Source organism: Urocampus carinirostris, chromosome 6 (genome assembly GCF_059441175.1).
Source record: "Urocampus carinirostris isolate Australia breed hairy pipefish chromosome 6, RoL_Ucar_1.0, whole genome shotgun sequence".
In the NCBI taxonomy this organism is placed as follows: Eukaryota; Metazoa; Chordata; class Actinopteri; order Syngnathiformes; family Syngnathidae; genus Urocampus; species Urocampus carinirostris.
Genome location: NC_142354.1, coordinates 20,274,467 through 20,399,061, shown reverse-complemented (window position 1 = coordinate 20,399,061; position 124,595 = coordinate 20,274,467). Strand labels below are relative to the sequence as shown.

The 124,595-nt window shown below is 40.1% G+C and overlaps 3 protein-coding genes and 1 pseudogene across 4 annotated transcripts; 3 read left to right on the top strand and 1 right to left on the bottom strand.

The window, feature by feature from the left end:
• Window positions 1-12,716: 12,716 nt before the first annotated feature.
• LOC148364101 (sodium- and chloride-dependent GABA transporter 2-like) lies at window positions 12,717-50,718 on the bottom strand. 2 transcript variants are annotated; one of them, XM_088338166.1, is made up of 15 exons: window positions 50,685-50,718; window positions 37,497-37,687; window positions 37,289-37,423; window positions 35,189-35,329; window positions 34,859-34,943; window positions 34,654-34,786; window positions 29,288-29,422; window positions 27,847-27,950; window positions 25,827-25,951; window positions 25,653-25,765; window positions 22,540-22,677; window positions 21,327-21,429; window positions 21,155-21,255; window positions 17,108-17,278; window positions 12,717-17,028 (listed from the first exon to the last, which is right to left on the bottom strand). In XM_088338166.1, the coding sequence occupies exons 2-15, from the start codon at window positions 37,681-37,683 to the stop codon at window positions 16,921-16,923; spliced, it is 1,779 nt and encodes a 592-aa protein (XP_088194292.1). In that variant the 5' UTR covers window positions 37,684-37,687; window positions 50,685-50,718; the 3' UTR covers window positions 12,717-16,920. The 2 variants fall into 2 exon arrangements, with proteins under 2 accessions (XP_088194292.1, XP_088194293.1); XM_088338167.1 differs by lacking the exons at window positions 12,717-17,028; window positions 17,108-17,278 and adding an exon at window positions 17,563-17,765.
• Window positions 40,226-40,371, top strand: LOC148364102 (5.8S ribosomal RNA; annotated as a pseudogene).
• Window positions 50,719-67,276: 16,558 nt separating the features above from the next.
• LOC148364100 (sodium- and chloride-dependent GABA transporter 2-like) lies at window positions 67,277-85,656 on the top strand. Its single transcript, XM_088337336.1, has 14 exons — window positions 67,277-67,454; window positions 70,252-70,386; window positions 70,591-70,731; window positions 75,103-75,187; window positions 75,281-75,413; window positions 75,499-75,633; window positions 77,547-77,650; window positions 79,254-79,378; window positions 79,449-79,561; window positions 84,420-84,554; window positions 84,628-84,730; window positions 84,824-84,924; window positions 85,288-85,458; window positions 85,543-85,656. The coding sequence occupies exons 1-14, from the start codon at window positions 67,277-67,279 to the stop codon at window positions 85,654-85,656; spliced, it is 1,773 nt and encodes a 590-aa protein (XP_088193462.1).
• A 17,446-nt stretch (window positions 85,657-103,102) lies between these two features.
• Window positions 103,103-120,313, top strand: LOC148364099 (sodium- and chloride-dependent GABA transporter 2-like). The gene is made up of 14 exons (XM_088337335.1): window positions 103,103-103,280; window positions 106,898-107,032; window positions 107,239-107,379; window positions 109,914-109,998; window positions 110,092-110,224; window positions 110,310-110,444; window positions 112,358-112,461; window positions 113,925-114,049; window positions 114,118-114,230; window positions 119,077-119,211; window positions 119,285-119,387; window positions 119,481-119,581; window positions 119,945-120,115; window positions 120,200-120,313. Exons 1-14 carry the CDS (start codon window positions 103,103-103,105, stop codon window positions 120,311-120,313), a joined length of 1,773 nt encoding a protein of 590 aa, XP_088193461.1.
• The last annotated feature ends 4,282 nt before the right edge of the window (window positions 120,314-124,595 follow it).

Here is a 124,595-nt window from a genome sequence, read left to right as displayed (position 1 = left end):
TTGAGACATATCGACTAGTCTTTTTTTTTTGTGGGTGTAGCGCAGTATGTATTCAAGGAAAATTCTATATTCAAAGAACTGAGAAGTTGATTTATTTCCTGCTCGAATGTAGGTGTATTAACAAATCCATGAATCAAAGCGTCGCATTGTGCCCAATCGACCATGAGACCCTTTCAGTAATCACATTAGTAATGGCTAAGCATTTAAACAACCTGATTTTCCATACAATAGAACACCTCCTTTTATAACATTTTTTTCATACATTGGCTGCGCCAGAAATAACGGTGACAAAATCGTTTTGCACCGGGTTAACGTTTATAAACAAGATTTTCTGTAGCACCTTAATTCCCTCCAGGTTGGACTGATCCTTGGAGTTCCATCTAAAAACTGCATCATAAGCATTTCTTCTTGTACTTAGCATGATGAGTGTGTGAAAAAAAAGAGAAAGAATTGCGTTGGTGTGTGTCGTGCTTTGTTTCGCTTAGAGCACGCCTAAAACTCGCATTGTCTTCTATTGTACGCCGGAAATGGTCTGTGTCTTTATGGAGTTGCATCTTTTCTCATGCCGAAATGAGCCTCGCAATCTAGCACGGTGCCATTCTACTCAAAAACCTTCCTACATATTTATCGGGATAGCGTCTTCATTTTTGACACCAGAAATTAACATCCTCTTCTTTTGCTAATTTTGGCCCGTTGTCGGAAAAAAAAGTAGTCGCTTATGGTGTAGGAATTATGGTAAATCAGGACCAATCAATATGACAGGAAAATTTTCTATCGATTAGCTGATAATTGCACTTGTGTATTCCCTATCTTTTATTGACTCATGACTGACACTTCTGGCGTCAAGTGGCACTGCGCCAAACTGGTGCATGGCATTTTATCCCCCAAACTTTGTTTTGTTGGCCACAATTTGCTCGAAACTAAAGGGAGGATGGTATTAACAGTCACAGCTAAAGTCTAAACTACACTGTCCCTAAACAAGAATATTTCTTTGTTTACAACATTAAATAAATTCACAAATCTGGCCAAAGGTGCGATTTAATAAATCAAAGCACGGTATTGTGTTCTCCAATTATTTCCGACAATAACAGTTGAATGGTATGTTACCAATTCCCTCTGCTGAATGATTTAGCACCATATTTAAAAATGACAATGGCGGTGATAAAGACTGGTGGCAGCTTTAAAAATGAACACTGAACTTAAACGTATGCGTTGCGTGAACGTGCTACCTAACTTTACCTAAACGATGGGCTTTTCTTTTTCTTTTGTTAGATATTGCAGTAGCGCATGTTTATCGAATCCTTTTTCTTTTTCATTTTTTTATGATGTTGAGACTTGTGGTTGTTCCAAATGTTGTGTTGTCATTATTATTGTTTTAATCTATATAACAGGGCGGCAGTAGCTCAGGAGGTAGAGCGCTCGTCTTAGGATCAAGGGATCCCAGTTCGATTCCCGGCTCGTCCGTGTTTCATGTAAAAGTGAACCCCTAATGAACCCCCTAACACCCCCAATAAACAGATTAGCGCCTTACATGGCTGCAAGGCCGCTCTTGGGAAATGTGGAGCACATTGTAAAGCGCTTTGAGAAGTCATTGACTTGAAAAGCGCTATATAAAAAATGCAGATCAACAGCTTTGAAAATCTCGTAACGTCCAGTGGTTGACTTATCCATTTTTATTCGGAACGTGGTCTTTTAAATGAGGCATTTCATCAGAAATATTCCAATGTGAATTTAGGCGGGAAAGTGAAATATCAAAATGGCGTCAAGGTAAAAACATTCTAGACGATACTTAAAGCTGATTGAGCGACACTGGTGAATGACGATTAAGCATAAGAATATTGTTACCGGCCTGCGACTGCCGTTGAGTTAAATTAGTAGATTTTGTATTTTGCTGTTCTTTCAAAAAAACATAATTAAGTGAACAACATTGATAAATCGCCCAGACCTTCGCACACAGGTGTACTCCTGATGTTTTTTTTAATACCCCGCCACCAAAACATTGTTGCTTTGTGATTGGTTGTAACCACTCTGTTAAAAAGAGACATTGAATCGAGACGAATTCTCCATTTCGTGAGAGAAAACACGACGAGCAGCTGTCTGCGTCACCCTCATGAAATAAATATGTTTAATGTTTTTTTTTAAGCGTGAATGTTATTAGCCGCGATGCACTTTGTTCAGACGACATTTTGAAAAGTATCAGACATCGACATAAATATGTTTGAAAATCAGTACAAAAAACCCTTGCTGTCTTAAACGTGTCGCTGTGTGAGTGGTAAAAACTAGTTTTTTAGATGTTTCTATGGCTGTAATCAATTTGTAAAGTGAATGTGAGCATGAAGTACTTTTCTATTCTAAATGATTACACTTGTTTCATTTTTCATAACCACTCCCCCACAAAAAGTCACAAATTGGCAAAAATAATCAAAGGTAAAAATATCTGTCCCAAAAAGTAGCCTTCCAATTGGGTTTGAATGGAAGCTACAGGTTTTGACCTCTTATGTTTACGCGTAAACATCACAGTTGTGTTTTGTGTTTGAACCTGGCATTACTACAAAAGAACTTCTTACAGACAGAAATGATGTAAGGTACCTTTCATGTTGAGTGTTATATATTTTTTTATTTGTACTTTTCTTGCACTTCAAAAATGAATAAACATTTATATTTACAAAGATGGATTTCATTCAGCAGTGCTCTGATAAAAAAGTACGGGTATGTTGGAAATATTCGGAGTACATTTGCAATACTTTCTGTAATGCACATCACTGCTACAATATCTTTATTGTGAATGGGGCAGTGAGGTTTGCGTCTGGTGAGGCACAGTCTGTCAGGACCAGAATGGGGACAGGACCCACTTTCGTTACGTTTCTCTCAGTTTTATTAATACAAACAAACTCACCTGGTCCGTGAACACTGCATCACTGGTTAAGAGGGCACAGCAGCGCCTGTACTTCCTGCGGAGGATGAGGAGAGCCCACCTGCCCCCACCCTCCCTCATCACATTCTACAGGGGCACCATAGAGAGTATCCTGACCAGCTGTATCTCTGTGTGGTGTGGAGGCTGCAGCGCTACCGACTGGGGTAGTGTGAGGAGGGTAACGAGGACAGCAGAGAAAATAATCGGGACTACACTTCCCTCCATTCAGGACATTGGCCAGAAGCGCTGCCTATCCCATGCTAAGAACATTATCGGGGACCCCTCTCACCCCCATCATGGACTGTTCACTCTGCTAGCCTCTGGGAAGAGGTTCTGCAGTATGCGGTGCAGGACCACCAGGCTCCGCAATAGTCTAGTCCCCCTGGCCATTAGACTGTTAAATGGTCAATCTAACATATAGTTAACTTAAATCTAAACGGCTGCTAAATCTGACTTTTTGCACTACTGGCAGTTTTTTATAGCTTGCCACTCATTGCACATTGCTCTCTGCACTATGGTAATTACAGCGTTATTGTTACAGTGTTAATGTTACTGTGTACCTGACTTGTTAACCTGACTGCCCATTTTGCACATCTGGTTAGCTACTCTTCTTGCACTATCGGCACTATGGTAAAATACTATACGTAGCCAATTACAATACAACTTTATTTATATCTGTACATTCAAGGAAACTGTGGGGGTCAGATGCATCGACATTTCGTTCTGTATACACGTGTACTAGAATGACAATAAAGTAGATCTGAATCTGAATCTGAGAAAGGAAAGGGTTGCACCCACGATCAGGTGATCGCTGGGCGCGGGAAGCAGGTCGCTCTAAACGCGGAAGTGGGACTTCCGTGGCGAGCGATGGTGGTGTCGGGAACGGAAAAAACGGGTCAGTAGCCGGAACAGGGGAGCAACACAACGTGGTCGGGATCAAAATCGAGTCGGAATCCAGGCGAGGAGAGTAGACGTGGTCAGGATCAAAAACGGGTTGAAGACCAAAAACAGGTAGGAGTCTGAGTCAAAAAAGGCTTGCCTGGATTAAACTGAGGTTTGTAGACGGACTGACAACAGGTGACAGAAAGGAGTGGGTTTAAATAGGGACAGGGAGCCAATCAGAGTCCAAGGCAGTTGCGACAAAGGAGAGGGCACAGGTGCATCACATCGGTAATCATGACACAGTCAAATAAATGAACCAACATCTTATTCGTTATTTTATTGGCAGAAGAATAAAGCAAATTATGAACTAGCATAAAAAACAACCCTTTTATTGTCTAAACTTAAGTTAGGAATTAAGTCCATGTTTTGCTTTTGAATAAAAACATCAATACATTAGGTAATCCTCACTTGTGAAAGTCCATACAATAAGAAAAAAATAATACTGGATGGCCTGGTTTGCTGTTAGCTTGCTAAGACTATCACTAATTAAATTGATTGGGTCTAAGATGTGCGCCAAATCAGAATTCTTGGTCTCATTATCGCCCTCTGCCACGAGGCAAGAGAATGGAGTGCCTCACTATATCTGGAGATGTTCAGCATAGTAATGTTACATACTAATTGCAATAATAATATTCATAATATGTGAAAATTCAGACATTATGAAAAAGAAAAACCTCATCCCATTAAATAACAAATAATTTCAACACTGAATGAAATATGATCATTTGATACCATTTCTTATCTGCTGGACACTGATAGCAGGCATCTGTGGTGAACACAGACAGTAACAGTACCAATGACCTTTAGTGGCCATTTAACAACCTAAAATAAGGGAATGACAAATTAGCATCAACTGTATCATATGAGGAGCAAACCTCCCAAAAATAGCCTGGTGATGAATGGGCTTGCCCAAAACACACTACAGGAAGTGGTTCCCTGACAACCCGGGTAGTTATAGGATCTGTGAACCGTAAAAACAAACTACTAAACATCGTGACAGGTAGAAATAAAATGTCATTGAAAATTACTGAGCCATTTTATATTTTCAGAACCAGTCTGCGGGCTACTCAGGTGGTCTTAAGTCAAGTCAAGTCACATTTATTTAGAGTCCTTAATCACAAAAATGTCTCAAAAGACTGCACAGGATTACAATTACACAATTACCAGATCTTCAACTGTTGGAATTATATACATATATTTATCCTACAGTTGACATTAATATGTTACAAGTGTTCTCAGCCCTTTTTGTAGTTTTCAGCCGTAAGCTGTTCTTCAAGGCCATGAGTTGTTTTTTTGTTTCTGTCTCTTTCACATTCCAGTGGGTGCACCCTGACCTGTGCATGCCATAACTCAAGTTGTTTTTCTCCAAGAACCTTATTATTGGAAGGGAGGGTTCAGAGACGTCTTCAGAGCGGGGAGGAGATTTGTAACAGCCTGGTCTCCGCCGCTCTCATGATAATGATTAATAAAATAACCAATTCTCAATGACCGATTCTCTATGTCTTCTTTTATTTCAGAGCGTTTTATTAAAAATGTTGGGGACTTAAACCAATATAAACCAACATGCGGGCACGGAACAACTCAAAACCTCAGTGTGAGGAAGAAGAGAAACCTTAAGAAGGGACCTCACAAGTGGTATCCCCCTATCAGGATGACCAGGGTGAATTAGATTTAGCATTACAGTACACAAACATAGTAAACACTAGGTAACATGTTGAAAATTTGTCCGGAAAGTACATGACAGCAACGACGCCCTCAGCCAGTAAACTAGTCCAGAAAGTCTATAACGGCCACGACGCAGCTTCCCATCTCTGCCAGCTGGTAAATGCAGGCGTTGACATGTTTCAGGTCAGACGCTGGTCCGCTGACTCATCTCAAATCGTCCTTCTCCTTCGTATCATCACCAGGCAGGAAGTTGGAAAAAGACAGGACAATACAGAATATGAGGTGGGCATCAACCATAAGCTTTGGAATAGAAGTGTGTCTTAAGTCTTGATTTAAAAACTTCCATTGAGGTTGCAGATCTTATATCAGGAGGCAGGGCATTCCATAGCACCGGAGCCTGGATGGAGAACGCTCTCAAGCCTACAGACTTCTTGGCTCTCGGAGTCACAAGCAGACCGGCATTTTCCTAACACAGACTCCGTGCAGGAACATAAGGGGAAATCAAATCAGAGAGATAAGACGGTGCAATTCCATGAAAACATCTGTACGTTAATAAGAGAACCTTAAAGTCACATATTAAGTGGACTGGGAGCCAGTGCAAGTTGGCCAATGCAGGAGTAATGTGCTCCAATTTTTTTGTCTTAGTCAAAGTCTAGCTGACGCATGCTAAACCAGCTGCAAACTTTTGATGCTGGACATGGGGAAACCAGAAAGCAATACATTACAGTAATCAAGCCGAGAAGTAATAAACACATGAATTAAAACCTCTGCATCTGATTGGGAGAGCATCGACCGAATCTTCGCAATATTATGGAGGTAGTACAAAACTATTCTAGTCATATTTTTCACGTGTGACTGAAACGACAGATTAGGATCAAATATAAAACCTAGATTTTTGACCGAGTTACTATGGGTGATATTACTTTTGTCTAGGTTCAGGGCAGTGTTTGAAAACAACTCAGGACAATGAGCTGGACCAATAATCAACATTTCAGTTTTTTCTGGGTTAAGGCGCAAAAAATTAAGTGACATCCATCTTTGAATCTCAGTAAGGCAAGCCTCCAGATTTCTCCAACGTAACTGTTCAGTTGTCTCCAGTGGCACATACAGTTGAGTGTCATCTGCATTGCAATGGAAACTAATATTATACTTGCGGATAATGTCACCAAGCGGAAGCATATAAATGCTAAAAAGAAGGGGGCCAAGTACAGAGCCCTGTGGAACACCACAGGGGACATTAGATTGTTTAGAGGTCAGATTGCCATAGTTAACACATTGCATCCTGTCTGACAGGTGGGACTTACACCACGAGAGTACAGTTCCTGAGATACCAATGCATTCCAGACGAACAAGTAATATGTTGTGGTCGACAGTATCAAAAGCAGCACTGAGATCCAGCAGCAGTAACATTGATGAGGCACCGGAATCAATTGCTAAAAGGGGATCATTGGTTACTTTAGCCAGGGCTGTCTCAGTAGAGTGATTTGCCCTAAATGCTGACTGGACAGTTTCAAAGAGGTTATTTTCTGATATGAAGTCATTTAGCTGCTGTGCAATGACCTTTACAAGTAATATTGCAAAAAATGGCAGATTTGACACTGGCCTATAATTACCTAGGCTTTCTGGGTCAAGGCTAGGTAGCTTAAGCGTGGGTTTAATGGCGGCAGACTTGAAGGCTACAGAAACAATACCCGAGGATAGCAATATATTAATAATATTTAAAACTGATGGTCCTAAGATCCCAAACAGATCCTTCACCAGTGAAGCTGCAAATGGATCATGCAGGCAAGTAGTTTGTTTGGCCCTACTGACCATCTGTGTTAGACTATCAAGGGACAAATCATTGAAACTGGAGAATGTTTCTGAACAACCGCCGACACGGTCCTTACCTAACACCTCCACATCTTTGAGGTAGGACGAGGTTACAGAACGTTCATTTAAAATTTCATTCCTGATGAGTTGAATCTTTTCATTAAAAATTCCATAAAGTCATTAGCAGAATAAGTAGAACTATTTGGGTTAAGTTGTTGTCTGGTAAGTTTCGCCATTGTGTCAAACAAAAATTTCGATTAATCTTATTTATAACGATAATCTTGGAAAAAAAACGATGCTTTAGCTGAGGCAAGAGCTACTTTATATTTCAGCAAGCTGTCACATGAGGCCAGTCGGAAGACCTCCAGCTCTCATTTTCGTTCAAGTTTCCTGCAACTTCGGTAAACCAAAGCAGTATTAAAGTTGTTTGTAAGTGAGTCAACAAACCTAGTGTACGAAGGGAAGGCTGCAGTTACCGTAGGTAATAGTTCTTTAAAAGTTAATGCCGTTGTAGGGCGGATATTGCGACAGATAAAACCTTAAATTTTCCTTATCACAGTAAACATTAAACAGCACCTCACACTTAAGATAGTGTCAGAGATGGCATTAGGATACGGTAACACTGTAACATTTGAGGCTACTACACCCTGGGTCAGAACAAGATCTAGAGTGTTCCCATCTTTATGAGTGTGCACATCAACTATTTGATTGAAACCCAATGTATCAATCAGTGACTTTAAAAAAGTTGACTTAAAAGCAAAGTGAATTTGATGGGGAGTTTATGTCAACATTAAAATCACCAATAATTACAACAATAGCCGCTTAAATTACTAAGTCTGTTAACAGTTCCGAAAATTCATCCAAAAAATTTGAGTATGGTCCAGGTGGGCGATACACAACAACTACATAAATTGGTGTTGACATTAAGGACCTCATAAGAATTGCTTCAAATGTTTAAAAGACAGTATGGGTACCAGGAGTAAATTTCAACTTGCTTTCCGATATAAGAGCAACGCCTCCACCTTTTTTGCATAGTCGTGCCAAGTGCAGACTCACAAAGTTAGGGGGAGCAGCCTCATTTAACCCTACAAACTCATTTGGTTTTAACCAGGTCCCACAAAGGCCAATACGGTTAAGATTGTGTTCATTAATAAGGTCATTGACAAGTAAAGCTTTGGAGGCTATTGATCTAATATTCAGAAGGCCAAGCTTCAGCACTGTGGACTGAGCTGAGCCTTTTCCAGAGTTTTGAACCTTAATGGTAACTTTAGTGGTAACCTCCACAGGATTATACTGCCAGTTCCAGGTCTTGTGCTTTGCATGGCGGCAGATGCGGCCCAAATTCCATACCACAGGAATATTGTTGGCAGGTGGAGTAGCAACTAGTGGTAGAAAATAATGTTATTTCTTCTCCCTCCTCACCTAACAAGGGAGAATCAGAGGTAAGAAGCACAGAAGATGCTATAGAAGAGTACAGATTAGGGTGTGTGGTGCAGGCAATGGAACGCTCTAAACTACAAAAACTATGTGAATTGCATGAATCTAGCATAGCGCTAGTCAGGTCTAGCAATACAGACTCCACACCTGTGGTTACAGGTTCACTAATCACTTGTGACCTGGCCTGCACTAGTGTACCCTGTCATGGAAGGCTTAAACAGTAATATATATTTTTAGAAAGAGTGAGAGCACCTTCCCAGTTAGGGTGAAGGCCGTCTCTCCTCAGCAGGTCAGGTCGACCCAGAAAGCAGGCCAGCAATCCACACATCTAATTCCCTGCTGACTACAGAAACTTTTGAGGATCATCAAAACAGCCCAGAGAATCGTCTGCTGCTCTCTGCCCAGTCTGGAGGACATTGCCTGCTCTCGCTACCTCAGCAGAGCAGAAAACATCATCAAGGACTTTTCTCACCCCGGCCACCATCTCTTCGACCTGCTGCCTTCCGGCAAGCGCTACAGGTCACACAAAGCAAAAACGAACAGACTCAGAGACAGTTTCTTCCCCACAGCCATTACCACCCTAAACAGACACCGCACAAAAAACTGAAAACTGTTGCAAAAAAACTACCTCACACGTATGTAAAATGGTACTCACGTACATGCTGTCTGCACTATGTCTGTTCACTGCTCAAACAGACACCGCACACAAAAAAAAAAAAAAAAAAAAAAACACTACCTCATACGAATATAATGTTACTCATGTCTTTTTCTTGCACATGTCGACTGCACTACGTTTAATGCTCAAATTGCACAATGTCTGACCATTTCCTGTTTCATGCTGACTATTTTTGCACTATGATGACTTTGCACCAAATGCAATATTGCACAACCGTCACGATACCGACGTTATCACGACAACCCTGTATGTAACATCCCACATGCCGACATTTCTTGTGTAAATACCATGTAAATTATAACTATAGCCTTATCCCCCTTGTCTTATAACATTATCTTCTCTGTTCCTTTATCTTCTTGCTCAGACCTCACTTGAATGTGTAAAACTGGAGTGTCATGCCCAATTTCGTTGTCACAATATGTTAGCCCATTTGTAACAATGACAATAAAGGTATATTCTATTCTATTCTAACTTGCCGCCACCGGTTTAGCGAGACTAGACTGCTAAACCTCTCATCATTGACTCTCGCAGGCAAGGGGCCAGAGACAATTACTCGATGCCGACTCATCTTTCTGGCAAGAATACAGGTCCTAACAATATTTTCTTTGTAATCTCAGATTGCCTCATTTTAGTATTATTAGAGCCGACGTGAATGACTATATCAGTGTAGCTAGCCCTGTCCTGGTGTCTAGATTTACATGTCAGCTCCCTCAAATTAGCCTCAATGTCGGGTGCTTTAGCCCCAGAAATACACATAACCGTGGCTGGGGTGCTAAACTTTGTTACGGGTGATGGAGTCACCTATAACTAGGTTGCGGGAGCCAGTAGACCGGGGTGGAGTGAGACTAGCTAGGGGGCTGAATTTATTACGTGTCTGGATTGGCTCACCGCGATTAGCATGCCGTTTAGGGCTAATGCTAACCGGACTAGCAGGTTCGCTACAACCCACGCTAGCAGTGGTGTCCGCGGCACCTAACATTTTCCCTTTAAACTGCTCTAGCTCACGGACACGTCCCTCTAAACCTTTCCAACAACCCATACTCACTTGTGAGCAGTCGGAAGCCGAACAGCGTCTTAGCAGCCGTGGGAGGGGTTGCAGCGATCGGTAGCAGCGATCGGTAGCAGCGCGACTGTAAAACAATTGTGCGCGGCACTTACCTTACACCAATCGTCCGAGATAATTACCCGTTACTTTTCAGCTGTTCAAGATAAATAATCTCAGTCCAGAATTCTGCTATAGTAGGAATTTGAATCGATCGCGTAGTCGCGACGACGTTAGCAACACAAAAACTTCCGCCTCTCTCCAACCTGAGAGCTACACTTTGTTACTAATCAGCGCAAAGAGCACCCAGTTTGATATTCATTTTTAAAATACCGTAAATTCCGGACTATAAACCGCTACTTTTCCCCCAATCTTTCAACCCTGCAGTTTATTCAGTGATGCGGCCAATTTATGTAATTTTTCTAACGACCGCCAGCGGCGCTCGAGTACAAAAGGTAAGATTTAGACCGGTGGAATATATGCGACGAGGAAGACTGCAACTTCACTAAAACTGGCCGCATGCGAAAGGCAACTTTGTCGCAAGTCTGCCAGTGGATCCTGACAGCGTGGGGCAGCATCAAAAAAATCCACCATCACCAACGGGTTCATGCCGAGAATTGCATCCTCTGTCGCTGGAGTGCGCACACGTCACTCCCGCTACTAAAACCACTTTTACCTCCTTTTATCTCACTTTTAGGGAATGTAATGGCGAAAATATATCCAAGACCACTTCGTCTTGCATTGGTTGGGAATGTAATACAACTTAAACCCTTCTGTCTTGTATTTGTTGTGAATGTAATCGAACGGTAATGCACACCATATATAAACCACTTTTGAGCAGGTAACGTGTTTATTTTGCCTTTTTCGACTCAAATCACTCGTATTTAAACTGTTATGCACTCTACCATAAAGCTTATTATGCTGAAACGAACTGTCAAATCATCAACAGATATAAAAGTGAGATAAAACGAGGTACGTAAAAGTGGTTGTAGTAGCGGGAGTGACGTGTGCGCGCTCCCGCGACAGTGGATGCATTTCTCTGTATAACACCTGCTGCGGGAGCGTGGGACGACGTCGATATGAAAAAAGTTTCTTTCTGACACTGAGGAAGACATCTTTGATGGCTTCAGTTCTAAGGAGGAAGATGAGGACGGTTTACCATGATTTTTACAAGTACGGTATGTTTTTTTAGCAGACCCGTTTACTGTGTTGAGAGCGTGTTGCTACCATTAACTGCTCGGATGAAAGTTATATTATTATTATTAAAGCTTTAAAAACTCTCTCTGTGTACTGTCTTTCTTTGTAAATCTGTGTAACCATGTATAATATGTATTTGCAACTGTATATTTATGTAATGTATTTATTTTGGACACTTATTCTGATATGTTTTGGACGGGCGATTTAAAAAGAAGGGGCGTAGCAAACGCGGGCTGACGGGAAGTGGGGACCGGTAAAGGTGAGCATTTGTGGACACGGCGGACAATAGTGGATATCTTTTCCCCACCCTTACCATTGGAAATATACACTTTTTTCTTTGGATTACTTTCAACAAGACCCGGACTCTGCCGGTCTGCATCAAACCTTAAGTACCGTTATCATTTTCGGTTAGTTTTGCCAGCTGTGATTTTTGGACTCTGTACTTAAAGTCGGGTTAGGGTTAATTTTGTGTTTGTGTTACATTTTTTAATGAGGGCGTATGCGGCTCATATACGGGTGCCGCTTGTGTAAGTACAAAATCGATTTTCTTCTTTAAATGTGGTGGGTGCGGCTTATAATCAGGTGCGCTCTATAGTCCGGAATTTACGGTACCTTGTTATTACCAGGTTAATTATTGGATAGACTGAGTAACCCAATAAAACAACATTTAATTTGAAAACCACAACAACTTTGCAGTGAACTATTTTTAAAACAGGCCCGCGGGCACCTTAGCTGTCCTATGTGGCACCCTGGTGTCACGGGTTCAATGTTGGAGCCCCCTATCTTAGGGGGTTGCCTGATGCCCGGGGGCACCACTTTGAGACCCCTGTACCAGTACTGTTATCGGTATTGATGACAATTCGAGAGTTAAATGCTCTGAAAAAAAATATGGTATTGTACATACCAAATTATTAGGCGACATTTTAAGATTTTTCACGATTCCCGAACCTTTAAAACAATTCAACTCATGCCTGTCACAAGTAGCTGTACATGCAGATAGCAAAATACCAGTGATGTTGATGAACAACCACTTCCCAGAGACTATGTTTTATTTCAAATAATTCAAATGACATTTTTAAAAATTGCTCATCATCTAACAATGAGACAGGCAACATTGTGGTTACATCCATGATTTCCTTAAGTATCAGACACAAAAATGAGTTATACTTTATTCCAGCTTTTCAATACAAATTTCATATCACGGCACCGTCATGTTATATCATGATCAAACAGATAAATTAGATAGCGTGTAAAAATGACACATTTACAAAATTCTGAGTGAATCAGTGAAATCATTTCATTGAAAAAAAACAACACGAAAACAATACTGTTTCAAACAGGGTTGGGAGGATTACTTCGGGAATGTATTCCGATACAGTTACTAGTAAAAAAAAGCCCACAATAACCAGTAACATAATCCAAGTACAATAACATTTACTGTTAACTTCATTACCTTTAGTTACTTTAAGGCAGTGGCGGTTCTAGGCATGGGCGAGGGGGGGAGGCGGCCGCCAGGGGCAGCAATTTTATCATGATGCATGTGGGGAGGGGCGTGGAGGTGGTATGAGAACTTCCCCAAAGACAAAAATGATAATAACAAATGTGCGCGTCTAAATGGTTTTGTATTATCTATGACAATACTTAGCATCTTGTCGAATAGGCGCCCCTTCGTTGCAGCTTTGAAGCCAACTCTCGCTGCAAAGGTGGGTAGAGACTGACGCGGGGAGCAAGGGGGGACACTTCCTACTCTACCTCTACATGGTTTGCTCAAAATGAACGGCGGGGGTCAAGGGGATTACCTGTCTTACTATATATTAAATAATAAGTTGGTGGCCTCTGTCTTCTAAATAATGCACATGATTCAAAACTTTGAAAACACAGGCCATTTGCTGCTTATTTTTCTGAATTGCGCTAAATGCATCAAATTGGCATGAATGTGGCGGCTGCTTCGGGGAAAAAGGCTGAGGTCTACAAAGCACCACTCTGCATATGAAGCCCATGATGAGCCACTCAGTGATGCACTTAAAAAGTGGAAGATTGAATTTGTCAATATTGTTTTTGAGGCAGAAGCCACATCAGCCATTTACGAGAGGTTATCCACATTAGAAAATGTGGAAACCGTCACGACCAGAACTGAATCAGGACCCAAATGTGTAGCGTTAACCACAAGTTTATTGATAGAAAGAGGAAGGGCAGCGGCTGCGATCCGGTGCTCGCTGGAGCGGGAGTCAAGACGCCCATGCAATCGGATCGTGATCCGAATACGGAAGTCTATCTTCCGTAGCGGCGTCAAGGACGGAAAAACAGGTCGATAGCTGGGACAGGAATGCAAAAACGTGGTAGGGATCGTAAGCCGGGACAGAAGGGCAAACGTGGTCGGGATCAAAAACAGGTCGGAGCCGGAGACAAACGGGGAGATCAGCAACGGACGGGGTGCAAAAACGGGACAGGCGGGAGTCAGGGTCAAAATGCTTGCCTTGTAACAACAGAGGTACGTTGACGGACTGGGATTAAAAAAGGACAGGGAACCAATCAGGTAGGCCGCAGCGGCTGGCGCCAAATGAGCGGGCACAGGTAATACTAATCAGTAATCATGACAGAAACAAAGTTTTGACTAGTTTCTCAAGTCTGGAAGACTGAGGTCAACCATGTCTCAGGAACAACTTACTTGTCTTGCTGCCATCAGCATTATACACAAAATAGAGGGGCAGATTGCTTATGACGATATTATCAATGATGTATCAAGGAAAGTCAGAAGGGTCAGGTTTAAGTTTGTGTTTTCCATTCATTATACTACTACACTTTATTGTGTTTTTAAATGTAGGTAATGTGTGCATGTGTGATTGGATGGATAAGTACATTTTCATGTATAAAGTGTATTTGTATTTCTCATTTAAGCATTTGTCTTTGCTATGTACATCTATCTATCTATCTATCTATCTACCCTGGTCATATCCCTCGTGAGGGGTGACTGACAGCAAGACACCACATACAAAAAAAATAAAGAAAATAAAAGAAAATTGAAAAAATTAAAATGAAAATAAAAAGTAGCAAAAAAAACACACACATCCATTTTTGCACCATGGCCAACCCAAATGCCCAAACACCCAAACACGTTAAGCACCTCGACATCCAAGTTGGTTGTTTTCGTCCCTCCAAATGAAACGGGACACAAGAAAACATGTAACTCGGGTCAGGGTGACACAACACACTCTTCTGTTCAACAGCAGAGCCCGACAGCTTTCACTGATTTACCCCTGCCGCATCATACCGGATCCCTGCCCATCCCTTAGAACGCGTTCAAATATCCCACTATCCTTTCACAACACCTCTCCACTCATTCCTATCACCTACAACTATGTATGTAAATAGCGTATCTATATTTTTTGTTTTAAGCATTTGACAAATATATCTACCTCTTCCATTTGTGTAAAATGTGTCTTGGCTGGGAGTAGGAGGCACTTGGATGGGGTCATGCCCAGGGAATAATTGAGTGTAGAACCGCAACTGCTTTAAGGTAAATTGTGGGTTTTTTGTCTACTCTTTTTTAAAGACCAATCATGATTATTAGAGAAACTTGTGAAATCTTCCATTATGCAACATAAAAAGATTTTAGTTTTCTGTAACTGTAGCACAGTACTATTTTTCTATTCTTGTTTGTTACCACGAAATGTAACGGATTTACATGTCTTCCGCCACTCTCCAAGCCTGGTAACAAATGAATTACAAAAATATACTCTATTTAATGGTTACAAAAATATATTTCCCAATGTGCAATTTGTAGAGTAATTGTAAGTCCAGACAGGAGCCCTTCAATGTTTAAATCACACAATATATCAGAAAAGATGATTTAGAAGCCAATCATACCATGGCGGATTTCGGTAGGCACATTTGGTTTTAGGATTTCAGGAAACATGCGATTGTTACAACATCATACATTTAGGATGTTACGGTTTGCTTTCATGATTGAACTAAATTGAGTTAAGTGCAATTACGAGTTATTGAGTGGAGCATTGGATCAAAAACACTCAAAACAAACAATAAATTTACCAGTCCATGAATTGGATCAATTCAATTACAACTGAATTAGTTGTTCTGTAAAAAAAAAAAAAAAAAGCAAAGGTCATTTGTATGACACAACCGAAACTTGTCTGGGGGGTTGTTTATTACTATACAACCTCAATTTTTGGCGTCGTGTTGCACAAAATAAAACATTTTAAAAATAATAATAACGAAAACAAAATGAAATGACCAGATTTCCTCCAGTTACATAAACGAAATAATTTCCCTATAACTTGAAATAAAATTATTACATTTTGCAGGTTTACTTAAATAACCCAAATCTGAGGCTTGTTCTAAAACAAAATTACTTAATTTCTGGGTTATTTTCCTGCCAAAATGAGATTTTGAATGTATTATTTGAAATCTTATTGCATTTTAACCCCCCTGAGGTCTTAGGTTCAACATGACTCACCACTTTGGGTTTACAAACCCAGAAGAAATACCTTAAATTAGATACTTTTTAACTTTAAATTGTATGACTTTACTTAGATTGGTCCCGACAGTAAAAAAATGAAATGAAAAACAAAAAGAAGTAATAAGCCCTACAGGACTGGCTTTGTCAGTCATTCAACTTGTCAACTTGTCATTAACTCTCTCAAGGAGTGATAGTTTTTTTTTTTAGTTTTAGAGTTTTGTGGTGTTAGTGGGATTCTGGTAAAAACAAATCATTTCTGGAGTCATAAATGTTTAATTTAGGAATAATTCCATTGGGATGCTTATTTGCCTTTTGTGTAAATATCCAGAGTAGTGATAACAATTTTTGCAATCATTTAAAAGGTTAAGGCAAAACGGCAAAAGGCTGTTGCTGGCTCATTGGCCCGAGTTAAAAATATTTGTTTTCTATTTCTAAGGTTGTGCAGTACTGACAATGAATTTGTCATTGTTGGATCCTGTGCCAGGTTGTGTTCTAATTCTCAATAATTAAATATCCAATTCCCCACACATTAATATCATCAACTTGGTTGCATTTTGGCAACATCTTTATCAGAAAGTAAATACAAATTCCCTTTATGTAAACCATCACATATTGGAGGATAGAAATGGACAAACAAGGAGGAATTGACTCCATGGTTGTTTTAAAAAAACAACTGCTATACTTTAGCTTGTTGTTTGAAAGTAGAAAACCAGACTGAATGTCAAGTTTGGAATTAAAAAACAACAAAGGTTATTTTTTTAAAACCCAACCTCTGTTTTGTGCCTCAAGTTGTACAGTTCGGATAAATTCTTGTCCGACTTAGATGACTGACGATCTTCAGATGGAGTGCAAAGGATGGCAAACCTCTATCAAGAGAGAATATTGAATATTTACTGGAACCCTCAAAGAAAAACATTTCATGATCAAATCGTATTGAAAATTTACCTGACGAAGTGTACCCGGAGTGGTCATCAAGTTGTACACCATAAATAAAGGAACGTTGAGAGTGGAAGACAGAGTGAACCACCAGCCCAGAGCGTAACCCCACCAAGGATACTCAATGGTGTTGTTGAACTTTAGAGGTTTGAATTTGACCAATGAGAACAGAAAGGTTCCCTAAAACAAAACCAAAAAAAGGAAAAAACACAGTGAGCATAGTTCATATTGCCACTGCCTGCTCTGACATGGGATTTAGCCTTCATAATGGATTTACACAAAAAATAACAATAGTTGTAGGTTTCCTATACTTTACGCCAGTTTTTTCTTCCGATCAGTGTGCCAGGGCACACTAGTGTGAGACTTTGTGGAGTGTTCCACAGAAAATTACCCAATTTTAACTTTGCACAAAATAATTCCCACTACCCCTGTTAAGACCAGAACGGAGACAGGACCCACTTGCATTGCGTTTCTCACAAGTTTTATTGGAAGAAGAAAAAAAGGTTGCGCCCACGACTCGGTGATTGCTGGACGCGGGAAGCAGGTCGTTCTGAACGCGGAAATGGATGTTCCGTGGCGAGCGATGGCGGTGTCGGTTACGAAAAACGGGTCAGTAGCCGGGACAGGAGAGCAAAAACGTGGTTGGGGTCGGAAGCGAGTCGGAAGCCTGGAAAGGAGATTAGACGTGGTCGAGGACAAAAACGGGTCGAAGCCGGGGGACAGACAGGAGCAAAAAACAGGTGGGAGTCAGGGTCGAAAAAAAAAAGGCTTGTCTAGTGTTAACTGAGGTTAGCAGACGGACTGACAAAAGGGGACAGGTAGCCAATCAGAGTCCGAGGCAGTTGGCGCCAAAGGAGCGGCCACAGGTGAGTCAAATCAGTAATCATGACTACCCCCCCCAAAAAAAACAGAAATATAAAGTAGAAGCTGTTTAAATTTACACATAAAAATAACAAAATACATCAAATAAAGCGAAATTCCTGCACATACATTTACAGATTCCAATTGTAATAAATTAACAAAAGTTAGAAGGCCATAAAAAAAGTTTTATATAACATTTGCTCATTATAATGGTTAAGTTTTTAGAAATCTTGTTTTCTAAAAAGAAAAAAAAGAAAAAATATAGTTATGGTACATCCATAGTACATTATGGTATTACCTCTTGAAACCATGGTAACAAACTTTATACTGTCGATTAATGCAATATGATAAAACAAAAATCTTGAACTGGTATTAGGATTTTTTATTTTTATTTTCGGCAGACACTGTGCCTCAAAAAAATTTGAAAAAAAAGTGTACCTTGGCTCAAAAAACGTTGAGAAACATTGCCTTATACAGCTAGTCAAACAGCTAACCACAATCTGAACTTTAGCCAACATCTATGAGTCCAAAAATTAACTATGATTTAAAAAAAAGGGATATCTGTTTTATCCTACCCGCAACACCTCCAACCATTAGTTTAAAAGAAATCCTAAATGTTGATAGCAAGTATTCTAGAATTGTCAGGATTTAATAATGTATTATCCCCTGGGTGGCGCCATAGTGCAGTCTATGTAATCATAGTTGTGAGTTCCTGTAATGTTCAACAAAAAGATATTTAATGTTTGTTTGAGAAAAGTAATTTTGAGCAAAACATCAACTCAGACTGCCTACGACCTCCCTGTTATTTGGATTAAAAAAAAAAAAAAAAAAAACAATCTGATGGATTAGATAGATGTTGGAAAGGTCACAACAGTGGAGTTACCAGACATCAGCAGCATCTTACATGGGGTTTGATTATTTTAAAACAATAGACAGCCGACTGGCTCCATTCCAGACACTTTCCCCCACCCACTTGTTATAGGTCTATATGCATTTTTCCCTTGGATTTTGTGTCGGACTCTTTACATTTGTGTAGTATATAAAGTATAAAAGTATAATATAAAAATGTTCAAAGTTTAAATGAGTTACATTTCACTGGACAGTGAAAAAATATGATGTATTTTAGTGGAATAATAGATATTTTTTTATTGAAAAACAAAAAATCATTAATTCCATTTGTTCATAAAATTACATAATTGGTATATTCATATATTGATCAAAGGACCCACCTAAAAAGCTGTCTTTCCCCCCCTTTTTCTTCCTTTTGTTTTTTTCCCTAACTTTTTTCGCTTTTCTCTTCTTTTTCTTATTTTGTTCTCCATTTTCCCCCTTTTTTTTAATTTTAAATTTCATTTTTCCTACATCCACATTTCTGCCCTCCCACAGATATGCTCCGCCCGCACCTGCCCACCTCAAGTAACGCCCCTGGGTCAGAATAATTATTGAAAATGGTTGGTTTAAGAGTGAAATATAAATGTTTTTCCTCTTGAAACAAAAGAAGTACAATTATGTTAATTCCAGCACATTAACTGATTGTAGTAAAGTATTGTAAATAACTTAATTTTGCCACAAATGTTTCACAAGGATTTCTTTGACAATCATCATTCAACCAGCTTTCATATTTATTTGATCTGCCAGTTCTGTTGAAATGAAATGAAATGATCTGCATTTATATAGCGCTTTTCAAGTCAATGACTTCCCAAAGCGCTTTACATTGTGCTTCACATTTCCCAATAGCGGCCGTGATCTGTGCAGCCATGTAAGGCGCTAACCTGCTTATTGGGGGTAATTGGAGGTTCAATGTCTTACCCAAGGACACTTCGACATGTAACACAGACAAGCCGGGATTCGAACTGGGATCCCTTAATCCTAAAACGATCGCTCTACCTCCTGAGCTACTGCCGCTAATATAATAATAATAATAAGCTAATATAATTAACAGGCAGGCTTTAGGTAATACAGTAAATAATGACGCATGTGGTATAGATACGTTGTATCAGTATTAATGAGTTGCAAAAATAACTAGTGCTGTCAATCGATTAAAATATCTAATCGTGATTAATCTTATATCATAGTTGACTTGTGATTAATCGCCCATTTCTAATGAATAATAAATGTCCTTTTTAACTCTTATCAACATAGAAAAGTGGATAAGCTTGCTTTGTGCAATTTTTCTTTATGAAAACAATGTGTAGTGTTATATTTGACATCAACTATTCTGGTTTCTCAACAGTCATTCACATTTGAAGGAACATTTTACACAATTTAACACTGCCAATAAACAAATGGCCAAAAATATATACTCTGTTACAAAAAAGAAAATCCTTCAACAAATTTTTCTATGGTATCAAAATCGGATGATACAAAATAGTTACAAAAAGCACATCTTTTGAAGAATGATATTAACATTTGCATAAAAGGTATGCAAGCCTACTACTTCTCCCGTGTCGCCTAGTTTTGACAAAGAGGAGTAGGGGAATTTGCATTTGCTGTATGTTCCGACATCAAGTGATATTTCAGACTGGATGTACTAGGGTGATACCTCAGTTCACACAGACAGTACACGCAGATTACTTATTGGTCTTCTCAAACGACTGATCTTGCAACTTTCCGCTCAGAATGCTTTCAGCGTTTCACACAAACAGTAGAAAGCGAGTGAGCAGACAAGCCACAAGACCAAACAAATGCGCGGTTTGTTTCCGAGTTACAAGCGGATCCTGTAGTTTTTCTAACGTTGCTGCCAGTGACCACCGCTTATAAAAACTACGATTTCACTTTGTCACAATGAAAATTAATCTCGCGCTAAAACAAATGACGCCGTAAAAATGGATTTGCATTAACACGTGAATACCGCAATATTTTTGACAGCACTAATTTATATATAGATAAATTATATACAAATGGTCACATTTTCTTTCTTTCATAGGAAGTAAGAGGATCTTACTCATCTTTCATGGCATATTGTGACGGACCTTGAATCAAGCTGATTTTTAAATACCTCGTAGACTTTTTTTGTAACTCGCACAGCAATCGTTGCTTGTAAAAACTTGTCAAACCTGCCAAGGGTTGTTGACAACGGGGCTATTTTCATCCACTATCTCAAAATCAAGGTCAATGGAAGGAGAGTAAAGTTAATCTTCGACCGAGCAAACATCTATTCTCAGTTTTGGCGAGTGGAATTGACTGTTTACTCACCATGCAGATGACTGGAGTGACGTATTTCAAGCAGAGTTTTATCAGCGGCAAAGGCCTGTATCCAATCATGTCCTCGATGTTGTCGTAGAAACGATCTGCTCCTGCGTTCACGGCGAGAAAGTTTGCATGAACGGTTTGGGACTCATTCAAACGTGTCTGCCAAATTACTGACCATAAACCCAACCAATGCACACGGATTGAAGTATGGCAAACATGAGCAGGGTCATCCCGCTGCAGGCGTAGTAGTCAAACAACTGAAAGATGTACAATCCTCCCTGCGTGGGGGACAATATGATCCTTTACAATGAAGATATCAATCACAGAGTAGAATTGGGCTGATCGATCCAAATATTGACATCAACAATATTAAGCAAGCACTCGGACCAGATCAATACTATTGTCCTGGGATAAATGTTACGCTCTACCACCAATTTTTTTTCAAGCGCCACTTCTTACTGTAGATATCGCAGCCCTTCTCTCTCACCCAGCGCCCTTGTTCCATATTAATTTATGCCTGAATAACTAACGGACAGGGACACTTTTTGCACCTGTCCCTACCTGGCCTCCTGCTGCACCCTGCCTGCAAATCTATGCACACTTCCCTATCAGAAGCTAAAAATGACAGAGGCAAGTAGGAAGCACAGTGCGGTGTGGATGTTTTTTTCAACTCCAGAAAGGAACAATGCTTGGTGTTATATGTATGATTAAGTGGTCTGCTACTGTGGTAACAAATTTACAAAAACACAACCAAACTTATAAACATATTGCTGTTCTGTTCAAAAACAAGTAAATCTGTTGTCACTACGGGAACAGAGCCGAAACAGTCAATTTCTCTTGAAGGTGAGAGATTTTTATATCTTTTTCATAGTAAATGAGCCGCAACCAAAATGTAAACTAGTCACTATTTATGAACAAAAACCTGTAAATTCGTTGTCACTAAGGCAACAAAGCCAATGAGAGTCAATTAACACTTCGCATTAATTACTTCATTTTGGAAATATTGTGCATTTAAAGGAACTTCAGTTTTATTAAGTATTTCTACGTTTGTTACATTGCTTCTTTTGGGGCTGACTCTCTTGGCTTTTGTTCTGAAAAAGTTGTAATATAAATATTTCTAATCATTTTTACATTGTTTTATTAAATAGCCACACTGCAAACTTTAACAATGATTTTTTTTGGTGCTATTATCTTTGTGCCGTTTATCATAATTATAAACACAAAGGGGAGGGGTTCAATTATTCAAGGATCATGACATTTCTGAGCAAAAAGTATCCGCATCGGATCAAAATCGATCAATACTATCAAGTATTTACTTATGTTGATCGATACCGAAAATCCCAGTATCGCCCACCCCTACCGCAGGAAAAGGCTCATGCCCTCCTTACTTCTGTGACCATCACGAGACCAATGAAGAAGCAAAAAACGTTGATGAGGAGGAGAAGTAGTTTGCGTCTATGGCCGACGTGGAAGAAGGCAGGTTTCAAGTCACAGATGGCCGTTGCAATAGCTTCCAGGCCCACAAACTGAAAACAAAAATGAATACATTTCATACAAATATGCTCTTCGTAATGTTTTTTCCCCCTTCACATTTTAAATGCTTTGGGCTGTGGCTAAAACATCAAACTTGTCTTGTATGAACCAGCTTCTTATGTGTTAAGAAGGGGGGAGTTAGAGTGACTATGTTTGTCATAGCATTTTTTGTGTGGAATGAAAATGGTAAAAGAAAAGTTCTGTTTCAAATACAGTCCAACCCCCCCAAAATTGTTCAGCCCAACCAAACAGCACATTTAAAGTTGAAGGTGACAGATAGCATGCTTAGATACATAAAATGCCTACAGTTCAAAAGTTGTTATTTTCCAGTTGTTCCTCAGTTGTGTCATTTTCCAAACGCCTCATTGTTGGTCATGAGTGTACGTACGGTGCAGAAAATAAGGAATAGTAGCATAGGGACAATTATGCTCAATGTTTTTTTTTCCCTTTGTCTTTTTTTTTTACATATAAAAATGTTTGGGTTGAGGCTAAAACATCAAACTTGTCTTGTATGAACCACTTTCTTTTGCAGCAACACTAAATTTGAATCAGCAGCTGCTGGTGTCCTTCTACCTAGCCACAGTGGAGAGCATTCTGACATACTGCATTACGGTGTGGCATGCTGGGTGCACGGCAGCAGACAGGAAAACACTTCAGAGGTCATCAACACAGCCCATAGAATTGTTGGTTGCTCTCTAACCAGTCTGGAGGACATTGCCTGCTCTCGCTACCTCAACAGAGCAGAAAACATCATCAAGGATTTTTCTCACCCCGGCCACCACCACTTTGACCTGCTGCCTTCCGGCAGACGCTACAGGTCACACAAAACAAAAACAAACAGATTCAGAGAGTTTTTTCCCCAAAGCCATCACCACCCTTAACACACACTGCACAAAGAACTGAAACTTTTGCAAACACACTACCTCATACAGATGTAAAATTGTATTCATGCCTATGCTCACTTTGCACAATGTTGCCTATTTTGCACTACCGCATATTGCACTAATACGATCCCAAAACTGTATGTAACACCCTTACATGCCCACACTTTCTTGTGTAAATTATAACTTTTATCTTCTTTGTTCCTTTATCTTCTTTGTTTCCTTTTATCCTCACTGTAAAATGTGAAACTGGAGTGCCAGGTCAAATTTCGTTGTTCAACCCATTTTGTAACAATGACAATAAAGGTATATTATATTATATTCTAAATATGCATAAACTTTACAAATTCAATTTTCTTTTCAGATTGATACGCTTAGCTATGTTCTTTAGTCATGGAATTTCCAGAGCGCCTCGTTGTCAGCCATGAGGGCACATATGTTGCGGAGAGAAAGGTGCAAGACAAATTAAAGTTAAGCATGCTTAACTGCCAAAAATGCCTGCAGTACAAAATTTTTTTTTTCAGATGTGCACTAGTTGTGCTATTTTAAGAGTGCCTCATGGTTAGCCATTAGTTCTGGGAGAAAGGAATAGAAATAGTAACTATTTAGTTACTCTATATAACACGCTACAGTGGGCATTTGCACGTCACACTGGGTATTTGTATATTGTATTCTTTTGGCTTTATTATTGTTCTGTTCTCAGCTCAGGGATGCTGCTGGAAATGTGAATTTCCCTTCGGAGATGAATAAAGTATCTATCTATCTATCTAAATGCTAGGGGAAAATTAAAGTTAAATGTCACAATTACCATGCTTAGCGGCCAATAATTTCCTCATTGAGGGATAGGATGTGAAGGATTTTTTATTTTATTTAATAGACTATAAGGGATTTAACATAATACAAATTACATTTGTTGAATGAAGTGGGGATTATTCAAAGAAGGCTGAAGGTAGCGCCGTTCCAAGTGTAGAGTGTTTTGGCTAAGGAATTTTGAAAGCGGGGCGCTGACGAGGAAATTAGGCCTTGTTTTGATAAACGCTGGGCATTGCTTTGAGCTGATAAGCTTTTTTGTTGTGAGTCCTTCAGACATGGCGGCGTCTTTCGGCGAGGAGGTGGAAGCCAAGTGAGGAGTCGGCTAGGGGAGGAGTTCCTGGCACGCCCCAGGGGAGGAGTCAGCACGCCCCACGGGAGTGGCCGATGCCCCGACGTGTCAAAAAGAGGGAACACGGAAAGAGACAAAACAGACAGACAGGAGCAGAGACGAAAAGACGGGGCTCGACAAGACTAATTAGACTAATTCGATAATAATTTGGCTAAATTCGATGGAATTCACTTAGCTAAATACTTTAAGAAAATAAATCTGCCTCAGTGTGAAAAAGCCTGTCTCTTGTCAATATGTTTCCCAAAAATCAAGAAAAAGGCATGCATTGTTAGGAGGATAAAGTTTGTGTTTGGTTAATGGGGTCAGATAACCAATTCAAACAATTTGGTAAACGCTAAATTTGTAATATAGTTTTTCCCCTAACAATTTTTTGTCTAACTCCTAACAGATGGCAGAAAGATTTAGAGCCCCAAATATAAACTGTTAATGTAAAAATCATTATTTCTTTTAACCGGTATTATTCATGAATGTGTTTGCAAAAAATCAGTGAATGCATCTTTAATTAAAAGAACGAAATATATTGTAGGGTGCACTGCAGGGAGAGCAAGTGCTGTGAGGAACAACAACGCAATTCGTGCAAATTCTCATTTCTTTTCCAATAAATACATTAACAATTTTATTGAGTATACATGTTAAGTGGTACAACTTTTTAAAGGCCATGTCTAATTGTTGCAGGAGCCCCATCACCACCTAGTGTCTACCTGTGCACACTACTGCCTAAGAATTTTACAGAACACCTATAAAATACATCATTAAAAAATTGCACAAACAAAAAAGCTCCAACGCAGATACTGTGCTTTTAAACAATTAACCACAATCCAATTTTGATTGTCACTATTCATTATGTGTTGTTTTTTAGTCGACTTAAATGATCCAACAAATTATTTATTTAGTTTATGTGTCAAACAAATGAAAAGTTCCCAACCTCACTGTCCAATCCAAGCAGGATGATCATGATGAAAAAGAAAATGGCCCAAATTTGCGGAAATGGCATCATGGCTACTGCTCGTGGGTATGCAATAAACGCCAAGCCCGGACCTGAGGCCAGAAAAAAAAATGTAATCACATACCCTCACAGGTACAAACTGTGATTCCTCACCTGATTCCGCCACTTTGGATATTTCTGTGTTCTGCTCATATGCCATGAATCCAAGAACTGAGAAGATGGCAAAACCTGCCACAAAACTGGTCCCGCTGTTTAGTAGGCACAAGTACACGCAATCTCTAAAAAGATTGGAAACAAAAAAATATAAGAGTCATATTTAGTTATATTATTAGGACAGCAGAGGAATAAAATGTATGTAAAAATTAACCTTTAGAAAGTTTTAGGTCTTGTTATTAAATCAGCTCCTTAAATCAAAATACAAGAATATGTATTTCGAATATTATTTTCCCAATTTTACTAAAGATATATGTGTCAGGAATCAGGACTCACTTGCCTGACGTTTACGACGTTTAAGTTTTATTGAAAAAAGCTAACAATTGTCTGAACTTTGGTATCCCCCTTTTTTAGAGCTGCTTAAGTTTTGTATATAGTCACTTTGTTGTTATCCTAAAATCAACTCCTTCCCCCCTCTCTGAAACACAAAAGGGCTATTTAAAATGGATTGCTTTTGTTAAGCCAACAAAAACAAAGTACAATTGTGCTGATTTCCTAATAAGTGTGTGAATGTTTGTAGTCTTTCTGTATTGTTGTCTATGCTTTACTGTGGCTCCTCAGTTTGTTGTTTTGAGCTTTTTGCTTTACTTTCTAAATTGCTGCAATTTTCCTGTTTCCTGGGTTTCCTCTTCTGTGGCTCTGTACTGTTTTGCTGTCAGCCAACTTTGCAAATTGGGTCAGTTGCTGTTTTGGCAATGCAACTCCTTTTTTAAGGCCAGGTATGTTTCTGAAACACATCAGCGGTGCAGCTTTGCACAATGCTTACTTTGACAGGCCTATGTTTATGTCTCAGAACTTTGCAGCAGTAATGTGTGGGATTGACCCTCACTAACCCTCAAACCCTCCTTAAGAATGTGGAGTTTAATAAGCAAAAGAATGAATGAAGGATTCAGAGGCAGAATCCTAATGTGTGTGACACCAAATGACAATCTAGCCCCAACTTTTATGGAATACATTATTACTTAGTTACTTTGTGTATGTTTCCTTCTTCAATGTATTTGTTTGAGCGAATTAAGATGATTTCAACAAGGAATTTGCTTTAAATGTCCAGTGATTCAATCTGACTTTTACTTGTTTATTAAGGGTTTTCTCTTAATATTTACTACAGTATTCATCTGCATAAAAACCTAAAGGTTTGGAAGCACATTATACACAAGGTTTTTCAGTCGAAAAATATCACTGATAACATTGGATTCAATGAAAATCAAACCAGGGTCGCAACAGTGAGTGCGCCACTACTAGCCAATAGACCACTAGTGATATGGATGGCATTAGATTTTATCTTATTATTACACTTGTTTAGTTACAGTACCAGAGATGAATGCTAGAGAATGGAGAAAACAGATAGTCCTGAAAGATATAAATGAAAGAAAAAAAGCATAATGAGGAAACAACTTTTTGGCGTATCCAATGATGAATTGGACATTGAAGGACATTAAATAAATTCATTGTCAATTTTACATAAATGTAAATGGTCTGCATTTATATAGCGCTTTTCAAGTCAATTAAGACCACCCAAAGCGCTTTACAATGTGCTTCACACTTTTTCCTTTTACAAACTAACTAACTAACCGATAGCAGCGTAGTTTATGTTGTCAATGAATGATTTCTATCATCGCCACACGTCTTCAACAAGGTTTGTCACTTACAATGCTTAGTTTTGACTGAGGAAAAGTAAAACAAAATCTCATACCGATTTTGAGTAAAAAATTAGGGGTGCGTACTATGCAACTGGTAGTTATACATGAATACGGTTGCACAAGAGGTCCAAGTTCTTAGGGGTATGGGAACAAGATAAACTATTCTACCCATCAGCCCTTCAATTATCTAGTCAAGTTGTTGTGTCTAGATTTGATTGTAACCTTGTTTTTGAAAAATACTAAATGTCAACAACAAGAAGAATGTTGATTTGGTTAAAAGCCCATTACATAAGGAAATAAAAGTTTGTATGCCAACTTACTTGTAACAGTTGTTGTTGTACTTGTTATAACTGCCAAGTGCCATCAAACAGCCAATGCATATAGCGTAGGAATAAAATATTTGCGTGCCAGCGTCCATCCAGACCTGCAGGACAAGGAAAGAAGTCGGTTAATGTAAACCATTCATGTTGCTCTGAAACTTTTGACTCCAACACGATCTATTATCATTGGAAAGATAACCAATGTTAAAAATAATCTGTAATCTGAACCCTGATAGCATGTTTTGTAGACTGGCTTGCTACAAATACCCCCAAAAAGTACCTTTGTTTAGTAGTACCTAAGTCAGACTAGTAGTGCCTTGACTACTCTGTTTCAGATAACATAAATATGCTAACTGGTTTTGCTGGCCTGAAACCTTTTTGATTGATAAATAAAGCTGCTGTATGCACAAAATTGAATTTTAAATTGCGACTGTGCGTTCAGAGAACAAAATCGCACACTCATCACATGTACAATTCTGTGAAGAATATCACAGAGCAGTCTTGTCAACCTTGGCTTGCCTTTATATTAAAGATACAGTAGTGTAGTGTGTAGTGTAGTTTTCAGTGCTTCTTTCAGGTACCATTTAAAATGTATTGTTACGAATGACTTAAAAAGGGAAAAAAATAAGCAAAATTAATACTAAAACTTTATTACTGAAAAACTCAGGTAACATAAGATAAAATATTTATAAATCCACAAAAATAAAGATGAAATACAAAAATATTATAACCTTTTTTATACTCAAAAAAAGAAGTCAATGGCACAGAATCCTTGAAAAATTCGTTTTGACTAATCACGCCACAAAAACAGTGTATCGAAGGGAATCGGCTTTTGAATAGTGGGTCCCCCAATTCCAAGGGACGGCTCACGAGCCGTTTCGTCCGTGAACAACACTAGTTGGTTTCGGCATTCACCAATTTGCCTTTTCTTTCAGCGCATTAATAGATACAGGATTCTTAATTTATATCTAACTATATGGTAGTCGCTATTTTAAATGGTGACATGTTCCCAAAAGATGTGACGTTAACAACTCGGAGCAGAGCGATAAACACGCCAATGAAAACTGTGTCACGTGTGCGAGGGCAGTCAAGGTAAGGCACCGCTTTTGACAGTCAGTAACGATAACAGCATTACGTAACGGCGTCATTTATAACGGTGTTTGTCCCAACACTGGTGGTGAGCATAGGGTTACTCAAAAGTATCTAAAATAAGTATCCAAAATTCAATAGGAAAATCCTTTGTAGGCTGGAACTGCAGGGAATGCACCACGCTCTAATAAAAAAAATAGTAGAAAAGACTGGATTCCTTCACACATTCACAGATGTAAACTTCGAACCCTGGCACAGGGTTAACTGCTTTAATATGTGCTTTGTCATTACGGGTTACTGTGTCTCGACGTTTTACGTCACAGGAAGTTAACCAGGTCAATGAGACTCATACCTGCGGATCAGCGAGACGGGATGGTTCTGGGTAGAGGTAAAACTTGATGCCATTTATGGCCCCGGGCAGCGTCAGTCCACGGACAAGTAGAACTGCCAGCATCAGGTATGGAAACGTTGCCGTGAAGTACACGACCTGCCATATGTGACATGAAAGAAAACATAAGAAAACAGTAGAAATCCTACTGACATTAATCTAATAATTACTTTGATCAAAAGTTTGTGATGTTCCATAACCATGGCGGCGCCACTTTTTTATGAGCCGGTCACATCACGAAGACGGTGCTTTCTGAGTCTGCATCAAGCGCATAGTTAGAATTCAAATTTGCAGATGACAAATGGTCTCAGGATGAAGAGGATTTTTTTAAAGCACAGGAATATGTATATCTGTCATTTTCTGTACTGTACTCTCATGGTCTGCGTTTTTGTGCGTTCAGTGGAATTTTACTCTTTGATGTCTTAAAGATATTATGTAAAAGGAGTTCTTGTGAGTATATAAAGGGCAGTCAAAGCTTTCACCGCTTTGTTGAATTATCATTATTTCTCTTTATATTGTTTCCTTCCGGTCGCTATGTCTCTACTGATTGTTCAATATTATACTGCCTTTCGTCTGGTAAATTTGGTATTTTTGGTCTTGTCGTTATTGTTCTATAAGCGTTTGGGTATATCTTCTCTATCAGGGGTCAGCAACCTTTTTGGTGTGGAGTGCCACTTTCAAATGTCCTTGTAAATCAGTGTGCCACACCAAGATTAATGAGTTGCACATTATTTTTTTTTATATCCAACAGAGCTGTAATTCTACACCAGTCCAAATATACAACATGGATATACATTGAAATCGTATAATTGACCAATTTATCTTCCTCTATTCTTGTTCATTAATAAAGTAAAAAATGAATGTGAGCAACATGTGGAAAGGCCTGTAGACTTCAACTTTATACCACACACATTCTTCATCAACAATGAACTACGATGAAAAAAAACAAGTGATATGGACAGCTACCATACCATTCATCAAATAAATCTTATCAAAACTTGAAACACACGCACACACACAGACGCTTCTTTAATATATTCGTCATCAGTGAATGTTTTTCCGTGCTTTGTTATGCAGTGAGCAATGTGATAGCTTGTGTTTTTAGCAGTGACAACGGTTTTTAGGGTCTGTGTTTGTTTGCTGTACCTGGACACAGCGCGTTTTAATGTCTGCGCCTTGTCAGACTCATCCTTGTTCATGTTTTGTCTCGTAATGACTTAACACTTGATGTGCGAGGTACAACGTTCTCGAAAGACAATGCGCAAACAGCACGGCCATTTTTTTTTTGCACAAAGCCCCAGTCATCTGTCCACGCTGGCTGGAAAAAAGATTTTTTTTCACTGGAGGAGCGGTCATGATTCATTTGTTTATCGCACGCCGGTGTTTCTGTGGCAGGGTTAAAACACGGATCTCCTCCTCTCCTCGGAACCGCACGTACACACACTCACAGAAGGAGCAGAGGAGGGGTGCTACCGTAAAGCCTTTAAACAACACGACGTGCAACCGAAAATGACTCAATTTCAGTTAAAAATGAGCATTAAACAAAAAAATATCTTTATTATTTTGCCGTGGGCTTGCGGGCCACTGGTTAACCCCTCGCGTGCCACTGCTGGCATGCGAGGGGTTACCCAGGCTGCAGACCCCTGTTCTACATCATCTTTCACCTTGTGCTTAGTTAGGGCTTGTAAATGTGCCAAAATATTCTGTGTTGCCTTTCATTCTTGTGGTTCCGTTGGAGCAGCGGTCAGGAACCTTTTTGACTTAGGGGAGCCATAAAATCAAAATATTTTAATTTCATTTTGGAAAAGAGCCTCACTATATGTTCTGAGACAAAACTCAACAAAACCACTAAACCCGCCCGCCAGACAAAAGCTTATTCTTTCGCTCATTTATTTCACCGTGTGACATTTGATGATTAGATTAAATTTATGAAACAAGAATAATGCCAAAGCCTGTGTCCCAAATGTCAACGTTTCCCTCCCGCAATCACTTGAGATCGTTGAGGCTCATTTTGACCTTCATTGTTTTCATAAATACTAGTTTCAAAACAAGGTGCAAGCAGTTATTTGGTAAAAACGTCACAAAACTGGATTCCGACATATTTACTTTCAGCGCAGATGGCGCAGCCGCGCAGAGCGAGAGACAGTGGGCAGTGCTTGCGCTCTTTGCACAGCTGTACCCAACCCTACCGCTAACCCAATCTAAGTGCTCTGGGTGCTCTTTTTTTGTTTGGGCGTATTTATGGTTTGTTATGTGGATTTTCATCATAATGCGTTTCAAAGGTGACCACAGATTATGTAATGAGCTTCCATATTAAGATTTCTTGCCAATGTACAGCCAAAACGATTTTTTGCGTGACACCTTGACTGTAAACTGTAGTGAAAAATGTGCCCTATATATACTGGACAGTACCCAAATTAAATCCAGTGCTGGTTTGGCTTAGCGTGCATTCTAAAATACATCGTTTAATGTAAACTGGAACAACATGTAGAAAATTTGCATTACGTCCATTTTGTCTCTGACCCAAACTTTTTCATGAAAAGAGCCATGTATGGCTCGCGAGCCATAACTTCTCGACCCCAGAGTTACAGTTTGTGTTCCAACATTTCCTGTGTTGTCTTGGTTTCAAGTTTTTGTTCTGTCAGAGTTGTTTGGTGTTGCAACATTATGTAGCTTTTATGTAAAGATCGGGTTAGTTATCAACATTATGTAGCAGCAATCCATCGTCGAGTCTGCATAGGAGTAGCTTTAATGTATTTTTGAATTCGGGAGACCCTAGTAAACTTTGTTATTCTGTTTCTGTAAGCTATCTAGTAATGACTGATTTTCTGTGACAGAATCCTTCTCTAAAAATTTTTTGGGTGCCTACATTTACGGGATACGCTCTTCAGCCAAGTTGGAACATGACAATACCCAGTCCTAATGGTTTGTATATTGACTCTTTCACCATTTAGAAAGCAAGACTTTTTTGGTGATGGACCCTGGATTTATAAGATTAATTAATACCATGTACCGTAAATTACGGACTATAAGCCGCTACTTTTTTCCCCAAACGTTCAACCCTGCGGCCTATTCAGTGATGCGGCCAATTTATGTAATTTTCCTAACAGCCACCAGCAGCACTCGAGTTCAAGGCACATGACGCAGCTTACAAGCTAAACACATTCGAGCAGTTCAATAAATAATAATAATAATAATAATAATAATAATATCCTTTGTATTGTCATTCTTTGTAACAATGTACACAGAACGAAATGTCGATACACCTGACCCGTTGTAGCGAGCCGATGCAGCCGCAGCCAACAGAGGGCGCCGCCATTTTACCAATTAGGTATGACTCGGCCGAGGCGCGAACCAGCGACCTCCCAGTCTCAAAGCGGGCACACTACCATCTAGGCTACTGAGAGCTACTGCACGCACTTTACCTTGCGAGCGTATTGCTAGCGTGTTTTTGAAAAAGGGAGCGTGGGATGACGTCTATATGACAAAGTCTCTTTCCCATAAGGGTTTACCGTGGTTTTTAAACTGTGTACACTGATCGCTGCTTGGCCCTGTGGCTAGGACCTTGACTCAGCCTCTTGGTTGAAAGCAAGTGTCTCGGCCTCTTGGCTTTGTAGTGTATTATGATTTGACCGATAACGGATAATGGATAATTGATAAAGAATATAGAACAATAAACCTCTACAAAATCCCCCCTCAGTTTAAAGTAGTAGGGACTCAAAGTAGGGTTTGGGTAAATTTAGTGATTGTGATACAAGTTTTAACGTGGGCGCACGCAGCTTATATACAGGTGCGGCTTGTGTACAAAAGCAGTTATCCTCTAAAAATGTGGTGGGTGCGACTTATAATCAGGTGCGCTCTAAAGTCCGGAATTTATGGTACTCTGAATGGTCAATCCAAAGAGTTTAGTTGATCCTTTGAAGGGCTCTAAGGACGCCATACAGGTATTTCGAAATTAAATACACTAGTAACAATGTTAAAAAGTAAACAAAACAATTATGCAACACTAGAAGATTCACCACAGATTTTAGTCAAGAGTAGTTGTATTTCTTTTCTTTTGAGAGTTTTGTAATTTATGTTTATTAAACAATAAAAACTGTATTTTGAAAAATCTAATATACAGTATACTATAATGGCAAAAATGTTACTTAATAGTGACAATGGTTAGAGTGAAGAAAAGTACTGTACTTGCTGTTTTAAAGAGCAAAATGCAGAGGCTAAGATGTTCAAATCTAAGAAGTGTGTCCAAGGCTTCACCCATTACGGGCCGTTTGAGCAGATTTCATGTAATTGAAAAATATTGAAAATTTCTGTTTATAATCATGATCAGGGGACATGGTGAGCAGGTTGCAATTTTCCAGCCAATCTACGATCTACAAAGCTAGACCATCTGGTGTATACTTTTGCTTATTCTGTTCGGGTTTTTTTTTTTTTTAAATAATGTTCTTCACCTTATTGTTTAGTTTGTCATAAAACTTTGAAGAGTATTTCCATTAGTCATCTCAATTAAAGTCAGTGGCTTACCCTCTCAGACCAATGAGAAGGGGGGTGTGATCGGCTGTTTATTTTAGAAGTGATCTGACCTTAACGGTTCCCCCAAAGTTCAGGTAAGTGGGCCCAATAATTTGTCTGGCAGATAAACCATTTCATCATCACAGTGCATCAAACCAGATATTTCCTTTTGACTAAGAATGACTGTGTCTAGTTTAAACATTTGCACACCTCCAATAATGAGATCAAAACAATTGAAAAGTAAAATAAATTAGCACCAAATGAAGACCATCACCGTCTGCACCACTAAGCGGGGTGTGGCCGTGGAAGTACATGTGGAGAGGGTTAACCAGTTGACAACTTTTTTAACAGGTTTGACCACCCCCACTCGTTCTCACCCCAGAGTACTGCAGCTGTCCCTCCCCCTCTTACACTTTACACCAACCATATCGAATGGATGCATAAGATATTAAACAATAAAAATGTCAAAGTTCTTAACGCTAGAGACACAGTAAAATGTGTTTTGCCATGAGGCTGCCACATTTGCATATTACCCTATTTTCATTGCAGTGTGTATTTTCTGTAGCACTATTTAAATACTCCATATCAACACGTTATGTTGGGTATTTTTGTATTCTATATGTTTTATTTTATTATTTTTATTTTTCAACACAAGGATACTGCTGGAAGTGTGAATTTCCCTATGGGGATGAATAAAGTATCTATCTATCTATCTATATCACATTATTGAGTTTCAATACAGGTTTCTGCTCTGGCCAAGTAGTAGACAAAGCATTGAGACATTACATGTTCAACAACATAAGATGAAAGTCCTCTACCTTTCCTGTGGACTTCACTCCTTTCCAAACACAAAAGTAACAGATGATCCAAGACAAAAGCAGACATAGAGCCAACTCCCAGCGAATGCCACCCAACTCTTCCACACTCCCTGTCAGGTTCAGGACTCTTCTCCTGTGAGCGGAATTTCAAACAACATTAGCCGCTTTAGAAACTTCCTTTTTTTCAATAGATATTAGAACTTACTCCCAAAACTCCCTCACGGGCGAAGTCGCGTTGTCTGCCACTGTCCAGTTGAGAACACGTTTTTGACTGAACTCCACACACGTCTCTGTTGAAAAGTCGCCATACAGCTTAACACTCGTTCAATTCTAGTGCTTTCATGAAAACTGCACACGTTTGCTCATATTCTGGCTAGCTGTATTTTACCATTTCAACACCAGATGGTGCAGAATGTCAAATTAGCATGTGAAAGCCAAGTTCAAAAAATCCAATATGTTCTCATATGTCGACAAATACATAGTAAAATACACATAATTCCAAATGGTAAAATGAATCTGAGGCTATTTTTAATACCTGTGTTCCAGCTGTTTCTGCAGCTTGCCCACGGAAGCTCAGAGCTGAAGGAAGAGAATAGGTACAAGAATGCCCACGCCAATATGATGATGTAATAGATGCTGGAGTATAAAACTACCACCAGACTTCCATAACCCATTCCTAAGAGATTGGGAAGAAGAGAACAAATATGGGCATTCCAAAAATAACAATTCTCAAATCCTGCCGTATTCCACTAGAATTGAGTTGGGCCTGGGCGTTTTCAACCTTGAACTGTTTGAGGCGTTATTGTCCCCATAATCATCGGTTATTGAAGCAGAATCAATAGCAAAAGGGCTTTTATCAATGACACTTTGGCATGGGTGAATTTACTTCCTAAGCAATGTCTCCAACAGTGAGGTGTAATACAAAAATGAATACAAGCCTTGTCAATATTTTAGGAAAAAAATGTTTAAAAGTTTTCTGTATGAGTGACAAATCTTACTCGGAGGAGACAATTTCACTGGTGCAAACAAGCAATAACATTCAAACAGCATGGAAACTGGATTGCAGTACTCAAACCATCAAGTTCACCTCAACGAACCAACTAAAAATCTGTTTATTCTTGAAGTTCCCCCCTAAACTGTTTAAACAAAGAAGGAAAATCCCAAAGGGGCACAATCTTTATGTTGATTGCACAGTTTAGAACTCACTGAACTGCAATTTGTAGAAAACAAGTGTGAAAATGTTCGACTTTAAAGACATACGTTCACACAAGAGCTCATTGTATAACGCTTGTTTTTGAATGTTAAGGAAACATGGCAAACTGTGACCGCTTTTATGACATAATTTGACAATAATCAACTAGAAGGTAATGGAAAGGAAGTGATACTAAAACATATAGTGCAAAGAGTACATTTAGAAAATCTTAAAAAATAAAATATCAAAGTTTTAAATAGATCATATTTATACAATATTTGGAATGAGCAAAACTATCTAAATATTGTAGTCCTTATTTTGTGAATGGTTTGTTTTATTTTAATAAGCATTTTATAATGAGAAAATATATAACATAAAATAACACGATATGGCATAACAGAAAAAATCTGATACAAACACTCTCAAATTAATCAGGAATTATCGGTCTCTGCCATATCGGAACATGTTGCTCATTTGAAATTTTATGTTCTTATTTTACCAGATTAAAGTAAAAAAACATTAAACTCAATAATAAAAAATATTACAGAATTAATAATGCTTAAAAACAAGAAAAGTATCTAAGTGGCATTTGACGACTTCGTTTTTTTACTGCCATGTTTGAATACTTTAAATCAGGGGTGGCGGACAAGTTTGACACAAGGAGCCGACATTTTTAACTGTCAGAGACAAAGAGCCACACCACGCACTGACCTGCCATTACAGACAGACAGACACAATTAAAAACATATTATTTCTCATAACACACTCCACTCCTTGCAATACAACAAGTATTGTTCTTGTGTTGATTTCAAGGAAAGTGTCAACCCTTGATACACACAAAAAAAACCTAAACATGAAACAAGGCAAAGAGCCATAGTATATAGAAAATATGATAAGGCAAAGAGCCACATTCTTATTGGCCAAGAGCCGCATGCGTCTCTAGAGCCACGTGTTTGCTACCCCTGCTTTGAATAATACTGTGGTCCCCTTAACCTCTCGGGTTGTAGGGGCACCATTTCCTGTGGTGTGTCTTGGTCAAGTACAGCCTGGTGGCAACCCATTCCTCTCCAGGACACCTGAATTACATCAGAGTTGTCCAGAAAGACTTTTGATAATAGATAATTATAGCACACTTGTTTTTTTGAAGCTTATTGGCACTTACATCAGGCCTGAGTACCCAAGATCTAGATTTCACTTGAAAGTCAATTTCAAAATAGCTGCTTGCCATATTAATCTTAATGTTTTTTTAAAAAAGTGCAGTGCAGACATTGAACATTTAAGAAAAATATCATATTTTCACTTGCACTCTGCTCTATGGCAAACGGAGTGCCCAATTTTGTTAGAAAATGACATCTACAATGATAACAATTTCCTGAGACGCCTTAAATTGGATGTGATGATTTTTATGCGAAAAGTTGTGGCCGAAGGAGAAAAGTAACTCACCTCCGAAAAGGGGACATAATTGATTCCAGCAGGTAATAGCGCCCTGCTTTGTGTACTGGCCAAGAGCAGTCTCCAGAAGAAAAAGAGGAATGCCACATGTAAAGAGGAAAAGGACATATGGGATAAAGAACACCCCTGGTGGAAGAATAGAAAGTTACACATTATTTAATATTAAATACAAAACAACTTTGGTGGTACTTTAACTCACCGCCTCCATTTTTGTAGCATAGGTAAGGAAACCGCCACACATTTCCAAGTCCGATGATTTGCCCTGCAACAGCAAGGAGGAACTCCATTTTGTTTGACCACTGTCCTCTAGGTACAACAGTGGTCCCTGGCGAGGAGCTTTCCCTGCTCATCTTCATCTTGACATCAGGGTTAAACGGGTTCTCCATGGCACTGCAACAATAAAAGCCGGGTTGATATTAGCATAAGCATCAACAATTTATATTGAATGCATACATTAAGGGAGAATAGAAAACCAACATTTGACAAAAGAGACCACAGTGATATTCTGGGGACTACTTTTAACATTTGTTGTAATTTCAGTTGAATATGCAGAAGCAGTCACATCATATTACAGTTTACCATCTGGTTTGTTGGGGCACCACAGAGGACATAACTTCTGACAGCTCTCTACACTGCCGACTATTCCTGCCCTGAATTTGGGATGTGGCAAAGTTGGCACCAGTCCACTAATCCTAATGGCTGAAATGTGAAGGTAAATGCTTAAATATGAAAGCACACATCTGGAAGCACTGTAGCCAGGGAGAAACAATTAAAGGAAGCCGATAGACAATTTGGACTTATCTCACGGTTCACGGATCCCTTAGCCGCATGGTATCAGGCGGGACGGAAGGAAAACTGAGATCACTTGCACTCGTTTCTTGGTTTTTATTGGAAGGAAGGAATGACAAGACGTGAATCTTTGATCCGTTGTTTGACGGATTGTCGAGACTCTACAGGCGGGTGAAGGCTTGGCGGGAATGGTCGTGGACAGGCGTAGTCGTCGTGTTGTTGGTTGGGGCTGGAGAAGAGGGGCGTCGTTGTGTTCGGAAGAGAGATCAGGAGTCAGGCGGGCAGGGCAGGTCGTAGGCAAATTCGGAAACGGGTCGGCAACGGAGATCAGGTAGAAAAACAGGAGGCAGGCAAAGAGTCGGAGGTACGGGCTTTCTGAGCAGATGGCAACAGATCGCATAGTACAATCGGACAAAGTGTCACCGGAAGCTGGGGATTTAAATGTACAGGGTGCGCCAATCAGGTGTCCTGGCTGTTGGCGCCAAATCCTGAACACAGGTGTTCCCGATCCGGGTGATTGTGACACATGGGTTGTCGGAACACCGATGAGAACGCAACTTTGGACAGCTTTATCCAAAGTTGACAGTTCTGGCCTGTTTTTCGGTTGTGGCTAAATTGGCTCCAGTCCATTCCTTAATTTTGTCGGCACAGTTCTTTTTCTCTCTTTCTTTATTCCTCCCTTCCCCCGTGTGCCCTGAAGAATAATCGGGCCAGTCCCGATGATCTTGTGACGTGACCATACCATTGCAGTTTCTACTGCGAACAATTGACAACAGTTTTTCATAGGGTCCAATGTGCCCTCTGGTGGTGTTACGCATAGTTCATTTGTCACAAGGGCTTTGTAGCTGATGCCTAAAAGTTTTCTATAGCATTGCATCTCCACAGCCAGGATTTGTCTTTCCAGCTTTGCTGTGAGTCCATGTTTTGCAATTGTGAAGGAAGATGAATGTAAACAGCGCTTGATCTTTGGTTTCACAGCAATGTCCTTGTCTCTCCAGCTGTGGTTTGAGCTATTCTGGTCATGATTTATGTTCCAGACCTTTCTTCTGATATGACAGCTCCAAGACACTTAAATTCTGTGACAAGTTCAAGTAGTGTGCTTGGGCACAATAGTGTGTGCCATGAGACTTTGGTGGTCGGTGGTTGATGGTGATGTTTGTAGTGATATATCATATACTATCACAATAATCCCAGCTAAAGATGCTTGCAAGGATGGCGACTTGGCAAGCATATACACAAGCAGAAACATATTCATTAAGAACATAAAAGACTCAACAACTATTATAAAAGACTGGAATGGACAGTGGAGTGTTGCAAATACAGTGAAGCACAGTAAGAGAAGTGGAGGCAACTGAACATGAGTAGAGGAAACGCGGGGGACTAGGATTGATGGTTAACAGAAGCTGACACAAAAAAAGATAGCGAAACCTTCCAGGAAATGAGGACAAAAGAGGAAAAAACCAGAGGATAACTACAGTCATTAGCCTTTTATTACATTTCAGGTAAGATCTAATCTGGAAAAACATAATTACACTGTATTATAAATGTATTGTAAGCAGGAGGTTTTCTTTGATTCTGGTGTTAAAGAAGTTGTGAATGTGGAAAATAGAATAGAAGAAAAGAATATAATTTACTTTTATTGTCATTCTTTGTAACCATGCACACAGAACGAAATGTTGATACACCTGACCCGTACAGTTAAACTGTAACGAGCCGATGCAGCCGCAGCCAAACAGGGTGCCGCCATTTTAGACCCAACTGCTGTGTTGGGAGTCATTAGGTGTATGAATCTTGAATTTGGACTGCTCTACTCCATATCAAAACTATTTAAAATAAGCATCATCATCATCAAAAGGCGGCAGCCGTGATAGGGCTACCCCTGTAACTGGGGGGAGCCCGCTCGTCCGACGACACCAGTAGCGCGGCGCAACGACAGGCGGCCGTCCGCGCGCAGCGGGCGAAAGGCGACGGACGTGCGCGGGACCCCCGTAACTGTGTCATGCGTATTGCGCCTGAAAGTACCTGCGCTGCGGGTAAGGGGCTCGCTCGCGGGAGCGACCGAACGGCACCCGCGGTAAAAACCCTGTCGTGAATTTGTCTCCGATCGTCCCAGGCGGACGTAAAATCGCCCAGCTGTACGACTCTTAGCGGTGGATCACTCGGCTCGTGCGTCGATGAAGAACGCAGCTAGCTGCGAGAACTAATGTGATTTGCAGCTGCGATTGGTTGGCAACCAGTTCAGGGTGTCCCCTGCCCACTGCCCGGAGATGGCTGGGATGGGCTCCAGCCCTCCCGCGACCCTAATAAGGACAAGCGGTGCAGATAATGAGATGAGATTTTTATTTTATTTTTTTCTTTCTTTTTTTTTGAAGGGTCGTCGGTACTTTCGCAGATTTTCACTTTTTGCGGGTGGTTTTGTTCCCCATTAACCGGGTCTAAAAAAAAAAAAAAACAAAACAAAAAAAACTTTTTTGTTTGGAAGGTGCACCGCTACTTTATGGATTTTCACTTATCGCGGGTGATTTTGGTCCCCATTAACCGCGATAACCGAGGTCTTACTGTAGTGATTACTAGCGGACGGTGGGAATGAAACTCTTGGCACTGTGAACACAAAGACTGCAGTCTTGTCACAGCGGGTCAGCTACAGGTCAAAGCTGCTCTGCAACAGAGGGGCATTCTCCTCAATGTAGCATTTGAGTGGCCCCTTTGGCTGAAGTGTCAGAGTGCGGCAAATTATCTTGCAGATAGGCCGCAAAATGATGATGTAGAGACCAAAGGGATTCCATATTGCACAATGATGAGGTCAGAAGTGGTCTAATAAAGAATACATGACATCAGAAAAAACTTAATGAAATGATAAGTTGGTCCTCCTGAATGTTAGTCTGGAACTTGCGTTTTCATTGCAGTGGCGCTCCCATTTTCTCTGGTGGTTGGATGGTGATTACAGTTTAAATTCTCGGCTTTTACTATTTATCATGGAAAATATGATGCGAATATTATCATTATTGTTTTATCGGCCAGGCCTAGGTACAATGATATCAAAATCAAAACCTTTATGAAACAATTGAGAAAAATTAAGAAAAAAGTGAAAAGTCGAACGATCATCGGCACGAATATTTCGGAATTTGTCTGATATCGCTATCACCATTTTTTTTTCAATGGGCCGATTAAATATATTAAAAACTGGGTAGTTTAGGCTCAGATGCAGCCGAGCCTTTTTCAACCTTTCTTACCATCTGTCTCTGATGCTACCCATCCCACGCATTCTGATTGGATAAGTGACTGAGGCAGACCCACTGAAAGAGGAAGAATAACGTTAGAGCGAAGTAAACAGTGGCAGATCTGTTGGTTGTTTATTGTAAAAAAAAAAAAACAAATAAAAAAATGAAGGAGCTATTCAAGTTTTTATTTGCCTTCATACAAGCTGTTAAGCCTAATTTTATTTCCTACATTGTTAGTTTAGTTTCAGTTTTGTGGTAACTGTGGTCACAGGATATTTATTTCTGTAATAATATGGGAGATTACATTTTTTCAAACCCGTTTTGAAGTTTTACTCTAGATATATTTAAAAAAAAATAAAAAAATAACAAATAATTGTTAAAAAGAGCAAAGATTATCTGCAAGTAGAATAAATTGTTTATACTGCGTTCTGTTTTTTTGAAAATTGAAAATAAGAATTCAAATTAGATGTGCAAGATTTATACTTTAAATTTATTTTATTATTTGTTTGCAGCTCAATATTAAAAAGCCTTAAAAAAGGTTATTAAATACACTGTACTACCTCAAGAGTAGCTAATAAATGTACATACATATATTTTTTTAAATCCGCTACCACCAATTCATATGTATGAATGTTAGTTACTTGGTTAATCACTGGAATAAACCAAAGATCCTAAACAATGGCATGCTTTTTTGGAAAAACAAAATTGGGCAAACTTCCTGCGGCACAGTAATCAAGGTCTCATGGCACACTATTGTGCCCCAGCACACTACTTGAACAACACTGCCTCAACGATTGAAGAAAAGATTGTTAAAAACATATTAACTACGTAACCTTATAACTTATTGGCTAATGTTTAATGATTTTTCTATGTAGCGTGTACAGAGCTGTCTTGAAGAATTTGACATTGGAAGCAGGGCACAATATTTGTGCTGTTAGGTTTGGGGTAACAGATTACATGTAACAGCGTTACGTAATTAGGATACAAAAAAAAAAAAAGCGACTACCTAATCTTGGTTTACTCCACGTATTCAAGACTACATTGTCCATTTCTGATTCTTTTCCTATTCACATACAAAAAAGTTGTCAATTGTCAACTCCTGAAGAAGATATATCCCAATTCAAAGTCTTTCAGGTTTTCTCATCCTGCAGATTGAATTTGGGAAAGTTTTTTGATTGCAAATCACGTGACCATGATTCAACCAAAATTTTGTAATTTTTTTATATTGCTTATTTTGTCTTTTATTTGCATATTTCGTATTAAAGTAGTTCAAAAGTAATCCACATTACTTCAACTATTCAATTTTTAGAATATATGACTGATTTTCTAACAGGTAAAAAGTAAATGTATCGGATTACAATTTAAAAAAAACCCTGCCAACCCTGGTTATTGTTATTTTTTTATCAGTGAGGACCACATTGACTTTGCAGTAGGAACACTTGCGTCATAGTTCTGATATAATTACAGTAGTTTAAATTTGGCCTTCATCTTGGCTGTGTGGCGTTTTAAATTCTGCCTGTTTTTATAAAAAGGTTTTCTATAACATGGATGATAGCTTTGTTAAGTATTTTAAATTGTTCATGAAGGTAAAACTGAGTGTAAAATCTATGGGGGCCTGGAATAGGTGGCCCCTTCCTATTTACCTGAGGTCTGTTTGTGTCTGCGTCCACATAAATGTCTCTACCCCAACTTGAGTATTAGATAAAATATTTACAAAAGATGTATACATGACTGAACATTTAACAGGCACAATTAAATGGGTGAAAAAAGGGGGTTATTAAATACGATCTGAACCAAACTTAGGGGCCGGTCACACAGACATTTGCGGCTGAATCACGGCTAAAATTTTGCGTTTTTTTTTTGCCCGTGGTTGCCCGGGATGGAAAATGCGCAAATTTGGCCAACCCGCCGTTCATCTGTGGTATGGCCGGAAAAAAGACGCCGGCGACTGTTCCGCTTCCTCATCGCGTCATTGCTGCGTCATTTTCTCGTGTGGACCACGGGTATAAAAGCTCCTGAGCCGGTGTTGTGCCCAAATCCGACACCTACGCTCAACAGCATCTGCTTCACGGCCAGAAATTTCTGGCCGTGGTTCAGCCTCAATACGCTCGTGAAAGGCTGTGTGCCCGCGCTCTGAAAGTTTGAGCAGTGCCAAATTATTTCGCGCTGCCACCTGCGCACGAATTTTCGACTGCGTGTCAAGCACCGCTGTATCTCGTCCGAATGGCGATCTTAGTGCGTCCAATGGCGTCCGCCTCAAAGGCAGAAATTTCTGGCCGTGATTCAGCCGCAAATGTCTGTGTGACCGGCCCCATAGTTATCTTTAACTAATTCAGTGCCAGGAATTTCTTTCAAACGGGAAATAGATAGATAGATAGATATATACTTTATTCATCCCCGTAGGGAAATTCACAAATGCAAGTGCCCGCCAATTTGCTATTTTGACTCATGTAAGAAGGCCTACGGAAATTTGGCCCTGTAGCTATATAAGCAAAGGACTAGTATTATGAATAACGGCAGTAGCTCAGGAGGTAGAGCGATCGTTGTAGGATTAAGGGATCCCAGTTCGAATCCCGGCTTGTCCGTGTTACATGCCGAAATGTCCTTGGTTAAGACACTAAACCCCCAATACCCCCAATAAGCAGGTTAGCGCCTTACATGGCTGCACAGATCACGGCCGCTATTGGGAAATGTGAAGCACATTGTAAAGCGCTTTGGGAAGTCATTGACTTGAAAAGCGCTATACAAAAATGCAGATCAGATCAGTAACGGGATAATCAAACACATTTTTTCCGCCGTGACAACAACGTTACCAACATTCAAAACCGGTGCGTTATTTTGAATAAAGAGGTTTTCCGCTCTCCGAGTTGTCACATCTTTTCGTATCATGTCGCAATTCAAAAAAGCAACTACCATATAGTTGGATAGTGATTACAAATACAGGATTTACTAATGCGCCCAAATAAAAGACAAAGGAGCGCTGAGTTGCGGACAAAGTGAGCAACCAGTGCTGTTGATTTTCGGTTGCACTACAAAATGTGACATCTAGTGGTCAAATATTACAGTGTACCTTTAAGCAAGCGACCTTATATTTGGGGCTCAAAACAATAATAACAAATATAATGTGTTAAACAAATGACCCTTTTTGGGGGGGGTTAAAACAAAACGACCCATTTTTTTGTGAATGTTTTGAACAAACAATATTTGGAAGTTTACAACATAATGGCACAATATTTTATTGACATTTAAATTATTTTTTTTTGTAAAAGCAACACATTATTTTTAAAAACATATGTTAAATTTATTTTAAACACAATTACTTTTTGTCTTTTATAAAATGACACAATATTGGGTAAAAAAAAAAGGACCGAACTAGTTTATAGGTTAACACTAATGTGAATTTCCCTGCAGGGATGAATCTGATGAATCTATCTTTTTTTTGGACAGAACCTGTTTGTAGAATGTAAACTGCATGAATGCATTGAACAGTTGTACGTACAACTGTTCCAGTCAGCTGCATGAGGTACAACTGTTCATGTTCTGTGGATATGCATTTTTACTACCAAAAAATCATTTGCCCAGAAAAAGTTACCGTTGAAGTTTTCTTATACCGAACAAGTGCCATCATTAATACCCCAAGATTGGATTATTTTCGATTGCAATGAAAGATAACTAGACTGAAGTAGAAAGCAAACTGAAATTATTTACTTTCTTTAAGTGCCATTGTTAAAGTGTTACTCCGTTAAAGTAGTCTCCAGTGCACATTTTGTAAATATTTACCACAAGGGTATGGAAGGAGATTTGACTCACTCGAACCAGTTTCAAAAGCACTCGAAAAAAAAAATCATAGATATTAAAGGAGCACTGTGTACTATTTTAACACTAGATCTCACTGTATTGTGCAGTGAACCCAAAAACAACTGCTAAAAACACAAGGAAGATTACAAGCGGAGACACAAAGTGAACAAACAGCACTACGTTTTTCTCATTTTTCCGCCCAGGCCTTTCAAAGTTTTTTTTTTTTGGCAACAAGATGGCGGACAATCAAAATTTTATTCTATTAGTCATAATTTCATTATTCAAAACTCATGTTTTTGTCTCCTCCCCCAAAAATCTGAATTGGTCTTACCTTTAGCATTTAAGCGACAGCGTTATATTTGACCACTTGATACCGCTGTATTGTGTAGTTAAACCGAAAACAAGTGCTAAAAAGCACATGGAAGTCTAACCACTAAAGATTCAAAGAGAACAAACCGCACAATTTTTCTTTTAATTTGTTTGCCCAGCCTTTCCCTACATTTTTGGGGCTACCCGAAGCAGCAAGATGGCGGACAATCATGTCATCTACCTCTGGATGAGCCTCATGTTATCCATCCATCCATTATCTGTACCGCTTATCCTCATTAGGGTCGCGGAGGTGCTGGAGCCCATCCCAGCCATCTTCGGGCAGTGGGCAGGGGACACACTGAACTGGTTGCCAGCCAGTCGGAGGGCACACAGGGACAGACAATTTGCTCGCTCATTCACACCTAGGGACAATTTGATTTTGGTTAGGCCAATTCACCTGACATGCATATTTTTGGAATGTGGGAGGAAACCAGAGTGCACGGAGGAAACCTACGCAAGCACGGGGAGAACCTGCAAACTCCGTACAGGAAGGTTGGTAGCTGGATTTGAACCCATGACCTCAGAACTGTGCCGCACACGCGCTACCTACCGCGCCGCCGTGCTGCCCCCTCATGTTATGTTAAGTAAATAAATACAAATTTCTTGACCACAAGAGCACAAGTAATTTAATAAAAATGGAAGACTATATTATTGTTCATGTATTTTGCTTATTATTCTTTTTTTTTTTTATGGATGTTTTTTACCACAAAGAGATGCTAAATAATATATAGTGTAATTACCTATTTAGTTCTATCATTGGCTTAACATGAATTGTAAAGCACTTTGTAACCTGCACTAAAATAAATTTACTTTTTATAAATGGAGTTAATTGTGGCCCCTGCATTAAGCAGTCTAGCCTCCAAAAATCTATGAGGCCCCCATTTACAAGAACATTGCTCTATGAAAACTAGCATAAAAAGGCAAGTTTGTTATGAAGATAAAAAAAAATGCAACTTCACAAAGTGTTACCATCTGTGCGCCACAGATGTTGCGCTACAGAGGACCCAGTTTGCAGCCGTTGTTATCCGGAGGGCCAGCTTGAAAACAAGTTTCTCAGTGTAAGCTTTTTATTCAGCCCATTCGCTGGCGAGTCATGGCGGGAAAGAGGCAAATTCCCATTGAGCAAACCCTAAAAAGGACACCGCTGGAACTCTTTGGGATAAGAGATTACTTTCTCCCTTTTTAGCCGACGTAGCCATCAGTTAACAGGGATTGCACAAAAAAATCCACTTTTGGTAGTGTGTAATCATAGACACCAACCTATCCACTATTCCGGTTTATGTTATAATTTCATTAGGTTCTCTTAAATAAATATGGTCAACAGATGATGATTTTAGCCTGGATACAGCAAAACAAAATACTACTTGCAAGGTGTGCTAAGCAGACCTTGTGTATCATGGCAGTACATAGGTAATGCATGAACATTTCAAGAGAAAGTATGTCAAACAGTTGAATGAAATATAGTCTCACTTGCTTTGGTAAGTTTAAAGTTATGAAAACAGGTAGATTTTACTTTTTAACTCCTATTATAAAACTATAATGTAAATCAAAATATGGTGGTCAGAAAAGTATGGGATGCATTAAACATTATTTCTGTAGGATCGTTGGTTTTACTTCCACTTTCATAATCTAAAATCGAATAAATAAATGTCCGTGTATACTGAGCAAAAAAAAAATTAAGTTCTAAAACTTACTATGTTTTGTGTATTTCATCGCCGTCATGTGTAAAACACTCATCTCCGAAAGTGTTTTTTTTCTTTTCAGGAGAATTAAACATGCCCAACTGCCGCAATTATCTCCGCCGTGCCCGACAACCCCGCCGAGACGGGTTCCCGACGTCAGTCGGGGGACCCTGTGACGGAGGTCGTGCCTAACTGCCGCCATTACCCCATCTCACTTATTCCCTGGTACAGTCTGAACCCAGTTAGACTAGAAATCACTCAACCACAACAGAGGCGTGTTCAGGAGAGTGAGCGATTGCTATCGCTAGCTATCGCTAGCTTCTGAACGGCCAATGATTATTGAGCGCTCGCGTGCCCGAGTAATCACGGGAGAAAGACCGCTTACTTTGATTTCCAACATGGCGTCGACAGTGCTGAACATGGAGGATCTCACCCTGACGAGTGCTGTTGGCGATGTAATATATCGTCTTACATTGCCTGGTAATGTTTGTGAACAATGCAAGACAGGTATGACCCTTCCACTGCGTTTAGGATAACCTTAACTGTGTCAATATGCGAACTGTCGCTCATATCAGCCAACTCGCTCAAAGCAAGCTGTAGAACGAAATCCATTGTACTGTCGTCGGCCATTTTGGATCAGTAAGGCAATCACAGTGAGCGATTACAAAACGTTCAGCAGTGCGCGCCAAGCGATTAACAAGCGACTACATGTCTGATTACTCTCCTGAACACGCCTCTGGTTAAACCTACACTCTCCCATTCCAAAATCACTTCGACAACAATAGCGGGTTAAAGACTAATTGTAGGTAAAGCTCCAACATAATGCTTCATTTTGGAAAACGCGGAAATATGGATTTTTTTTACCAACACAATGTATTTAACAGTCAGAGATCGATAAAGTCTGAGAAAATAAAACAAATATTTCTGACTACATTCCATTCTTATGTTGGTTTACTTATTATACAGTTATTAGCTCCATCACGCAGATGGGGCAGGGAAAAATTAAGACATTTGAGAGTTAACTTTAAGACTTGTAGACAAAAATTTAAGACCATTTCAATGACTTGATTTCCGGTTACCAGAGTAAAGACTTTTTCAAGTTTTTAAGACCTTGGGGGAACCCTGATTAAACTTTTTTTTTTTAATTATTTGATTGTTCAATGGAATAATCAACAGAATGAACAGTTAAAAAAACGATATGGAAAGCTTTAGGTGGTGCTGAAGGTCCTGGTTATTACTCTTTTCATTTGTTTTCATTTTAAATGTATTCTTATGTATGGACTGACAAATACTCAGAAATCATGGTCACGTGATTTGCAATCAAAAAACTTTCCCAAATTCAATCTGCAGGATGAGAAAACCTGAAAGACTTTGAATTGGGATATATCTTCTTCAGGAGTTGACAATTGACAACTTTTTTGTATGTGAATGGGAAAAGAATCAGAAAACACTCAACACGGTCTAAAGACTGTCAGCCGGGATGTGATCCTGGATCTATTTCGATGGACTCACAAACCAAACTTCTAACTTGGCAGGACTTGAAATAACATTTTATTTTTACAAGCCTGACACAACTGCAGCGCAAATCAATCCCAATTTCTTTTGACAGAAGATCATGCACACTATGCACAGTTAAGCAGCTGTTGAGCCCCTTTTATTAGCATAATTACATCACATTTAGCACATTTAGCCTGTAAAAAAATAACTGAGCACAAATGATGGATTGACATTTTAAATCTTTACAGCAGCTTTGTTCCTTTCCCTTGCCCATTTCTATCCACTTGTTTCAGAGAGAATGAACGGGCAAATCGTCGTGAAAAGTTGACTTGAGGCTCTCAATTGAAATTTCACTTCTCAGTTACATTATAGAGACCGTCCGCAAATGACCCATTCCGCCAGGACTAATGGTATATGATTAAACATTAATAAATTAAAAAACATTTTTGGTTTATTTCAAATTCTGCAGGCCATAGCAGCAGGAGTATTAACTACAGGTCAAAAGGTCCTGATTAATTGTCAGAAGGGGGGGTAATAGCAACAATTCCAGAAAAAAAAAAAAACACTCCAAAAACAAATGATTTAAAAGGAACAAAATACATTTTAGCACTCTGATTGCTGCAGTAGTTGAAGGTGGAGAGCAACTAACTACTACAGCTTTAATTTTTCACATAAGCGTGAATTTCATGCAGGAAAAATCCAAAAAGTTGCAAAACATAATTACCAAAAATCAAATAAACACAACAATCACAGCAATCGGAATGGTGTTTTTTTCCCCCCAAGTTTATGTATGTCGGCAAAAAATTACGTTTGACCTTCTCAACGCAAACTAAGCATTGACAGTGACAGTGTTGAATACATGTGGTTATTATTCAAATAATTTATTGGGAACTGTGAATACAATACCGACATAACATAATTATTAGTCCAATTCATCATCAGGGAGATCCAGGGGAGTTGCGACCCTCGTGGTGCTTGTTTGGGTTTATTTATATCTTTCAGGACGACATTCTGTTTTCTCAATTCTCAAACATTCGTCTGTGGTGCCATAAATAAAAATAGTGTGATATCGAGATCAAATCTTTTACGTGTTACACATGTATAAATACAGTACTCCTGCCCATGCAAAATGCACTCATTTTTTGATTCAAATGCTCGATTTACGTTGGGAAAATTCAGAACACATAATTCACGCAAGTCACCATTTCGAATTCATAAACGGTGAATTTATTCTTAATGTTAGAGATTGACATGCCGGGGCGTAGGTTTGATCTTGGCAATGATGGGGACATAAGGCATATTTTTTTAAGTGATCACATTATATAGTTTTGGCGGCACGGCGGCTGGGTGGTTAGCTAGCAGTCCCATAGTACAGGGTTCAATTATAGCGACCGCAGCCTCCCCGGGCAGAGTTTGCATGTTCTTCCCCGAGCCTGCGTGGGTTTCCGCCGGGCACTCCGGTTTCCTTCCACATCCCAAAAACATGCATGTCAGGTTAAGTGGCCAGTCCAAATTGTCCCTAGGTGTGAATGAGCAAGTGAGTTGTCTGTCCCCTTGTGCCCTGCGACTGGTTGGCAACCAGTCCGTGGTGTCCCCCTGCCCGAAGTCAGCTAGGATGAGCTCCAGCAACCCCCGCGGCCCTAGTGAGGATAAGCGACGCAGAAAAAGGACGGATGGATAATATTGTTTGCTCGATATTGGTACGGACAAAGCCTCTCCGTCAATGCCAAAACTACACCCATGTTAAATGGATTGTTTATTGCAATATATTTTCTTTTTTTTTTGGCAAACTTCATGCCGGTAGTGTCAACTTGTAGACAGACGTCGTAAATACACGACATCGAACATCAAGCCAACTTTTTACGTCGCTCGCGGGCTGAAATGTTATTCTAAACAAATCAAATAAGTGCTCCGGCAGCCAGCTAGCCGGTAACCTTTGGCCTACATAATGTGGCAACAAGCGCAGAACTAACAAAAACACAGCAGCTCACTGAAACGCTCCAGGGCACAATGTATCGGCGAAACGAGTACCTGAAAAGGGAGCTCACCACGTCGGCTGTCCGTACAAGGCGTGGGGAGCTTCATTCATCCCGAGGTGGACCTCGTCAGAGACAGAGCAGGTGGCGCTGTGATAAGGGCAAGACCCGGGGCGAGAAAGAGAGATAGAGAGAGAAAGAGAGAGAGAGAGAGAGAGTGAGAGAGAGAGAGAGCCCAGGGGACGACTAGCGGGGGAGGAGGCTAAGATGGGATGGGGGCTTTTAATGGTTGTGAGACTGCTAAAGAAGGCGGGATCCATTCAACGAGGCGGCATGGTAACACTGACCAGAGTTGCTGAATTTGGGAGTTTAATCCATCGGCAGGGATGGGCACGTTCAGTGGCGGTTCAGCACTTTACGCCATGGGCGAGACCCCCTCTAAGCGCCTCCACCCCCCAGGCCCCTTTCCCCACCTTAAATTGCCAAGACACATATTCAACACGAATTAAAGAGCTAGCTATATTTTTCAATTGCACAATTGCCTAAATAAGAATATAAATACACTATATACATAAAAGTGGCGAATATTTAAATGATAATAACAAATGCACTATATACATAAGAATGGCAAACATTTATCATAAATGCCTAAATAATAAATACAAATACTGTATACTACATTCATAAAAACGTCTAACGTTTATCAAAAATGCTTGAATAATAAATACAAATACACTACATACATATAAATGGCAAATATTTATCGAAAATTGTGAAGAGAATAAAAATATACAATAATAAAATAAACTCATTATTATACAGCAAATCACACAATCACACACATTTGAAAACGCTCTAAGGGAAAGGGAGTTGTATAAAGAAAATAAAACACTCAGATCAAGTCATATTTATTTTTATAGCCCTTTATCACAAGGAGTCTCAAAGGGCTGCTCGGACCACAGATTATTGCAAACTCCAGACTATTATTACACCATCCCCTGATCTACAACCTTCATGAGGGCAACGAAAAACTCAAAACCTCAACATAAAAAAGATGGATATCACTCAACTTCCTGCGCCTCAACCCTGAAAACACTGAAATGTTAATTATTGGTCAATTTCAATGTCGTGACTTGCTGTCAAAATCTGCTTTGAATATTGACAAATGTAATATCACCCAGAGTGACTCAGTCAAAAATCTGGTGTCATATTTGACCCCAATCTGTCCTTCCAAACACACGTTAAGAATATTACTGGAACAGCTTTTTTCCATCTTCGCAACATTGCTAAAATTCGTCCTATGCTGTCCCAATCTGATGCAGAGATAATAATTCATGCGTTTTTTACCTTCCGTCTTGATTACTGTAATGCAGTGTTTTTCAACCAGTGTGCCGGGGCACACTAGTGTACCGTGACACCTTGTCTAGTGTGGTGCTGGAATTTTCTCAATTTTATCTTTCCGAAAAATCAGACCGTTATTCAGTATTTTTGCTATCTTCAGACGAGGAACTGTAATAGTCATCCATATTAGTAGGTGGCAGTAGATTTTTATATACTTTTTATATACTAATTATCTGCTCATGAGGTTGCACACTACATTTAATAACTTAATTTGTTTAACAAAACGGTTCGAGATTGCACTGTAAAAAATAAAAACATAAATAAAGCACATAATTCTTTTTCATTTTAACTATTATTTTCTTCTTTTTATATACTAATTACCTACTTATGAGGTAGTACAGTGAAATGTTTATAAATAATTATAAATAAAAGTGTACCTTGGTTCAAAAGGGGTTGAAAAACACTGCTGTAATGTCCTACTCTCCAGTCTCCCGAAATCCAAAATCCAGCTGGTAAAAAATGCTCTAGTGCGGCTTTTAACTAAGACAAGAAAGTTTGATTACATTTCACCGATTTAAGCTAACCTGCATTGGCGTTACCTGCATCGAGAGCGTTCTCCATTCGGGCCCCGGTGCTGTGGAATGCTCTGCTCACTGAGATTCGATCTGTAACCTCAGTGGAACTGTAAAAATCTATGCTTAAAGCACTCTTCTATTCTATTGCTTATGAATTACCTATATTTCTTGTTGATGATATCTTTGTTGTAATTGTTATTACAACATCCATTGCAGCCTGGTCATCCTGGAAGGAGGATTACCTCATGTGTGGTCCCTTCTCAAGGTTTCTTTATTTACCTCATGTTTAAGTTTTGAGTTTTTCCTTGCCCTCATGTAGGTTTTAGATCTAATAGGACAACAAAAAAGGACAGCAAAGTTACACACTGCATTAAGAGATATGCATCCAGAGGAGTACATGAGTCTAGAAGAGAAAAGAGCCGTCTCGAAAACGAGTTTTCTTGTGGATCAAATTCCATTCATAAAGGATAGTGTCATTAGAATAAGATAATTCTCTCTTGATCTGGAGGTTAAGAATCCCATCATTCTCCCAAAGAAGAGCCATCTCATCAAACTGACAATAAAGCATTATTACGAAAAAGAAAATTACCAAGGACGACAATACCCTGAAGGAGCTATTAGAGACGCTGGACTGTGGATCATCTCCAGGAAAAGATTGGTTGTCTCCGTCATTCATAACTAAATTATTTGCCAGAAGATGGTAAAGATGGTAGAACAAAAGATTGCACATCCTCTGCCCGAGCGCTTCAGCACTTTCCCGCGGTTCACATACGTAGGATTGGATGTTTTCAGCCCATGGCCAGTGGTAACCAGACGCACCAGAGAAGGTGCTGCTCAAAGCAAACGGTGGGCCATGCTTTTCACATGTATGACTACCAGAGGGGTGCACATTGAAGTCATGGAATATACATGGACACTGCTAGTTGCATAAATGGCTTGCGAAAATCTTTCACTGTGAGAGGACCAGCAAAGCAGATGAGATGTGATTGAGGGACTAACTTCATTGGGGCGAGCCAAGAACTGGGCATGGGACACAAAAACAAGCATCCAACCCAAATTCTGAAATGCTTGCATGACAACAGCTGTACATGGGAATTAAACTTGCCACATGCATCACACATGAGAGGTGCATGGGAGCGCATTGTTGCCATCTTTTGCAAGATTTTTGATTCCATGTTGCTGCAGAATAAACACACTCTTACTCACAACGTTCTTAGCACTTTGATGGCAGAAGTGTCAGCAGGCAACACAAGGCCATTAGTTCTGGCGTCCCCCAATGCTGCTTCCCCTTTCCTGCTGAATCCAGCTATGTTGCCAAGCAAAATCCGGGACTGCTCCGATCATCTATGTCACAAAGATGGATCTTTTCAGGAGTCAATAAAAGCAAGTAGATGCACTGGCAAACTTGTTCTGGTCCCTTTACAGAACGGAAATCCTCAGCACACTCCAACCAAGACGCAAGTGGCAAGAAGAAAAACGGAACCTCCAGGATGGGGACATCATGTTACTGAAAGAGAGTTGCCTTGAAATGAGTGGCCTGTCAGAGTTCTTACCTCAACTTTTCTAAGTAGCGATGGGAAGGTCCGGAAGATAAAAGTGAGGATAACGTCTCAAGGAATAGCGAAGGCATTCCTTAGACCAATTTCCAAAGTCGTCCTACTTCTTCAAAAGGATGATTAGAATTTTATAAGTGACTCTTTAAGTTAGTATCTGAAAATGTTCTGCTCCCTATAATATCTGTTTTGTAGTCGATGTAATTTAGATAGTAGTGTGACGTTTTGTAAGACTTTCATATTTTGCACCGGGAAGAAGAACAAATCAGGAAGTAATTCGGTGTCTGTTGAAGTTTTACGTGTGCTGCATCAATATATCTTTCAATTGTTTGAAGCCGTCAGAAAGCAATGACTGTAAGTTTATTTTCGTAGTAAATCGAAAAGTTCACCCCAATAATATGTTATGTTTGTTAGCCTGGAGAAAAAAGCCATATCTGTCATAGTTTTCTATGTTAGCTTAAATATACTGTACGACTGAATTACTTTGTCTGTTTACATTTAGGTTAATGTCAAACACTGTAAATGTACCTTTGTTTTATTTACAATTTCACTATCTGTCATTTGTTAAGAATTATATTTTGCGAAATCATTAAAGGGTCAAGTACGCTCGTTCCCTGGCTCATGAAGAGAGTTTCCCTTTCTGTTTATCTGTGTTCAATACTTCAGAAAGTTAAACACATAGAGGAAACAGTACACAGTACATCTCAATGATTTTCTGTCACGCCCCCCTCAAAGGAAAAAATTCTCTCGCGCGAATTGATTAAGTAATATTGGTGGGGACAAAACAAAGATGGCTCGATATTAATGATAACACGTCACATCCGTTCGTCCCAAATCTACGCCTGTAGGCACACTTTTGCAGAAGTAAAACTCAAGAATCGTATCAGGGTGATCGATTGTAATGTCTTTAAGTGTCAGCTTAATTTATTTAGCTTTGTGTTGTCCACTGCCAACATTTTTAACCAAGCAAAGACACTGGTCTTTGCTCATCTACCTTCAAGGTCGCTGCGAAGTGTGACAAAAGGGGACGATTGTTTTGTTTCTTTATCCCATCTCTCTTTGTGTGTCTGCATCCGTGTTAAATATAATTTTCATGGGGTCACTTGAGGGTCTGCTACACTTTGTGTCTGCACTTCATACTCATTGCTTATACTCTGTGATTAATGCACTGCGTGGAGGCTAATGTATACAAAACCATCTGCCACTGAGAACACCACTGCCCCCTATTGTAGTGCAGCTAAATTGCACTTTATTCTGGGAAAGTTACAAAAAAATGTTACCCGAAGTCAAACGTGCCCGCACCCCCACTTGACGGAGCCTCACTCTTCCCCAGGGGAAACCGCCCCATTATTTTAGAACCACTGAGTTAAGCGAAATCGATTCATGGTGCCCCATACAGTGGTCATTTTGTAAAGTACCACTAACAAGTAACAGTTGACAACATGTCAAATGTCAGTTTCAGTACCCAAAATTATATTATGTCATGACATGAAAATCCTCATTCTAAACAGTTGGGACTGACAACTATCAACTCCTGTTCATTATTTTTAAAAAGCAAATATTTAAGCTTGAAGTCAACTCAAAGTGCTCTCGAGCTTGTGAAGGGGAAAGGGAACTGTTGCTTGTGTGGGTTGTTTGTTTAACGGGTAATTCAGAGAGATAAAACTAACAAACTTCCTACTGCAATGCAGTTAACAGATAAGATAACGGTTAGAACTGCTCCTACTTACTCTGCTGCTCTCTGCAGGTCAGTTTTGGTACTTGAAGATTTGGGTATTTTAAGCACGTAAAGGCACCAACAGGGAGTCAGTGTCTAAGTTTAAAACCCATGTAAAAATTTTCGTCAATATGGAAACAATTTAATGTGTCTTAATATAGTTATACAATTATTCCAAAACATTTCAATTCATAAAATGGTAAATTGCTTTTCAAGTCACCGAAGCGCTGTATCCAATGTGCTTCCCACACACACACACACACACACACACACACACACACACACACACACACACACACACACACACACACACACACACACACACACACACACACATGATGGCAGAAATAGGGGTAGGGGCAGAGGTGGGTAAAGGAGCCAAAAATGTTACTCAAGTTAAAGTACTGTTACTTCAGAATAATATTACTCAAGCAAAAGTAAAATTAGTCATCTAAATCCTTACTTGAGTAAAAGTAAAAATGTACTTGGTGAAAAAGTTACTTTCTGTAGCAACGTCGTAGTTATTGATTTTTAAAAAAAATAAAACAACCAATCAGATCATCAAATTATCAAAGTCCATCAAATCAATAAAAAAGTACATTTATTTCAAAAGTACATTAATCATTGTAAATTAAAGTGATTTAATAAACAATAAAATGAATATAGTATAAATAAAATAAATAAATTAAGCACATAAAGCTAAATTTATATGCACTGCGCATACAGCACAGTAAAAAGATGTCCTATTTCCATATTCAATGTAAAAATACTTTTTAAAACAGTAAGCTTGAATCAAAGACGCTGGTCGGTTGAGGATAATAACAATACATTTTACTTCAAAGCTGCTTTCAGGACACCCAAGTTCGCTGTACATGGAATATCAAACGAGAATAAAACAAGCGAGTAATAAATACTAAATAAAACCAGAGTAAAGTTAAAATTAGAATCATGGAAACTGACGAGTGCATGTTTCCTCAAGTTCGATGTTGAATTCTTGAATGCAGACATCTCCGTTTGTATAGGCAAACAAATGAGACAATGCATATTGTAGCTGGTGTTTCGCACCCCTTTTAAGGGGAACATGCTTTTGATGGGAGTCCAGGGGTGCTCTTCCTTTTCTGTGTTTCCATAGTCAGTATTGGTAAGCGACATTTTATATCTCTTCATCCGTAAACAAAATTCCCCTTCTGAAGTTGAATACGAGGCTGCTACGTTTGATTGGTTAAACATGGTAGAGCCTGCCAGAGGTCTCCGACAAAATAAATGCGCCACAGCGGAGACAGACAGACACCTACTTACGTGGAGGGGATTTATTATTATTACTTCTATATTGCCACATGTAGCGGAGTAAAAGTACCCTTTTTTCTTCACAAATTTACTCAAGTTAAAGTAAAAGCATAATGATTTAAAAATACTACCTACCTACCTACCTACCTACCTACCTACCTACCTACCTACCTACCTACCTACCTACCTACCTACCTACCTACCTACCTACCTACCTACCTACCTACCTACCTACCTATCTATCTATCTATCTATCTATCTATCTATCTATCTATCTATCTATCTATCTATCTATCTATCTATCTATCTATCTATCTATCTATCTATCTATCTATCTATCTATCTATCTATCTATCTATCTATCTATCTATCTATCTATCTATCTATCTATCTATCTATCTATCTATCTATCCATCCATCCATCCATCCATCCATCCATCCATCCATCTATCTATCTATCTATCTATCTATCTATCTATCTATCTATCTATCTATCTATCTATCTATCTATCTATCTATCTATCTATCTATCTATCTATCTATCTATCTATCTATCTATCTATCTATCTATCTATCTATCTATCTATCTATCTATCTATCCACCGAACCAAAATCCATGCACCCACCTACCTACCTACCTACCTACCTACCTACCTACCTACCTACCTACCTACCTACCTACCTACCTACCTACCTACCTACCTACCTACCTACCTACCTACCTACCTACCTACCTACCTACCTACCTATCTATCTATCTTTCTACCTACCCTGGTCATATCCCTTAAGAGGGGTTCCGACAGCAAGACCAACACATACAAAAATAAAGAAATTAAAAAAAAAAAGTACATTTGACCATTTCTAATTATTTGATCTTATAACTTAATTATAAATTGAATTAAACTATTTCAACAAACAAAAAATGATTTGTTATTACCTGTTTCAATAACTCTTTGTAAAAAAAACCCACATGTATCATATTTCTGAAGTAGTATCAAATTTAAATGCTTTATTTAAATGTCGAATCATCTTCTTTTTTTAATCTCTTTGTCGTTTTTTAACAGGGTTACACCAAACTCCTAATCTATGAAACAAATGGAGTCTATTCAAACACACGGACTGAGGGGACACCAGCGGAGGCTGCACCTCAAGACCAGCAGAGGAAGCTGTGATTCAGGAAATTAGAATACCTCTGCTTGCACGGGAAAGATGGTCGGCTTCGGAAATATCTGGAGATTCCCATACTGCTGTTACAAAAATGGAGGTGGTGAATAAGCACTGAAGCTAGATTGAAGATAAATATGTATGAATTTCTGCAGCTACAAATTCATTTTTGAGTTTGTAAAGGAGCATTGACTACAATAATTTGAAATTACAATTTATATACAGTGAAGAGGTCAGCACGGCGCCGCAGTGGTTAGCGCTTGTGCGGCACAGTTCATGTCATGGGAACCTGTCGTGGGTTCAAATCCAGCTCCAGACTTCCTGTGCGGAATTTGTATGTTCTCACCGTGCTTGCGTGGGTTTCCTCCGGGCACTCCGGTTTCCTCCCACGTTCCAAAAACATGCATTTCAGGTGAATTAGCCGGTCCAAATTGTCCCTTGGTGTGAATGAGCGAATGAGTTGTTTGTCCCTGTGTGCGCTTCGATTGGCTGGCAACCAGTTCAGGGTGTCCCCTGCCCACAAGAAAATAAGTATTTGAACACCCAGCTATTTTGCTATTTCTCCCACTTAGAAATCATGGAAGGGTCTGAAATTGTCATCATAGGTGCATGTCCATTGTGAGAGATAAACTAAAAAGATGTCAGAACCCGAACAGACAGTGGGCCCAGATGTGTAACGTTTTCACAAGCTTTATTTTATGGGAATGGGGCAGTCATGCACGGGAACACAAACGCCAGGGATTCGGCGATCGGTGGGCAGAAGAGATCGAAACCGGACAGGACAGACAGGATCGATACCAGATACAGGATACATGAGTAGATACCGGACAGGACGGGACAAATGGGATCGATACTGGACACACGAGCAAGATACCGGACAGGACGGGACAGAGCGGATCGATACCGGATAATGGATACACGATCAAGATACCGGACAGGACGGGACAAACGGGATCGATATTGGATACTGGAGACTGGAGCAAGATACCGGACAGGACAAGACAGGCGGGATCGATACCGGATAATGGATACACGAGCAAGATACCAGACAGGACGGGACAGATAGGATCGATACAGGATACTGGAGACTGGAGCAAGATACCGGACAGGACAAGACAGGCGGGATCGATACTGTATACTGGATACATGAGCAGGATACTGGACAGAGTCAAAAAACAAGTCTTGCAAGTGCAGAGGTTCGTTGACACTGACAAGGAGTGAATGAGAGCACTGAACCGTGACAAAAGAAAAATCCAGAAATCACAAAGATTTTTTTAACCATTCATTTGTGTGCTATAGCTCTAAATAAGTATGTAAATACCTGAGAAAATGAATGTCAATATTAGGTACAGTAGCCTTTGCTATTACAGAGGTCAAACGTTTCATGTAGTTTTTCATCAGGTTTGCACACACTGCCGGAGGGATCTTGGCCCACTCCCCCACACAGATCTTCTCTAGATCAATCAGGTTTGAGCTCCCTCCAAAGTTTTTCGATTGGGTTTAGGTCTGGAGACTGGCTGGGCCATGCTAGAACCTTGATATGTTTCTTACGGAGCCACTCCTTGGTTTTCCTGGCTGTGAGCTTCGGGTCTTTGTCGTGCTGGAAGACCCAGCCACAACCCATCTCCAATGCTCTGACTGAGAGAAGGAAGTTGTTCCCCAAATTCTCACAATACACAGCCTTAGTCATCCTCTCTTTAATGCGGTGCACTCCTGTCCCATGTGCAGAAAAACACCCCCAAAGCATGATGCTACCACCCCTTCACCCCTTGCTTCAAGGTATGGATGGTGTTGTTGGGTTGGGACACAAAAGTGTGTCGTTGGCCTGTTTAGTAGGTCGCAAGTCTTTGCCTTGACCTTATGACTGGACACCGGTTTTATCCCTTTGTGATTGTATCCTTCCATTGGCAGTCTCAGCTCTCAGCAGAAAATTGTTTTCAAACTGTTTGAGGGAATCCAATCAAAACAATGTTAATCAGTGACTAAAGAGAAACCATGCGGATATCTACATAGACCAGTGTTTTTAAACGTTTTTTGAGCCAGGGCACGCGTCTGTCCAATTTTCAAAAAATTAAATTCTGCCACCAGTTTCCAAGTTTGTTTGTTTTGAAACTGAAATTATTACGTTGCCTTTATTGACCGTGTAACGTTTTTCTTATCATTTGCAATCATGTAATAATACTGGTAACACCGGTTATTCATATTGGTTAACAATTTGCCGCAATTTTGGGTGAAACTACATTTGAACCAGTTTTTCAAGTTTTACTATATTTCATCTTGTTTTTTTTTTTTTTTTTTTTTTTTTTTACGAAAATAATCAAAAGAAAAAATGAGCAAAACTTATCTGCTAAAAATGTACGAGGTTTTACCTTTTTTAAAATTGAGAACAATGATAAAGTGAATACAATTATACACAAGCGTTTTACTTTACTTATCTATATTTTGTTATTCTTTGAAGTGCAGCTATATTAAACAAAATACGTTTTCTGTATCAACATCATTGGAAGAAAAGGAAATCTACTGAATGGGATGCTTTTTGCAAAGATTAAAATGGGCTATTTTCTGCTGCACACTGTACAAGGTCTAAAAGTACACTAGCATGCACCGGATAAAAACACCGACACAGACTAATGGCCAAAGAGAAGAATACCTAGAGAAGAAATGACACGACAGGACATTGTTAGTCTTCTTAAGTTCTTAATAGACGTGGATGCTCAATAAACAAAATATTTGTAAAGGAATTGAAAAAACGAAATACATCTTTGTTATTTGTCACATAAAATAAACTGTGCAAAAATGGCGACACCGAAAAACATAGACTATTTTTGCCATTAAAAATTGGCACAGAAGTGTGTCGCGAAAATGGGTGGTAAATAAATTATTCTAATAAACAATTTATTGACCAATTGAATTAAAAAGACATGTTTATTCTTTTTAAAACTTGTCTTGCCTTTTTGGAGCACCACATAACATCTGGTTTTTAGATCATTATGTCAGGAAAACGGATGAAAAACCTTGTTTAGTTATTCTGAAGGGTGGCTACACAGACTTTAGGTGAATCTTTTAACCTTTTTGATCAAGACACACACACTCTTGGATTTATAGACTTTTCTTTTACTAATGACCTACTGAAGAAGCTTGAATAGAACACAAAACACTAATAATAAAATAAAATAAAGACAACTAAAAGTTGAGAACTTAATCTGGCACCATTTGGATGGACAACAACATTGGCATGATTATTACTTTATTTTATTTTGATTGAGTTCCCCATTTTACGTCACACCAATACCAATACCTAGCAACAACAAGATGTGCTGCAAAGTTCTGATGAAAATGACGACCCCGTCTTTATGTCCTCGGCTGTTGAGCGATAATGAATCCTGGTAGGCTTGAGAGCTGGTTGGGACAAGGACCGCAGGATGCATAGTGTTGAAGGAGAGGTTGACTCCTGGTGGCTTGAGGCTCGGTAGCCTAGACGGTAGGGTGCCTGCTCCGAGACTGGGAGGTCGCTGGTTCAAGCCTCGGTCGGGTCATACCTAAGACTTACAACATTGGTACTCATTGCCTCCCTGCTTAGCGCTCGGCATTAAGGGCTGGAATTGGGGGGTTTGGTCACCTAATGACTCCCAACACAGCTGCATCTGCTCGCTGAAGTTGAACTGTACGGGTCAGGTGTATCGACATTTCGTTTGTGTGCATGGTTACAAAGAATGACAATAAAAGTAAATTCTATTCTAGGTAAATTCTATTTTCTGAGGTCACTGGCTTTGTCCCAATGGTTTGTCCCATAGCTTAATCAAGCTTGGCTGCCAACCCGCTGGCTGCCTGTTGAGCTGAGACCTAGCCAGGACCGGCCATGGCCTTGGTCTATCTTTTTTCTGTTAGAACATCCCTCTTGCCTTGTGGCTGGCCAAAATCAGACTGCCCTTGCGAGGTGAGACTTGTACCAGTTCTTGGTTCCGGTTTCCTGGGAGGGGTGGACCCCCTGTGGTGCAGTTGTCATAGTGACCTTTGATGCGAACATGCAGCCATAGCCCTGGACCCCCACCTAACATTTCAGCAGTATCAGTCAGATAACATATCTATGTGATAGACTTTAAACACAGTACTCACCTCACAAGTTTTTACATTGGTTGATCATTTTCCGACATTGCAAAACTAGATCCTGATCAATTTAAGGGGCGTCAGTGGCTCAGGAGGTAGAGCGCTCGTCTTGAGATCGCAGTTCGAATCCCGGCTCCTCCGTGTTACATGTCGAAGTGTTCTTGGGTAAGACACTGAACCCCTAATGCCCCCAATAAGCAGGCTAACGCTTACATGGCCGCTATTGGGAAATGTGAAGCACACTGTAAAGCGCTTTGGGAAGTCTTGACTTGTAAAGCGCTATATAAATGCAGATCATTTAATTGTATTCATTCAAATTTGAAAACTAAATAGTGTTGCTGGAAAACCAATATCATTTCGTAGTCATGTCGTCAATGACAGTGAAACCCGTAAATAGATAATGTTCAGTAAACACTTGCCATCTTTTCGAACACTTATATCGCTAATATCGGTTTTCATGTACAAACAATAATATTTCAAAAACAGCCACGTACAATGGGTGATCATGCCCCTTGCCATAAAGCCAGGCAACGAAACATAGCGAAATTGGCTACACAGCTGGTTTTTGACGTTCAGCAGACACAAACAAATATTGTCCCGACTGTGCTAATTTGCTTTCTCAAAACAGTTTGGCAGACAGACTCTCCGCTGACACAGGGTGGTGGCTGAAAGGTGCCTAGCGCGCATGGACTTAAGACTGATTGCGATTTCCTACGGGGAGTACTAACAATTTTCGTTTTGATTTAGTCTTACTTGACTCTTTCATTGCTTTATGACATGTTTTTTAGCCGGCCGTGTTTTTCTTTGGTAGCTTCTGAGCATGGGGTTTGTTGACTATGGTAATCATGCACTGTATGTGTGCATGCCAACCCTCATTATATGTCATGGGTAGAAGTTCTGTTTGCAGTACAAACAAAATTTGATTAGATTAGCCCACGGTAGGACCTTTAGGCAAGGGAAAATGTTTCGAATATAACAGGTAAACGCACCAAGCCATTGCACCTCCCTTGCAGTTGTCCTTTACAGCTTTCTTCTGCCTGGTGCAGTGTTTGGCGCTTTACTAAAAAACTGTAATTCCTTACAGTTACTAGTTTTAGTTACAAATTACCGTAAATACTCGCATTGAAGCCAACCGTCTAAAAATGCTTTAAAATTGAAGAAATATAATTACATGTGTACACCAATCTGCGGAAGCAGTGAACCCTTTTTCTATTTCTTGGCTTGTGCAATCGTGAGAGCTTGAAAGCAAACACTTTGCCAAGACACTCCATATCCATTTTGAGTATAGGATTTTATTTTAGTGGTTTGAATTTGGGAGGCATAGCGGGAGGGTGATTAGGGCCCACGGTGCAGAGGTTCAAATTCAGGTCCAGCTACCGCAGCCTCCCCATACGGAGTTTGCATTTTCTCCCCGTGTCTGCGTGGGTTTCCTCCAGGCTCCGGTTTCCTCCCACTTTTCAAAATTATGCATGTCAGGTTAATCGGCCGGTCCGAATTGTCCCTAGGTGTGAATGAGCAAGTGAGTTGTCTGTCTCTGTGTGCTTTGCGACTGGCTGGCAACCAGTTCAGGGTGTCCCCTGCCCACGGCCAAAGAATAGATGGTATGGGCTGCAGCACGCCCGCGACCCTATTGATGATAAGCGGTGCAGATAATGGATGGTTTGAATTAGGCTTAGATGCGAGTAAATATAGTGTATGGAGAATATCTGCATGAGTATAAATTCAGAGTCCTCGTACTCTGTGTTTGCCACCATAACTGTATTTAGTTACACCAACCAGATTGAACGCATGAGATATTAAACACAAGATGTGCTTCGAGAGGTCCTCCTCCCTGGTAAAAAGTGGCCGAAAAAAAAGTGATCCAACAATTTTCTCAACCGCATCAAGCTTTTTTATTCCACTTTCGTTTCAAAAGAAATGGCTCGCCTCTTCTTTACACTTTACACCAACCATATTGAACGCATGAGATATTAAACACAAATGTCAATGTTCTTAGCGCTCTGGAGACACAGTATATAATGTTTACACATGAACTAGGAAGAGGAAGCCGGACTACTTCATCGAATTGGATACTGGATGACCTCGCACAGCGCCACACGCCAGTAGCAGCGAAAAATGGCCCTACAGTAATGTCCTGTACTCGGAAAAAGGTGCACACAATAAAAAAAATCTAACTTGCAGCAATGTCCGGATATTTTTCGAAGTCCTGATTTTTTTTTTTTGTATCTACCATTTTACGTAAGTTGAATGGTCGTAAGTAGGGGAGTGTCTGCATATTTCAACAGAAAAGTTGAAAATTCCATGCATTCCTTGGCACGCCCATGTGAGGAGCCGGCACACCAGCTTGCGGAAAAACATGGGCCGAGAGAAGAAAGCGAGAGAACGAGAGAGGAGGCTTGACAGAGACTCGAGCGACACTAATTCGGCTGATTCGGCCATATTCGATGGAGTTCACTTAGGTAAATTGTTTAAGAAATTAAAGCTGCCCCCGTGTGGAAATGCCGGTCTCTTGTCCATCTTTTCCATCAAGAAACAAGCATGCATTGTTGGGTGAATGTAGGTTGTGTTTGGTTAATGGAGTCAGATAACTAATTTGAACAATTTGGTAAATTGTACATTTCTAATATTTAATTCCTAACAGTACTAATATCGATTCCCAGGTTTTGTATGTTTATCGTGTTTCCAGGACCACAAAACTGATTCGTTGTAATTCCCCGTTTGGTGCCATGTCTCTTGTCTAGTAAATATTTGATGCAGACATATTGGAGCACTTGGAACTGGTTTTCAGGTAGAACCAATTATGAATTCCGGTTCACACATTAAATTATAGTAATAAGTTGGGATAATGTGTTTTGGCAAGGAGGGGGTAGGCTTATCCACAGTTAAATGTTAGATGAGGCAGGACTGAATTTACTGCTCTCATTCTTCAAGCTGCTTAAATCCAAACCAAAACTATTCGGAGCTTAAAAAGGTGAGCTAATAATATTTTTGTACTTTTCCAATGTAGCAGTATATAGTAGTGTACTGTAATAAAGTAAAGAAAGAGTAAAGAGTAAACTTAAGATCTGAAATTATGCACTCTTTTAGGCTTATTACCTATTTGTATAGATTCCAGTTGTAGTTTTGGGGAATCTATTGTGATATTGAAATGACAATATCAGTTTCACTGACGGACTGACCAGGAGTGACTGGAATACTGGGTATATATAGGAGGGGAATCAATTAGGCAACAAGCAGCAGCTGGCGCCAAACGAGCGGGCACAGGTGAGGGCAATGAGTAATCATGACGTGGTGGGCCGTTCTAAAGTGACTGTAAGCCTCCGAAAAGGGATTCCCCTATCAGCCATAGCAAGACAATTTGATCTGAGTCAGTGATTTCATGAGTATTTAATCTTTAAAAAATACAAACGCATTCAATTTGCCCAAAAAGGCTGATCTACCACAGAAGACAAATGCAAGAGAGGGCAGGGATGTCGAATTTTTGGACTTCGCTACAAGCACCCCTAGGGCATCATGTTCATCTGTTAATAAACAACGGGGTAGACTGCTGGAAGTGTGAATTTCCCTATGGGGATGAATAAAGTATCTATCTATCTATCTATCTATCTATCTATCTATCTATCTATCTATCTATCTATCTATCTATCTATCTATCTATCTATCTATCTATCTATCTATCTATCTATCTATCTATCTATCTATCTATCTATCTATCTATCTATCTATCTATCTATCTATCTATCTATCTATCTATCTATCTATCTATCTATCTATCTATCTATCTATCTATCTATCTATCTATCTATCTATCTATCTATCTATCTATCTATCTATCTATCTATCTATCTATCTATCTATCTATCTATCTATCTATCTATCTATCTAATGGGTAATGCTTTCTACTCTGCATCTGGAATTGCTCTCCAGTTCAGTGCTGAACATGGTAATGATCTGAGCATTTGGACTGACTGTAGTGACCAAACCTGAGATTAGCAAAAAGAATCAAAAAGCTAGACTGAGCTTTGCTAAAAAGTATATCATATAGACAGAGGAGAACGGGTCCAGAGTTCACTCCAGTGATGAAAGGAAATTTATTTTTGGGGGTGTCATGTGAAGCATTATGTTCAGCGACACAATGGAGGAAGACTAAACCCAAAGTACGTAAAAATGTCAGTGAAAGGTAGAGGAGGAAGTATCACGATTTGCTGCATGTTTTCTGCAGGAGGAGTTGTACAGCTACATGGCTGAGTCAATTCAAATGTGTATTAGAACCTTCTTCAACAGTGTAGGTTCCTTACTTGAGTTATCGCCCAATCAGCCTACAGTCTCCATGCAGGGCAATGCTTCATGTCACACAGCTAAACGGGTAAAGAATTTTCTTGAAGGTGAAAAAATTGAATGAATGGCATGGCCTGCCCAGAGTCCTGATCTCAACCCAAGAGAGAACCTCTGGAAAATCTTTTGGTAACAAATTTATGGTCAAGAAACCTACTACAATCACTGAACTGTGGAGGAGACTGGAAGAAGAATGGACCAAAATGACACCCAATTAGTGTGAGTGACTCGTGCTATCCTGTGGCTGCAGCTGTGCTGAAGTCATTCACAGCAGACGCCTTTACACTTCTTATTGATTGCTGACTGTTGTAACCTTCAGAAATGTTTACCTATGTTAAAGTCATTGCTGTTCTCTCATTTTGATCAGTGTGAAATGCTTCAAGTCATTTTGTGTAGAAAAAAGTGTTGTAGTAGCATGATATAGACTAAATAACATGGCATTTAACCGTGGAACGGAGAATATGGTATTATTTCAAAATTAATTCATTTTCTACAAGTTGTTCTCTAATTGTTTTACCCAGTGTATGTGTCTTGTAATCCTAATTATTTTTCAGATTGCTGCAGTACCATGGAAGAGTCAAATGACACAGAGGTGAAAGTAAAGGCGTGCGAGGAAAGCACCTTACCCACATCTGCCAGAGGAGAGTGGCCTAACAGGAGGGAGTTTGTCCTTGCAGTTGCTGGAGAAATCATTGGACTTGGAAACGTGTGGCGGTTCCCTTACCTCTGCTACAAGAATGGAGGGGGTGAGCTGGAAAGACGAGATCATTTTTTGTAGAAAGCACTTGATTTTTAGGGGTCAGAATGATTGGTTTTAATTGAAGCGTGAAAAATGTTATATTTGGCTAATATAGAGAGGCGTAGCAGGTGATGGTAATGTATGGAGTGGGTGGAAAGTTGTTGGAAGCATTGAAGAGTTTTTATGTGAACCGCAGAGCATGTGTAAGAGTAGGGAGTGAGACAAGTGAGTGGTTCCCTGTGTTGACTGGTGTGAGACAGGGGTGTGTGATGTCACCATGGCTGTTTAATCTTTATATGGATGGTGTGGTGAGAGAGGTGAATGCAAGAGTATTTGGCAGAGGTGTAGAGATGATGGATAACAGTAGAATAGTGTGGCAGATAAGTCAGTTGTTGTTTGCAGATGACAGCGCTTGTGGCTGATTCTGAAGAAACATTGAGAAGGTTGGTCATGAAGTTTGGAAGAGTGTGTGATAGGCGCAAGTTATGTGTGAATGTTGGGAATAGTAAGGTGATGAAGTGTTCAAGTGATGGAGTGGGCATGGCGTTAGAAATAATGTTTGCATGTACAGGTGCTGGAAGAAGTTGAAAGCTTTAGGTACTTGGGTTGTGATGTGGCTGCAGTTGGTTGAATGTAGTGCGAGGTATTGCACAGAGTGAATCAAGGAAGCAGAGTTTTAGGTGCTCTGAGGAGAGTGATGAGCAACAAGAGTATGAGTATGGATGTTAAGAGGGGACTGTATGAGAGTCTGATTGTGCCGACTGTGTTGTATGGTGCAGAGACTTGGAACCTGAATGCAGATTTGAGAAGAAAATTAAATGTTTTTGAGATGAAGTGTTTGAGGAGTATGTTAGGAGTGACAAGATTGGATAGATTGAGAAACGAAATTGTGAGAGACAGAACTGGAGTAGTAGTGGAACTGAGCAAGCGTGTGGATAAGAGAGTACTGGGTTGGTTTGGACACATGGAGAGGATGGATGAGGAGCCAGTGTTGAAGAGGATCTACAGAGCAGAAGTAAATGGAAAGAGACCAAGAGGAAGGCCGCGATTGACGTGGATGGATAGTGCTATGAGTGCTCTGCAGGAAAGAGGTCTAAATATAACGGAAGCTAGAGCTCTTGTTGGTGATAGGAACGAGTGGGGAAATGTTGTGAAAAGATAGTGGGATGTTTGGATGCATTCTAAGGGATGGACAGGGCACCCGTATGATGCGGCAGGGGTAAACCAGTGAAAGCTGTCGGGCCCTGCTGTTGAACAGAATAGTGTGTTGTGTCACCCTGACCCGAGTGACATGGTCGCTTTCTTGTGTCCCTTTTCATCTGGAGGGACGAAAGCATGACCAACTTGGGTGCCGAGGTGCTTGACTTGTTTGGGTGTTTGGGTATTTGGGTTGGCCATGGTTTGTGCGTCTTTTTTGCTACTTTTCCCCCTTTTATTTTCTTTATTTTTGTATGTGTTGTCTTGCTGCCGGTCACCCCTCTTGAGGGATATAACCAGGGTAGATGATAGAAAGATAGATAGATAGATAGATAGATAGATAGTGAAAAATGTATAATCACTTTGAATACATTTTAAAGAATATTCTTTAATATAAGAATATATATATGAGTAAAATATTGCAGTATATTTCAAGCTTTTTGAGCCAAGGCACATTTTTCTTTAAAAAATCCCGGTCCTTTCCGTAGTTTGTAATCGTCCTTGTGCTTTGTAGCACTCCTTTTCGGTTGCACAACTGAGGACAGCAACTCCTAGCGTGAATCATTTTGACGCACACTGTCCACCAACAATGTTCAAAAAATAATTCCTTGAATCAGTTACTTGTTTTTGTCTCAATGATCGTGTTGCCAAATTGACTGTTTTGTGAATCAGGAGGTGAGTTAAGTTAAATAAGGTACATAATTGTTCAATAACTTCTGTGTGTTTTGGCATTTTATGTTATATAACCCTGTTTTTCAAGTTCTACTATATTTTCATCTTGTTTCTCTGGAAAAAAACCAAATACTTTAAATGAGCAAAAATGATCTTCTGGCCCACCACATCATTTTATGTGGCCCGCAAGACACATCGAAGAGAAGCACAAGAAAAGCACAATAGGAAAAATGCATTGCATCAAACAACTACTCGTAGTTTTATATGTGTCCACTGGATGTCACCAAAGCAAGGCGCCACTTGCAAAGCACCCACAGTAGCTCACGACCATTGATCACCCGGAGAACATTGGGGAAACTTATCCAGATTTTATTTTAATTCAAATAAAAGTCACGGACGCGCTGTTAAAGGCAATAGGAAAACTACAAAATTAAAAAATTGCAAGACACTTTACCTCTTTTCTATTATAATAGAAATGTAAATCCTAACAGGCAAAGAACCCATGTTGATGTAAACATTTTCATTAAAAAATTAAAACAAAAAGCATAAGTTTCCAGGAGAAATATAATGCAGTGGGAATAGATTTAATTATTGTTTTGCTTTTTTTAAAAAATTGGAATACACACTACAATGTATTAAAACTAAATGATAAAAATAATTTGTTTCATTCTTTGTTTCCAGGTCAATCATAAGAAAACCAAATAAATGACTTAATATATTTCCATGCACTACCTCTTTATCAGATAATTAGTACTGTGTATATAGATGTGTGTTACAGTTACTTGGCTGATCACAATAAGAAAGCTATGGCTTGTTTTTTTGAAATAATCATAATAAAATTGGGCATTTTCCCGGCACACACTAGTGTGCCCCAGGACTCTGATTGAAAAACCCAGAAATAATAAGATATGCCTCGTTTTCCATGTTCCTACCAGGGGTTTTCTTGATCCCGTATGTAATCTTCCTCTTTACATGTGGCATCCCTCTGTTTCTAATGGAGGTTTCACTTGGCCAATACACTAAAAAGGGGGTCATCACCTGCTGGAAACAAATATGTCCTCTGTTTACAGGTAAGAATACACCCAAAAGCTGTAATAAAATGGCATTCATATTGGCATCAACAAAATACAGTTAATACTGTACATTTATTTGTGGTGGCAAATGTTTTGGCTTTGACGACATGGCCGTGTGAGGAGACACTTGAAAAGAAAATTGTATTTAATTCTAGAGTATGGTGTTGTGATTCACTTGTAAATTTTTTTTATATTTCTTAGGGATTGGTTACGGGAGTATGGTTTTAGTTTCATACATGAGCTTCTACTACATCGTCATATTGGCCTGGGCATTCCTTTACCTCTTTTCATCCTTCAGTGCTCAGCTTCCCTGGGCAAGCTGTAGAAACAGCTGGAACACAGGTATCCTTATAAATATATATATTAGTCTTAATAAATGAAGGTTTCCTGAGTTGTGTGTTATAACGCACTACAGACGGTTCTGGCAGAGGGTCTTTTTCTGTTTTCAATACATCATGCCATAGAGCAGGGATGTCAAACTCAATTGCATAAGGGGCCAAAATTCAAAACACACTTACGTTCGCGGGACAACCAGGATAAATATTTATTGAAGACACTTAAACTTAATGTTTTTGGAACACAAATATGAATAAAAACAGACAAGAATATTAAATTTAAACCTTAAATCATCTCATCTCATCTCCTCAGTAGGGTCGCGGGGGTGCTGGAGCCCATCCCAGCAATCATCGGGCAGTGGGCAGGGGACACCCTGAACTGGTTGCCAGCCAATCGCAGGGCACACGGGGACAGACAACTCACTCGCTCAGTCACACCTAGGGACAATTTGGACCGGCCAATTCACCTAAAATGCATGTCTTTGGAATGTGGGAGGAAACCGGAGTGCCCGGAGGAAACCCACGCAAGCACGGGGAGAACATACAAACTCCGCACAGTAAGGTCGGGAGCTGGATTTGAACCCACGCAGGAGGTTCCCACGACCTCAGAACTGTGCCGCACACGCGCTAACCACTGCGCCGCCGTGTTGCTCAACCTTAAATCACTTATACAGTATTTATTATTTTGCTCTACATAAAAATACCTTGTTAAATAATACAACTTAGAACTTAACTTAAACAACTTAACATTAAAATAACATTCAAATCCCTTTGCTTCTTTGTCAATGTATATGTGAAAAAAAACCTTAAATATCCCAAAAGATTTTGCTCTGCTTAATATATCTCCTATCAGAATTAGAAATATGAAAATGCTACAAAACCTGGAAATATACATAAAACATGTATTTTTCAGAAACAACAATTTTAATCATTCCGTTTTCTTTGCTCTTATGATTCTGATTTGATCATTTGCTCTGATCGCAGCCAGACACTATGTAGTTCTTTGCAGTATTGTGTTTTCAGCGCGGCGAAAAGGGTATAGTATATATATATATATATATATATATATATATATATATATATATATATACCGTATTTTCCGCACTATAAGGCGCACCTAAAAGTCTTATTTTTTTTCAAAAGCTGACCATGCGCCTTATAACACAGTGCGCCTTATATATGGCTCAATATGAAATTCGCAAGGTCTCGCAACTACGAGAAACAGCCGCCGACTCCATTTTTCGCGCTGTGCATACTGGGAAATATTAAACGATTGGTAGTTGCCGGGGCTCGTGTTGTATTTGTTTACTAAGTGGCAAAATGGCTACCCCATTAAACTGCTTAATTCATATTCAACAAATACAGTATTTGTCTGAATCCAGGGTTTTGACTGGTGAAGATGTAAAGCACAATTTACCTTAAACAAACGCAGAATTATTCAGAATGTCACGTTTGACAGAGAGAGAGAGAGCGAGAGAGAGAGAGAGAGAGAGAGAGAGCGAGCTTCTCTTTCATACGTGCATTTGTATAAAAAATGGCTCCTGTTAAGAGACACGCGTACAACGCCGAGTTTAAACTCAAAGCGATCAGTCACGCAGCACAACACGGCAATAGAGCGGCAGCGAGAGAGTTAAACTTAAATGAATCGATGGTACGGAAGTGGAGAAAGGATGAAGATAAGCTCCGCCAAGTAAGGAAAACTCAACAAAGTTTCTGTGACAATAAAGCAAGATGGCCAGAGTTAGAGGAGACACTTGAACAGTGGGTTGTTCAACAAAGAGCGGCAAGCAGAAGTGTCAGTACGATAACTATACGTATGAAGGCAACAGCCCTGGCACAAAAACACCGGACGTGTTGGATGGCCCATTCACTGAGATATGGTCAATTCGAACACAGCAGAAGAAGAATTCGAGGGATTCGTCGATGAGGAGCTTATAGAGTGATCTTTGTTTTTCTTATGTGTGTTTACGTTTTACATTTTACAGTTATTATGTTATTGCTTTATTGTTATCGTTTTGCACTCGTTGTTTTTGCACATTACGAGTGTCACTTTATTGCAATTGCACTAACGTTTCATTAAAAATAACAGTATCAGACGTTTTTTTCTTTGCGTGTTGACTAAATGGACAAAAAATAAAATGATATGTCGATGTTGTTCAAAGATGTTAAAGATGTGTCACGAAAATGCTTTACCTCAGAGAAAATAATAAAACGGCTGTTTATTTATTTTGGGAGTGAATGGAGTTGTGGAAAGCTTGTTTGTTAATAAAGTTGGACCTTTTTGAATGTTTTGTTGACATTCCCTTGAGCGTGGCAACATCTAGAGGTTGCATAACGTAACTACATTCTCTACTGTAGTCAAGTCGTCACATTTATTTACCGTAAATAGCCCTTAATCCCAAAAATGTCTCGAAGGACTGCACAGGATTACAATTACAAAATTGCACAATTACCTGATCTTAAACCAGCATGCACTTATAGCGCCTTATAATGGGGTGCGTCTTATGTATGGCATAAGTTTTAAAATATATCATTCATTGAAGGTGCGCCTTATAACATGGTGCGCCATATAGTGCGGAAAATACGGTATATATATATATATATATATATATATATATATATATATATATATATATATATATATATGTATATATGTATATATATATATATGTATATATGTATATATATATATATATATATATATATATATATATATATATATATATATATGTATATATGTATATATGTATATATATATATATATATATATATATATATATATATATATATATATATATGTATATATGTATATATGTATATATGTATATATATATATATATATATATATATATATATATATATATATATGTATATATATATATATATATATATATATATATATATATATATATGTATATATGTATATATATATAGTATATATAGTATATATATAGTATATAACAGGGGTGGGGAACCTTTTTGACTCAAAGAGCCATAAAAGCAAAATATATTAATTTTATTTTGGGAAAGAGCTACACCATATATTATGAGACAAATTTACTAAATTGCTAAACCCGCGCCCCAGACAAAAGCTTAGTCTTCAGCACATTTATTTTGGATGATTTGATAAAAATTATGGAAAGAGAATAATGCCAGAGCCCGTGTCCTAAAATCAACAAACATACCACTTTAAACTTGTCTCTTTCTTGCAATTACTCAAGATCGGTTAAACTCATATTGACCCTTTTTTTCATACATATTGGTTCCAAAACCAGATGCAAGCATTTATTTTGTAAAAACGTCACAACATTCTGTGAACAGGGAGCCTTATGTGCTTACTTTTGGCGCAGACTGAGTAGGGCGAGAGATGGGAGGGAGTGCTTGCACTTTTTGCATAGCTCCACCCATCCCTCCCACTCACCCAATCAAATAACTTTACGTTATCTTCCGGTGTTTTCGCGTATTTACAATTTGTTCTGTGGATTCATCAAAAAGTAACCGAACACTGAACACAGATTATATAGTAAGCATTTATATAAAGGATTCTTTAGCGTTGTACACCCAAAACGAGTTTTAGTTTGTGTGGCACCTTGACTGTAAATCGTAGTGAAAACGTTCCCTATATATTCTGAAAAGTACCGCTGTGTGTTTCAGTTTTGTTTGGCTTTGCATGTTTCTGAACAGGATTAATGGATGAAGTTTTGAATGAAATGGAGAACGGGCCATTAATAACAATAATTAAAAATGGGCTTGCGGACCGGATATAATCACACGGCGAGCCGGACGTGGCCCGCGGGCCGGGAGTTTGACACATGTGCCACAGAGGAAGTTGTAGGGTCAAAATGGGTCGTAGAAGGAGACAGACAGAGGCAAAAACGGGACAGGTGGGAGTCAGGGTAAAAAAGGCTTGCCTAGTATACACTGAGGTTCGCAGACGGACTGACACCAGGGGATTGACAGGACTGGGTTGAACTAGGGACAGGGAGTCAATCAGGACCCGCAGCTGTTGGCGCCAAGTGAGCGGGCACAGGTAATTCTCATCGGTAATCATGACGATTGGTGGTTTCAATGGGTACGCGTACCCCCTTGGGCTACTTAAGGTTTCAAACAAAACCAACCTAGATCTAAGTATTAAAATACTTTTAAAGTAATTATTAAATTGCACAAGTATTTCAGGAATATATAACGATATGAAACAAGGAAAATATTATTTTTTCCAATGTTCTAGTTTTTTTATTTTGTGTTACCCTTACCTAGGAAGTTTTCGACTGGTTGGTGGTACCAAAAAGTACTTAAAAAAACATTACTAAAAAGCGTTTGAGAACCACTGATTTTGATCCTGTCTTATAGGGAATATGACTTTCTGTCCTTTCACCAGAAACCTGTGTGGAGTACAACCAAACCCGTCTTCTTAATTTCACTGTGGCAGAAGACGCAACAGCTCCTGTGAAGGAGTTTTGGGAGTAAGTTCAAATGTTTCATCAAAAATAAATAAATGTGAGAAAAGTGCCTGATATAAATGGAAATACGATATACTTAAAATATACTTACCGCAGGAGAAGAGTACTAAACCTATCGACAGGTGCCCATGAGTTGGGCAATATTCGATGGGAATTGGCTGTCTTTCTTCTTTTTTCTTGGATTGTTTGTTACTTTTGCGTGTGGAAAGGGGTCAAGTCCACCGGGAAGGTAGATGACTAGCTTTTAAGACTTTCAATAATCTCTGAGAGTGACTTAGAAAACATTCAAAACACACATGAATTTAATTTTACAGGTTGTGTATTTCACGGTCACATTTCCTTACGTGATGTTGGTCGTGCTGCTTGTCCGTGGTCTGACACTACCTGGTGCCATGGATGGCATCAAGTTTTACCTCTATCCCGAACCATCTCGTCTCGCTGATCCCGAGGTATGAGCATCCCCAAACACTAAAGTAATAAACACTTTTGAGTAAATACTGAGCGATTAACATAATTCGGAATACAGTGCCTCAAAAATCTTTTGGCATATTGCCACATTTCAGACCTCACACTTATGGATAAAAAAACGTAGATATTTTCCAAGAATCAACCACATGTGAGAAACAATCAAGCAGAGAAAACAAATTTCCATTCATTCATCTATTACAGGGGTCGGCAACCTATGACACGCGTGCCAGCAGTGGTATGTGAGGGGTTAACCAGTGGTACGCGAGTGCACAGCAAAATATTAATGATTATTTTTTTGAAAATGCGTATTTTTACCTGAAATTTAGACATTTTCAGTTACGCGCTGTGTTAAATGGAGGCTTTACGGTAGCACTCCTCCTCCTCTGCTTCGTGTGTGAGTGTGTGATTGCGTAGCGCCTCGCAGAAGAGAAATCCGTGTTTTAACCCGGCCACAGAAACACGCATGCGCGATAAATGAACGAATCATGACAGCGCATCAAGCGAGAAAATCTCGTTCTTTTCAGCCAGCGTGGTCAGATGACTGGGCATTGTGCAAAAAAATCACCGTGCTGTTTGTGCATTATGCCTTGAGAGCGTTGTACCTCGCACATCAAGTGTTAAACGTCATTACGAGACGAAACATGAACATGAATTCAAGGATGAGTCTGACATGGCAGAGACATTAAAACGTGCTGTGTCCAGGTACGGCAAACAAACACAGACCCTGAAGATCTTTGTCACTGCTAAAAACGCCACCACTGAAGCAAGCTTTCACATTGCTCACTGCATAGAAAAGCACAGAAAAACATTTACCGATGGTGAATATTTTAAAGAAGCATGTGTGTGTGCTTGCGTGCCTTCTGCTTTGCTGCTGTTATTTCAAGTTTTGATATGTTCTGCAACAAGATATCATTGATGAATGGTATGGTAGCTGTCCATATAACTTGTTTTTTGATTGTGGTTTATAGTTGATGAAGAATGGTTAATTCTGGTTATTTCTTGTGGTAAAAAGTTAAAGTCATGAATGGCTACAGGCCTTTCCACATGTTGTTCACGTTCATTTTTTAGTTAATTGGTGAACAAGAATAGTGGAATATAAATTGGTCAGTTATACGATTAAAATGTATATCCATGGTGTAGATTTGGACTGGTGTAAAATTACAGCTCTGTTGGATATAAAAGGAATGTTGTACGAGTCATTAATCTTGGTGTGGCGCACTGATTAACAAGGAAATTTAAGAGCGGCACTCCACACCAAAAAGGTTGCCGACCCCTGATCTATTATCTGAACCGCTTATCCTCAGTAAGGTCTCGGGGGTGCTGGAGCCCATCCAGGGACACCCTGAACTGGTTGCCTGCCAGTCGCAGGGCACACAGAGACAGACAACTCACTCGCTTATACACACCTAGGGACAATTTGAACCGACTAGTTAACCTGAAATGTATGGGAGGAAACCAGATTGCCCGGAGTGAACCCACCCAAGCACAGGGAGAACATGCAAACGCCACACAGGAAGGTTCAATCTCATGACCTCAAAACTGTGCCGCGGACGCGCTTACCACTAAGCCGCCCTGCTGCCCTGAAAACCAAAATATCCAACATTTTATGTTGTGCTAAAAAATAAAATAAAAGAAAAGAAAAGTCAGCGTTGCAAGTGTTGACCATTGTTGAGCGTGTGTTGTAATTCACCGATTATATCAAGTCGAGTCACATTTTTTTGTATAGCCCTTAATAACAAAAAGTCTCAAGTGTCTGCACTGGCCACATTTACAACATCTCTTGATTTGTAATCAACACAAGCAAAAACTCAAAAACCTTAACAAGAGAGAAATATGAAATCTTGAGAAGAGGCTGCATATGTGGTAATCCCGTTACCATATCCTTTTCTTGCAGGTCTGGATAGATGCTGGCACACAAATATTTTTTTCCTATGCTCTTTGTGAGGGCTGTGTGGTGGCCCTCGCCAGTTATAACAAGTACGACAATGACTGTTACAAGTAAGTTGAAATAAAGCCTGTTGTTTCAGATGTCATACATAACTTACAGGGGTAGACCTTTCCCTATAGTTGACACATCTCGCTGGGGTACAAAATCACTGAGTCAAACGGCTAAAATTTCATTGATAGCGGCAATACTTGCTATCTTCTTGTTGTACTGTAAATCCAAGTTGCAAACCTAATTTCCTAGGGCTGTTCGGATCGTGATTTTTGAGGCTCGACTCATTGTCATTTACTTCGGATACAATACAAGTTCAGATCTGATACTTTTGGCGCCAGCTGCTGCTGGTTACCTGATTGGTTCCCTGTCCTACTCAAGCTCAGTCCTTTCACTCACCTGTTGTCTGTCCGTCAGCGAACCTCTATCTTCACAAGGGAAGCATTTTTGACTCTGACTCCCGTCCGTCCCGTTTTGTCACCTGTTTCCCACTCGTCCGTTCCTGATTCCTCCGTTTGTCTCCGTCTACGACCTGTTTTTTGACCCCTACCACGTTTTGATCTCTCGTCCTGGCTAACGACCCGTTTTTTAAACCCGAGCACGTTTTGATCTCCAGTCCCGGCTAATAACCCGTTTTTTGACCCCGACCACGTTCTGATCTCCCGTCCCGTCTAATGACCTGTTTTCCGTCTACTACACTACGCTCTCCCGCTCTGGAAGATCCACTTCCGCATTCGGAACACGTTCCGAATGCCATGAGCGGCTTGCTTCCCACGTCCAGCGAGCACCAGATCGCTGGCGCTGCCTTTCCTCTATATTTCAATAAACTTGTGAGTAACGTTACGCATCTGGGTCCTACTTCTGTTCTGGTCGTGACATATTCGGTGGGAAGCCGACTCCCTTCGTTCATTTCCAAGAGCTGGTTCATAGAGACGTTTTGTTCGCGGACGACAAGAGTGGGTACCTGCTGCATTCACCAACTCGCCTTTTCTTTCACCGCATTTGTAAATACTCTATTCGTCATGTCTACCCAACTATATGATAGTCGCTGTTTCAAAGGGTGACATGATCCGATAGACATAGATAGAGAGCAGAAAACCGCGCAGCTAGAAACGGCAACAGGTGTGCCAAGGGGGGCACGCTGCTGTTGGCGTTCTGCAACCAAAGTAAGACACCGTTTTGACTGTCAGTAATAGTAATGGCATTGTAACGGCGTTAAAATGGTGAGCTAGATAACTACGTTACTGAAAAAAAATATGGCGTTTTTATATAACAACGTTATTCTCAAAAATGGTTATACAGTAATCCCTCAGTTATCGCGGTTAATGGGGACCAAAACCACCCGCGAAAAGTGAAAATCCGCGAAGTAGCGACGCCCCTTCAAAAATGCTTAAAAACATATATATATATATATATATATATATATATATATATATATATATATATATATATATATATATATATATATATATATATATATATATATAAATATATATATAATTTAATTATTATTTTTTAGACCCGCGAAGCTCTGAACCCAGAACGTGGAACCGCGAAGTAGCGAGGTCCCACTGTAGTACACAAAGGCATCAAAATTCAAAATTAATATGCTCGTTCTTTTCAGATACTGTACAAAGTTGTTTTGATTCTTTTTGTGTCTTCCAGAGATTGCCTTTATTTAAGCATCCTGAACAGTGGGACCAGTTTTGTGGCAGGTTTTGCAGTCTTCTCCGTTCTTGGATTTATGGCTTATGAGCAGAACACTGACATATCCAAAGTAGCAGAGTCAGGTGAGGCTTGACAAATAGAAATACAATCACAGCATGCAAATAAAAAAGATGTCTTTTTCTGTCTTTTTAGGTCCCGGCCTGGCCTTCATCGCTTACCCTAGAGCCGTAGCCATGATGCCTTTTCCGCAAATCTGGGCTGTTTTCTTTTTTATCATGATCATCCTGCTCGGATTGGATAGTGAGGTTGGATGCTTTCATTGTTAGACTTAATTGTTACATGAAATGATCTGCATTTATATAGCGCTCTTCAATTCAATGACTTCCCGAAGCACTTTACAATGTGCTCCACAATTCCCAATAGCGGCCTTGCAGCCATGTAAGGCGCTAACCTAATGGTGCTAACATGTGCTAGATAGATAGATAGATAGATAGATAGATAGATAGATAGATACTTTATTCATCCCCGTAGGGAAATTCACACTTCCAGCAGTCTACCCCGTTGTTTATTAACAGATTAACATGATGCCCTAGGGGTGCTTGTAGCGGAGTGGATGACGTCACACCAATCCAAAAGTTCGACATCCCTGCAGCAGATGGAAATCTTTTCTTTGTGAAAATCCAGGGATACACCACCTCGTGTTAGCAAGTCCGCCTCCTCTCCGATTCCCCCCGGCTTTCTTGTCTCTGTATAGCGGCGTTGAAGCTGGATAGCTCCGGGTGGCTACACGTTAGCGTCCGGAATGCTAAACGTGAGCCACGTTTCCGCAAATGCGCTCCCTGTGCGCTTCGATGTTTTCCACCAGCACTCGATGATCTTATTTGGTCGTGAGTTCGCATTAACCATGATTACGGATGGTACCGAAGACTTATAACGCCGCTAGCCGCTTCGCTAGCTCCGGCTCTTCTTCCACGATAGGCCCCTTCATCACGCCGGCACGAGAATTCTTCAGGGCAAGGAGTTGAAATTCCTTGAATACATGCATTTTTGTGCGCTAAAACCCATGTCTCATAGGATAGAAGTAATCCATAGTGTAGTTGTCAAAACGGGAAGAAAAAACACCGAAGATAGGAGCGGACAATAAAACAATAGGGCAGCTGCTGGAAAAGGCAGCCGCTCGTGGCAGCGCCGCTTTGATCTGGTGCTAATGGTCAAATAAGAAAAGCCTTGGGTAGAAATCGATACAGATAAACAGTTTCTCCTTGGCATTTGCCTAAAATCCCAATCCAAGACGTACCGAAACTAAAGAGAATGCTGTCCTTAAACTGTTTGGAGAATATGGACGGTTTTGGTCTCTGCGTAAAGATAACACTGAAGTTTTGTCCAAAACTAAAATAATAACTGCAAGTGCTACTAACATTGAGTAACCTGAGTATAACCCACAGAAATGGGTTTTTAATTCCGGCCTGAATCTTATTTTTTTGCAATCAAATGGCTGCAAAACAGTGTAGCATAGGCTTCTTAGGGCCCAGTCACACAGCCGTTTGCGTCTGTATCGCGGGTAAAATGTTGCGATTTATTTATTTTTTTGCCCGTGGTTGCCGGCGATGGAAAATGCGCAAAATTGGCCAACCCGCTGTTCATCGGTGGTATGCCCGCAAAACAGACGCCGGCGACTGTTCCGCTTCCTCATCGCGTCATTTCCGCGTGTGGACCACGGGTATAAAAGCTGCCGAGCCGGTGTTATGCCGAGAAATGCATCCCTGCCGAGATTTGCATCCCCTCGCTACTATAACCACGTCTACCTCGTTTTCTCTCACTTTTATATCACCTTTCGGGAATGTAATGGCGAACATATAACCAAAACCACTTCGTCTCGCATTTGTTGGGAATGTAATACAACTTAAACCATTCCGTCTTTGTATTTGTTGTGAATGTAATCGAACGGTAATGCACACCGTATACAAATCACTTTTGAGCAGGTAACATGTTAATTTTGCCTTTTTCTATTCAAATCGCTCGTATTGAAACTGTTATGCACTCTACCATAAGGCTTATTTCAGCATATCAAGCTTTACGGTAGAGTGCATAACAGTTCTCAAAAGTGATTTATATACGGTGTGCATCACCGTTCGATTACATTCACAACAAATACAAAGACGGAATGGTTTAAGTTGTATTACATTCCCAACAAATGCAACACGAAGTGGTTTTGGTTATATGTTCGCCATTACATTCACGAAAAGTGATATAAAAGTGAGGTAAACGTGGTTATAGTAGCGTAGGGATGCAAATCTCGGCAGGGATGCATTTCTCGACATAACACCGGGCTGTAGAAATCATAACCGCTCAAGACACAGTCCCGTGAAGATCAAGATTTCAAGCTGTGGCACCGAAGAAGCCAATATGTTATTATTGTAATAGTTTTTCATTTTTATTTTATTATCTTGTTATGAAATGAAAAGAAATGTCAAGAAATAAAAATGGATTAAGACGAGGTCACTACGGTGACGGGGATCCATGTTCACCCCTTGACGTCTCGAGCACAACTGACGTGTGCTCGGCAAATCGCGCTGTATATACGCGGAGAAAGGCGTTTGACCGTCACACGCGTTACACACGCAAATTCACGTGATAACACCGCGATACAGGCGCAGAACAAACGTGCTATGACCGTGCTCCACCCACGATTACCCGCTAAAATTTCGCGTCCTACCCGCGTGTAACCACGCCCTGGCCGCGGCCGTAGCACGTCGTTCCGTGTCTTACCGCGTCATTACCTTGTGTGTACCACGTGTGCCGCCCGCGGTTTTGCGTCTGTACCGCGGGTAAAATTTTGGGTTTTTTTTTTTTGCCCGTGCTTGCCCGCGGTGGAAAATGTGCAAAATTGGCCGGCGACTGTTCCGCGTCCTTCCGGCGACTGTTCCGTGTCCTTAACGCTGGTAACCGCGGCTGCATCGCTGTGCCGCCCGCGGTTACCCGTGGTCTAAAGTTTTGAGCAGCGCAAAACTTTTTCGCGCGGCCAACCGCGTGTGAATTTCCGACCGTGTGTAAAGCACGGCTGTATCTCGTCTGTATTGCGATCTCAAAGCGTCCAACAGCGTCTGCTTCACGGGCAGAAATTTCTGGCCGTAATTCAGCCTCGATACGCCCGTGAAAGGCTGTGTGACCGGGCCCTTAGGTGGAAAACAAGTGAGATAATAGCTTGAAGCCCTACATAGTAGCAATCTGAAAAAACAAACATTGTATTTTGGTAGGTCTAGGCATTTCCAAAAGTTTTTATTTCAGCCCTTTAAACTTAAATTCTGTATTTTACGTTGGCCAATTCTTAGACATTGTGAAAGAGTTTTAAAAGTTTGACTTCTCTTTCTAACCAATGTGTCAATCCACATTTGAATCACTTTTGGCTTAAGAAATTTAAAGCTCAAGTGCTCAAGAAACTGTTTTCAATACAGGCTGTTAGAGGTTGTCAAAAAAGAGCTTGCAATTGGCCAAAAGCAGTGTCAATCACAAGATCAGGAGTTAACAGAAGTATTGAAAATATATTGAAGACTCTATTTAAGGGGAGTGATTAAGCCACATGGATACAACAAAATTTGTCGACAATTGCAGAAATGCTTTTAGGTGGATTTTTTTTATCTGTCAGGATCATCATGTGTTTTGGAGTTAATATTTTACACGGTTGGATTCACTGTACTTTTGTGAATGTAACCACACCATATATGCGGGGAATCGTACCACGAGCTGACTCCGAGGAGCTGTTATAGGTGAGCAATAGAGGCTTTATATTTTTAAGGTATCTTGTTTCAGACTGATCAAGATGTTTCTGTGATGAGTATATTTCTAAATGGTCAGCATATCTTGAATCCCAAGAGCTTTTCAATGATATGTGGCATGATGTATTTCAGTGACTGGTGACATAGTGAAGACACAACTTTGTTTACCAACTTTAAGGGGTTAAAGTTTAACTGCATCCTGTGCCAATGTAACGGGACACAGGTGGATGGTCTAGCTCCAGCTGGTGTTACACATTTGTTTTATATATTTTTCTTTTTTTTCTTTTGGTTTTGTTGTTCTTTTACCTAATCTGCAAAATAGATGTTAAATGTCAGTCTCACACGACACCATTTACTTGTTGCCATTAAGAGTGATTTTGATTGAACAAGTCTCATTAAATCACGTGATATCCCTTTTAACATATGAATACAAAATAACATTTCCATTGATTGGTACTTTTCAAGAATCATTTAACAAAAATACCATAACTTTACCTTCCAAAACAACTCACTTTGTGTTATATGGTAACCAAATATACATATTAACATCACAGTACACTCTTAACCCAGCCCCGCATAACGTAGCATACCTCACTCTATTGCTTATGCTAACGGACGACTCACTCGTACTATTTCACTTTTTGTAAACTTTACAGACATCACAAACAACCTTTACAAACATATTTTCACATATTATCATCCTCACAGTAAGTGTGTTACCAGTATAAACATCTCACCTGCAAAATAGATGGTAAATGTCATTCTCACACGACACCATTTACTTGTTGCCATTAAGAGTGATTTATTGAACAAGTCTCATTAAATAACGTGGGTTCCCGTGAGACTTACCCCAAAACACCCTTCTCTGACCTGTGAGACTATGTCATCTAGTGGTGATATACTGGTACTTTACTTTTTCTGCTTTACAAAACTACACCAAAATCCCAAAATATAACATTTGAACTAGTCAGCAACCCTTGTTGCGCCACACCAAGTTCTCACACACGGTGCCGGCACATGAATGCATGTCGAGCAGCTTCTCCTGACCATCTTTGTGATTCCAACAGTCAAACTTATTTGTAAGATTTCTTAAAGGGATTAAAGTATATTATTATCACATATGAATCAAGTCTCAACTCCTAACTTGTTCCAATCTTTATTAATCCAAAGTTTGTCTCTATCACAGAGACTCAGATCTACTTTGACCCCAAATATTTTTCATTCTCATATTGATAACATCCTTTCTGTAAAGTTCAATACTCATAATATATGGGCATTAAAATATCTTTACCCAGTTTGGTATTCTTTTATTCATAAAGTTCTATATTCTAAGAATACAACAATTAGCTCAGCTATGCATTAAATAACATGCATGTTTCTCCTTCAGTTTGTACTACTGGAAGGCCTTGCAACCGCTATTTGTGACTTGAAGCCGTCATTGTATGTTGGCCATAGAAGGAAACTGCTTCTACTCTTCATTGCTGTTTTCTGTTTCTTCATCAGCCTCACAATGGTCACTGACGTAAGGCCGGATGAAAGTGACTTTTCTATAGTTTTTTTGCTTGTTCTGAAGGTTTCTTGTTTCATACATGCAGGGAGGATTGTACATCTTTCAGTTGTTCGATTACTACTCCTGCAGCGGGATGACCCTGCTCCTGTTTGCCATTTTTCAGTCAGTGTCTGTTGGATGGATTTATGGTCAGTACGTTGCACATTTTAATGTCTCGTCCACTGACATTAGAATGTGAAAAAAACATCATTTAAATGTTCCTGTTTTTCTTTCTTCATCAGGAGCTGATCGATTCTTTGACAACATCAAGGACATGATTGGATACCAGCCTCCAAAACTGTTTAAACTCCTCTTGAAATATGCTACACCATCCGTCTGCATGGTAACTAATGATTGTAGCTCATTTTTCATAGACTGGTCATTGCGATTTTATGGTAAATTTGATTTCTCACTGGCATTATTTTTTAGTGGTTGCCTTAACTTATAATAATCACGACCTGAAAACAACATAGTAACGACATAGCGATAACCCAAATTGTTATTTTGAGAAATATATATCAAAATGGTAGCCCTTTGCGCCAATTAGTAACAGAAAGTAGCTCTCAGCTTCAAAAAGGTGGGTGACCCCTGGTTTAATATACATTTATTTTCAGTAAATACGTTTCAATAAAAATACAGTTCAACAATGGAAAGAGGAAAACATAGGTTGAACGTTTTGAAAATAATTAATCTCTATTGTTTGAAGGGAACTCTTCTCTTCTCTTTGGTCAAATACAAACCACTCAAGTTCAACAACACCAAAGAGTATCCTTGGTGGGGTTATGCTTTGGGCTGGTGGTTCATCCTGTCTTCTACCCTCATGGTTCCTTTCTGGATGTTGTACAAACTGATTACAACTCCAGGTTCACTTTGTCAGGTAAAGTATTGATCAGATCTCTATTCATTGAATAAATTCAGCGTATTAAACATAAGTGAACATTCAATATTTGTTTTGTTTTAGCGGTTGACCATCCTTTGCACTCCGTCTGAGGATCTTACTTCGCCCAAATTAGACCGCGAAGAGCATGAAGTCCGAACTTTGATGCAGCCTGGAAACATTGGACCCATACAGTGAAAACTGTGAGGAGCATCATTTTTCAAGTTCCTTAAACCATCAAAAACAGAATTCAAAAACAACAAAACAAAGAGTTAACCCTTTGAATTTAATATTTTAAATAAATATTTTTCAACACACACCTTAACCAAATCTCATTTATATATCTGCTGTTAGCTTCATTCGGCAACACAATAATTCCTCGCTAATTCCCATCTGAGCACCATGGGAGCCAGAGCCTTCAGTCGCGCTGCTCCCAAGCTTTGGAACAATCTACCTCCGGACCTCCAAAACTGCACACCTCTCTCCACTTTTAAGTCCCGTCTAAAAACACACCTGTTCAGGACTGCCTACAACACATAGCTTCTCCATTTCCTATGTTTTTATGATTTTATGTCTTGTTTTTTTATTTATTATTTCGCTTACAACTTTTTAAATTGTATTTTCTTTTTCATTGTCTGTACAGTGTCCTTGGGTGGCCTGAAAGGTGCTTTTAAATAAATTGCATTATTATTATTATTATTATTATTATTAATTCATCCTACTACATGTCCCCCGTAGAGATAAGCGGTATAACAGAAGAGTAAGGACACAAACATTTTTTATTTTTTATTGAGAAAGCAACTTTTCAAAAAGATCAACTGGGCTCTTGGGAAGAAGAAGAAGAACAATAACATTAACATCTAATATTAAATTGAATCCAGGATTTTTAAAGCATAACTGTTTTGGAGGAGCATAGACCCCTGTTGGCAAAGCAGGAACTAGAGATAGGTTGGTGTGGGGAGAATAACCTTGAATTGCCTATATGGTTAATAATCTAATTTCGTGGTTACGGTATTGGTCAGTAGGTGGTGCTCCCGATTTTTCACCCGGCAGAGAGAACCTCTGTAGCAATTGGAAGTTTTCATGATGACTGATTAGATTCACCTCTGCCCGCTCGTTTGGCGCCAGCCGCTGCTGGCCTCCTGATTGGTTCCCAGTCCGACTTAAGCTCCGTCCTTTCACTCGCCTGTTGTCAGTCCGTCAACGAACCTCTGTTTCCATAAGGCGAGCATTTTTGACCCTGACTCCCGTCGTTTGCGTTTTTCACCCGTGTTCCACCTATGTTGGTTGAGGAAGAGTGGAATTGCCGGATTGGGCTCCTGCTCTGCCCAAAAATTTCTATTCCTTTGTTGACTCAATCGTACTTTTTTTGATTCACTTAATCTCATGATAACATTGCCCTCAAATTACCGCACTTAAAAATCTGCAAAGGGAACCTGTATAGTCATTTCCTGCATGCACTGTAATTCTGGCCGAATTTTCTAGTGAGTTGATTTTTAATTTTTTTTATGCGTTTCATGCTTGGACGTTTCATTGTTTTTATGGGGCAGCTTTTTCAGGTCTTTTTTCTTTTGTTTCTGGTTTCTTGTTTAGACATTTTGTTGAAGTTTAACATTTTGTAACTCCTATGTTATTAAAACCCATTGCTCTTATTGAGCACCCTTGCCTCAAGTTACTTCTTCCCCCACATGGGTCCATAACCCCTAACCGTGACACCCTTCGTGAATGAGAACCAATTACATGAACAAGTGCCACTTGTCCTACACCAGAGAAGCTAACCTTTGGAGTTGCTTTGTATTAAAACATCAGAAGGGCTGGGCCAGGAAGAAGAAAAAATGAATGATTGTAATTTTCTTAATCTATGATGGAGAATATCGAATGCGATGCCTTGACGAAAAGTGAAGACAAAAAATATAATGTAAGCCTTTAAAAATTTCCCATATGCATTTGGGAATAAATATAGGAGCCGACATCATGCATGTGTTGTATTGTGATCTCTTTGTCTATTAATTGATACTTTAAATAAAATGTGTTTTTTTGCCCCTCTTTAAAGTACTACATCGGGCAATTTGCAGAAAAAAATTCAAAATGCAAGTGTTTTTTTGTCCTCCAAGACATTTGCACTATTGTTACGATTTACTTACAACTTGGGGCATTCTCCAAGTAAGCACTAACTTGCTAATATTTTGGCAGATTTTTATTGACTTTTATGATAGATTTATCTTTTAAGTCTTTATTATGTGTTTATTGTTTTTATCCGAGAGTGCCATGACTAATCTCGCTGTAAACCATGTTAACCTGTAGTTATCAATGACAATAAAGACAATTTTGAGTGTAACTCTGAATAAATCAAATACATAATAAAAAAACAAGTGTTCAGCTTGCCTTGTGTGTGTATGGTACACAATTTAGTAGCAACTTAACTCTGCTGAGAATAAACTGCTGAGTCAAGATTAGCATCCAAACACCAATTTAATCCAAAACAGAGTAAATAGACGACACCGTAAAAGACAAAACAGGGGAAGCAATTGGCCATTGATGATGATGCCATGTATCAATGAGAATGTTTGAATAGAACTAGTAAAGTCAAGTCAAGTCAAATTTATTTATATAGCCCTTAATCACAAAAATGTCTCAAAGGACTGCACAGGATTACAGTTACAAAATTTCACAATTACCTGATCTTAAACCAGCATGCGGGCAAGGAACGACTCAAAAACCTCAGTGTGAGGAGAAAAGAGAAACCTTGAGAAAGGACCTCACATGTGTAATCCCCCTTCCAATTACAATTAGCATTACTGTACACATAATAGTAGACATTAGGTAAGATGTTGAAAATGTCCGGAAAGTGCATGACATCAACGACGACGCCCCCGGCCTGCAACCCAGTCCAGAAAGTCTATGACGGCCACGACGCTGCCTCCCGTCTCTGCCAGCTGGTAAATGCAGGGGTTGACATGCTGCAGGTCAGACTCCGGTCCGCTGACCCATCCCAAATCATCCTTCTCCTTCGTATCAGCCAGGGAGGCCTCAGAAAAAGACAGGACAAAACAGAATACGAGGTGGGCATCAATCATATGCTTTGGAATAGAAGTGTGTCTTAAGCCTCGATTTAGAAACTTCCGTTGAGGTTGCAGATCTTATCTCCAGAGGCAGGGCGTTCCATAACACCGGGGCCCGAATGGAGAACGCTCTCGAGCCCGCAGACTTCTTGGCTCTCGGAGTCACAAGTAGACCGGCATTTTCAGAGCGCAGACTCGAAATCAAATCAAATCGGAGAGATAAGAGGGTGCAAGCCCATGCAAACATTTATATGTTAATAAGAGAACCTTAAAGTCACATCTTAAGTGGACTGGGAGCCAGTGCAAGTTGGCCAATACAGGAGTAATATGCTCAAACTTTTTGGTCTTAGTCAAAAGTCTAGCTGCCGCATTCTGAACCAGCTGCAAACTTTTAATGCTAGACATCGGGAGACATTACATTACAGTATGAAATGAAATGAAATGATCTGCATTTATATAGCGCTTTTCAAGTCAATGACTTCCCAAAGCGCTTTACATTGTGCTTCACATTTCCCAATAGTGGCCGTGATCTGTGCAGCCATGTAAGGCGCTAACCTGCTTATTGGGGGTATTGAGGGTTCAGTGTCTTACCCAAGGACACTTCGGCATGTAACACGGACAAGCCGGGATTCGAACTGGGATCCCTTAATCCTAAAACGATCGCTCAACCTCCTGGGCTACTGCCGCCCCAGTAATCAAGCCGAGAAATAATAAACGCATGAATTAAAATTTCTGCATCTGATTGGGACAGCATTGGACGAATCTTCGCAATATTACGGAGGTGGTAGAAAGCTATTCTAGTAATATTTTTCACATGTAACTGAAACGACAGATTACGATCAAATATAACACTTAGATTTTTGACCGAGTCACTATGGGTGATATTACATTTGTCTAGGTTCAGGGTCGTGTTTGAAAACAACTGACGACAGTGAGCTGGACCACTAATCAACATTTCAGTTTTTTCTGGGTTAAGGCGTAAAAAATTATTTGACATCCATCTTTGAATCTCAGTAAGGCAAGCCTCCAGATTTCTAAAACTTAAATGTCCATTTTTTTCCAGTGGCACATGCAGTTGAGTGTCATCTGCATAGCAATGGAAACTAATATTATACTTGCAGATAATGTCACCAAGCGGGATAATTAATAACTAATTACGCTCTCAACGTGAGGTCACTTCCAGTCTAAGTTTCCTTCAAAATATGTGGAAAACAAATTAATTAAACTTCAGTTGAACTTTTCCCAGAGGCCAGCTCACCACTGAGAACAAGAGTGGGACCAAAACAAAAACAAAAAAAAAATCTTCAGCAACACGCTTTAGTTTGCCTAAAAAAATTGACATTATCCATTATCTAAACTTATTTTTGAATCCGGATTTGCTGGTGTGGGTGAGCGGTATGTTAGTGTTCATATGTAGTTTATAAGCGACGAAACAGCTGAACCAACCTTCGTGAAAATTTACGCAGTCTTACCTAAGGCTTATGGGAGTACTTTTAGCTAGGTATGTTGTCATGGCAGCCCCCACAAATACCAACAAAATCAATAAACATTTGCTGTACTATTGGCTCTTTTGCACTCCCTTGTTACTCCATAGTGCTTATACAACAAATGAAGGCCCCGACAACCTCGTCCAGATAAAACACCTGGCAACACCAAGCCTGGCAAGCCCAGGCCATTATGCTTGTTCAGAATAAACAAACACACAATCAACAAATTTAAAACAATCTTGCAATAATCAGATCCCAGGAAATAATACCCCTTTATTGTCATTGGGGAGCTAGGAACGTGTCTCCCATTTTCCAAATGCAGCATATTGATATAACTCGTTGGTTCACTTGCTGGGAGTGAGTTATGCTGCCAGAAATTAACCCTGAAACACCCCGCCCTCTAAACAAGTCTAAAGCAGATTTCATAATAAATTTGGATGGTATAACACATACTGTAAAACAAAATTAATTAGTCCCTTGAAGCAATTCAAGAGGTTTTGCATGGCTGCTGGAGAAAAAGGTAGTACAGTGGAACCTCGGTTCTCGACCATAATCCGTTCAAGAACCCTGTTCGAAAACTGATTTGTTCGGTCACCGAAATCATTTTTACCATTAAAAATAATGTGAATCATTTTAATCCGTTCCAACACCCTGAATGTTTACCTTAAATGTTTAACGTAAACATAAAGCTAACCCAGGCTAATCGTACGTTCGTGTTATCATAATTCCGTGCGAAAGATTACGCTATCATGAACAAGTAACAATGAAATAATCAGGTCGTTTACAAGTCATTTAGCACCTGGGTCTCCATAACAAGTGGTGAGCGGAAAGGGGGCTCCGTTCCAACACCCTGAATGTTGGGCTACGTTCCAACACCCTGAATGTTTACCTTGAATGTTTAACGTAAACATAAAGCTAACCCAGGCTAATCGTACGTTCGCGTTATCGTAATCTTCCGTACTAAAGATTACGCATGAACGTGTAAAAATAAAAAAAAAAGGATAAAGAAAAGAATTATGAATAGGATTTCTACCTTTGTGGTAATCAGCAGAAGGCGCAGGTGGACGGTGGGGAAAGGGATGGAGGAGGAAGGAAAATTATTGTTTGGAAGGATGTTCTTTTCTTTTAAAATACCGATATACAGGTAATGACACTTGCTTCTGCTTTCTTTTTAGCCCTTTCCTAAAGTTACTCATGACAGTGTATTATTCTTTAGTATCGTACTGATCGTAGATTTAGCCATGCTGTACTGTATCCCCTAGCAAGATCAGACACTCGCACACCTCCTTCATATTTTGCTATCATTTCTTTCTTAAATGCAATAGTTGTACGCACTACTTTTCTTTTTTCACTAGAAGCAATTTTGCTGCTTGCACTGACTTTCTTCTGAGGCATAATTAGGGGCTAAAACACTTCATACACCTTTATTAAAAGCGAAAGCAAAACGAAGCACGTCCGCACGTGATAACAGTTGCTCAGCATCGCACCCTAGCGTACGGACTTACGCATTACCGGCGTTCGAACTCCGATTTTTTTTACCCAACAGCGAGGCAAGAATTTCTCGAAATTTTTGGTCGGACTCCGAATCGTTCGAACTGAGAGGCGTTTGAAAACTGAGGTTCCACTGTACAACAAAACTATCTATCTATCTGTCTACCCAGGTCATAACCCTCGAGAGGGGTGACCGAAAGCAAGATACACACACACAAAAACAAAGAAAATAAAAAAGGGAAAAAGTAGCAATAAACCAACATTTTTGGACCATGGCCAACCCAACATGCCCATACAAGTTAAGCACCTCGGCACCCAAGGTGGTCATACAGTACTTTCGTCCCTCCAGATAAAACGGGACACAAGAAAGCGGCGATGTCACTTCACAAGTCAAGTCAAGTCATTTTTATTTGTATAACCCTAAATCACGAAGAGTCTCAAAGGGCTTCACAGATTATTACACTATATTACACAGACTATTTTTCAGCCGACGAGATGAGTAGGTTATTCATATGCTATGGAGTAGAAGTGAGTTTTAAGCTTAGATTTAAACATTTCCACTGAGGTTGCAGATCGGATCTCAGGGGGAAGAGCATTCCACAGCACCGGTGCCCGGATGGAGAACGCTCTCGAACCAGCAGAACACTTCTTTGCTCTTGGGATCACCAGAAGACCGGCACTCTCAGATCGTAGGCTTCGGACCGGGACATAGGGGCAAATCAGATCTGAAAGATAAGAGGGAGCAAGTCCATGTATGATTTTGTATAATACTAAGAGAACCTTGAAATCACATCTAAGACTAACTGGGAGCCAATGCAGGTTAGCCAAAATCGGTGTTATGTGATCGTACTTTTTTGTCCTAGTTAAAAGCCTCGCTGCGGCATTTTGTACCAGCTGAAGAGACTTGATTCTAGACTTTGGGAGACCAGAGAGTAGTGCATTACAGTAATCGAGACGGGAGGTAACAACAACAACAAGACTGATGATGTAAATTATTTTAAAAAATGAAATGAAAAAATAAATAACACTTGGAGTTCATGAGTCTCAAACTGTGGCATATGGGACAGTAGTTTGAGGCCCATGCCTTAACATGAATGCTTAATGTGGAGGGTAGGCTCATTGATCTCATTATTATCGACACTGAGCAAGTACTTGTATCGGATCAATACTATTTTCATGGGATTGATACATCGCTCCTCTATCAATAACCTCACTGTACCACTTCTCTGTGATAGCGCAGCCCCTCTCCCTCTAACCCAGTGCTCTCTGCAACTCTTTAAGACTAAGTCTATGACCTTGTGAGTGACTGGCAAGCACAAGTTTAGTCCTTCCATCTACCTGGCCACTGGCTGGCATTCTGCATTCTGCCCGCCAGGCAGAAAAATGCTGACGGGAGTGTGTAAGAACATCAAGAGATAACTGCCCACCCCTACAAGAAGCTAACAATGACAGATGCAAGCAGGACGCGCAGCTTGCTGTGAATTTTAACTACAAAAGAGGAAAATGCCAGGCAATGTAACCTCTAAGCTTCCACATTTCTGAGCAATGACACAAGGTTTGTGAACATTGCTCTGAACAATGGTGAGCAACATCAATCCCAAGTAGGGCAACAAGGTACAGTCAGAGCTGTCACAGCAGAGCGTGTGCCAAATGACCCAGGCGTTCTCCCATTTGAGTTCTAACCAGGCTTGACCCTGCTTATCTTTCCAAGATCAGGTGTTCTCAGGGAGGTACGGCCATTAGATGAAATAAACACTGCAGGTGCTTTGCGATAAAACTGAGACTGCAGGGGTAACTACGGATATGGATATTAAGGTTCTAACTGGTGAAGTGTTGTGGTGTTCCTACGGACCCCTGCTGCATCCTCGGCAGGTATCTCAGGTTACAGGTGTTTCACCCCTTAACTAGTACACCTCTCCAGCGTGGGGCAGCAAGGGCTGAGTTAGCCTTCACCTGCAGAAGGGGTCCAGCTACAACCTCTTGACAGCCACAGCCATTTGGAACAGCTTTTGGCTAGTGTGGGTATTTCCCTGATATCTTTCTGTACTTGTTTGTAATTAAGTCCGATCTTCTGCAGGAAACTGCGCATAGATGTGGTGGCGTAACCCCTTAGAGCTAACCTCCATTGGGTGGAGGGTGGCATGTCTCATTCTCAATGTCCTGGTGCTTAGCCCTCTCTGCCTGATGAGATATGGCTACCCTGTCTTCCCAGGGAACAGTGAGTTCGGCTAAAATGATTGATCTGAGCTCTTACAAAGATGAATGAGATCCGGTCGGAGGGTAGTTGACACTACCTCCTGAGGAAAGACCAACTTCTTCTTGACATCCACCCGCAGCTTCCAATCTGATGCGCGGTGTAGCATTGATGGTAGTGGGTTGGATTTTTTTCCCCTTTGGGACTTTACTGCCCTCTGGTTGGAAGCTTGTGAGCCTTAATGGTACTGGGGGCTGCTTTTTGGTTACATATTGCTAAACATTTTTAAATTGGCTGCAAAATACAAAACTTTAATTTATCATTTTTTTGTGGAAGCAGAGTTGGCAAAAAGGTTGGCTTGAGAAGTTTTAATGTAACTCCAGATTTTTAGGCAAACGTTAACCCCCCAAAAATAGTACCCTTTTCATGTAAATATGAACAGTCAGACTCCTGAGACGTTTAACAATACAACAGAAGCAACACATGGTAAGTTGTTTTATAACCATGGTCAAGTACAAAGAAACACGTTTAACACACTGCAAAAGCAGAAATTTCTTGAAAGTTGCGTACAATGTGCATCCATCACTTCAACTGCGGGGACGAGCTCCTCCGTTATCCCTGCCCGGCCTCTGTGGTCCCCCCAACTCCTCTTTTCAGCTCCTACTATTTACCACTGTCCTCCTGCTTTCCTTTTTGGATACATGCATGGCCAATAAGACCTACAGCCGGGAGGAGCTCATCCGACTGGGTGGGTGTCTAAATTTCGACTTTTCAGGCACTTTCTATATCACCCATGACATCCCGAATGAGCTCCAAAGGGACTCGGGTTCGCCCTGCTTTCCCGCTCCACCGAAGAAAAAGACAAATCGAAGAAGAAGACGGCGCAAAAACAGAAAACAGAAGCGAGGATGTCGTGCAGGGAAGCGTGTGAAGTTGAAGGAACAACAACATGAAGCTCTGTCTAATCCAACCATCATTTCTTCGTCGATTCTGCGAGTCCACCGACGCCTGAAGCCCAACGCACACGAACGGCATCTCGTGACGATCTCTACAAAGACTACAGCTAAGTTAAATGATTCAAAGCTAAAATTTGGTCTTTTGAATGTTAGATCGCTCTAAAGCTTTACTTGTAGATAATATTATTCGCGATTATAAACGTAACTGTATCCGTCTTTGTGAAACTTGGTTACGCCCGGATGAGTATTTAGCGCTAAATTATGCTTCTCCCCCAGACTAAGAGAGTAGCCATATAGCACGCACGTTGAAAAAGGGTGGCGGTGTCGCGCTCATTTCTGAAAAAACGTTCAAATTTACTCCTCGTACCTCCAATAATCACAAGTCGTTCGAGGCTCTTGTTATGAGGTCCTCTCCATTGTCAATTTATGTGATAACTATCTATCGCGCACCAGGACCATACACAACTTTCTTAGACGAATTTGCTGAACTTTTGTCTGAACTAGTAACCTATGCAGACAAAATTATAATAATGGGGGACTTTAACATTCATATGAACTTCCCACTCAGTTCACTCACTGTTGCGTTCCAGTCTATAATTGATGCATTTGGTTTTAATCAATTGGTTGATTTGCCAAACCATAAAGATGGAAACACGCTCGAGGATTTTCGACCTCAAACATGACGGTGCTATCGTGTACTACAGTTATCTCGGATCATTATTTAGTTACATTTGAGGTGCTAGCTAAATGTAGCACCCAAAAAACTGAGGGATTCACTGGACGCAATATAAGCACGGGCACAGTTTCTGAGCTCTCCGATATTCTTCCAGGAGCATTTACGTCCTTTCCTTCCTACATAGGCTCCATCGAACCACTCCTAAATGAATTCAACGCTACGCTGGCCAGTGCCCAGGATTCAGTAGCGCCCATCCGCAATAAAACACGACCTAAGAGACGCACACCTTGGTTTTATGATGAAACTAGATCCCTTAAACGAGAATGCCGGAAATCTGAAAGAAAATGGCGCGCTACCAAGCTTGAAGTTTTCCATCAAATCTGGTGTGATAGTTTGTTGAAGTATAAAGCGGACCTGGCCTCTGCAAAATCAGCCTACCTTTCGAAGGTGATTGCGTCACAAAAGAACAATCCCAAGGTCCTTTTCGACACTGTAGCATCGCTTACAAGGCAACAGACTATCCCAGATGGCTCCACTCATTCTGCCCACGACATAATGGTCTTTATTAAGAAGATCCAAAGCATACAGGAAGAAATCTCTTAAGACAATATTAATTCAACACATACTAAAGCACTCAAATCTCTAGATGCACGACATGGTGGCTGTCCAGAGATTTTGTCCCATTTTAGTGAACTGTCACTCGATAATCTTAAACAGATGGTGAATACGGCCAAACCGACGACTTGCCAGTTTGACCTGCTTCCAGGTTCACTTATTAAAGGTCTCTTTGGCGTTCTTGCACCCTCAGTTCTAAATATTTTAAACTTATCACTCTCCTCAGGTGTCGTTCCAGCGGCTTTTAAGTCCGCCGTCATTAAACCCACACTGAAACGACCCAACCTAGATCCAGAAAACGTATGTAATTATAGACCTGTGTCAAACCTACAGTTTATTTCTAAAATACTTGAGAAAGTAGTGGCACAGCAGCTGAATGATTTCATGTCCGAGAACGATCTCTTTGAATCAATGCAATCAGGATTCAGGGCTAACCACTCTACTGAGACAGCTCTGATTAAGGTAACCAAGCAGAAGATAACATTTCAATGGGCAATGGACTCGGGCGCATCATCACTTTTGCTGCTGCTGGACCTTAGTGCTGCATTTGACACAGTGAACCATAATATCTTGCTAGAACGGTTGGAAAAATGGATTGGTCCCTCAGGAAACGTCCTATTATGGTTCAGATCCTACCTCTCAGATAGGACACACTGCATTAAATATGGCGAATTGACATCTGAGCCATTTAGTGTTACTTGTGGTGTTACGCAGGGTTCATTGCTGTCAGGTTTTCAATGTAAATCTCTTGAATTTCTGTCTCAGGGTAATTAGCTTGTTTTTATATTACTAAATATAAAAACAATGTTTCTCATACAAACACACACACATAAAGGAACGTTTCAACAATGAGTGTAATTATATCTTGTACTTTTATCAATCTTGTATTTTCATTTTGAAGTCGTGTTCTGGCTTTGTACTGATTCCTCTGACGTCACGAATAAACTTCCTCTCTCTGTCTCTGAAAACTCAGCCATGAAGCAGCGTAAGTTTTTTGCCCCCACCATCATGTCGAATTAAACTAAATACGTGTATTTTATCTGTGCAAATATGGCCACGAAATAGTCATAATAATGATTGATTTTAACAATTGCTTGGCCCCCTTCTCTTCAGCATTTATATGCTTCCACTAAGTGATATTATTCGCAAGTATAATATCAGTTTCCATTGCTACGCAGATGACCCTCAACTCTATCTCCCAATGGAGGAATCTGCCACACTAAACTGTGGAAATTTGGAGGCCTGCCTCACTGAGATAAAAGAGTGGATGTCACTCAATTTTCTGCGTCTTAACTCTGAAAAGACTGAAATGTTAGTTATTGGTCCATCTAAGTCCCGTGACTTATTCTCTAAAACCACTGTGAACATAGACAATTGCCACATTACACAGAGCGACTCACTTAAAAATTTAGGTGTAATTTTCGACCCCGATCTGTTCTTTCAAACACATGTGAAGAAAATTACTAGAACTGCTTTCTTACATCTCCGTAATTGCTAAAATTCGTCCTATACTTTCTCAGTCGGATGCGGAAATCATAATTCACACTTTTGTTACCTCCCGTCTCGACTACTGTAATGCACTAATTTCCGGTCTTCCGATGACCAGACTCAAGAGTCTCCAGCTGGTACAAAATGCTGCAGCGAGGCTTTTAACAAGGACAAAAAAGTACGATCACATCACCCCAATTTTGGCTAACCTGCATTGGCTCCCTGTTAGCCTAAGATGCGATTTTAAGGTTCTCCTACTACTATACAAAATAATATATGGACTTTCCCCCTCATATCTTTCAGATCTGATTTCCCCCTATGTCCCGGCCCGAAGCCTTCGTTCCGAGAGCGCCGGTCTCCTGGTGATCACAAGAGCCAAGAAGTGTTCCGCTGGTTCGAGAGCGTTCTCCATCCAGGCACCGGTGTTGTGGAATGCTCTTCCCCGAGATTTGATCTGCAACCTCAGTGGAAATGAATAAATCTAAGCTTAAAACTCACTTCTACTCTATAGCATACGAATAACCTAAACTTCTTATATGTAATAACTTGTGAAGCCCTTAGAGACTAATTGTGATTAAGGGCTATACATTTAAAAATGACTTGACTTGACTATCAGTCAGATAACATATCTATGTGATCGACTTTAAACATAGTACTCACCTGATGGGGTTGTATTTATCCTGCAGTTGACATTTAATATGTTATATGTGTTCTCAGCCATTTTGAAGAGTTCTCAGCCCGTAAGCTACTCTTCAAGGCCATGAGTTGTTTTTTTATGTACAGACTGTGTTTTTGTTCTCACATACCAACGAAATACATCCTGACCTGGCATCCCATAACTCAAGATTGTTCTTCACCAAAGAGCCTGGGAAAAAGGAGTTTCCCAGGACCAAGGTCACCTGTCATCATTGGATGGAAAGCAGGCCTTCGAAAGAAGACTAATCAACTCTACGTAGCAAAGGCAAAAACTGAATATTAGAAGGGAGGTTTTTCGAGGAGATCCTCAGAGCCAGAGCCGAGCCGAGCCAGAGCGCAGCAAGCAGGGCAGAGCGAGCGAAAAGATGTCTAACAGCAGAATCTCGGCGGCTCTCAATATGATGATTAATAAAGTAACTAATTATAAAGAACCGATTCTCTTTGTCCTATATTGCAGAGCGTTTTATTATAAATGTTGGAAACTTGAACCTAACACACCTCACAAGTTTTTACATTGGTTGATCATTTTCCGACATTACAAAACTAGATCCTGATCAATTTAAGGGGCGGCAGTGGCTCAGGAGGTAGAGCGCTCGTCTTGAGATCAAGAGATCGCAGTTCGAATCCCGGCTCCTCCGTGTTACATGTCGAAGTGTCCTTGGGTAAGACACTGAACCTCTAATGCCCCCAGTAAGCAGGTTAATGCTTACATGGCCGCTATTGGGAAATGTGAAGCACACTGTAAAGCGCTTTGGGAAGTCTTGACTTGAAGAGCGCTATATAAATGCAGATCATTTAATTGTATTCATTCAAATTTTGAAAACTAAATGGAAAACCAATATCATTTCGTAGTCACGTCGTCAATGACAGTGAAACCCGTAAGTAGATAATGTTCAGTAAAAACTTGCCATCTTTTCGAATACTTATATCGCTAATATTGGTTTTCATGTACAAACAATAATATTTCAAAAACAATGGGTGATCATGCCCCTTGCCATAAAGCCAAGCAACGAAACATAGCAAAATTGGCTACATAGCTGTTTTTTGACGTTCAGTAGACACAAACAAATATTGTCCCAACTGTGCTAATTTGCTTTCTCAAAACAGTTTGGCAGACAGACTCTCCGCTGACACAGGGTGGTGGCTGAAAGGTGCCTAGCGCGCATGGGCTTAAGACTGATTGCGATTTCCTACGGGGAGTACTAACAATTTTCGTTTTGATTTAGTCTTACTTGACTCTTTCATTGCTTTATGACATGTTTTTTAGCCGGCCGTGTTTTTCTTTGGTAGCTTCTGAGCATGGCGTTTGTTGACTATGGTGATCATGCACTGTATGTGTGCATGCCAACCCTCATTATATGTCATGGGTAGAAGTTCTGTTTGCAGTACAAACAAAATTTGATTAGATTAACCCACGGTAGGACCTTTAGGCAGGGGAAAATGTTTCGAATATAACAGGTAAACGCACCAAGCCATTGCACCTCCCTTGCAGTTGTCCTTTACAGCTTTCTTCTGCCTGGTGCAGTGTTTGGCGCTTTACTAAAAAACTGTAATTCCTTACAGTTACTAGTTTTAGTTACAAATTACCGTAAATACTCGCATTGAAGCCAACCGTCTAAAAATGCTTTAAAATTGAAGAAATATAATTACATGTGTACACCAATCTGCGGAAGCAGTGAACCCTTTTTCTATTTCTTGGCTTGTGCAATCGTGAGAGCTTGAAAGCAAACACTTTGCCAAGACACTCCATATCCATTTTGAGTATAGGATTTTATTTTAGTGGTTTGAATTTGAGCGGCATAGCGGGAGGGTGATTAGGGCGCAGCCCACGGTGCAGAGGTTCAAATTCAGGTCCATCTACCGCAGCCTCCCCATACGGAGTTTGCATTTTCTCACCGTGTCTGCGTGGGTTTCCTCCAGGCTTCGGTTTCCTCCCACTTTTCAAAATTATGCATGTCAGGTTAATCGGCCGGTCCGAATTGTCCCTAGGTGTGAATGAGCAAGTGAGTTGTCTGTCTCTGTGTGCTTTGCGACTGGCTGGCAACCAGTTCAGGGTGTCCCCTGCCCACGGCTTAAGAATAGATGGTATGGGCTGCAGCACGCCCGCGACCCTACTGATGATAAGCGGTGCATATAATGGATGGTTTGAATTAGGCTTAGATGCGAGTAAATATAGTGTATGGAGAATATCTGCATGAGTATAAATTCAGAATCCTCGTACTCTGTGCTTGCCACCATAACTGTATTTAGTTACACCGACCAGATTGAACGCATGAGATATTAAACACAAGATGTGCTTCGAGAGGTCCTCCTCCCTGGTGAAAAGTGGCCCAAAAAAAAAGCGATCCAACAATTTTCTCAACCGCATCAAGTTTTTTTATTCCACTTTCGTTTCAAAAGAAATGGCTTGCCTCTTCTTTACACTTTACACCAACCATATTGAACGCATGAGATATTAAACACAAATGTCAATGTTCTTAGCGCTCTGGAGACACAGTATATAATGTTTACACATGAACTAGGAAGAGGAAGCCGGACTACTTCATCGAATTGGATACTGGATGACCTCGCACAGCACCACACGCCAATAGCAGCGAAAAATGGCCCTACAGTAATGTCCTGTACTCGGAAAAAGGTTCACACAATAAAAAAATCTAACTTGCAGCAATGTCCGGATATTTTTCGACATCCTGAATTTTTTTTTTGTAATTACCATTTTACGTAAGTTGAATGGTTGTAAGTAGGGGAGTGTCTGCATATTTCAACAGAAAAGTTGAAAATTCCATGCATTTTTTGGCACGCCCTTGCGAGGAGCCGGCACACCAGCTTGCGGAAAAACATGGGCCAAGAGAAGAAAGCGAGAGAATGAGAGAGGAGGCTTGACAGACTCGAGTGACACTAATTGGACTGATTCGGCCATATTCGATGGAGTTCACTTAGTTAAATTGTTTAAGAAATTAAAGCTGCCCCCGTGTGGAAATGCCGGTCACTTGTCCATCTTTTCCATCAAGAAACGAGCGTGCATTGTTAGGTGAATGTAGGTTGTGTTTGATTAATGGAGTCAGATAACTAATTTGAACATTTTGGTAAATTGTACATTTCTAATATTTAATTCCTAACTGTACTAATATCGATTCCCACGTTTTGTATGTTTATCGTGTTTCCAGGACCACAAAACTGATTCGTCGTAATTCCTTGTTTGGTGCCATGTCTCTTGTCTTGTAAATATTTGATGCAGACATATTGGAGCACTTGGTACTGGTTTTCAGGTAGAACCAATTATGAATTCCGGTTAACACATTAAATTATAGTAATTAATTCGGATAATGTGTTTTGGCAAGGAGGGGGTAGGCTTATCCACTGTTAGATGAGGCAGGACTGTATTTACTGCTCTCATTCTTCAAACTGCTTAAATCCTAACCAAAACTATTCGGAGCTTAAAAAGGTGAGCTAATATTTTTTTTGTACTTTTCCAATGTAGCAGTATATAGTCGTGTATATAATAAAGAAAAGAAAGAGTAAAGAGTAAACTGAAGATCTGAAATTATGCACTCTTTTAGGCTTATTACCTATTTGTATAGATTCAAGTTGTAGTTTTGGGGAATCTATTGTGATATTGAAATGACAATATCAGTTTCACTGACGGACTGACCAGGAGTGACTTGAATTCTGGGTATATATAGGAGGGGAATCAATCAGGCAACAAGCAGCAGCTGGCGCCAAACGAGCGGGCACAGGTGAGGGCAATGAGTAATCATGACATGGTGGGCCGTTCTAAAGTGACTGTAAGCCTCCGAAAAGGGATTCCCCTATCAGCCATAGCAAGACAATTTGATCTGAGTCAGTGATTTTATGAGTATTTAATCTTTAAAAAATAACAAACACATTCAATTTGCCCAAAAAGGCTGATCTACCACAGAAGACAAATGCAAGAGAGGGTAGGTCACTGCGCAGGATGTCAATGGGTAATGCTTTCTACTCTGCATCTGGAATTGCTCTCCAGTTCAGTGCTGAACATGGTAAGGATCTGAGCATTTGGACTGACTGTAGTGACCAAACCTGTGATTAGCAAAAAGAATCAAAAAGCTAGATTGAGCTTTGCTAAAAAGTATATCTTATAGACAGAGGAGAACGGGTCCAGAGTTCACTCCAGTGATGAAAGGAAATTTATTTTTGGGGGTGTCATGTGAAGCATTATGTTCAGCGACACATTGGAGGAAGACTAAACTCAAAGCACGTAAAAATGTCAGTGAAAGGTAGAGGAGGAAGTATCATGATTTGCTGCATGTTTTCTGCAGGAGGAGTTGTACAGCTACATGGCTGAGTCAATTCAAATGTGTATTAGAACCTTCTTCAACAGTGTAGGTTCCTTACTTGAGTTATCGCCCAATCAGCCTACAGTCTTCATGCAGGGCAATGCTTCATGTCACACAGCTAAACGGGTAAAGAATTTTCTTGAAGGTGAAAAAATTGAATGAATGGCATGGCCTGCCCAGAGTCCTGATCTCAACCCAAGAGAGAACGTCTGGAAAATCTTTTGGTAAAAAATTTATGGTCAAGAAGCCTACTACAATCACTGAACTGTGGAGGAGACTGGAAGAAGAATGGACCAAAATGACACCCAATTAGTGTGAGTGACTCGTGCTATCCTGTGGCTGCAGCTGTGCTGAAGTCATTCACAGCAGACGCCTTTACACTTCTTATTGATTGCTGACTGTTGTAACCTTCAGAAATGTTTACCTATGTTAAAGTCATTGCTGTTCTCTCATTTTGATCAGTGTGAAATGCTTCAAGTCATTTTGTGTAGAAAAAAGTGTTGTAGTAGCATGATATAGACTAAATAACATGGCATTTAACCGTGGAACGGAGAATATGGTATTATTTCAAAATCAATTCATTTTCTACAAGTTGTTCTCTAATTGTTTTACCGAGTGTATGTGTCTTGTAATCCTAATTATTTTTCAGATTGCTGCAGTACCATGGAAGAGTCAAATGACACAGAGGTGAAAGTAAAGGTGTGCGAGGAAAGCACCTTACCCACATCTGCCAGAGGAGAGTGGCCCAACAGGAGGGAGTTTGTCTTTGCAGTTGCTGGAGTAATCATTGGACTTGGAAACGTGTGGCGGTTCCCTTACCTCTGCTACAAGAATGGAGGGGGTGAGCTGGAAAGACAAGATCCTTTTTTGTAGAAAGCACTTGATTTTTAGGGGTCAGAATGATTGGTTTTAATTGAAGCGTGAAAAATGTTATATTTGGCTAATATAGAGAGGCGTTGTAGCAAGTGATGGTAATGTATGGAGTGGGTGGAAAGTTGTTGGAAGCATTGAAGAGTTTTTACGTGAACCGCAGAGCATGTGTAAGAGTAGGGAGTGAGACAAGTGAGTGGTTCCCTGTGTTGACTGGTGTGAGACAGGGGTGTGTGATGTCACCATGGCTGTTTAATCTGTATATGGATGGTGTGGTGAGAGAGGTGAATGCAAGAGTATTTGGCAGAGGTGTAGAGATGATGGATAACAGTAGAATGGTGTGGCAGATAAGTCAGTTGTTGTTTGCAGATGACACAGCGCTTGTGGCTGATTCTGAAGAAACATTGAGAAGGTTGGTCATGAAGTTTGGAAGAGTGTGTGATGGGCGCAAGTTATGTGTGAATGTTGGGAAGAGTAAGGTGATGAAGTGTTCAAGTGATGGAGTGGGCATGGCGTTAGAAATAAGGTTGCATAGCAAGGTGCTGGAAGAAGTTGAAAGCTTTAGGTACTTGGGTTGTGATGTGGCTGCAGTTGGTGGAATGTAGTGCGAGGTATTGCACAGAGTGAATCAAGGAAGCAGAGTTTTGGGTGCTCTGAGGAGAGTGATGAGCAACAAGAGTATGAGTATGGATGTTAAGAGGGGACTGTATGAGAGTCTGATTGTGCCGACTGTGTTGTATGGTGCAGAGACTTGGAGCCTGAATGCAGACTTGAGAAGAAAATTAAATGTTTTTGAGATGAAGTGTTTGAGGAGTATGTTAGGAGTGACAGATTGGATAGATTGAGAAACGAAATTGTGAGAGACAGAACTGGAGTAGTAGTGGAACTGAGCAAGCGTGTGGATAAGAGAGTACTGGGTTGGTTTGGAGACATGGAGAGGATGGATGAGGAGCCAATGTTGAAGAGGATCTACAGAGCAGAAGTAAATGGAAAGAGACCAAGAGGAAGGCCGCGATTGACGTGGATGGATAGTGTTATGAGTGCTCTTCAGGAAAGAGGTCTAAATATAACGGAAGCTAGAGCTCTTGTTGGTGATAGGAACGAGTGGGGAAATGTTGTGAAAAGATAGTGGGATGTTTGGATGCGTTCTAAGGGATGGACAGGGCACCCGTATGATGCGGCAGGGGTAAACCAGTGAAAGCTGTCGGGCCCTGCTGTTGAACAGAAGAGTGTGTTGTGTCACCCTGACCCGAGTGACATGGTCGCTTTCTTGTGTCCCGTTTCATCTGGAGGGACGAAAGCATGACCAACTTGGGTGCCGAGGTGCTTGACTTGTTTGGGTGTTTGGGTATTTGGGTTGGCCATGGTCCAAAATTTTTTGTGTGTCTTTTTTGCTACTTTTCCCCCTTTTATTTTCTTTATTTTTGTATGTGTTGTCTTGCTGCCGGTCACCCCTCTCGAGGGATATAACCAGGGTAGATGATAGATAGATAGATAGATAGATAGATAGATAGATAGATAGTGAAAAATGTATAATCACTTTGAATACATTTTAAAGAATATTCTTTAATATAAGAATATATAAATGAGTAAAATATTGCAGTATATTTCAAGCTTTTTGAGCCAAGGCACATTTTTCATTAAAAAATCCCGGTCCTTTCCGTAGTTTGTAATCGTCCTTGTGCTTTGTAGCACTCCTTTTCGGTTGCACAACTGAGGACAGCAACGTCTAGCGTGAATCATTTTGACGCACACTGTCCACCAACAATGTTCAAAAAGTAATTCCTTGAATCAGTTACTTTTTTTTTCTCAATTATGGTGTTGCCAAATTGACTGTTTTGTGAATCAGGAGGTGAGTTAAGTTAAATAAGGTACATAATTGTTCAATAACTTCTGTGTGTTTTGGCATTTTATGTTATATAACCCTGTTTTTCAAGTTCTACTATATTTTCATCTTGTTTCTCTGGAAAAAAACCAAATACTTTAAATGAGCAAAAATGATCTTCTGGCCCACCACATCATTTTATGTGGCCCGCAAGACAGAAGCACAAGAAAAGCACAATAGGAAAAATGGATTGCATCAAACAACTACTCGTAGTTTTAAATGTGTCCACTGGATGTCACCAAAGCAAGGCGCCACTTGCAAAGCACCCACAGTAGCTCACGACCATTAATCACCCGGAGAACATTGGGGAAACTTATCCAGATTTTATTTTAATTCAAATAAAAGTCACGGACGCGCAGTTAAAGGCAATAGGAAAACTACAAAATTAAAAAAATGCAAGACACTTGACCTCTTTTCTATTATAATAGAAATGTAAATCCTAACAGGCAAAGAACCCATGTTGATGTAAACATTTTCATTAAAAAATCAAAACAAAAAGCATAAGTTTCCAGGAGAAATATAATGCAGTGGGAATAGATTTAATTATTGTTTTGCTTTTTTAAAAAAAATTGGAATACACACTACAATGTATTAAAACTAAATGAAGGAGAAATAATAAGGAAAACCCCCCCTCAATATTTGTTTTTTAAAATCAAATCTTACATCCCCGAATCATTATTTTGTCACGACCAGAACTGAATCAGGGCCCAAATGTGTAGCGTTAACCACAAGTTTATTGATAGAATGAGGAAGGGCAGCGCCAGCGATACGGTGCTCACTGGATCAGACAATCGGATTGTGATCCAAATACGGAAGTGGATCTTCCGGAGAGGGAGATGGCGGTGTCAAGGACGGAAAAAAACAGGTCTTTAGCCGGGACAGGAGAGCAAAAATGTGGTAGGGATCAAAAACAGGTCGTAAGCTGAGACGGGGGAGCAAATGTGGTCAGGGTCAAAAACATTTCGAAGCTGGAGACGAACGGGGCGATCAGGAACGGACGGGTGGAAAACCCGGTGACAAAAGCGGAGTCAAAATGCTTGCCTTGTAGAAACAGGTTTGCTGACGGACTGACAACAGGCGAGTGAAAGGACTGGGCTTAAAAAAGACAGGGAACCAATCAGATAGCCCGCAGCGGTTGGCGCCAAACGAGCGGGCACAGGTGATCCAAATCAGTCATTATGACAAATTTAATTGTGAGCCTCTGAAAAGACTCCTAGCCCTAGGCACACTTTTTTATGTCATTAATTTGCTAACTCGGCCCCTGGAAGAATGGTTTTTATACCATGTGGCCCCTAAGCTAAAAATGAGTTTGACACCCCTGTTTAGTGGAATAAAACATTATTTTAGTACACTAACTTTTTTAGTTTTCTCAGTAAAATATACAAAGAATAAGTGCAATTGTGTGCAAATGCTTTACTTTATTCCATTTGTTTCATTCTTTGTTTCCAGGTCAATCATAAGAAAACCAAATTAATGACTTAATATATTTCCATGCACTACCTCTTTATCAGATAATTAGTACTGTGTATATAGATGTGTGTTACAGTTACTTGGCTGATCACAATAAGAAAGCTATGGATTGTTTTTTTGAAATAATCATAATAAAATTGGGCATTTTCCCGGCACACACAAGTGTGCCCCAGGACTCTGATTGAAAAACCCAGAAATAATAAGATATGCCTCGTTTTCCATGTTCCTACCAGGGGTTTTCTTGATCCCGTATGTAATCTTCCTCTTTACATGTGGCATCCCTCTGTTTCTAATGGAGGTTTCACTTGGCCAATACACTAAAAAGGGGGTCATCACCTGCTGGAAACAAATATGTCCTCTGTTTACAGGTAAGAATACACCCACAAGCTGTAATAAAATGGCATTCATATTGGCATCAACAAAATACAGTTAATACTGTACATTTATTTGTGGTGGCAAATGTTTTGGCTTTGACGACATGGCCGTGTGAGGAGACACTTGAAAAGAAAATTGTATTTAATTCTAGAGTATGGTGCTGTGATTCACTTGTCAATATTTTTTTTATATTTCTTAGGGATTGGTTACGGGAGTATGGTTTTAGTTTCATACTTGAGCATCTACTACATCGTCATATTGGCCTGGGCATTCCTTTACCTCTTTTCATCCTTCAGTGCTCAGCTTCCCTGGGCAAGCTGTAGAAACAGCTGGAACACAGGTATTCTTATAAATATATATATTAGTCTTAATAAATGCAAGTTTCCTGAGTTGTGTGTTATAACGCACTACAGACGGTTCTGGCAGAGGGTCTTTTTCTGTTTTCAATACATCATGCCATAGAGCAGGGATGTCAAACTCAATTGCACAAGGGGCCAAAATTCAAAACACACTTAAGTTCGCAGGACAACCAGGATAAACATTTATTGAAGACACTTAAACTTAATGTTTTTGGAACACAAATATGAATAAAAACAGACAAGAATATTAAATTTAAACCTTAAATCATCTCATCTCATCTCATCAGCTGCACCGCTTATCCTCAGTAGGGTCGCGGGGGTGCTGGAGCCCATCCCAGCAATCATCGGGCAGTGGGCAGGGGACACCCTGAACTGGTTGCCAGCCAATCGCAGGGCACACGGGGACAGACAACTCACTCGCTCTGTCACACCTAGGGACAATTTGGACCGGCCAATTCACCTGAAATGCATGTCTTTGGAATGTGGGAGGAAATCTGAGTGCCCGGAGGAAACCCACGCAAGCACGGGGAGAACATACAAACTCCGCACAGTAAGGTCGGGAGCTGGATTTGAACCCACGCAGGAGGTTCCCACGACCTCAGAATGTGCCGCACACGCGCTAACCACTGCGGTGCCGTGCTGCCCAACCTTAAATCACTTATACAGTATTTATTATTTTGCTCTAGATAAAAATACCTTGTTAAATAATACAACTTAGAACTTAACTTAAACAACTTAACATTAAAATAACATTCAAATCCCTTTGCTTCTTTGTCAATGTATATGTGAAAAAAAACTTAAATATCCCAAAAGATTTTGCTCTGCTTAATATATCTCCTATCAAAAGTAGAAATATGAAAATGCTACAAAACCTGGAAATATACATAAAACATGTATTTTTCAGAAACAACAATTTTAATCATTCCGTTTTCTTTGCTCTTACGATTCTGATTTGATCATTTGCTCTGATCGCAGCCGGACACTATGTAGTTCTTTGCAGTATTGTGTTTTCAGTGCGGCGAAAAGGGTATAGTATATATATATATATATATATATATATATATATAAATATGTATATATATATATATATATATATATATATATAACAGGGGTCGGGAACCTTTTTGACTCAAAGAGCCATAAAAGCAAAATATATTAATTTTATTTTGGGAAAGAGCTACACCATATATTATGAGACAAATTTACTAAGTTGCTAAACCTGCGCCCCAGACAAAAGCTTAGTCTTCAGCACATTTATTTTGGATGATTTGATAAAAATTATGAAAAGAGAATAATGCCAGAGCCCGTGTCCTAAAATCAACAAACATACCACTTTAAACTTGTCTCTTTCTTGCAATTACTCAAGATCGGTTAAACTCATATTGACCCTTTTTTTCATACATATTGGTTTCAAAACCAGATGCAAGCATTTATTTTGTAAAAACGTCACAACATTCTGTGAACAGGGAGCCTTATGTGCTTACTTTTGGCGCAGACTGAGTAGGGCGAGAGATGGGAGGGAGTGCTTGCACTTTTTGCATAGCTCCACCCATCCCTCCCAATCAAATAACTTTACGTTATCTTCCGGTGTTTTCGCGTATTTACAATTTGTTCTGTGGATTCATCAAAAAGTAACCGAACACTGAACACAGATTATATAGTAAGCATTTATATAAAGGATTCTTTAGCGTTGTACAGCCAAAACGAGTTTTAATTTGTGTGGCACCTTGACTGTAAATCGTAGTGAAAACGTTCCCCATATATTCTGAAAAGTACCGCTGTGTGTTTCAGTTTTGTTTGGCTTTGCATGTTTCTGAACAGGATTAATGGATGAAGTTTTGAATGAAATGGAGAACGGGCCATTAATAACAATAATTAAAAATGGGCTTGCGGACTGGATATAATCACACGGCGGGTCGGACGTGGCCCGCGGGCCGGGAGTTTGACACATGTGCCACAGAGGAAGTCGTAGGGTCAAAATGGGTCGTAGACGGAGACAGACAGAGGCAAAAACGGGACAGGTGGGAGTCAGGGTAAAAAAGGCTTGCCTAGTATACACTGAGGTTCGCAGACGGACTGACAACAGGGGATTGACAGGACTGGGTTGAACTATGGACAGGGAGTCAATTAGGACTCGCAGCTGTTGGCGCCAAGTGAGCGGGCACAGGTAATTCTCATCGGTAATCATGACGATTAGTGGTTTCAATGGGTACGCGTACCCCCTTGGGCTACTTAAGGTTTCAAACAAAACCAACCTAGATCTAAGTATTAAAATACTTTTAAAGTAATTATTAAATTGCACAAGTATTTCAGGAATATATAACGATATAAAACAAGGAAAATATTATTTTTTCCAATGTTCTAGTTTTTTTATTTTGTGTTACCCTTACCAAGGAAGTTTTCGACTGGTTGGTGGTACCAAAAAGTACTTAAAAAAACATTACTAAAAAGCGTTTGAGAACCACTGATTTTGATCCTGTCTTATAGGGAATATGACTTTCTGTCCTTTCACCAGAAACCTGTGTGGAGTACAACCAAACCCGTCTTCTTAATTTGACTGTGGCAGAAGACGCAACAGCTCCTGTGAAGGAGTTTTGGGAGTAAGTTCAAATGTTTCATCAAAAATAAATAAATGTGAGAAAAGTGCCTGATATAAATGGAAATACAATATACTTAAAATATACTTACCACAGGAGAAGAGTACTAAACCTATCGACAGGTGCCCATGAGTTGGGCAATATTCGATGGGAATTGGCTGTCTTTCTTCTTTTTTCTTGGATTGTTTGTTACTTTTGCGTGTGGAAAGGGGTCAAGTCCACCGGGAAGGTAGATGACTAGCTTTTAAGACTTTCAATAATCTCTGAGAGTGACTTAGAAAACATTCAAAACACACATGAATTTAATTTTACAGGTTGTGTATTTCACGGTCACATTTCCTTACGTGATGTTGGTCGTGCTGCTTGTCCGTGGTCTGACACTACCTGGTGCCATGGATGGCATCAAGTTTTACCTCTATCCCGAACCATCTCGTCTCGCTGATCCCGAGGTATGAGCATCCCCAAACACTAAAGTAATAAACACTTTTGAGTAAATACTGAGCGATTAACATAATTCGGAATACAGTGCCTCAAAAATCTTTTGGCATATTGCCACATTTCAGACCTCACACTTATGGATAAAAAAACGTAGCTATTTTCCAAGAATCAACCACATGTGAGAAACAATCAAGCAAAGAAAACAAATTTCCATTCATTCATCTATTACAGGGGTCGGCAACCTATGACACGCGTGCCAGCAGTGGTATGTGAGGGGTTAACCAGTGGTACGCGAGTGCACAGCAAAATATTAATGATTATTTTTTTGAAAATGCGTATTTTTACCTGAAATTTAGACATTTTCAGTTACGCGCTGTGTTAAATGGAGGCTTTACGGTAGCGCTCCTCCTCCTCTGCTTCGTGTGTGAGTGTGTGACTGCGCAGCGCCTCGCAGAAGAGAAATCCGTGTTTTAACCCGGCCACAGAAACACGCATGCGCGATAAATGAATGAATCATGACAGCGCATCGAGCGAGAAAATCTCGTTCTTTTCAGCCAGCGTGGTCAGATGACTGGGCATTGTGTAAAAAAATTACCGTGATGTTTGTGCATTAAGCCTTGAGAGCGTTGTACCTCGCACATCAAGTGTTACACGTCATTACGAGACGAAACATGAACATGAATTCAAGGATGAGTCTGACATGGCAGAGACATTAAAACGTGCTGTGTCCAGGTACGGCAAACAAACACAGACCCTGAAGATCTTTGTCACTGCTAAAAACGCCACCACTGAAGCAAGCTTTTACATTGCTCACTGCATAGAAAAGCACAGAAAAACATTTACCGATGGTGAATATTTTAAAGAAGCATGTGTGTGTGCTTGCGTGCCTTCTGCTTTGCTGCTGTTATTTCAAGTTTTGATATTTTCTGCAACAAGATATCATTGATGAATGGTATGGCAGCTGTCCATATAACTTGTTTTTTGATTGTGGTTTATAGTTGATGAAGAATGGTTAATTCTGGTTATTTATTGTGGTAAAAAGTTAAAGTCATGAATGGCTACAGGCCTTTCCACATGTTGTTCACGTTCATTTTTTAGTTAATTGGTGAACAAGAATAGTGGAATATAAATTGGTCAGTTATACGATTAAAATGTATATCCATGGTGTAGATTTGGACTGGTGTAAAATTACAGCTCTGTTGGATATAAAAGGAATGTTGTACGAGTCATTAATCTTGGTGTGGCGCACTGATTAACAAGGAAATTTAAGAGCGGCACTCCACACCAAAAAGGTTGCCGACCCCTGATCTATTATCTGCACCGCCTATCCTCAGTAAGGTCACGGGGGTGCTGGAGCCCATCCAGGGACACCCTGAACTGGTTGCCTGCCAGTCGCAGGGCACACAGAGACAGACAACTCACTCGCTTATACACACCTAGTGACAATTTGAACCGACTAATTAACCTGAAATGTATGGGAGGAAACCAGATTGCCCGGAGTGAACCCACTCAAGCACAGGGAGAACATGCAAACTCCACACAGGAAGGTTCAATCTCATGACCTCAAAACTGTGCCGCGGACGCGCTTACCACTAAGCCGCCCTGCTGCCCTGAAAACCAATATATCCAACATTTTATGTTGTACTAAAAAAGAAAAGAAAAGAAAAGAAAAGTCAGCGTTGCAAGTGTTGACCATTGTTGAGCGTGTGTTGTGATTCACCAATTATATCAAGTCGAGTCACATTTTTTTGTATAGCCCTTAATAACAAAAAGTCTCAAGTGTCTGCACTGGCCACATTTACAACATCTCTTGATTTGTAATCAACACAAGCAAAAACTCAAAAACCTTAACAAGAGAGAAATATGAAATCTTGAGAAGAGGCTGCATATGTGGTAATCCCGTTACCATATCCTTTTCTTGCAGGTCTGGATAGATGCTGGCACACAAATACTTTTTTCCTATGCTATTTGTGAGGGCTGTGTGGTGGCCCTCGCCAGTTATAACAAGTACGACAATGACTGTTACAAGTAAGTTGAAATAAAGCCTGTTGTTTCAGATGTCATACATAACTTACAGGGGTAGACCTTTCCCTATAGTTGACACATCTCGCTGGGGTACAAAATCACTGAGTCAAACGGCTAAAATTTCATTGATAGCGGCAATACTTGCTATCTTCTTGTCGTACTGTAAATCTAAGTTGCAAACCTAATTTCCTAGGGCTGTTCGGATCGTGATTTTTGAGGCTCGACTTATTGTCATTTACTTAGGAAACAATACAAGTTCCGATCTGATACTTTTGGCGCCAGCTGCTGCTGGTTACCTGATTGGTTCCCTGTCCTACTCAAGCTCAGTCCTTTCACTCACCTGTTGCCTGTCCGTCAGCGAACCATTTGCATAAGCATTTTTGACTCTGACTCCCGTCCGTCCCGTTTTGTCACCTGTTTCCCACTCGTCCGTTCCTGATTCCTCCGTTTGTCTCCGTCTACGACCTGTTTTTTGACCCCTACCACGTTTTGATCTCTCGTCCTGGCTAACGACCCGTTTTTTAAACCCGAGCACGTTTTGATCTCCAGTCCCGTCTAACGACCTGTTTTCCGTCTACTACACTACGATCTCCCGCTCCGGAAGATCCACTTCCGCATTCGGAACACGTTCCGATCCCATGAGCGGCTTGCTTCCCACGTCCAGCGAGCACCGGATCGCTGGCGCTGCCTTTTCTCTATATTTCAATAAACTTGTGAGTAACGTTACGCATCTGGGTCCTACTTCTGTTCTGGTCGTGACATATTCGGTGGGGAGCCGACTCCCTTCATTCATTTCCAAGAGCTGGTTCATAGAGACGTTTCGTTCGCGGACGACAAGAGTGGGTACCTGCTGCATTCACCAAGTCGCCTTTTCTTTCGCCGCATTTGTAAATACTCTATTCGTCATGTCTACCCAACTATATTATAGTCGCTGTTTCGAAGGGTGACATGATCCGATAGACATAGATAGAGAGCAGAAAACCGCGCAGCTAGAAACGGAAACAGGTGTGCCAAGGGGGGCACGCTGCCGTTGGCGTTCTGCAACCAAAGTAAGACACCGTTTTGACTGTCAGTAATAGTAATGACATTGTAACAGCGTTAAAATGGTGAGCTAGATAACTACGTTACTAAAAAAAAATATGGCGTTTTTATATAACAACGTTATTCTCAAAAATGGTTATACAGTAATCCCTCAGTTATCGCGGTTAATGGGGACCAAAACCACCCGCGAAAAGTGAAAATCTGCGAAGTAGCGACGCCCCTTCAAAAATGCATAAAAAAATAAATATATATATATTTTATTTAATTATTATTTTTTAGACCCGCGAAGCTCTGAACCCGGAACGTGGAACCGCGAAGTAGCGAGGTTCCACTGTAGTACACAAAAGCATCAAAATTCAAAATTAATATGCTCGTTCTTTTCAGATACTGTACAAAGTTGTTTTGAGTCTTTTTGTGTCTTCCAGAGATAGCCTTTATTTAAGCATCCTGAACAGTGGGACCAGTTTTGTGGCAGGTTTTGCAGTCTTCTCCGTTCTTGGATTTATGGCTTATGAGCAGAACACTGACATATCCAAAGTAGCAGAGTCAGGTGAGGCTTGACAAATAGAAATACAATCACAGCATGCAAATAAAAAAGATGTCTTTTTCTGTCTTTAGGTCCCGGCCTGGCCTTCATCGCTTACCCTAGAGCCGTAGCCATGATGCCTTTTCCGCAAATCTGGGCTGTTTTCTTTTTTATCATGATCATCCTGCTCGGATTGGATAGTGAGGTTGGATGCTTTCATTGTTAGACTTAATTGTTACATGAAATGATCTGCATTTATATAGCGCTTTTCAAGTCAATGACTTCCCGAAGCACTTTACAATGTTCTCCACATTTCCCAATAGCGGCCTTGCAGCCATGTAAGGCGCTAACCTAATGGTGCTAACATGTGCTAGATAGATAGATAGATAGATAGATAGATACTTTATTCATCCCCGTAGGGAAATTCACACTTCCAGCAGTCTACCCCGTTGTTTATTAACAGATTAACATGATGCCCTAGGGGTGCTTGTAGCGGAGTGGATGACGTCACGCCAGTCCAAAAGTTCGACATCCCTGCGGCAGATGGAAATCTTTTCTTTGTGAAAATCCAGGGATACACCACCTCGTGTTAGCAAGTCCGCCTCCTCTCCGATTCCCCCCGGCTTTTTTGTCTCTGTATAGCGGCGTTGAAGCTGGATAGCTCCGGGTGGCTACACCTTAGCGTCCGGAATGCTAAACGTGAGCCACGTTTCCGCAAATGCGCTCCCTGTGCGCTTCGATGTTTTCCACCAGCACTCGATGATCTTATTTGGTCGTGAGTTCGCATTAACCATGATTACGGATGGTACCGAAGACTTATAACGCCGCTAGCCGCTTCGCTAGCTCCGGCTCTTCTTCCACGATAGGCCCCTTCATCACGCCGGCACGAGAATTCTTCAGGGCAAGGAGTTGAAATTCCTTGAATACATGCATTTTTGTGCGCTAAAACCCATGTCTCATAGGATAGAAGTAATCCATAGTGTAGTTGTCAAAACGGGAAGAAAAAACACCGAAGATAGGAGCAGACAATAAAACAATAGGGCAGCTGCTGGAAAAGGCAGCCGCTCGTGGCAGCGCCGCTTTGATCTGGTGCTAATGGTCAAATAAGAAAAGCCTTGGGTAGAAATCGATACAGATAAACAGTTTCTCCTTGGCATTTGCCTAAAATCCCAATCCAAGACGTACCGAAACTAAAGAGAATGCTGTCCTTAAACTGTTTGGAGAATATGGACGGTTTTGGTCTCTGCGTAAAGATAACACTGAAGTTTTGTTCAAAACTAAAATAATAACTGCAAGTGCTATTAACATTGAGTAACCTGAGTATAACCCACAGAAATGGGTTTTTAATTCCGGCCTGAATCTTATTTTTTTGCAATCAAATGGCTGCAAAACAGTGTAGCATAGGCTTCTTAGGGCCCAGTCACACAGCCGTTTGCGTCTGTATCGCGGGTAAAATGTTGCGATTTTTTTTTTTTTTTGCCCGTGGTTGCCGGCGATGGAAAATGCGCAAAATTGGCCAACCCGCTGTTCATCGGTGGTATGCCCGCAAAACAGACGCCGGCGACTGTTCCGCTTCCTCATCGCGTCATTTCCGCGTGTGGACCACGGGTATAAAAGCTGCCGAGCCGGTGTTATGCCGAGAAATGCATCCCTGCCGAGATTTGCATCCCCTCGCTACTATAACCACGTCTACCTCGTTTTCTCTCACTTTTATATCACCTTTCGGGAATGTAATGGCGAACATATAACCAAAACCACTTCGTCTCGCATTTGTTGGGAATGTAATACAACTTAAACCATTCCGTCTTTGTATTTGTTGTGAATGTAATCGAACGGTAATGCACACCGTATACAAATCACTTTTGAGCAGGTAACATGTTAATTTTGCCTTTTTCTATTCAAATCGCTTGTATTGAAACTGTTATGCACTCTACCATAAGGCTTATTTCAGCATATCAAGCTTTACGGTAGAGTGCATAACAGTTCTCAAAAGTGATTTATATACGGTGTGCATCACCGTTCGATTACATTCACAACAAATACAAAGACGGAATGGTTTAAGTTGTATTACATTCCCAACAAATGCAACACGAAGTGGTTTTGGTTATATGTTCGCCATTACATTCACGAAAAGTGATATAAAAGTGAGGTAAACGTGGTTATAGTAGCGTGGGGATGCAAATCTCGGCAGGGATGCATTTCTCGACATAACACCGGGCTGTAGAAATCATAACCGCTCAAGACACAGTCCCGTGAAGATCAAGATTTCAAGCTATGGCACCGAAGAAGCCAATATGTTATTATTGTAATAGTTTTTCATTTTTATTTTATTATCTTGTTATGAAATGAAAATAAATGTCAAGAAATAAAAATGGATTAAGACGAGGTCACTACGGTGACGGGGATCCATGTTCACCCCTTGACGTCTCGAGCTCAACTGACGTGTGCTCGGCAAATCGCGCTGTATATACGCGGAGAAAGGCGTTTGACCGTCACACGCGTTACACACGCAAATTCACGTGATAACACCGCGATACAGGCGCAGAACAAACGTGCTATGACCGTGCTCCACCCACGATTACCCGCTAAAATTTCGCGTCCTACCCGCGTGTAACCACGCCCTGGCCGCGGCCGTAGCACGTCGTTCCGTGTCTTACCGCGTCATTACCTTGTGTGTACCACGTGTGCCGCCCGCGGTTTTGCGTCTGTACCGCGGGTAAAATTTTGCGATTTTTTTTTTTGCCCGTGGTTGCCCGCGGTGGAAAATGTGCAAAATTGGCCGGCGACTGTTCCGCGTCCTTCCGGCGACTGTTCCGTGTCCTTAACGCTGGTAACCGCGGCTGCATCGCTGTGCCGCCCGCGGTTACCCGTGGTCTAAAGTTTTGAGCAGCGCAAAACTTTTTCGCGCGGCCAACCGCGTGTGAATTTCCGACCGTGTGTAAAGCACGGCTGTATCTCGTCTGTATTGCGATCTCAAAGCGTCCAACAGCGTCTGCTTCACGGGCAGAAATTTCTGGCCGTAATTCAGCCTCGATACGCCCGTGAAAGGCTGTGTGACCGGGCCCTTAGGTGGAAAACAAGTGAGATAATAGCTTGAAGCCCTACATAGTAGCAATCTGAAAAAACAAACATTGTATTTTGGTAGGTCTAGGCATTTCCAAAAGTTTTTATTTCAGCCCTTTAAACTTAAATTCTGTATTTTACGTTGGCCAATTCTTAGACATTGTAAAAGAGTTTTAAAAGTTTGACTTCTCTTTCTAACCCATGTGTCAATCCACATTTGAATCACTTTTGGCTTAAGAAATTTAAAGCTCAAGTGCTCAAGACACTGTTTTCAATACAGGCTGTTAGAGGTTGTCAAAAAAGAGCTTGCAATTGGCCAAAAGCAGTGTCAATCACAAGATCAGGAGTTAACAGAAGTATTGAAAATATATTGAAGACTCTATTTAAGGGGAGTGATTAAGCCACATGTATACAACAAAATTTGTCGACCATTGCAGAAATGCTTTTAGGTGGATTTTTTTTATCTGTCAGGATCATCATGTGTTTTGGAGTTAATATTTTACACGGTTGGATTCACTGTACTTTTGTGAATGTAACCACACCATATATGCGGGGAATCGTACCACGAGCTGACTCCGAGGAGCTGTTATAGGTGAGCAATAGAGGCTTTATATTTTTAAGGTATCTTGTTTCAGACTGATCAAGATGTTTCTGTGATGAGTATATTTCTAAATGGTCAGCATATCTTGAATCCCAAGAGCTTTTCAATGATATGTGGCATGATGTATTTCAGTGACTGGTGACATAGTGAAGACACAACTTTGTTTACCAACTTTAAGGGGTTAAAGTTTAACTGCATCCTGTGCCAATGTAACGGGACACAGGTGGATGGTCTAGCTCCAGCTGGTGTTACACATTTGTTTTATATATTTTTCTTTTTTTTCTTTTGGTTTTGTTGTTCTTTTACCTAATCTGCAAAATAGATGGTAAATGTCAGTCTCACACGACACCATTTACTTGTTGCCATTAAGAGTGATTTTGATTGAACAAGTCTCATTAAATCACGTGATATCCCTTTTAACATATGAATACAAAATAACATTTCCATTGATTGGTACTTTTCAAGAATCATTTAACAAAAATACAATAACTGTACCTTCCAAAACAACTCACTTTGTGTTATATGGTAACCAAATATACATATTAACATCACAGTACACTCTTAACCCAGCCCCGCATAACGTAGCATACCTCACTCTATTGCTTATGCTAACGGACGACTCACTCGTACTATTTCACTTTTTGTAAACTTTACAGACATCACAAACAACCTTTACAAACATATTTTCACATATTATCATCCTCACAGTAAGTGTGTTACCAGTATAAACATCTCACCTGCAAAATAGATGGTAAATGTCAGTCTCACACGACACCATTTACTTGTTGCCATTAAGAGTGATTTATTGAAAAAGTCTCATTAAATAACGTGGGTTCCTGTGAGACTTACCCCAAAACACCCTTCTCTGACCTGTGAGACTATGTCATCTAGTGGTGATATACTGGTACTTTACTTTTTCTGCTTTACAAAACTACACCAAAATCCCAAAATATAACATTTGAACTAGTCAGCAACCCTTGTTGCGCCACACCAAGTTCTCACACACGGTGCCGGCACATGAATGCATGTCGAGCAGCTTCTCCTGACCATCTTTGTGATTCCAACAGTCAAACTTATTTGTAAGATTTCTTAAAGGGATTAAAGTATATTATTATCACATATGAATCAAGTCTCAACTCCTAACTTGTTCCAATCTTTATTAATCCAAAGTTTGTCTCTATCACAGAGACTCAGATCTACTTTGACCCCAAATATTTTTCATTCTCATATCGATAACATCCTTTCTGTAAAGTTCAATACTCATAATATATGGGCATTAAAATATCTTTACCCAGTTTGGTATTCTTTTATTCATAAAGTTCTATATTCTAAGAATACAACAATTAGCTCAGCTATGCATTAAATAACATGCATGTTTCTCCTTCAGTTTGTACTACTGGAAGGCCTTGCAACCGCTATTTGTGACTTGAAGCCGTCATTGTATGTTGGCCATAGAAGGAAACTGCTTCTACTCTTCATTGCTGTTTTCTGTTTCTTCATCAGCCTCACAATGGTCACTGACGTAAGGCCGGATGAAAGTGACTTTTCTATAGTTTTTTTGCTTGTTCTGAAGGTTTCTTGTTTCATACATGCAGGGAGGATTGTACATCTTTCAGTTGTTCGATTACTACTCCTGCAGCGGGATGACCCTGCTCCTGTTTGCCATTTTTCAGTCAGTGTCTGTTGGATGGATTTATGGTCAGTACGTTGCACATTTTAATGTCTCGTCCACTGACATTAGAATGTGAAAAAAACATCATTTAAATGTTCCTGTTTTTCTTTCTTCATCAGGAGCTGATCGATTCTTTGACAACATCAAGGACATGATTGGATACCAGCCTCCAAAACTGTTTAAACTCCTCTTGAAATATGCTACACCATCCGTCTGCATGGTAACTAATGATTGTAGCTCATTTTTCATAGACTGGTCATTGCGATTTTATGGTAAATTTGATTTCTCACTGGCATTATTTTTTAGTGGTTGCCTTAACTTATAATAATCACGACCTGAAAACAACATAGTAACGACATAGCGATAACCCAAATTGTTATTTTGAGAAATATATATCAAAATGGTAGCCCTTTGCGCCAATTAGTAACAGAAAGTAGCTCTCAGCTTCAAAAAGGTGGGTGACCCCTGGTTTAATATACATTTATTTTCAGTAAATACGTTTCAATAAAAATACAGTTCAACAATGGAAAGAGGAAAACATAAGTTGAACGTTTTGAAAATAATTAATCTCTATTGTTTGAAGGGAACTCTTCTCTTCTCTTTGGTCAAATACAAACCACTCAAGTTCAACAACACCAAAGAGTATCCTTGGTGGGGTTATGCTTTGGGCTGGTGGTTCATCCTGTCTTCTACCCTCATGGTTCCTTTCTGGATGTTGTACAAACTGATTACAACTCCAGGTTCACTTTGTCAGGTAAAGTATTGATCAGATCTCTATTCATTGAATAAATTCAGCGTATTAAACATAAGTGAACATTCAATATTTGTTTCGTTTTAGCGGTTGACCATCCTTTGCACTCCGTCTGAGGATCTTACTTCGCCCAAATTAGACCGCGAAGAGCATGAAGTCCGAACTTTGATGCAGCCTGGAAACATTGGACCCATACAGTGAAAACTGTGAGGAGCATCATTTTTCAAGTTCTGTAAACCATCAAAAACAGAATTCAAAAACAACAAAACAAAGAGTTAACCCTTTGAATTTAATATTTTAAATAAATATTTTTCAACACACACCTTAACCAAATCTCATTTATATATCTGCTGTTAGCTTCATTCGGCAACACAATAATTCCTCGCTAATTCCCATCTGAGCACCATGGGAGCCAGAGCCTTCAGTCGCGCTGCTCCCAAGCTTTGGAACAATCTACCTCCGGACCTCCAAAACTGCACACCTCTCTCCACTTTTAAGTCCCGTCTAAAAACACACCTGTTCAGGACTGCCTACAACACATAGCTTCTCCATTTCCTATGTTTTTATGATTTTATGTCTTGTTTTTTTATTTAGTATTTCGCTTACAACTTTTTAAATTGTATTTTCTTTTTCATTGTCTGTACAGTGTCCTTGGGTGGCCTGAAAGGTGCTTTTAAATAAAATGCATTATTATTATTATTATTATTATTATTAATTCATCCTACTACATGTCCCCCGTAGAGATAAGCGGTATAACAGAAGAGTAAGGAGACAAACATTTTTTATTTTTTATTGAGAAAGCAACTTTTCAAAAAGATCAACTGGGCTCTTGGGAAGAAGAAGAAGAACAATAACATTAACATCTAATATTAAATTGAATCCAGGATTTTTAAAGCATAACTGTTTTGGAGGAGCATAGACCCATGTTGGCAAAGCAGGAACTAGAGATAGGTTGGTGTGTGGAGAATTGCCTTGAATTGCCTATATGGTTAATAATCTAATTTCGTGGTTACGGTATTGGTCAGTAGGTGGTGCTCCCGATTTTTCACCCGGCAGAGAGAACCTCTGTAGCAATTGGAAGTTTTCATGATGACTGATTAGATTCACCTCTGCCCGCTCGTTTGGCGCCAGCCGCTGCTGGCCTCCTGATTGGTTCCCAGTCCGACTTAAGCTCCGTCCTTTCACTCGCCTGTTGTCAGTCCGTCAACGAACCTCTGTTTCCATAAGGCGAGCATTTTTTACCCTGACTCCCGTCGTTTGCGTTTTTCACCCGTGTTCCACCTATGTGGGTTGAGGAAGAGTGGAATTGCCGGATTGGGCTCCTGCTCTGCCCAAAAATTTCTATTCCTTTGTTGACTCAATCGTCCTTTTTTTGATTCACTTAATCTCATGATAACATTGCCCTCAAATTACCGCACTTAAAAATCTGCAAAGGGAACCTGTATAGTTATTTCCTGCATGCACTGTAATTCTGGCCGAATTTTCTAGTGAGTTGATTTTTAATTTTTTTTATGCGTTTCATGCTTGGACGTTTCATTGTTTTTATGGGGCAGCTTTTTCAGGTCTTTTTTCTTTTGTTTCTGGTTTCTTGTTTGGACATTTTGTTGAAGTTTAACATTTTGTAACTCCTATGTTATTAAAACCCATTGCTCTTATTGAGCACCCTTGCCTCAAGTTACTTCTTCCCCCACATGGGTCCATAACCCCTAACCGTGACACCCTTCGTGAATGAGAACCAATTACATGAACAAGTGCCACTTGTCCTACACCAGAGAAGCTAACCTTTGGAGTTGCTTTGTATTAAAACATCAGAAGGGCTGGGCCAGGAAGAAGAAAAAATGAATGATTGTAATTTTCTTAATCTATGATGGAGAATATCGAATGCGATGCCTTGACGAAAAGTGAAGACAAAAAATATAATGTAAGCCTTTAAAAATTTCCCATATGCATTTGGGAATAAATATAGGAGCCGACATCATGCATGTGTTGTATTGTGATCTCTTTGTCTATTAATTGATACTTTAAATAAAATGTGTTTTTTTGCCCCTCTTTAAAGTACTACATCGGGCAATTTGCAGAAAAAAATTCAAAATGCAAGTGTTTTTTTGTCCTCCAAGACATTTGCACTATTGTTACGATTTACTTACAACTTGGGGCATTCTCCAAGTAAGCACTAACTTGCTAATATTTTGGCAGATTTTTATTGACTTTTATGATAGATTTATCTTTTAAGTCTTTATTATGTGTTTATTGTTTTTATCCGAGAGTGCCATGACTAATCTCGCTGTAAACCATGTTAACTTGTAGTTATCAATGACAATAAAGACAATTTCGAGTGTAACTCTGAATAAATCAAATACATAATAAAAAAACAAGTGTTCAGCTTGCCTTGTGTGTGTATGGTACACAATTTAGTAGCAACTTAACTCTGCTGAGAATAAACTGCTGAGTCAAGATTAGCATCCAAACACCAATTTAATCCAAAACAGAGTAAATAGACGACACCGTAAAAGACAAAACAGGGGAAGCAATTGGCCATTGATGATGATGCCATGTATCAATGAGAATGTTTGAATAGAACTAGTAAAGTCAAGTCAAGTCAAATTTATTTATATAGCCCTTAATCACAAAAATGTCTCAAAGGACTGCACAGGATTACAGTTACAAAATTACACAATTACCTGATCTTAAACCAGCATGCGGGCAAGGAACGACTCAAAAACCTCAGTGTGAGGAGAAAAGAGAAACCTTGAGAAAGGACCTCACATGTGGTAATCCCCCTTCCAGGATTGACCCGGGTGAATTACAATTAGCATTACTGTACACATAATAGTAGACATTAGGTGAGATGTTGAAAATGTCCGGAAAGTGCATGACATCAACGACGACGCCCCCGGCCTGCAACCCAGTCCAGAAAGTCTATGACGGCCACGACGCTGCCTCCCGTCTCTGCCAGCTGGTAAATGCAGGGGTTGACATGCTGCAGGTCAGACCCCGGTCCGCTGACCCATCCCAAATCATCCTTCTCCTTCGTATCAGCCAGGCAGGCCTCAGAAAAAGACAGGACAAAACAGAATACGAGGTGGGCATCAATCATATGCTTTGGAAGAGAAGTGTGTCTTAAGCCTCGATTTAGAAACTTCCGTTGAGGTTGCAGATCTTATCTCCAGAGGCAGGGCGTTCCATAACACCGGGGCCCGAATGGAGAACGCTCTCGAGCCCGCAGACTTCTTGGCTCTCGGAGTCACAAGTAGACCGGCATTTTCAGAGCGCAGACTCGAAATCAAATCAAATCGGAGAGATAAGAGGGTGCAAGCCCATGCAAACATTTATATGTTAATAAGAGAACCTTAAAGTCACATCTTAAGTGGACTGGGAGCCAGTGCAAGTTGGCCAATACAGGAGTAATATGCTCAAACTTTTTGGTCTTAGTCAAAAGTCTAGCTGCCGCATTCTGAACCAGCTGCAAACTTTTAATGCTAGACATCGGGAGACATTACATTACAGTATGAAATGAAATGAAATGATCTGCATTTATATAGCGCTTTTCAAGTCAATGACTTCCCAAAGCGCTTTACATTGTGCTTCACATTTCCCAATAGTGGCCGTGATCTGTGCAGCCATGTAAGGCGCTAACCTGCTTATTGGGGGTATTGAGGGTTCAGTGTCTTACCCAAGGACACTTCGGCACGTAACACGGACAAGCCGGGATTCGAACTGGGATCCCTTAATCCTAAAACGATCGCTCAACCTCCTGGGCTACTGCCGCCCCAGTAATCAAGCCGAGAAATAATAAACGCATGAATTAAAATTTCTGCATCTGATTGGGACAGCATTGGACGAATCTTCGCAATATTACGGAGGTGGTAGAAAGCTATTCTAGTAATATTTTTCACATGTAACTGAAACGACAGATTACGATCAAATATAACACTTAGATTTTTGACCGAGTCACTATGGGTGATATTACATTTGTCTAGGTTCAGGGTCGTGTTTGAAAACAACTGACGACAGTGAGCTGGACCACTAATCAACATTTCAGTTTTTTCTGGGTTAAGGCGTAAAAAATTATTTGACATCCATCTTTCAATCTCAGTAAGGCAAGCCTCCAGATTTCTAAAACTTAAATGTCCAGTTTTTTCCAGTGGCACATGCAGTTGAGTGTCATCTGCATAGCAATGGAAACTAATATTATACTTGCAGATAATGTCACCAAGCGGGATAATTAATAACTAATTACGCTCTCAACGTGAGGTCACTTCCAGTCTAAGTTTCCTTCAAAATATGTGGAAAACAAATTAATTAAACTTCAGTTGAACTTTTCCCAGAGGCCAGCTCACCACTGAGAACAAGAGTGGCACCAAAACAAAAACAAAAAAAAAATCTTCAGCAACACGCTTTAGTTTGCCTAAAAAAATTGACATTATCCATTATCTAAACTTATTTTTGAATCCGGATTTGCTCGTGTGGGTGAGCGGTATGT

Coding starts and splice junctions, on each gene's coding strand:
- LOC148364099 (XM_088337335.1), top strand. CDS start 103,103: ATGGAAGAGTCAAATGACACAGAGGTGAAAGTAAAGGTGTGCGAGGAA. Junction 114,050..114,117: donor ATCCAAAGTAGCAGAGTCAG/GTGAGGCTTGAC, acceptor TTCTGTCTTTAG/GTCCCGGCCTGGCCTTCATC. Junction 119,582..119,944: donor CTACACCATCCGTCTGCATG/GTAACTAATGAT, acceptor TATTGTTTGAAG/GGAACTCTTCTCTTCTCTTT.
- LOC148364101 (XM_088338166.1), bottom strand. CDS start 37,683: ATGGAGAACCCGTTTAACCCTGATGTCAAGATGAAGATGAGCAGGGAA. Junction 37,424..37,496: donor ATGCTACAAAAATGGAGGCG/GTGAGTTAAAGT, acceptor TTCTTCCACCAG/GGGTGTTCTTTATCCCATAT. Junction 27,951..29,287: donor CCCGTCTCGCTGATCCGCAG/GTATGAGTCTCA, acceptor CTTGTCCTGCAG/GTCTGGATGGACGCTGGCAC.
- LOC148364100 (XM_088337336.1), top strand. CDS start 67,277: ATGGAAGAGTCAAATGACACAGAGGTGAAAGTAAAGGCGTGCGAGGAA. Junction 75,634..77,546: donor CTCGTCTCGCTGATCCCGAG/GTATGAGCATCC, acceptor CTTTTCTTGCAG/GTCTGGATAGATGCTGGCAC. Junction 79,379..79,448: donor ATCCAAAGTAGCAGAGTCAG/GTGAGGCTTGAC, acceptor CTGTCTTTTTAG/GTCCCGGCCTGGCCTTCATC.